The 144,179-nt window shown below is 35.0% G+C and overlaps 1 pseudogene; it reads right to left on the bottom strand.

Moving 5' to 3' along the window:
- Positions 1-31,640: 31,640 nt before the first annotated feature.
- LOC149769954 (coiled-coil domain-containing protein 138-like) lies at positions 31,641-104,312 on the bottom strand (annotated as a pseudogene).
- Positions 104,313-144,179: the final 39,867 nt, after the last annotated feature.

Genomic DNA, 144,179 nt, shown 5'->3' on the forward strand with positions numbered 1-144,179 from the left:
CGCCGCAAACGAACTAGCAAATAAGAAAGCCGATCAAGCATCACATGACGATCTTAGCGAGAAAATAAAAAAAATCAACGAGGAAATTACTAATATTCTTGCCGAAATTAACGAAGTAAATATCTCGATGAGTCAGAAAATCGATAAAACATCAATCGACGATCTTAGCGAGAAAATAAAAAAAATCAACGAGGAAATTACTAATATTCTTGCCAAAATTAACGAAGTAAATATCTCGATGGGTCAGAAACCATCGATCGACGATCTCAACAAAAAAATCAACGAGGAAATTATTAAACTTGGTAATGTTGTTGTTCCTGAATTTACCAGGGGGATTAACGCGATGCAAGTACAAATAAAATCCATCAACGATGAAATTAACGTGGTACGTGAATTAGCGCGTCAAAAGGTCGATACATCAACGTACGACGGAGAAATTCGAGATTTAAACACGAAACTTCTTGCTGCAACAACAAAAATTGATCAATCCGCCGATAAAACTGATCACGCCACTGACGTAAAGCAATTAGGTAAGGAAATTATCGAAACAACCACAAAAATATCGTCAATGAAACTTGGAAAATTATCGCGAATTTCGATACCGGATGGGGTAGAAACAAAAAATCTACAATGTCATGTACCATTTGTGGTAAAAATATATTATGATCAATGGACACCTGAGAATAACACATTTAAATTCACCGCGCCAATTACTGGCGTATATCGAGGATATATTATCATATCGCAAAAATTCAATGTAATAATTGACGATGATTATGAGGATTTTAATGAATATAGTCCTGGTTTTTTTATTACTACTATATTTGAAAATCAAATAAAAATCTTTAAGCTAGAACCGCAAGTTAGAGATATTATGTTTGCTGATTATCAAGTAATTTTCGAATATTTATCTGGAATTGTCTCAATTAATTAAATAAATAACTAATAAATGACCGCATCGGATTACCGCTACAATCAGGCGCGATCATGGCAGGATTCGTTGCGAAAACAACTTGACGATTATCAAATAAAAATAAATAAATACCAGCGCAAATTAGTTATCATTGATGTTGCAGTGTACACAGTATCTGCTGTGGTCGCTGGTGCAGGAATAATTCTATCCGCGGTAACAATGATAGCGCCAATCGTTGCAACAATAATAATCTCGTCAACAACAGCAATCGCGGGTGTTCTTAATATCATCGCGAAAAAGATATCCTCGTGCACAAGTGAAAAGTTATCTTCGTACAAAAGTAAACTTGCTAAAGTTAGTGACGCGTACTCGAAGTTATCATTGTTACTTTCTGAAAGTCTCAACGACGGTATTATATCCGATCTAGAATTTTCTTCAATGATTAGTATTTACTCGGAGATTGAACAAATGAATATTAATAATGTCCGAGTTAGCCCAGATCGTGACAAACACGACACCACCAACAACAACGTTAATATCGCTAAGTTCAACGAAACCCGAGTTTAGTATTAATTTTTCAACACCAATTAGCGTTAACGAAATTGCGTTAACACAATTGCGCGTCTACAACAGCTGGCCTAATGTTAGATCGAAATCATTTGGTAATTTGATGCCAAATAATTCACTTGTTTTTGCAAATAAGAATAAACCCGATGGAACACCCGATTGGATCGTCGTTGGTATACCAACCGGTAGTTACGAAATTGATCAGCTGAATAATGAGTTTACCACTAGAATATCAAATTTAACCGGCGATGCTAAACCGGGAATAAAGATATCTTCACATGATCCAACACTATCGTCAATGATAGAAGTGAAATCACCGTACGTGGTAGATATTTACCAATCATCGATTAGAAATATATTAGGTTGGCCCGAGGTCGCACCTCTGATAAAACCAAAGAAATCGGATGTTATTATTCCAGGTTGGTATGATGAAACCCTTCCAGAAATACCGGAACCAAAAAAGGAAGATTTTACAACCGACGAAGGATGGTATGGAGATATCAAACACAAACCTTTGATCCACAGCGCCATCAATCTCATGAATAACCACAAATTTAACCTGGTAATGTTCGCTTTCACTTTTATTAACGAAAGAATTCTCTCGTGGTTACCTCTTCCTAAAATCCCCCCAGATGTGAAAATCTTCGACGCTACCCACATTAACAGGATAATAGCCCCCATAGACGGTATCTTGGTAAGAAGAACACTAGACGAGTTTATTCAAGAACACGAATTACAATTAAATTTATTGCGAGGATCATTTCATGAATGCATCCTAAATAAATCTGGTTCATGTAGCGAAATTATAAAGCACGTGAAAATTTTAAATCAACTTGCGAATGATATTGAATATTATCATGATATGTTTATTCAGGCGATAGTCGACGATATATCAATTGCCGACTATGTTCTTCCTATTAGCAAATTCGAGTTGATCAAGAACTCGGGTGAGAAACAAAAATTCATGAGAGTATTTGAATTAACCGAGGAAACACTGCCAAATTTCAAATTTCCCAATTCTGATTTTGATGCGATGAGAAAATCCGTCACTGATACCATCGATGATTTATTTCCGAAATTACATGCCGCATGGACCAAAAAAGTACACTCAGAATTGATTCTTAAACACAATAACGATCCTGACAAAGGTGGACGGCATATATCGCCGGGTATCGTTAATATAACGGAAGTTATCGCGATTTATCTTCACGCGGATGTTGTCGAGGGTAGTTATAATGCTGATGCGTCAGAGTCAAATCAAGCTCATCAGGGTTTTATTTTATATTCATTTTCACCTAGCGCATCTCCTGGTTTTTTGATAATAAAAGAACCAATGAATCCGTTTTACCTGCGATGTCATAATCGATTATTGACAAGAATAAATTTCAAACTAACGGATCAGAAAGGAAATTTACTTGATATACGAGGAGAAACTGTAAGTATCAATCTTTTGGTGAAATCGTGAGAATCTCTGATTTTTAAATCGCAAGTGAGATTTTCCAAATCTGTATCCCAGAAATATTTCTGGGGGAAAAAAATAAATAAAATCCAGGAGAATTTTCAAAAAATTAATCTTTTTTTTTTGTTTTGCGGAGATATTCAATTATTCTTCGTCACTCTCCGAATCAAATATTATTGGTACATAGGAGAATTTGATCCACGAATCAGCATCATAAGAAAATGTTGCGTTGTATTTTCCTTCTGCCACTCGTTTTACTGAATGCGAGTCAATAACGAAATATTTTGCTGCTGCAGACATCGATGTAAACGCGATTTCCTCACCTGTTGCTTGATTCACTGATTTAACAGTCCTCGAATAATTAGGAAATCCACGGTTATTACCAAATCTTGAATTTTCACTCTGGGTTACCGCGCGCAGATTGGAAAGTTTATTGTTAAGTTTATTACCGTCAATGTGGTCAATAACAAGTCCGATATCTATTGGTCCGTAATAACACTCGAATATAAATCTATGATTCGAATAACATTCTGTTCTTTCATTTCTTTTATGGACTGTAAATTTGAGATATCCCGAATTACAAATACTACCAACACGTTTCTTTGTTTTGATGTTTCTGACATTACCATCCTCAGATGCTTCGTAACCTTCGATGATGGGATGCGATTTATATTCACTCATGGGAATCGTTGATTTCATTTCCATATATGATATTCTCTTTGTTTAAATCGTAATTTGCTTTGAAACGATTAATATAATCTTCTTCGCATTTTATTACCGAGGAGGATCTTTTTTCATAATATCTCCGTAACTCACGATATTTTTTCCCTCCACAGGAGAAACATAATCTTGTTTTTCCTCGAATACCAACTTGGCAAACTAAACATCGCTGTGGTCCTTTGTTGCCTCGTCGAATTTCGTATATGTGAGCACCACAGTATTCGCCTCTGCAGGATTTGTCACATGACTTTGTTGATCCGACTATTATCCATTTGCATTGCATATTATAATTTAGATATTTGTCTAAAATATAATAATGGATTTATTTGATCTCGATGAGGCAGAATATATCATTCCTGAAGTTGATAGTGCGAAGAAGGAATTCTTTGATGATGGAGCGATTCATGTTTGGTCGACATGGAAAACTAACTTCGTTAATGCTACGATGAATCTAGAGCGAGCGAAAAAGATAATCGAACATATACAATCTGAACACAAGGAAGAGCGATTTATCTTTGGAATAAAATTTATTGCACAAATGCCTGATGACATTTGGATTATTCGTGATAAACGAGATCCGGTACGCGGTGGTAAGAAAAATGTTGTTCTTGATAAAAATTCAAAACCAGGATTGCTGCTGGGGATTGATGGTCCTTATTATGCTAGGGCGTATCCTTCTAGTGCTGTTGTTTATGGAATTTATCGGCTGAATAATAATCCTGATGTGAAAAATCTACCTGCGATGAGGGAATCTCCGATAATAAATTGTGTAGCTGAGCGAGTTATCGAGCACATGAAAAATGCTCGTCGCGGATCTGGTCTGACTCAATTGAGATTGGATAAAATTAATTCATGGGCAAAGACAGTTGTTGATGGCGCATCAATCGATGATGTTGCTGCGTTAAGTAAGAAACTTAAATTTCCTATTACGGTTAAAACACTATCGGGTGAAATATTATATTCGTCGCCGTATAAATCCCGAGGAAATCCAATCGAAATTGTTGATCATAATTCACACGCGTGGACTCAGTCAGTGATGATATTTCCACGAGATCGTGTTGTTAAATTCTATCCCGTGGAAAATTTCACGGTGGAATCCAAAAACAATTCCGATACAATGTTCCGATATATCAAACTATTAGCCAAGTCCGATCCAATATCGGTTTGGTTATTTTCCAGCGAAGAAAAATACGATCAATTTATCTTGCCGTGCGGAGATATTTACCGAGATGAACTATTACACGATTCGATGAAAAATATCGCGGAGAAGTATTCGTCAAATCCAGATCAGTTACTGACAAATTGCTTTACTGTTCCGTCTGTTGCTGCTCATGCTGCCAGAGAAAGAAATTCGTGGAAACCTACAAGGAATGAGTTTCTTAATGATATTCAACTTAGCTGTATCGAATACGGCCATGGAGGATTATGGAATACCAAATACTATTTCGAAGATATGATTTCCGTTGATATGAGCGCATGCTATCCTGGAAGTTTCCTTGGATATGGCGATTGTGCAGATTACTTTGCTAAATTCGGTCATCCCACCAACGAGATGACTAGAGTTGCAATTAACGGACAATTACCTGATTTTGTAATGACAGGATTCGCTCATGTTACTTCATTCGAACTTGCTGAAAATTTGCATAAAATTTGTTATATTTGGTTTGGTCGGCATTTATCTCAGCGAAGATGGGTCCCTACGGTATTATTGAGGTATATGTTGGATTCGTCGATGTTGATATCATTGACGGTAAGTGAAGCGATTATATCGTATAGAAAGCAGACCGAGGTGTGGTTACCCACGGATTGTGAGAACGCGAAAGATATTGGAAGAAAAATAATTGGTAAATTTACTCAAGGAGGATCAGTTGATCATAAACATCGCCACGCTAGGTTATTTATCAATGATGCCGAGATGGATTTTATTATTGCTGATACAGTGTCTCGTGGAATATTTTGCAGTAGAGAAAATATTATTATTGATGGAGAAAAATTGGGTACAGTGATCACTTATCTCGATGGAGAATCCGCGCAGTATACTCATTTAAGATCATCGATGCTCGCTTATGTGAGTATCAATTTGCTGTCAATGATAAATAAATTTTCTGATATCGCGGTAAGGGTTGCAACGGATTCATTTTATATTGATAAGAAATATCAGTGCAGATTAGAAAATTTAATCACCGATGGTTCTTGGGGAACTTGGAGAATAAAAAACGAGGATATTCTAGATTATTGTGAGGACGCGGATGTAGAAGATTGCGATAAATTTCATAAAGATAAATGCGATGAAGTATCAACAGCAGTATCAGTGTTTGATCCAATTTCACGAAACAAATTCGTTTACCTAAATGGTCCTGGCGGTAGTGGTAAAACAACACGAGCGATAAACTTATTTTCAAAATCTGATATGATCGTGTTGACTCCAACTCATAGATTAGCGCGAGAAATAAAACAACGTGGCGTTAATTCTTGTACGTATCATAGTTATTTCAAGTACAGCGGTGGATTGTGGGATTCAGCTCGAATGGGAAATAAATATATCAACAAGATTATAATATTTGATGAAATTTGCACAGTAAATTTAGTTATACTAAAATCATTCCTAAGTTGGTTGGAAGAAAAAAATACTGCAGTAATAATGTGCGGCGATCATGGCCAACCTGATCCTATTGATGGTGAATCTCCTCACAGGTGGCTTAGAAACTTTGTAGATTATTATGAAGAGATTGATGCTGATTATAGATCTAATGATAATTTACTAACTGAGTTTAAAAAAATGATTCGATTGCAACCTAATAAAATTCAATGTGATGTGATGAGAAAAATAATTGATGAGACTTCGATGGATAATTTTCTAAATTTGTGGCGTCCTGATCATTTGATCGTTGCTAGCAGAAAAATTGTTCGCGATGTTATTCAGGAAATATTATTCAAATTTCATTGTGATAAATTTCCAACGTTGCCGGTACCATTATGCTATAGGCCAGCTGATACTAGAAAACAAAATATTAATGTTATTTTACCATGCGGAGAAGAAAAAATAATGGTTTTAAATGATATTATTTTCGTTGATATTAATCTTGTCAATGATGCGATAAACGCAGAAAGATCGCCATGGAAACTCGGATACGCAGCAACGATTCACTCGTCACAAGGATTAACAGTAGATGGTCAAGTTTGGATCGTCGATGATAGAATTTCCTGGTCAAATTTAGTTTATCTAGCCGTGTCTCGAGTAAGAAAATTATCTCAGTTAGGTAGAATTAAATTTCACATTAACGACGATGGTGGTAATTGAGTATCCTTTGGTATTATTTGTAATTCCTCTTTGGTAAATCCGCGTTGTGGCGCTAGTGAATCTAGAAAATAAATCGCTGGCCTTCCTGATGATCTTGTTACAGCTGATATTTTATGTGTCGTAACACTCCAGTTTGGATCAGTTGCTCTTTTTCTGCCACCCTCGGCTTCTCCTTCTTTATATAAATATCTAACCGTGACACTACCTAGCACCGGTGGAATAGTAGAATCTCGCTTTAGTGGTATTTTTGTTTTTGTAATTGCAATTGCGGGTTTCATTGATATCGTTCGTGTTACTTCGTTATTTAACGCATTAATCACGTGAGGTAATCTTGTTACCCAATCGTGAGATCGTTTATCTTGAATAAATTCTCTCGCATACTGATATCCGAATAATCTTTCTGCTAGTGTTTTATTGAATCTCTCAACGATAGCTTGATTGTGATGAACACCTACAATACCGCGACGGATTTTAACATTATTCTTTTTCATCAGTGAAGTAACCGCGCCAAGAAATTCTCGACCTGGATCAACCTGGAGAAGCTTTGGCCATGTTAATGGAGATCGTGAATAAATTTCACTAAACGCCTTAGCAATATCTGTTGCTGTTTTATTCGATAACGGTTCCGCTTCCTTGTATCTGCTAGCAATATCAACAACTGTCAGAACATATTTATATGTGATTCCATTAACGGTATCGTGAGGAAGAAACATAAGATCAGCCTGATGGACTTCATTAGGGACACTGACAGAGAAACTCGCATATGATATTTTCTTAGGCGGAGGAAGATAAATTTGCCAGACTACTTGCCTCGATAGCCACGATTCAGCGACAGATTGCTTTACTTTTGCTGCCTTAGCAAGTTTGTCTATTGCTGATTTTCCTCGCCAAAATCCTCGCGGAGAATAATATATTTGCTCCATTATAAATTACCAGCACCTAGTACTAATTTACCTTTCATTGCTCCTTTTATCAACCAAGTTGCCAATTTCTCTTTGAAATTTTTATCAGGAATAGCATCTATTGCGTGAATTAATTTAATATCAGCAAGATGTCTTTGTTGTAAATCTCCGCTGCGATATGCAAGATCGTGATAGTAGCATGCGTTATCGATAGCGTTTACTGGATCCTCACCAGGATTTGGTTGATTATTATCGTTAAGTCTTATATCTAGCCTTGTACCAGGTCCGCAGTAATTATATCCTGGTAAATGCTTCTCTCCGGGATATTTCGCCCAGGGAGTTCCAGGCAGATTTGTTAAGGAGGTTGCGATGTCTCCTCCGGTTCTACTTTTTTTTTTACAAATCTAAACTTAATTGTCTTGCAAACTTCACATTCTCCCTTGATTGCATTTCTGTTGTTGCGTGTAACGACTTCGATTGGATTTATCGTAGCAGTTCGAGTGCGACACTTAACACAATATGAATCCATAATATTCTAATAACATGAATGTAATTGATTTTTCAGCCACAAAAAAACGCGAGCAAGTAAAGCACACCGAGGCATTACCAAATTCGATTAGAATGATAATCATTGGACCATCTGGTTCTGGAAAAACGCAATTGTTGCTAAATTTGATAATGAGATGGTTAAAATGGGATAAATTATACTTGGTTGCGCCATCCGTTGATGATCAGCGATGTTATAAAGTACTAAAGGAATTTAGCGATAAAACTGAGGATGGCACAATAGAATTTATCACGGATATCAATGAAACTCCATCAGTGGAAAATTTAGATGGTGATGCTAATAATCTTGTTGTTTTCGACGATGTGATGCTGGATAAGCAAACTAACCCAGCTAGGATATTCTCGCGTGGCCGACACAAAAACACCGATGTGATTTACGTGACGCAACGATATACGCAAATTCCAAAGGTAATTAGAGATAATTGTAATATTTTATCAGTTTTCAATGGCGTTGATACTCACACGCTGAGGAATATTCATCAAACTTGGTGCAATGGCGACATGGATATAAATAAATTTAAAAATTTCTTCAGTCACGCTCAAGCGACACCGCACGGTTTTGTCACGATTAATCTTCATGATCCGCGTAGTAGATATCGAGTCGGTCTTGATCAAATTTACTCATAAAATTGCAACCCAATCCTGCAATCACAAACAAATTTTACAATACCCCCCCCCAAAAAAGCTGCCATTTTTTTTATACCCGAAAATGCACTTTGGGTTGAAATTTTGCGGATTAATTTGCGTAGGAGGCGTTATTTTTGAAATCTGAGGCTTCTACGGAGAAATGTTTGGTAGGAGGGTTAAATTTATCTGAGCCACCTGGTCTGTACAACTTCCCTGCTGCTTACAATATAATCATTTCATGCGAGAAGACGATAATTTTACGTTGTTCTGAATTAAAGAAAACAGTCCTTGATAATCATTTAAACAGTTGTTTTTAGTATACAATACAGCTTTATACCATTCTTTATAGTCCTAACATAATTGTTACTTGTCCTCAACCTAAGTAACGTGGGGGCTTTTTTGTTCTAATATTATATACACTTAAGGCTTCTGTGCTAAAAATCCATTCGTTGCAGCGTTGTTATATTGATGTTATTGCTCAGCAATCTAAGTAGAGAGGAGGGGCTTGGATTATTCTAAATAAAGTTGTATGCCGAGTTGTTATCTTTATTGAAGCAGTGGCGCAAGAATTATCTTTTTGTCGTGTTTTAAACCTTCATGTTATAACGACCAAATTACGTGCACATCACCTAATTATACTTCGTTCAAATGAAAAACAGAGGTGAGATCACTACCCCATTCAGAAAGAGGCAATAGCCATCTACTGTAAGCAATAAATGGACAGAAAATGCATTACTCAGGCGCTAATGGCAGAGCTTTTCTAATTTAACAAATATGTTGAAGTCCCGAAAAGAAGTAAATAATTTCAACGTTGCGTTTTTTATTTCGGGGTAGGTAGGTCAAGAGCACAATGAATTTGATAAAAACAAATTGTAGGTTAATCTTGTAATATTCCGACCACTGAGGCTTTTGACATGAGATCGACAACTTCATTACTGAAGCCGACTACTGTGTATCTAAAAACGATACTGGAATCAGTCAAACGGGCTTCTTGCAACACGTTCCTTTATTCAAAAAGCATATAATTTGAGTTCTTCTTAGACCTAAAATCAATTAAAATACTGCAATCGAAAAAAAAAAGGTATAAAGTTCGGAACAAAACACATTTGTAAAACCATCCATACTGAGTTTACACAAAACGATATCTTCAATGTTTTACTTTTATGGGTGGGTAGTCGAATAACTAAATCAACCACCAGAAACAGACGTTTTGTCTCTTACTGGATCATCAGAACATTGATTTAGCGCTGGGTCTTAATAAGTATTCACATATGTCCGACAAATGTGAAATGATTGATCAGATGTGTGTGTTAAAGAGATGATTACTTCAAAGATTTCAGCGAAATCACCACAGTATTAATTTGTGCTTAAACTTAAGAAAAGGTGAATTATGATTGCAGTATTAAGTATGTGTAATTAGATTGTAGACTTATTACCAAACCAGAAGAAAATAAATTTGTCGACATTGATACATTTCGTATAAGGAAAATAACAATTGTTTCAAGAATAAGATTAGTCTTTTCGATAAATATTAATAATGAAATAAGATATTGCCTTATATCAACAAACATGGCTAGATTCAACAAAATCCAAAAAATTAATAGGACGGTAAATCCCAGGAGAAAAAATATAATAATACACGGTGTTATATTACAAATGACTCACACCGTAATTGTGTGCTGTTGTTAAGAAAGTCGTGGTAAAGACAAATAAAAATTATTATTTATAGTACAAGAAACATTACTGTGGTAGCCTGCACATTCAATCGGCATCAAACATGCAAATTGTCCACAATAATAATAATACAAATAATGATAATAATAATAATAAGAAGAAGAACAACAACAACAAAAACAACAACAATAACAACAACAAGATCTACAAGAACAAGAAGTAGAAGAAGAACAACAACAACAAAACGAAGAACAAGAACAAGAAGAACAAAAAGAAGAAGAAGAAGAAGAAGAAGAAGAAGGAGGAGAAGAAGAAGAAGAAGAAGAAGAAGAAAAAGAAGAAAAAGAAGAAGAAGAAGAGCAAGAACAAGAACAAGAACAAAAAGAAGAACAAGAACAAGAAGAACAAGACGAAGAACAAGAAGAAGAACAAAAAGAAGAAGAAGTAACACCCCGTTATGTAATTTACTGCGGTATATAACTGAGTTTCGTAATCAAGATAAAGGGACAATCAGTTTTATAGGGTTTATCTTATCTTTATATCGAAAGTTTTAATAACAGTAGGTCGAAACATCAAGGTTCATATAAGATGCACACACATCACCTCATCCACCGACCATGCTCATTAGCCAGAACAGACATTGCTCAGTCACTGATGACCTATCGTTCCTATGTTCAAAACTCCGTTGAAGTGTTACAAAGAGGTCATTATTATCAAAGGATCTTCGTTTATTTGGAGCACGGGAAGTCAACAGAACATGGTGCTTTCGGAAACTTAAATTCAACCGCCAGAAAATAAAAGGGAAATTGGGATCTCTGCATATCATTTCAATTCTGCACAAAATAACGTGTCATTGTTTGCTTGGGGAAAAACTGTAAACCACCAGAACCTATCGATACAATATTCAAGCATGTACATAAAACGTGAAATGATATTCAATATGTATTTGTAAAAGAGATGTACTTCAATGATTTGTATCACATTATTAATTCGTTTTGAAACAAGAGAAATGTGCCTTGTGCATGTATGTTCAAGTATATATTATTAGGTTGTGAATCAGAAGAAAATCAACGTGTCGACACCCAATGTAAACAAAATGTTTCAAGAATACGTTTGCCTTTCTAATAAATCATGTATGCTGAAATGCAATATTGGTCTCCCTCAAAAACGATGATAATATTCATCAAAATCAAAACTCAATAGAAAGGTAAAGGTTGGGGAAAATAATACTCGGTGTTATAACAAGAAGAAATCACTTACTGGGGTATATGGAAATAAAAATTGTTATTATTGATATTACGGGAAATAATTCTTGCTGAGGTAACCTGCATAAACTCGTTAACGCTGAATGTGTTTTATGAATGTTGTTCATAAACATTTTCTATCCTGAGTGTAGCCAAAAGTAAATTTTAAATAGCTGAAAGTTTCATTTAAAAATCAAACTTTATATCTTATTCGCTTGATTTGTTAAGAACGAGGAACTTATCAGTTACTTTATAAAGGTATGATAAACCAATTGGGCATTCCATATAATTACGAGCAGGGCTTCTGATGAGAAAACGTATGCAATCTTGAGGGGTGGGCTGATTTAGCTCATGAAGTAGTTAACTTATTATGGTTTATATTTGTTGGTATTTTGACCACCTATCAAGCAATAATCACGTGTATCGTGTAAATTAGCACTAGTAGGATGTAAGGCACTGGGCTATCTTAAAAGGGGACTTTCAGTTAACCCTGTTCATTTAAGTTGGGACTTCCTGCAACAATGAAAATAAATAAGGCGTTCCTGTTAAGTGTAAAAAATGAACTTCCGCTACAACTGATTGACATGCTTGTATCCATAATAGCCGTAAGCGGAATACATATAATTACCTACATATGTGGAAAATCAGCATGGGTAGCGTTGTCTTGCATAAAGACAAAAACATGTCCCAAAAGTATATCTGTAACTGGACAGAAACTAAATGGACTTGCACTAAGTGACAACACCGAACACAATGTATGCGAAAAATAACAAACACAATACGCAAGTCTTAACACTCCCGCCATAAATATCAATGTAATAATGAAATAAAAAAGAAAATTGGTACTAAATATAAAAACCAACCAGCAAGCACGTTTACTCTAACAATGATTTGCCTTGCACACTTTAACAAAATTCAATTTATGAAACAAGACTCATGAATAAGTAAAACGAAATGAAAATAATTCATTAATTATATGCTATCGCCATACTTTGAACAGGTAATTATAAAAGTGAGTACGATTCATATAACCATATTCTACTATTACTTAAATGAGTACGATTCATATAACCATATCGTGTTATTATAAAACGAATGCGGTTCTTATACCGAGAAGCTATTATTATACGAATGGGTATGGGTTATATAACCATATGTGTTGGCAATCCAAATTCGCAGTTCAATGTCTTCTTGCACAGTGCGAAATTCATAACCTTGGAAATAATTATTCGGCCTCTGTAGCTTTTTCTATGACGGCACTGTAGTGATCTATTGTCGGTTATGCGGCTATACTGCTAATATTATACTGCTAGGTACGCTGCAACACTGCCAGCTACGCTGCCATATTGACTGCAAGGCTACTATATTAACGCTGTACTGCACCATTGTTGGTTATACTGCTACATTAACAGCTTCTCTGCCACACAATCAGCTACAATGTTATACTAACATGTATGCGATGACATTTCCAGCCATACGCTGCCAAATTGCCGGCCATATGCTGCTGTACATCCATACTACCAGACCAAAAGCTATAACTATATCAAACTGGCCTGCGTATTATATTGAATAAAAATCATAAAATATATTCATCTATGAATCATAACTAATACAGAAAATAGACATACAGTATTGAAAAGCAGCAGAGAGGGTGAAGAGACCACTTGCAGGAAGGTCCATGTTTCCTACGCAACATAACAATAAAAGGTCAATAACATCAAACCGAACCTCTAACAAAAGCCGAGAGTTTCTCTAATTGGGTTCGCCTTTTTGTGACTATTTTTGTCGTTCGTGTTTTTTAAAATTTGTGTGTGTTTTTGTTTACTCACAGTGACGCTTAATTGTGGTCGCACCCTCTCTGGTGATGTATTGTTTAATTAATAAAATCATTATTATATCAATAATGGAATCTTAGATTAGCTCGAGCAGGATTAGAAGCAAGTAAAAGATGTCTTCCTGTTTGTGATGCTTTCAAATAAAAACTTCAAAAACGCCAGGAAGCATAAGTTGATTATAAAGAAGATAAAGACTAATTTTTAAGCCTGTTACAAAGGTCACTGAAACAGTTGCAGAAGCTAATCATGGTCTTCTTCCAACTTTAAAACAAACTGCTGAACAAACTTAAAGATAGCAAGACGAACTGAACAAACAAAGAAGATTTTGAAAGATCTTCCAGGTGAAATAGCTGCCGCTCAACCTCCGGCTCAACCTCCACTTAAAGGTGAAGAAGAAATACGTGAAGGCGCTGTTGGCGAAGCTCAACTAAAACCAAGAAAAGAAAAAAAGGAAGAGTTGAAATGTTTGATAAATTTACGTCAGAAGGTATTGCTTTAATAAGAGACATAAAGGAATTATATCAAATGTATGTGGACGGTTATGCAGAACAAGGTAAATATTTAAAATCTGAATATACTACAGGTGTATCTTATGATCAATGGCGTTGATGAATATATACAAGAAACAGATTAATATTTTACTATTAAGCAATTTCATCAAATTCAACAAGTATTACCTTCTAAACCACAGGCTTCAAACAACCTCAACAATAACCACAATCTCCTAAATCAAAAATTCCTCAGCCACAAATAAACAATCAACTCATCTACGACAACCATGACAAACTACTAAACTACCACAACAACAACCGCAACCTCATCCACAACCTAATCCTGAAACAAAACTTGTAACTGAAACTATCAGTAAATTTACACCTATGGTTTTAAAAACTCTCAGGAATGTGGATTATTCTGGAATAATAGATATGGCTGAAAAATATAATGAAAAAGATAATCATTTAAAACCTAAATATAGATCTTTGCCAGAATATGATTGGAACAGAGACGTATTTCTCATCAAATTTTGTTATGAACTTACAGATGATGGAGATTTTGTTCGAGCATATGTACATAAAATAAAAAAAGAAATCAGCAATTACAATACCATCCTCCTCCTAAAACAGGAAGTGGTTTACTAACTTGTCCTGACAGTGTTCCTTCTGATGTTGAACGATTAGAAATTTTGATCGGAGGAAAACGTGCAGGAAATAATTCTCCAGAAATAATTAATGAAATATCTAATATATGTCGAAGATTATTTACAGGCGGTATTATGGATAGTAATGTTTATCAGTCTCATTAATTGAATCGCAGATGATTATTAAAGCGATTGAGAATAATTAGATCAGTGGGTTGACTATTAACAAAAGGTATTATACATAATGCTCAACGTGGGCCTATAATGGTCAGAATAATAAATCCGCGACTTCCAAAGTACAATGCGATTTGCGGAGATGGATGTGGTGATGTTGTTAAAGGTTTATTTAAGAGAATAGCTCCAAAGGCAATGATGATTGAGAAACAATTAGGAATGAAAGCTATTTACACTATTTGCGATAAATGTATCAGTGCTGTTGGTAATGTTGGCGGTAAAGCATTTTCAGCAATCAAAGAAAGATTAGCTCGATTAATACGAAGAAAATCACAAACAGTAAAATTACCCAGCACTGCAGTTATTCCTGCAAATATCAGTAAAATAATAAATCAAGTTGCAAATCAAAAACTAGCAGAGTTGGCTGATATAACCGAGTCAGAAAAAGAAACAAATAACAGCAATTTTAACAGCAGGAAGTAGTCTTTGTGTTAGACGATAATAATTATAAAAAAATGTTCAAGCGTGCATCTGATCCAGCGTTTGATATGAACGCACCATTTCTTAAAGATGAATATTATCTGTAGTATTCTTATGACGCAAGTGTACCAAACCAGCGTCGTCGAATCGAATTACATGTTCAAGAATAAAGCAGATATTTTTCTACCTGCTGAAGCGTTTGTTGAAGTAAAAGGTATACTTTTCAAAGCAGATGATACAGAGTACGGACTCTTAGATCGACCTGGTGTTGTCAATAATGGTGTTATGGCATTATTTAACAGTGCTATATATATGATTGACGGAACAAATATCGAATCATGTCTCAAAAATGTTGAAGTCACAACAATACTTGATCTTGAAAGATATTCGGATGATTATTCAAGGACAGCTGGTCCGTCAATGATGTCTTCAAAGGATACCACTGCTCAGCCTGAGAGTAATAACGTAGCACTAAATGCAGCTGGGGAGACAGTTGCATCAATTAACGAAAATTTCAACTTAGGATTTGCCGCACGTATATTAATGTTAAATGGAGACAACTCCTTTTCATGTATAGTTCCATTATCAGATATATTTGGATTTTGTAGAAATTTTAGAAAATGTATATTTGGAGCTAAACACAATATGATACTTGTAAGAAAAGCCACTGATAATGATGCAGTCTGGCAACCCAACGCAGTTGATGATAGTAAAGTAATACTAACAAAACTATCACTGAGAATGTCGGTAATGACTCCATCGCTTGCTGAAGAAGAAAAACTACTTGCTTTTATGAATACAATTGCTAAATCATTGTTATAATGGTTGACAACGACTACAGATAGCAGTCAAAGTAAAGCTGCAGGCGTTTTTAAATGGCAAAAAGCAACATAACAAGGAGTTTCTACACCAATACAGATATGTATTGCTTTTCAGGAAGATGCTTAATAGAATCACAGCGACGAAATCTAATGATATTTGACACACTTAGAGTTTCTGAAGTTGCTTTAAGGATAAATGACATCAAGAACCTTCTGAAGAGGTTTTTATAAGTTTTGAAAAAATCAGGTTGCACGTGCTTATCATCGGTTGATGACATTTATGGGGCGTGATCAAAATGTTGACGCAGGCTTACAAATATCTCAAAGGGATTTCACAACATTATATCCAAAATATTATATTTCGTTGGAACATTCAGGCAATATGTCGTTGATATACGTTTTCGACCCCGTTTAACTCGACTGCCTGCTGGTGGTTACAGAGCAATTGCAGTTATACTCAGTGATAAAGCAATGTTACTTGAAGATACTGGTGGACGAATGAGATTCATTGACACTCAAGTAGAAAACATGTAATCATCATGTTAGTGTCAGTCTGAATCCTAGTCAGTTTAAAATTATTCAATCAAATTCAGCAAAGATCTATGGAATAAAAATATCACTAAGAAAATCAAAGCATTGGTGGTCAGATTAACTATTATTTTCAGAACGACAACTCAGGAATTTCAATGATGTCAAACAACCCAAAACCCGTGTTAGACTTAAACTTTTTATGGTACAGTTAAAGATTCAATTGAAACAGACGGTATATTTCCACTTTTTGCAGCTATACCAGCTGTATTACTCGCTTCAGCCCCAGCTGTTGCCAAAACTACTGCAATTGGTGCTGCTGGAGCTGCTGGAGTATTAGCTGCAGCATAACTAATAACAGGAAAAGGAAAAAAGATTACCAGGAACTCCTTATTGATACGGAAAAGGTCTGGGACTTCCAGCAACAGTTCTTTAATTATTCCGATGTCAAATGTTGATTTACTTGATGTTGCAAACAAATTAAATAAAAAATACATCAGAGATTGCTATCCGTGATCAATTGCCGAAACAATCAAGCAATAATGAAACTGGATTCATTAATCTCGATAAAAGTTATTTTCCATGTACTCATTGGGTGGCATGTGCAATTGATCCACGTGGAATTATTTAGTTTGATTAGTAAGATTTGCTCCATCAAAAGACTTTTTAAATTACGTAAACACAATAAAAACTTCAGTCTGCTGTTCAACATTACCAACGCAGAAAATAACAGATCCGCCAATATGTGGCCGTGAAATAATTGCTGCATTAGACGCTGTCATCATCAACATTGCCACCTTTTTAAGTCTTGCACGAGTATACAAGTAGACGCGTCGTTTTAAACTGATCTTAAAGTATAATGGTATATATTTACGGAAGATCATTTTCTAAACAAGATCTTTTTCAATACAACGACGGAATAACCCATGAATATGTGAGTAAACAGGTTAGTAATGAAATATCTGAATTATTAAAACTTGCCAATGTAGATCCAAACGAAGTGGTTATATTTCATGATAAGCAAGGAAAATTAAAAACAAGCAATATTTCATAGAATGATATTATCGTTAAATTTAATGGCGTAACTGAAAATAGCAGAGCTGTTTTGATAGTGATTGAAAAATTATATCTAAAAAAGTATCGTTGACGAATATACAGTAAAAGTAAAAGTAGACAATATCGCAGATTGTCGTTGACATAATTCTATATCCGGCGAATACTGGAACCGGCATATTATTATCAAACAATAACAATGACATCACCAGCAGTTGTGACAATTTGTGTTTCAGCTGCAACAACAATTGCTGGCCTTCTTAATGCTATCACCAAACAAAAATATGTACATGCACAAACACAGAATTACAAGATTATATAACATCATTACACACAGTGACTCTAACATACTCCAAATTATCCTCGTTATCATCATCAAGTCTAAGTGATGGAACAATATCAGATGTTGAGTTAAAATTTACAGAGAAGTAATGACTGTGAAAGAATCCGCGCCTGATTTAGAAAATAATGATAATAATAATAATGTCAACTCCGAACGAGCTACTTCAGCAGATTGTCGTTAATAAAACTCCGTCAAAACGTAAGATGATATCAGTAAGCTCATCTAATCCAAAATTTAGTGTCAACTTTTCAACTGCAATTCCAGCGAAACAAATAGCGCTAGCACAATAACGAGTATATTACAGCTTGCCAAATATCATATGTAAATGATTTGGTGGTTGACAAGCAAATAATTCACTTGTATTTTCATACAAAAATAAAACAGATGGAACTCCCGATTAACAAGTTGTCGCAATTCCCACGGACAGTTATCATATTGAACAAATCAACGATGAATTACAACTCAGAATTAAATCTATAACAGAAAAGGAACCCAAAATAGCTATCACTGTTCACGAACCAACAGCTGCGATAGAGATTAACTCGCTAGATTATGCTGAAGATATTTATCAAACATCGATCAGATCAGTGTAAGGATGGCCTGAAATTCCGACAACATATTGCGAACAACCAGAACCAAAACGATATGATTTTTCCACTAAACATTTTTTTAAAATAAAAACTCCAGAATATTGAAATATGTGGCCATGGACTAATAAAGATAAATATTATATTAAACTTGCTGATGGTAGAAGATTTCCAATGACACCTTTTTAATATTGAACCAAAAACCTTCACTGAATTTGTTTACGAAAGAAATTTCAGATCATTAGCTCTTGATATTAAAACTGAAAATATACTTATGTCCACGACATTAGTGCAATTATTAAAAAAAATATTCTGGAGCATCCTAATAACGATATAAGAAAGAAAATCATTGAAACAGTAAAACGTTTAAATCAAATTGTGTCAAATCTTAAAGATGCTAATCGAGTCATTGTTGACCGTAATTCTTTACAGCTAGTAAAACAACCATTAGGAGACTACTTGCCAATCATTATAAAATATCTGAAGCAGATTTGTTAAAATAAAAACTTTCCAAAATTGTTGAGTCATGGAGAAAAAAAAAACCCACCAGCAAATATTCTCAAACAGAACAAAAATCCGTACGGTGGAGGTCGTCATATTTCACAAAGAATTGTTAACATAACTCCAACAGTCGCATTTAATCTTGTATGTAATGTAATTGATGGCACCTATGAAATAGATCTTGAAATATCAAATCAGTCTCAGCAAGGATATATTTTATACACATTTACACTTCAAGTACCTCGTGGATATTTGATGTAACAAAAGTATATTAATCCGATTTATCTGCGTAGCCACAATCCGTTATTGTCAAGAATACATTTCAAACTTACTAAACAGACCGAACCCGTAACTGATTTAAGAAATGAAAATTTAAATATAAATCACTACGTAAAGTCTTAAAGATCTCATCAGATTGATGGATTTATTCAAATTATCAAACAATTTCATCGGGAAAAAGATTACACACGGCAAATAACAACATAATTTATTTATTTGTTTATTCCCCTTTTCTCAGGTAGAATAAAGTTACTTTCATGATGACTAGCCACGACAAGGATCCCAGTTGCTGTAATTTTCATCAGAAATTTTGTCACTACTTTCACGTTCACAATTCTTTTTTCAAACGTTGTCACTATTTTCACTTGCACAATCACTAATGATATCACTTTCGTTTTCATGATCTGGCATAATAATTCTCAAGTGCCTCTCGCGCGTGTTAATAATTTTTTCGATTCGTATTCGTGACCTAATTCTGATCTAATTTTCTCACTTTAGCATGAGAGATATACAAATTGTTTAAATTATATATCTTTGACCGTAGCCAAAAATTGGAAAATAGATTGTTTAATGAGCTTAATGAATCTGTACTCTGGTAGTAGTGTATAACTATCTTCAAATTTTCATGTTTGTAACAATTCAAAACCACAAATAATTTTTGCAGGACTTAGTTCATCGGATATTTCTATAATTTCATCTCTTATTTTTTCAATTGCAGAAATAACGGCATTAATATTTTCGTAGTTCATTATAGTATAAATATATATTTAAAATAAAAATATATTTCTTGTGTTATTATATATTAGTACTATATATTATATAATATACAATCTTAGTTCTAAAGACGGCACAATAAATAATCTTAAAAATAGTAGCATATTTTACAGCATTGTCTTAAGATATTTACAGCGTATATAGTAGCGCATTTACAGCAGTGTATTCAGCTATTTATAGCATATATACAATTTTAACTCTAAGGACAGCACAAAACATATAATCTTAATTCTAAGGACGGCGCAATACATATACAGGGCCATTTGTACGTTCAACAAATTTGTGCACACACACATACAAATAATCTCGCCCGGGAGAGTGCAAAAGAATTACACACCACATGGTGACATGGTGGGGAGTCAGTGTATCATTTTCTGTTGAACATCTAGCTTGGGGCGGACACCCACTTTTCAAATGAAACATTGCGAAATATCGCCACTGGCGACAGTTTGTCAGTCACGAGATTTTAACGCCAAACCTCGAGTATGAGACTCCAAAACATTTGAATCGCACTACGGACACATCTTACAGATATATGTGCATTTATATTCCATTTTCATGAACACATCATATCAAAATAATGATATATTGAATATATTTCTGCCTTTGACTAAGTTAGGTTTAACATAAATGTATTTCAATATAACACAGAGATCACAGAGATATAAAAATAACTACTGCATTGCAAAGCGGGCGAAAGACTTTGTCAAGGGAGACGAAATTAGAAGAAATATCCTTTCATTAATTTGAACTACTACAAAATTAAATAACTTCACTGATACTAATTATCACACGGATGGTTAAATTATTGTATGCATGTATATTATTAGTTACGATGACAAAATAATGGGGTAAATTACGTAGTAACAAGGGATGTAACTACTTAATTACTCTACCGGAGATAGCTTAGCTTGACAGAGTTATCTCCCTTCAACGATAATAACGTATTATATTTTGTTCATATCTCTTCGAAAAAGCCGATCCGGTAATATCTGCGATATATTATACCGAAGTATACTGAGTTAATATCAAAATATTTTCCAGCTTCACTCATTAACTGAAATATTATGTCTTCGCCGGTTTCTGTGTTTAGAGACTTAATAATTTTGGCAATTTTTTATGTTTACCTGTTTGTCTAAGTTTGTATAGAATCTCTCCACGAAGAAAAGAAAAATCTTGCACTGAAATATACCCATGACGCTGCTCAACAATTACTGAGTAGCTATTTTACTATTCCGTCAGTTGCTGCTCATTTTCCTCACAAGGACAAGCGTTGAAACCAACACGACTAGATTTTCTTGATGAAATACAGCGCAGTTGTGTGGAATACAGTCACCGTGGAATATGGAATACCAAGTCCAATTTTAAACATGTTATTTTGGCTGATATGTTTGCATGTTATCCCGGAAATTTTCTTGGAATGGTAAAGTGTTCTAAGTATTTTGAACGATTTGGGCATCCAACACACGAGATGACCCTGGTATCAAGGACCTTAATCCGATTTGTTATGTCTGGTTTGGCAAACATTTTTCAGAAAAAATATGGGTACCAATAGTTTTATTACGATATATGCTCAACGTAACAATACTGATATATGTGATTGTAAGTAAAGCAATTATATCATATAGTTCGCAGAAACAAGTTTGGTTGCCACAACAAAATAAATATTCTGATGATGAAAATCATGATATGACTGCTTTTGAGAATAAAATCGCAAAAGATCTTGGCAGAAACATAATTGGTAAATTAACCGAAGGAGGATCATAAGATCATAAACGTCATTATACAAGGTTAATTATAGGTGTTGCTGACCTAGATTTTATAACTGCTGATGCAACGAATAGAAACACATTTCTATGTCGCAGTAATGTTAATTTGTAAGTCGGAACTAAATTAGGCACAATTGTGAGTTATATTGATGGTCAGTCACCTCAGTTTACTCATTTAAGATCTTCAATGCTCGTGTATGTTTCGATAAATATATTATCGATAGTAAATAGAGTTACTGAGTTTGCTGTCGTAGTCGCTATAGATTCGTTTTATATCAATAAAAAATACAGGATTGCTAGAACAACTGCATATCATGGGGTGAATGGAGAATATAACTAGAAAATATTCTTAATTATTCTGAATCCGCCGATTGAAACTAGGGATATTTATTAACAAACAAAATTAAATATTACAATTGTCATCTGCACCATCGGTATATGATCTTCTAACCAGAAATAAGACTGTTTATCTCAGTGGATCAAGTCCTTCTGGTAAAACAACTTGTGTGATTGAATTATTTTGGAATTTTGATATGGTTGTATTAACACTTACAAATATATAAAAATGAAAGAAAGAAAGAAATCATGCACTGATAACAAATTCTTCCGATGGAAGAGAGATAAATGGACTCCTGAACGAATGGGCGAGGAATATATTCCACGGATTTAGAAACGTTAAAAATATTTCTTGATTGATTATTGACAACAAATACTGCTGTAATCATGATCAATCACTTCCTTTTGCTGGATTGCTTCCACATAAATGGCTTTTAAAAAACTTATGAATTATTATGAAGAAAAAACATGATCTTAGAGCACTTGATCTAGAATTCCGAGAGTTTAAGAAGTTCATCGGACTACAACCGAATACAATTCAGTGTGAAATAATGCGTGAAATACTGTCAGAAACTTCATCAATTTTAGGAATTTATGGAGACCAAATGATTGGATAGTTGCAAGTAGAAAGATAGAGAAACATTTTCGAATCTACCCGTAACATTGTGTTATCAACCAGCAGATACGCGACGACAAAATTTCGACGTTGATATAACAAGACCGTCAGAGAAACAAACTCTTGTATTGAATGATATTGTTTTAGTTCCTGTCAGTGTTGTTGAGAGTGACTTAGCTATGAAGAAAACTCCATGGACGCTAGGACACAAATGACGATTCGTTCATCACAAGGATTACCCATATCTGACACAAGTATCTGGATCTTCCCTGATCGCATCGAATGGTCAAATTTAATTTATCTCGCAGTGTTTCGAGTAAGAAGAATGTCTCAGCTGCAAAGGGTTATCATACAGTTTACACTTCAGAAATAAGGAAGCTGTTGATATTGATGTGGTAAGAAAATGTAACTAAGTTATAAGGTAATATGATCCAAGACACATTTTTAAATATTAGCAAGTAGTCTTATTATACATTTGAGCTACAAAACTGATTTCATTTACATGACTGCTTTTAGTTCCTAACGATACAAAACTGGTAAATAGCAAAATGTAAAATATTTTTATTTTCTTGAAGTCTAATCATTTCTGACGGGTAGACTGACATATTACATTTTTCGGAACTACTGTTACTGGTCAACAATTTAAATAGCGGGTCATCGACCGGCTAGAATCATTAGCCAGAAAATATATTGCCCAGTTACTAATGCCATCTTGTTTCTAATTTCAAATCTACGCTGACGTTATTATTCTCAACCTAACATAGTTTATTTCAGAATGGTAGATCAACAAAAGCACACATAGTTTCATAAAAAAAATCTTAGACGTTTAAATTGAAGTAAAATAATACCATTGACCACCAAAAGGTAAATAGGTTAATTCCGATACGAATATGTCTGTACGTTCATCCATATGGATTTAAAAAAAATATGATATATTCAGACTTTATTCGTATAGTAAAGTTGGGGACTAACTGAAGAAACCAATTGAAAAAATATTAGTCTCGTATTGAACGACAAAAACATGCTTCAAATATTTCATCTAAACCATTACAATAACCAATTATGACGAAACATGAGGAATGGCAACTTGGGTATGCATATATGAGTATCTAACACATGAGTGTGCGATTATTACATGACCAGAAGACTATAACGGTGTCAATATTAAAAGTACTTGGAAAAGATGAGAACTCATGCGTTAAGAACAAAACTAACCTATGTGTAATGCTTGTATTCTGAAATAAAACCAAAAAGTCTTATATCAACGACTATGACTACTTACATCATAAACCCAACTGAATATAATTGCAACAGTAGAAGAAAGCACAACCCAAGATAGCACTTTTTGAACTTACTATAATTCCGAATTAATGTTTTATTCGAGAAATATTACTGTGAACATTTTAATTTCAGTAAAAATTTTAAATAACTAGATCCACTGAACACAATCAAAAGACTGATTCCTCGTAGATTTTAATACAGGAATGAGCAACTTTTCAAGTAAACAAACTTGATTATTATAGTTAAGACACAATATTAGAGCCAGGATGTATTTCAGTTCCTTTCTAAAACATTTATACTTGTCAACAAGTTTAACAATTTTCAAATAAAAAGCTACTGTAGTAGACTCTGAGATAAAATTGTTTACCTCCAATGATACTGATCATATTATTTAATATATTCTCACAGAGAACTATTAGATATGTTTCATATTGTTTATAAAAATAGGTACCCATAGTTAGGTATATCATGAACTTCATTTTGGACAAAGGTTGATAAGGAAATAAAATTATACATATGATCATGGCGAAAAGAGCAAACAAGCAAACAAATTGAATATGCATAACAATTGTTTTGTTCGAACAGCATGGCTTCATGCAACTCATTAAAGCATTAATGACAATGAAACCTTCCTCGCCCTTCCCCGAGTTAAATCACATTCCTGTAAAGTTTTAATTTAACTTATCCAAACCTTCAAGAAGCTATTTACGCATGATGATAAGAAATCGTTATTGATTGATTCAAAAATTTAACAACTTGTTAATTACATTTATATAATATATTACGCGATCCCCGTGTCAGATGGTATTTATCATTTGATGACATCATAGCATATGATTTAAGATGGTTTATAAAAGTGTACAATCTTGATGCCAACAACGTTTACAAAATATCATGAATGTTTTGAAATTATTTTGCAAATTATCATTATGACTTAAATGTTCAACCAAGGGGTAACAGGGCCGAATTCTGTCCTTCATCAAAGTGATCACTATGACGAGCTTCTGCAACGATCTGCATGACAATTATTTCTCATAGTTTTTTTTCTTCTCATATATATGAATGTTGCATTATGAAATGTACAGAAAATATATGTTGCTGATGTGACTCAGACTAGTCCCTATGTACTAGTAAATCATTAATCTGCGCCAAGCCGTCCAAAATGTTTTGGTAATATATTGTTATTTAGTATCCGGCTTGTATGTGATGATTTCATAGGCCTGTAAAAATGTACAAAGGAGGTGCAGATAAATAAATCATAACTATTTGTTGGTTTGACAGTTAGCGATATAAAATGGCTAATTCTATGTAAAGGAAATGCATTGGTAGCACATTGCTATCTGTACCTTTAAAAAGTCATTTTATTCCATTTGTACAACAATATTGTATGTCAAGCACATTGAACCCAGGAGTATATATCATTAAATTATATACATCAGATGACTATCACGTATGACATAGTATGTTGTATCTCTAAGTTTAGCAAATGGATGCTAATTATAACAGAAAGACACCAAAGTACAATTGCATCTTAATACATTTAGTTTTTCTTCCGATGTCATATATTATTACATTTCGTTAAACTGCACCAATGTATCCCCTCTGATAACAATAATTGTATACCTCTCATATATAACCTAACGTTTACTGATACCAAGAGGAAACATTTGGCATCTAGTATTGTATTTCTTAAATATACCTGCACCGGTGGAAGTGTGGATAAATTAAAATTGTTGAGAAGAAAAATGTTTTTTTTCTGGTTTAGAAGAAATCGTATCTCTCGCCAGTTTATTCAACCTTGACAATTTAGAATCAGATAATCCTTGTCATTCAGATTATAGAGACTTTTTGGTGATCAAATGTAACTCTTGTGAATATGTCTAAACCAACAATGTCTGCATGTAATTTACACACTAAGACAGGAAAATGGAAGAGACAATGATCTACCATAGATCCAAGCATATATGCCTTATGTAATGTAGTATAAGATAAACATGACTTTGCACTAGACTGCCAGTATTTTCTGCAGCTGTGAAAGAATTATATAAACTCTTATTTCTGGAAAGGTCCGGACGTTATTAAAATTGCTAAATTTCCTTGAAATAGTCAACGGGACGGAGTGCTAGAGATATATTATGATGCAGTTTGGGACAAGTACGCAAGTAGGTTTAACTTCACATCTGATAAACTCAAAAGCGTTTCACTCTAAATTGCAAAAGAATAAGATACATCGAGGGATGCTGATCACCACATTGCACCAGAAACAAAGAAGGCTGCTATAGCTAGTGGCAAGCATGCCGGACTCATGACGGAAAAGGTGTGCACTAGAATTATACATAGGACCACCATAGGTTTGGTACTATAATCTGTCCTTGAGAAGGTTACTTTAATCTGATTCACCACAAAGTAACCTGCCTGTTCTACTTTGCTGTAAAGCTCCAAAGTAAACATCGCCATAAGTCATATAGTCTGTCCCTGTGTTTTAATGCACTGGAAAGGCTACTTCAGTGCAACCTATCAAAGTCAAACCACGGGTATAAAAACATTCTATCATTATTCACATTTGTCTTTGTTCTGAAGTTTTCCAACTTTAACTACATACTATTTTTACAATCAACTAAAACTCCTCTACTCTGAAAATCAGAACCATGTTTCGGTCTCAAATTTCAGTATGCAACCCCACACCCAAAAAAAAACTTTTTTAAATACATTTTAGCTGCTAGACCACTTGCATTTTTATCCAGAAATAATGTATACTTATGTTTTATGTATAACACACACCTGACACATGTGAAACCAGATTATTTACAATTGGCACATGGTGTAGAGTTCTTATGAATCAATCACACATATTGTTAAAAACAAATTACTTCACTTACACACCAGCATCGATTATAGCCCACAATATAGTAGTCTGAAATCATACATTGCAACGAACATCTAGCTTTTAATGTAAAACAATATTATGTAAAGGCTTGAGGATACATGTATCAGTTATGCATAGTATAAGCGTTTGAGAGAATGTTATGTGTAAGGCGAAGTTGTTTCCATTAGGAACATGATAAAGGATAACATGTTGACATACCTCTATGTTACATTTATGTACATATACTGTGGTTTAAATTTCTTTGGATAAAGTACTTGCGTAAACTGTACATGATGTAAGCACACAGCTAACCACAATTACTGCTCCCATGTGCTCCAAATATCAGCTTGAATTAGTTTTAAGCACATTATCTTTAGCAGTGACTAAAGATCTGCTCCTGTAGTCTAGTGGTTAAAGCGTCTGCCTTTGATGCGGAAGGTCGCAGGTTCGAACCCCGGCCTGGTCATAGCAAAGACTTATACAAAATGGTTCTAAGTGCTACCTCGCATAGCGATCGGCAGCAAGAGGTTAGTATTAAGACTAGCCAGCCTGGTGTCAGAATAATATGACCCGCAGGACATGATGCCACGTGTCTGCAGCATGATGCGCCCATGCTGGACATCACTATAAACTGCCACACTGCAGTCATTGTAGCGATAGGACTGAACAATTAGTAAAGCTACGTCAACATTCCAAAACACAAAACACGAATACAGCAATGACCAAACAAACGGAAAACAAAATTTACCATGCAATTAAAGAATTGTCAAATTAATGCAGAAAGAATCAATGTGCATATAAATGGAGAAGGAAGTTCACTTCGTCGATATTGGCATGCATATTAGGTTGACAGTCCCGTTAAAAGGTAAGGAGGCAGACATATTTCCTTAGTCTCGAGACAATTGCTCAAAACGTCAGTCTTATGCGAGTGCTTCCAAGTCTCATAACGGAACACTATTTAAAATCAATTATATATATATAAAAGTGACAATACTATTAATCTCTTTCCACGTGGACTTATTGTAAGATTAAAGGGGGAGTTATTTCTAATTGGTATAGGTTTAAATCTAGGCAGCAAAACATTATCAGAGCTGTTGCAGATGCTCTTGTTTATCATGTATTGAAAGAAATGCATTTGTTGGATCAAGTAAGCCCCAATTGAATTATGTAGGTATACCAACCATTCATTTTGAAAGGCTCTAAAACAGATGATAATTATGCGCAGTCTATTCATTGTAAGATATTGAGAGACGCGGGAGCTTCTCGGTGTAATTCTTTTGCATACCAAAGCCCAGCAACGTGGAATGCATTGCCCATTATTTTTTAAAGTTTTTCTAATTTCAAGGTGTTTGTTTTTGTAATGATATTATTATTTGATTTTTATCTTATAGGTGTCGTCTAATGTTGTAAAGCGCTTAAGGCTTCTAAAGATTAGTTCGTTATACAAAGTCCTCATTATTATTATTATTATTATTATTATTATTATTATTATTATTATTATTATTATTATTATTATTATTATCATTATTATTATTTATTGTTAAGTACTTTGCCTTGATATGAGATGACTTCTAGTGAAAGTGTTCGTATTCAAGACAAGAATTAGAGCGTATATTTGTTAATGTTCCTTTACATTCTGTAAATTTGATACCAAATTAATGTCATGGTCAGTGATGATAGGAGCTGTATCCTCTTTTCCCGTTGAGCGTGTTAAATTGTTATTTCATAATCTCTTAGCTGGAGGTAATGTTTAATCCAGTTGTAACTGACAATGTCTTTGTAAATAAACACGTTGATTGTATTGAGGTTGAAATCATTCATTTATGTCTAGCTGTTCCAGTCACTATAACTAAGGCACTGTAAACTCTTAAGAATGGTGTTAGTCACGATTTTATTCATTTAGTGATATCATTATCAGTCATTATTATAATGAGGTCACACATGCTCCTAATTGGATTAATCAAGAGGTATTGATCACAATGATACCTTTTTGGCTAACATTCTTCTCATTCTAATCAGGGCGACAAAAGTCAATGACTTGTCTTACAAGAACAAGATCTTATGATATGTTTGTTTGAGAGGGATATATGCACAAATGAGGACACAGAAGTACCAAAATGATACTGTGTGAACAATTTGGTCGCCCCTAGTCATATCCACATGATATTGTTAGTCTTGCCAATTCAACAACGTGATGACTAAATTTAGAGTCAGTAAGAATTATCAAAAGATCGTAAAACAGTTTTAAACTATTGTCATACTTGTAGAATGGTAGAAATCCAAATCAGAAGATACTCATGGCTCATCTGCAACCAATTCTACGTCGAACCAAATTATGGAATATGCATCGGCACTTTCTCTAAGACCAAGTTAGGCGTTCACTGCTTGATGACGATTAAAAAAAAACCTCTTCAAGCTACGTATTTTAGATCACAAACCACTGAAAATAATAAGTCGCAAAACATACTAAAAGACCACAAAACATGTTAAAATAACTCAAGCCATGTTAAAAGACCCAATAATATAATTGTATTTTACATTGGTGTAATTTTACCTACAGACCCACCCACCCATTCATCCATCCGTCTAACATTCTATCTATTCATTTTGGCTTGCTTAATTTTGTAAAGTGCAAATCTGACTCATTGATAAAAAGTCACTCCTTCAGATGGATCTTACTTGTATACGACACATCTTATAGGAGGGCCAAATAGAAAATGGCTTTAGGTAGCCCCACAAATGTAGGGGGGGGGGTGACATAAAATCAAATATATATGGTATGTTTGGAGAAAGCTGCTGTATTCCTTGTTGAGGATGTAATGCCATTTCTCAGCATATAATGGATAAACATGATGGCCTTTATAACTGGTGAAGGAAGAGCATGGGATAACCCCAGTAAGAACCACCAAACGACTGTAAGCTAATGTTAATACTTCTCACATACCCACACTGATCATGCTTGTGACTTGAACCCACATCGACAGAGGTGAGAATGATGTAAGCTCTAAAATTCCAAGGAGAAAGATCGATTTTTGGGTCTGCTTAAAATTTTGTAAATCCCTTGGAAAATGAAGAATTCATCATCCTGCATCAATCTGATTCTGCCCCAATATGAAACATAGCTGACAGGGACTTTATATTGGCAGGTGGTTTTGTACTATCTAACATGCACACACACCCACAAACAAACAAATGTGAAACTTAACCAAAGTCAGTGAAGCATGCACTTTTGATCACATTGACTTAACTTTGGTAAGGTGATTACATTCTATCCACTAATGTGTGTGATTTAGATTTTTAAAGTAGCGTTAACAATTTTTCAGTCATATCGCTACAATGTCTGCAGTGTGACAGTTTATAGTGATGTCTAGCACTGGGACATCACGCCGCAGACATGTAGCATGATGTCCCACCCAGTCACATTATCCTGACATCAGGCCCACCAGTCCTAACTCTAGCCTCCTAATGCTGAGCGTCAAGCGAGGCAGCTGTTAGCACCATTTTGGTATGTCTTTGGTATGACTCGGCCGGGGATCGAAACCACGACCTTCCGCTTCCGAGGCGGACGTTCTAACCACTAGGCCACCGGAGCGGTCTTCTATCCACTAAGACATATCTATAAAGTTGCATGACCCTGGGGCACGCAATGCCTGAGAAACTAACCAAAACGCAAACCTTAATCAAGGTAAGGAAAAAATGCCCATGCATGTGCAAAATTGTACACTCTATTTATATGCCATTTATTCGTGTAGTGTACACAGTTTATTTGTTCAAATTTCAAAACGTAAACTGATTTCTGTAAATCCCCAGGTCAAAGAATCCTTTTAAAATACATGTTTTGCTTATAGAACTATTGTTCCAAGCTCAACTGAATAATGGAACAAAACCTGAAATATTAATATAATTTTTAATAGTAGTTTCACTTTCTTCCGCTATATAAATGATCAATAAAAACTGCACTTTAAGTTTTTTTTTCTTAATTGTGAGCTATACAGACTGAGGGTATAATTTGCCACATACAAAGTGGTTCTGTGTGGATGGTGCCAGCATTTAAGTAATAAAAAAACTTTTTTTTTAATACAACCCAGAGCAGAATCAAAATCAACCTGTTGAGCATATGAGGTGTAACAAATCTGAATCCCTCCTAATACTCAATCATTGTCAGGTGTCTCAGCAATATAAAAACATGAAAACACTATAACAGATTTAATTTCTTTTTCTGAAGGTTTGTTTCAGCAAGGCTAGCAGCACTGTTTCCTCTCTTTATAAATGCCAACATTAATCGTTAGGTGGTAGAAGACAGATTGAAGAGAACTGATTTGAGGTTCAGGGCTAGGAATGCTTGTTCATTACTACATCCTCTCAGCAACTCCTGTACTATCCCTGTGATGGTATACACCTCAAAGAAACGTCGATTTGATCTGAAAGGGCAGATGCAATTCATAATTGTTAAAAAGTTGTGAAAGGCAAATTATTATTAAATGTTTTAAATGAAGAATGATATCACATATCCTTAGCTGAGAACTGTTGTATTCTAAACTGCATCTTCATACCAGTATATCATAAAAGATCGCCAATATGAAAGTATGACTACAAGGGCTGTATCAATAAAACATAATTGGGACCCATGGAAGGCACCTTTAACATGGCGCACACACCCATGTATGTAATTATATATTTTGTATAATTTTCATAAATACGAAATAAGAGTATGGTTTTTCATCTAATTTTTCTAAAGTGCTTTTTTACTCACAGTACGAAAACTAATGTGTAAACAAAATACATTTTGGGAAGAAATCATGTACGAAAAAATAGGGCACAATAGTGAAAAGGATTTTCAAATATTTACATGATTTTCAGTATTAATTTCACATACATCTGATGTAAATACAGCAAGATGTAGAATAATATGATGTCTCAATCTACATACACATTTCATCTATAATGGTGTGTCATTGGGCAAGGCACCTTATTCCAATTACTATGACACTAACTAACTCACTTGTGTTCAGATATGATTTAGGTTCTTTGGAGGAAAAAACTGAAATTGGAGGAAAAAAACTGAATCTGTGAAAGGGGTCTTGGGGTCCTCCCATTCTGGGTTTCAAGGGGAAGTGACCCTGATTAGGGGTTAAAATTGAGACAAAAGCCTCTAGCAAAAAATGAAATTTATTTTCAGAGCATACAAAACTGCTCCTGTTTCCCTTATAATTAGAATATTGTGTAAAGTTGTTACTTCATTTCTAACACAAAATATCATTTGAAAAACTTTCCCAACTTAAAATGAATACTTGAAGAATTTCAGTGCTCATTGTCACATCAACTTGTTCTCCAATAAAATTAGTGGCTTATTATTACAGTGCATGTCAGTGGTCACAAAATAATTCAGTCACAATAATTTGTGAATTTTTACACTACATACTACATGTATATCACATTTATCTCTTTTCGTAACAAACATGATCTTTATTTCTATCACAATAAATCATTTTATATATACTATATAAAAATATTCATATAAATTTGCTTGTCTTTTCCCCTGTTCGATGCAACCTGTTTATGCTGATCTTGTAAACTTGTATTTGTACAGCCTGGGCGAATATTTATTATTTTCTGACTTCTAAATCATACTGACCCAGCTCCTTCTCATTTAACATCTTTCTAGCACAATGCTAGTCCTGTAACTTTCAGTTTTCATGCAAAATGACCAACCACATTCCCATCCACTTTGCATTCAAGCCAATCCCATTTCTACACATATTTAAAAAATTTATGCCATTTTTTATGGCCATGTTTCTCTCAATAATTTGAGATGCCATTTATGGCAAGCATGCTTATTTCCATCAGTTTCTCTTACATGAATATTAATTGGGCGAATATAAACTTTTGACAAATCAAAATGCTCTTTACAACAATCATCTGTTAAATAACATAAAGACTCAGGTCACAATTATTACTTCCAATTCAGTACCCATAAAGTAACCTCAGTATGTTTTGAGAGTATTTTTTCCCATCTCATTTTAGTGGTGATAAAAGAGTTAGATTTAGTCATGTTTGTCTGCATGTATTTTGGTGACATTGCACAGTAAGTAATGAGGCATTGATGCTGATATGGAAATGAACACAGTGACTCGTTGCATGGCGATTTGTTTCCCATCCACCCTCTCAAAACTGTCAGGAAAAGCCTATGACAAGAACTTCACCATGAGTGTATCCTTGAATATAGTTTAGATTAACACCTGGTTAGGATTTGGACACAGTGGAATGTTCAGTACTATGAAACAAATGTAGTGACTATAGGAAAAATAATCGTGATCCGAGTCCTGTCAGGATGATATCCGTAAATGTTTAAATTGGTATCCAAGTTTATCATTAAAGCTAGACACATGCTATTTGTAGATGATGTGTATAATGATTTAAGAAATATAACTATAAAATATAAAAATAAAAAATTTAAATTCAAAAATATTTCAATATTTTGTTCAAAAAACAAATTTCTGAATTTATGTATAAAAGTGTTTACATGTAGAGTCAGTGAGGGCTGATACGCGTTATTATTAGCATATAAGTATTCCTACACCTTATACAAGTTGCATTGGTTGATATTTGTGAAATTCTGTCAGAAAATATTTTTTAATGTCTGAATGAGGCCTTTATTCAAAACAGCTGAAGACCCTTCATTCAAAACAGCTGAAGACAGTTGATATTTGGCCTTTCAATCATTACACAATTTATTATGAGCCCAAGCAGCCAATTTACTAGTCATGTGTTTATGATGGGGTGATTAAATGGGTAACACATATCTGCTTGTATGGCTTTTAGTGATGGTTTATACACATAGTTATATGGTACGTAATGAGACAACAGAGACGAATAGTAGAAACAACTCAGGTTGTCTACTAAGCCATGATAAACTGTCAGAGAATAAAAATGTCAACAAAATTATGGGTCAAAGGGATAAAATATACTTCTCCCAAATCTATTTACCTTGACAAAAAAATGCAAAATGAAGGAAGTGAAACACAAAATGCACTTAGTTTTATTGTTCATTGTGGTTAATATATTGATTGACAAAGTATGGCATTGTGGCATAAGCTGATATCTTTTTCTAATGAACCATTTTACTTAATACATTACATCTGGAGTGTTCAGAGTATCTGAATTAACACTATACAACTGATCTTAACATGGTTACCTATCCAAGAGGAGCAAATGTCCATACATTTTAGAATGGTTGGAATCGGATATTGACTTTTAGTATATCATATAGGATCTCTCAATGTACATATAGTTCTTCTGTTAGGCATATATCTGGCAGAATGAACTTAGAATATCCCAAAATGTTATTTCATCATGAATTTCCTTATGTATAGTAATATATTTTAGTTTTGTTCCTTGGCAGAGTGAGATATTGTAGCATCAGCTGACATCACATTCGAATCAACCAGTCAATATAATAAGTATTACCCAACACTCTTAAAATACACTAGAAATGTTAAAACAGCTCATTTGAATTATGTTTACACAGGTGATCTATATGGATAATGTCCAACATATGCAAATGTCCATTCTTCGTTACGAGTTATGAGGATCATAATTTCACATTTACTTGATGTTATTGGATGTATTTGTACCTATAGTCAATCCATGAGGCACAAAATTATCTCCATCATGAATTAGCATACCTATGTTGATATATGTTAACTTGGTACATTTTCAATTAATTTCCCAGAGTACTGATATGTACTAATTGTTGCAACCATGATCAAACCTAAGCATCCCCACAATTCCTTACACTTTATAATGTACTTTATAAGCTATTTAGCCTGCAAATTGGTGACCATAATCTGATAATCATACTTCTGGAATCCTCATATATTTTAGAGTTGAATAGCCATTTCAATACCCTCCTATTGCTTCACATTTGGGAGTTTCACTATGTCATGTTTAATTGTTTTTTTTCTGTTCTTGCACCTGTAATGTCATTTGGAAATTTCAATATCTCGCACATTTTAACTTTAGCTACATCTTACCGTTCGATATGATTAAGTGAGACATATATTTTTCCGAGTCTAGCCAGGTGTCTTGAACATGGTGGAAGGGTTAGATTAGATTGGAAGCTCTCCAGTAGTCAGGTGATGATACCAAGATTTCGTTAAGATATGTCTGATGTACCCACATAACTCACCAGGATTAGTTCATACTACTACACTGATATATAGCACCTATATAACATGGCTTAGGTCTTCATGTGAGAGATCAGCACCATTGTTCAGTAAGGTAGAGCCTCTTTGGAGCTGCATTTTCCAATGACATTGTCACCTTTCATGGCTATTAAAACTGAAATGCAATGTAGTTTTCTATAAAACATTGAACTGCTCCCATCGAAATAGAAAACTTGAGTGTACTATTACATTTAATAACATCTGGCTGAGTACTCAACACAAATAATGTGAAACATAGCATTTGGCACCAATCCCAATACCAAGGAGAGATCACTTTGTCCGACTGCCATCTGGGAAAGCTTATAACTTTTAGCTAAAAGTGTAATCTGGGAAGGCTGGATTTGAGAGATAGTAGAACAAAGGAAATCAGAATTAAATGATCGTCCAGCTCTAGCTTCTCATATACCGGCATAAAGTCCTAAAACGCAATATGCTAATACTCAACATGTGACATGTAGCAAATAACCCACATTGTAAAAGAACCCCCTGACTAACCTATCCAATGGAAAATAATCCCAAACTTGTGAAAAAGTTGTATTATTAGAAGCTTGACAATATCTAACTATACATCCTATTCAATCTATATGAACTCTTAACATTTAAAAATTGTACCTATACTCATGTACAAAAAGCAGCTATGTAATATCTTCTCTATAGATAATCACTACAATTTACAGTCATGAGCAAAAATTACAAAACAAAATATAGATATACATAACAAAGGTTAACTAAAGTGATAAAAGGAATGGTTGTTGTGGAAAGATTAAAATATTTAGTTTATATTTAAATGAACGACCAGAATCTGAATGATTAACTCTAATATTATTGAAAATAAAGTTGGATTTTTGTTTGATGAACTCTAAATTAAGTGAAGACTCGCCTTTCTTTGGGTGACAGGGCATTAGGCTCAAACTGACTCTAGCTCTAAAGTGTGAATTTGCCTCAATGTGAAGCAAACATTATTTATCAAGTTTTTAACTCAAAGTATACAATTGTAATCACAATGCTGCTCCAGGGTAAAAACCTCAATTACTTAGTTTTAACTGTTTTTCAAGAACATAAATGTATTGTCATAGCAGCAAAAATACTGCAAATGGGCTTGTCAACCTCTTACTTAAGACAAAGATGCAATAACTTCTGTGATGATCAACATTAGACCCATGTAGGACTAAACAAGATTTTTAGGATTCTTATAAGACAAGCACTGACCTAAGTTTGGATAGTTTTTGCAGGAGTATGCTGACTTTCTCCATGAGTTTGACATCCTGTCTAGGGGCTCGAAGCACCATGGCCACTGTCCTAAAGCAACTCTCTGTGCTACAACTCTCCAGGAATGGCTAGAGGAATGGAGGGTCTGTTAGCATCTGCAGGAAAATGTCGATGGCAGGTCCCATAAAGGGCTGTAGAAGAAAGCAATTATGAAAATGCTGGAAATCTGTAGCAAAACAATTTGTTTCCCAAACTCTTTCTAGCTATTCATTTTACCCATCATCCCTTCTTAGACAACTCACTTTGCACCATACTATCCAGATGAATGAACTGTTTCTGCACCAAATTTAGGAAAACTATCTTACATTGGTACATCTTAAGGCTGAAATGTAGTAAATAGTATTAATAATCTTATTTTTTGTCAAAAACTTTCATTTGTCAGACACTTCATCTTTTGAATCTGAAATCATCAAGTGTCCTTTATGTCTTAATTGAAAGCCATCCTCAATATCTGGTCAGTGTGAAACACAAAGAACTCAAGTTATTATGTGTAAACCATTTTATTCTTTCAGTGTTGGTGGCCTTTAATTGAATGTCTCCAAAAGAGCTGTGTCACCTTTATCTTAAATGCATGCCATCTATAACATTTGGTTATGGTTAGTGGTATAAGATTTGTTTTGAGTGAACCATTTTCCTTCTTGGCTTGACATTAAGCTTTGAACTATATACCCACAATCATTAGGTGTCTGGCTAGAGAAGTGATAGTTATGTGTAACCATATTAATGCAGAGGAGACAAAAATGTGTGCCTGCATGTATATACAGTACACAGAGTCAAAACTGATCCTGGAAAACTAACAACTTATCTCCAGCAGCAGCATTTTTATGTCCCCAATCTGGAAACTTTCATTTTTAGCATACATAAAATTTGAATATTGTTTTTAACAAAATTGATCCATTAGCATACAGGAGAACAAGATGAGCTGGTAGATTTGTGTGACTTTCACTAGCTGCCATCACTACACTCACATAGCCTTTTTTGTTACCTCAATGAGGAAAATGCCACATTGAGGAAAATGCTACTTTACGCTTTACTTGTACATTTTTGTACTTTACCCCTCAATGCAAGACATACACTTTTGCTAATGTTTTCACGTCTTGGCTAGGTAGGTATTAAAATGACAACAAAATTCCCATCCACAGCTCATAGGGAATGTTCTTCATGGCGTGTGCAATACATATAATCTTGAATCTACATGTATATTGGCTGGTAGTATACTGTGGCCTGACCTTAATTAAAATATCTTAATATATTCATAAAATAAATGGAACTTCACAAAGGATCCTGATAACTGAAATTTACTCAGTGAAGTATTAAACAAAGGATCTTTACTCAATGTTGGGAGAATAGACATTTCTGGGATATAACCCCTTGAAATAATGTCATGACATGCTGAAAATCCAACTCCTTCATGGTATCATCAGCATATAACAGCACTACAAACCCAGTAGTAATTTGTAAATCAATGCTGCTGAAACCCAAATCCAAGAGGAAAGGCAATCAAGAGACCTAACTATTCAAATGGACAATGTAGAATGCTTGAAATTAAACTCATTAAGATCCCATCCATATAAAACTGCATGCCAAATATTGTTAGAGCCAACATTGCTTGGTAAAAAAAAATGCTGTAGAAACCGATTTCTGAAACAGACAATCCGGAGATTATAACTCCAAAACATGATTTTGCAACTGATAGAAATCAGTCTAATTTAAGATATTATCGACACAAACGTTCATGCTAAATTTGATGAAAATATCTTTTTTTTAAAAAAAAAATCTTATGCTGCAGAACCAAACATTAGGAGAATGGAATATCAGAAGCCATGATGTGAAATGCTAACAAAATCAAGGTCTCATTAGTAAAATTCTAATGCTATGCTTTGTTGAAATCCAACAACTCTTTGCAAAGCACTTTGCTGAGGAATCCAAAGATAGGAGAATGAAACATTTGGGGTGGAAAATGCTGGAAATCGAATTAATTCAAGGTTTCATCAATATATAGCAACAAGGGCGATATGATTGAAATCCAGCACATATTTGCAAAGTTCTATGCTACAGAAACAACTGACGATCAGTGTCATAACTCCTCTAAGTGATGACACAGAAGGCTGAAATTCAAGAATTCATCAATATAAAGCATCTCTCCTAACTGAATTAAAATCCAATAATCCTTGGTAAAGCTGTGTTGTTAAAAACGCAGGTAGGAGGGTACCGAATTGTTAAGCATAATTCGTGTCAATAATGCAAAATAGATGAATTCTAGCTTGTTCAAATTTTCAACAATTAAAAACAAGAAAACACGTTTGGATGAAATCCAACAAATCACTTTTTATGCTGCAGAAAACAAACTTTGGACGATTGGCAACCAGGGGGCATATCTCTTCTAACTGATGATAAAGAAGGATGAAAATCAAATTCTATCAAGGTCTCATTGACCTAAAGTTGCATATCAAATTTGGTCAAAATTCAAACATTCTTGTTAAAGTTATTATGCAACACCCAAATTGTTCACTTTCTTTGGCTTGGTACTTTTTATTGAAATGAACAATAACTGATAGTATAATTAACCTGAAGTCATTGCCTGTATTTATACATCAGGTATGAACCATCAACAAAGTTAATTTAATTATTCAAACTTGCCTTCATTACAACAGAAAAAAAGATCTGGCTTTATAAATTAATGTTAAAGTTTGCTGCTTTTAGTTTGGTTCTTTTTTACCTTTAATGACATATAACTCTGATCATTAATTTAAAACTGGTTCGTATATTATTTGTTTCAGTTAGACAGTGAAAATAGGATACTTAGATTAACACACAACTGAATGTATGAAATAACAATTTGTCCAAATGGGTCTAATATTACTCAAATAGCTCACATAGATTAACAGCCAACGGTTTCATGAAGCAGGCTAATGTAGTACTGTACAAAAAAAACAATCTATTTAAACTATCCCCCAAAGTTTTGCATCATGCTGATTTTACCAAGTTTAATGTATCCAGGATTTGTTTCTCCAAAGGCAAAATTAATAAGCATAGTCTATTGCTCATAAGCAAAGTCACATAAGTTCAGATCCATGATCACCTCATTACTATTCTTGGGTCTTGTTCATTAACGATTCATCCAAGATCTTGACAATATAAACCCATAATCCAAGTTTAAGAAAAACTGGATCAGAACTATCATTTTCAGAGCATTAAACTCAGATGCAATATTGCCTCATGAATGAGAGCACTTTGCTCATTATCAAACCTGTCCAAGATCTTTATCATATATTCCAAGTTTGATCGAAATCTGATCAGAAATATGGCTAAAGAATATGGTAATAATGTCAGCTAATTTAATGTGAGGACACCTCATTGATATGCTTGGATCTTGCTCATCACCAAACTCTTTTGCTGTTCTGGCTTTAAAAAAATTTTTGAGCACATGACAGGCTATACATTGCAGCTAATATATATGGTGGAGGAATCATCTGTGGGAAACCCTAGAAAGAATCAATGACCCACAGGAAGATGCAAAGCAATTTTTATATATGGTGGAGGAATCATCTGTCGAAAACCCTACAAAGAATCACTGACCCACAGGAAGATGCAACGCAATTTTTCAGCACATGATAGGCTATACATGGCAGCTAATATATATGGTGGAGGAATCATCTGTGGAAAACCCTAGAAAGAATCACTGACCCACAGGAAGATACTGGCAAGCTTTCTCATAAACCCATACCAAGTCTGAGACTCGAACCCACACAGACAGATTTGAGATGTGAGTGACTTGTAAATTCAAGTGCCTCAGACTATTAAGTAACCCATAGTTTCATATCAATCTCTACTGAGATATTAATGACACAGGGTCAAACGTCAAGTTGCATCAAAGCCAGATCACAATATATATCATCTAGAGTGTTAACATGCCCAGCAATATACATTTAAAATCATCTGATTAATTTGCATGGATCTTGATCATTATCACATTTTGTTATATATCTATATGATGCAACCATATACTATAAGTCTGATTGAAATCAGATCAGAAGTATGTCCTGCAGAGTGTCAACAAACTCAGTCAATCTGATTTAAGAGCACTTTAATCATATCCATGAGCTTTGCTCACTTCAATAATATCCATGGGCTTTGCTCATTTGAATAATATTCATGGGCTTTTCTCACTTCAATAATATCTGTGGGCTTTGCTCACTTCAATAATGTCTGTGGGCTTTGCTCAGTTCAATAATATCAATGGGCTTTGCTCAGTTCAATAAGTTCAATGGGCTTTGCTCACTTCAGTAATATCCATGGGCTTTGCTCATTTCAATAATATCCATCGGCTTTGCTCACTTCAATAATATCCATATGCTTTGCAAATTACTGAAAATGTCAGAGATTTTGATAAGCCCATGTTCAAAGTTTGATTAAAATCAGATCAGAAATATGAACTCTAAAGTAGTAAAATGCCATTTTTGATCTACAACAAATGGGCAACACATGATTGAAGCAACACATGATTGAATGCAGTGCCGTATCATTTGTTCACATGGCCTTATGGCCAGTTGAGCTAAAAACTGAGAGTATCTTTAGTTACTTTAGGCACCACACTCCACAAGACTAGTATAATGCTCCTCACTAACCAGGGTCAATGGTTTTGTCATTTAGTATCTTGATAATGGTCAACTGAACTATGTACAATTTAAAGGTCTTGATACTAACAATGTGATCCAGAATTAAATGGAATGATTCTTGCACAAGACCAAATCTGTCCTGACATCATGAAAAATGATAAAATCTGACTGCCATACATTCAAATAAATATCAATTTCCCTTTCATTGTCTAACATTCAAAACATTTACTGTGCTCACTTCATATCCCTTGTTCAACTATCATTGTTCTACATTCTGCAAAAGGTAAGGGAGGTAACTCAAATTCAAGACAATGCTACAATCTTTTTGGAATGTGAACATCCAGTTCTGAACATTTTGTATTCAGGAGAAAATAATATGGTTTCACATGAAATGGACTTATTACCTTATGATCCTTTTATCAATCGGTATTCTGTATCACTTTATAGCACCAAATATCAAGTCTGATGACATAGAAAAATTGTTCTTACAGTTCCATATTAAACTTGGAACTGGATGGTGGACAATGAATAGTATGGTGATAATGACATATTTTAAGTGAAATATTTACCGTATATGTTTGGACATCATATTTCTTGGGACAAAAAAAAACATTCAAAGTAATTGTTTTGTGAACTGTATGTTCTGTGATACATAAAATATTTGTGCCATAAGTTGAGGGACACCTTTTAAATCATTCGAAAGTTAAATATCGAAAACTGCACTCAGAAAAAATATAAAACTGTACTTGAGATAAAACTCTAACTCAATGCAGCATTATCTCATCAACCCAACCCTTCTCCTGCACAACTACAATCCGTCCTTTCAGCGCATGAATATTTTTTAGCTTTCTCACCCAATAAATAATTATCATTGGAGGCAACAAATCTCTTGAAGCGGAAACTGCAAGGACTAAAGTAAGAATTTTTATCTACTAGTTCTCACACTTTTAACAACCAGGACACTTTAATTTCAACCATGTTAATGATCATTTTATTGGCAAATATCTTCTCTTCTGGCCTTCATGAATTCATTGAATGATTTTATTTTCTACAAATCTCCTGGGCGATGCTGAGCCATTCATGTCCATGCATAATGCACTAAATTGTGTCACTTTAAACATTATACTAATGTCTCAATTTATTTCAAAATTCCCGTGAATACCAGTGAGAGGTTGACTTCCCTATGTCTGATAACTTTGTATATAATACTTCTTAAAAAAATCGGTACAATGAAAGGAATCCAATGTAACCTTCTGAGGTCAGTTTGTTTTGTTATAAACTACCCTTTGTATTTGATATATAGGTAAGTTGAAACAATGAGTTTATTGCTTACTGCCAGTTATGATCATTCATCACCTGATCTTCTATCTGCTTAGCATACGTAGTCATAATTAATACAAGCAGGCATTAATGTCTGCATGTAAATAGTAATCACAACAATAACATGCTTTAATGGTCCTTTCTGTAACCATTGCTGGCGAAAAAATTGCCATTTGCATTCAAAGTGACTGTTTTTGCAAATAATTGTTTCTATTTACGAGATATTGTCATATAACTAACCTGAACACAATCTTGGCTTTTTGGCACGTAACACTGTATCATGTGTGAATTACAGAGGCCTTCGAGCAATCGGTCGATATTTCTCTTTCTTGTTTACGATTTTGTTAGATCTGCTTTTCAGTCGGATAACATATTCAAACTTTTGAGTACAACCAAACATGATTTGATTCTCTATGTTCATGTCAATGAACAATGTGTCAAGTGTTATCTGACATAAGCAATACATGATACAGGCTGCATGCCTACATTATGAAAAATTCAACACAAATGTATTTTATTTCTAAAGTCTTGGGCCATACGACCTAGGTGAACAAATGTTCACCATAAGTTCTGGGACAGGAAAAAATTATCCATTATATAATGTCCCAACATTTGCGGTAAATATGGTACCCACAAAGTTTTAAAACAGCATTAGGCTTTGAAAATGCTCATAACAGTTAATGACATGAAACCTACCTTGTTGACAGGTTAAAGGTAATGGATGATGACAGGGGTGGCCTTGTAATACAGGAACAATTCCTTTGCTACATCTGACTTCAGGTCACTCCTCAAGGAATCAAACACACTGGCTAGTAGGTCAGCTAGGAAAATAATAAAATAATTGGTAAAATGCCATGTGGTAAAGGATGCCAAATAACCTCATTATATTACACAGGGTGGTTTATTAATCATCATTAGCACAAAGGCCCACCTAACATTTAATTAGTATTTTAAAATCATGTTACAGGGTGGCATATTAGTCATGATCAGTACAAAGACCTGTCACATTAAATAATAAATATAATTTTCTTATGGCTGTTCCATTTAAACATACATGGTACCCTGGGAATGCACTTTTTTAAAGTATATGCCAGGGTACTCAGATTACCAAGGAGTTCATATGAAAACAACACAAAAATTCTACACTGAATCTATGGGTGACTATTCTACACTAAAAGAGCTTTCCCTGGGCCCCATGTATATTTTACAGGAACAGACCCTACAAAAAGGAATAGTTGGTACTAGCAGACAATTTCTTCAATTGCTTAGAATTGTGGAAAGATAAGTACCCAAAATGATGTCATAAAAGCCATTGAGCTCAAAGCCCCATATATGAAATCATAGTCTTCGTGTGACAATGATGCCATATTTTAGGGCACAGTCCCATAATACTTTTCTAATTTGTGGAGGAGGAAAAGTTCTTTCTGATCTTTCTTTTTACTTTTGTTGGCAACAAAGATTTTTTCACCTAACACTCAGCAGTCATCAATGATTATATTTCATTGGAAAATTTCAATTTTTCTTAAATCTTAAAAATTCCCTCAACTTTCGTGGTGAAGATTTATTCTTGTACTTAAAGACATATAGTTCCAAAATTTAATATATCATTTGTTTGTACTATCTCTGTCTATGACAATACTACAGTGTCAGAAGTATCATAGTGTCTGAAGTATCAGTGTCTGAAGTATCACAGTGTCATAGGTATCACAGTGTCAGAAGTATCACAGTGTCAGAGGTATCACAGTGTCAGAAGTATCACAGTGTCAGAGGTATCACAGTGTCTGAAGTATCATGTCTGAACCATCACAGTGTCTGAAGTATCACAGTGTCAGAAGTATCACAGTGTCATAGGTATCACAGTGTCAGAAGTATCACAGTGTCAGAGGTATCACAGTGTCTGAAGTATCACAGTGTCAGAAGTATCACAGTGTCAGAAGTATCAGTGTCTGAAGTATCACAGGCAGGTTAATGTAAAATCACAATTTGGTGTTGAAATGTTGCAAAAGTGACTAAATTTGGGATACTATCGTAACCTCTAACATTTAGTTAATTAAAATTTGACTTCAATTACTATTGGCTCACCATATCCTAATATCATACTCTTTTAAATTCTAACAAACATTCATGTACAACAATCACTTCCATGAAATTCAGCCTAAAGAGCTGTGCATTCAGCTTGCACCTTACCTTGAGATAATGTTCTGAGAATGATCAGGGATGAAAGAAGACGGACATGAAGATTAGCACTGTGAAAATAAACACCTTCTTTGGGTTTCTCAAATTTGCTTGGTGATCCAGGAAGGTCTCCTGATAAAGATGGATCTGAGTCCATGAAACGTACTGACTTTGATTTGTAAAGCTCTTCTCCAAGACGCCTCATGGTAGATGAAAGGTTTGTTTTCTGAAGAAAAATATTCTCATATGGAAAAGACAATTTAACAAAAATAACTGTGCATATGATGGGAGAGGGAGTGGGAATTGTGGCATTTACCAAGAGTGAAACAACATTTGAATTTGAAGATTAGATTTGATATTTTTGGCATAAATTAAAATCAAAACTTAGAGTCAATCTTTTAAATAAAATATTTTCTATCGGGAAATATCTTAAAAGATCTTGATAGTGCTAAGTATAAACTGTAAGCTTTGTTCAACTCTAAGGAAGAAAGACTAGCAAGGAAAGAAAAAAGACGACTAAGAGGGCAATGAACTTTCGTACAGATCTGTACGTAACAAGGTACATTTTTATTTGTATAGATCATTCCAATGAATGATACACAGGTTTACACGCAAAATGCTCCACAATGGCAAATATGGGATCTGTGGAATGCAATATCGTCTATACTTCATGGTATAATGTACAACAGGTGTCTTTGATTTTCAAAAGCTAAAAAAAAAAACTTTATCATAAAATCATAACACTGAAAGAGAATGAAACTACAGTAACTATGGCTCTGTCATACATGTTACAACTCAGTATCACCTTGTTTTTTCAGATTAGACAGATACTGACTTAAACCATGAGAAAATTTGGATTTCTTCAGTCAGCATATATTTATTTAAATCATAGCAGGAGGAAACAAAACTGAAATAAACCTACAATATACCATTATAAAGTAGAGTTTATTGTTGATTTCTTTTTTTTCTTTGAAAATCTATGCAAAAACCGATTGCTGCCTTTTGATAATGTAGGGTTGGATATTCATGTCTTCTCAGTTTGGTACAATCTTTATAACATATTCAGATAACGTGAACTGCTACTTCAGCATGAATACACAAGTATAATCATATCTTGTCAGGGGGCCCCGTGTGGCCAAGTGGTCTAAAGTGCTCTCCGTTATGGATCACTGCCATCTCACCTCTGTCTGCGTCGGTTCGAGTCAAGGATTCGGCCAATGTGGGTATGTGAGAAAGCTTGCCAGTAGCTTCTCGCGGGTCGGTGGTTTTTCCCAGGTTCTTCCTCCACCATTAATACTGGCCGCCATGCATAGCCTATCGTGTGCTGAAAAATGGCGTTAAACCCCACAACAATAACATCTTGTCAGAATTTTTAGATACCCTGGCTAGAGCATTTTTGACTTTCACAGGCATTTCATAGTTTTTATTCATTTCCCCTTTAAATATATATTCCAAATAACAGAAGTGTTTATGATATTAATATATAGGAAAGGTGTGTAATTTGTACATGTAAACGTACCTCTGCTTCTCCTGCAACCAGCATCTACACCATGAAGAATATGAGCAAGGCATGACCCTTGTGACAACAGTTTGAGTACAAAGAGTGGTCAACATGCATATTTATTTATGATCACCATTACATTATGTACTATTTTAAGTTTAATCCACCACGATTAATGACAATTCATCAAAACCTGGGGGAATAGTTGCACTGAGATTATTGTGCAGATGGAAGGATGGATAGACACAGATACCCCCATTTCTTGTCTCAAAAGCTCCTTTGTTGACATAACACACCATCAAGAGTGAATCTAGGGTAGTAACTTGTCAAATATGTCACTTTATTTAAACTATATGCATGACGTTTACCCGAATTCGCCCTTGATTTATCCCACTACCCTCTCAGGGACTACATGATACACTGGTAAAATTATGTTCTTGTCTGGTTACCATACTGGATAAAACCCAAAAAACGTTTGATTAAGTTTTAATTTAAATGGTGGAGATAATACAACAATGATGGATGGATGGACAGAATATGGGTGAGGGGTATCCCAAATCCCCTGTACTAAAGTGTGGGCATAATTATATCATATTTAATTCCCTCTAATCATACAAACCATGATTCGATTGGCAAGATATGTCTAAGTGAAATATCAAAAATGCTTTTTCTAGTGAAAATATGTTGTCTCATTGTCAAATGTCTGAGAAAGGCATAGCATATAGTGAAATGGATGTTTTTCATCGGTAGACTTTGTACAAACTAAATTGCTTTAAATGTTTTTGCCATATTAGCAATGATCAGAAATTGATTACTAGGTAAATGTTTTTCAATACAGAAAACACATACAATACATGAACTCTGGAGTAGTCTACAAGCTCATGTGTACCCCACAGGATACTCTGCAATCTCTCATTCTGACTGAAAACAGCTTAGTTATCTCTCTTTCTTAAAAACAACTCCAGGGTGAGGTATGTCCCTTTACCTGTATTTCCTGATTGTGTTCCACATGAACCAGAGCCCAATAGATAAACTGCAAACATGGCAGACACAGCTTAAGGTTCTGACTAGGATACTCCTTCAGTAATTCCACCAGTGAGGGGAGAATCTGTAGCAAATTATCATAACAATTAATGAGCATGATGCAAATTTCATTCCAACTGATGCGTTTTCTGGATCGATTAACTGTTCAACTACTGAAACATTTTTTTCAACTGTACTATATAGACTGAAAAACTGGAGGCCCCAAACATAATGTAGCACGTCCTGTGCTTTTTTTTATAAAACATATTTTTTCATGCCAAAATAAACAAATACAGACTTTCAAAAGCATGACCACACACAATGGACACCTTAGGAATATTATATATTTAGGGCTGTTCCAGTAAAACATATACCCCGGGGGGAAGGCACTTTCAAATTCAACCAACCCACAACAGAAGCAATTAAAAAAAGTTATGATCCACCGTAAGATGTGTTTTAATCTAAAAACACTGCCCCATACAGAAATGTATTTTTTTTATCAATTTCTGGCTATGAATTAGTCAGCGGTAGAAGCGATTTTAGTATTGGGTATCGGACAAGCGATTTTAATGACAGCTGAATGGAGGTAATCTACTGAATTCTTATAGATCATTTTATTTGTATTCATTCATTATAATCAACCTTTTGTCCTTTTTGTCTGTTTGTTTGTCTGTCAGCCAAGTATGTCTCTGATACTGTGAATTCACAAATTTTCATGGTGGCTTATTATTTGTAGATGTCATTGATCAGTCCCTTAATATCTACTAATTTAACATCCACGAATATAGATTTTACAATATATATTTCTATTCCAAAATAGAAATCATGAATTTGTATCCTTACTAAAGTGTGTTTACAAAAGTGATCATTATGTCTTGCTATTTTTCTTTGTTCTCAGGCATGTTGCTTTTGATTAGAATAATAGTTAAATCTTGTATTGCTTTAAATGTGTGGTCAGATTCTATGATTCCTTGTTATTATTTTTTTCAATAAATGTTTTAGTAAACTTATAATACTTGATTTGTCAGAAAAAAACCATCGATGCCTGTGAAGTGATGTTGCATTATTTCTGTCTCCTTTTACACAATATCATTTCTTGTAAGAATATCTTTTTCAGTTACCGATGTCTTATTTGCATGCCTTGTTGCAAGACTAATTTAAAGTTATAAAAAATATAGCAAGTCAAATATTTTTATATCATAAGTTAGATTTTAAAAAATAGATGAATCATTTTTCCCAGAGTACTCATAAAATCAATGTCATTGCAGTTAGCTGTATTGTCAACAGCATCGTCATCATCACTGATGGAGTAGCAGTAACATTCTGCACTTTCAATCCAGTTGTCACGGGTTCTATCTCCCACTTCTAGTCTTTCATACAAGACTTATACCTATGGTCTGAAAGGCTTTCATGGCAGAGTGGTGTAAGATATTTGTTTTGTGATACAGATCTGCGGGGCTTCTATGGCAGTGGTACAAGATGCTTGTCATGTGATTACTTGCCTCCAGTGTGCAAAAGAGAATGTTGCCAGTTACTTGTGGAAGGTCAGTGGTTCTACATAAGTGGTGTTTGGTGTCTCAAAAAGGACTTTTCTTCAGCAGTAAAGCTGGCTGCCATATATAGATTCTCTTAATCTGAAAATAATGTAAAGGCCATACTGATATTCTGAAACCCGAGATCTCGTGTCTAAATGACTTCGGCTGTAAGAGATAAACGTCAAATCAACAGAGGCTCCATGTGCCCAAGTGTACTAAGGTGCTTGCTTTTACATCACTTGCACATCTCACAGAATGAGTTTGTGTCAATGATCAACAGATTTAGGTTGGCGGTCTTTCGGGGTTCTTCCTCAACCTAATATATTGTTAAAAAAAATCAAACCAAACTAAATCAACCAACTAATCAACTGTGGCAACAGCAGCAAAGGTACTATTCAATCATTTTTGCCACAGCTGTACAATGTTTACTGGAGTAATGTTTGTAGACCTTTGAAAAACGTCAATTATGTCTTTCGAACAGTTACCTAAAAGTCATCTTCAGTTGGTACAAATGGATTTTTCATGGTGAGCATATGAGATGGAAAAGTCTTTAGCAATCAAGTATCACACACTGCCGAAAAGTTTACATATTAGTTCATTTACATTTTATCTTACAATGTTCCATGTTCCAGCTAGAACTGTTATAACTTATTCAAGCTATAGCCTATAGCCACCAATATCTGTAATAAATATTTGTAACAAAGTATGAGATATTGGTTGCATCAATGTTTTTTAGTGATGCATTTGAATGGAGCAACAACCACAATCAACAAGCCAAGAAACAAACTTATTCACATCTCTCAGGCAGAAGTAGTGTATAATCATAATCTGCCAAAAGATTTTAAATTTTTTAAATTTGCCAAATATTTTTCCAACCATACTGATTCAGTGGACATATCACCAGAATGGACAGAAACAGACCAGAAGGCTTAAAATCGATTTGATACATCTTTTAAGTAGTTAAAGTCATATTGGTTTAGTTAATTGTACACCGTTTATTGTCTTCCTTTTGATGAAATTTCTTACTGAAGCTGAGAAAATAATGTTGCACACATAAAAAAAGAGGCACACTTCTAATCATTATTGTTTTTATTATACTTCTCCATTCCAGCCTGTTCTTATGATCTTGTCCCCCCACATACTATTTGTCTTGTGTATGATATGTATCTAAATTTCTCACTTACTTTTCCTACTACTATACAAATGTTCTGTGAATATGCATATCAGTGTGAAACGCAACGGGGAGACTAAATCCAAGATTGAAAACATCTACATTTCTGGATGAATTCTGCTTGGATTCCATATTTTTGCACAAAACCCAAGAGTTCAGGACTCTCTGTACTAATTCAGTTCCTACTGTAAACCCGTGCAAACACCATGATATTAAAATTCAGTGACTTAAAATTTTAAGTGCTCATGATCAAATTAGTATCAGTATAGACACATCTATGACAACAGCTTTTTTGAAAAGAAAACCATTACAGCCGCTCCATTTTCTGGATCTATACAAATTTGAAATGTGTTCTTTCAATACTGCCGCTGCTGATTTCAGTAATGAGTTATCCAAACTCAGTCTGTAAAGGGACTGAAATTATGTTAATAAATCAATGTCCCTCACTTTTTTCAGTTATAAGTAGGACAAGCTCTCAAAATCAAAAGATTGTTTTTACTAAAATCTTACTTTCATTATCAATCAGTCAGGGAGAGTCAAACCCATATATACTCTATTTTATCTTCACTGATTTATAGCATGGTTCTTGTTCTTTCACATCTGTAGCAATGCGAATCATGTAACAACTCTCAATGGTTGTAAGCCTTTTTCGACCATGTTGACTGAACATACTTTAAGATAATGTTCAAGTAACAGAAATACAATTTGATAACCAGAGACCAATAAAATCGAATAGTTGTTATCTCCCCTGCAGGGATGCTGCCAAGATTTCAGGATTTACTCTAAGTTTTGTGTGTGTGTGGTCGCCAATGAGGAAGTGGCGGTGGGAGGAATAGCCATTGTTAAATATCTCCCTAACACTTAAATATGTCAATCGTTCTTACTGTTCCACTCTGTTAAGGCTCTACTGAAATCAAAATTCTCGAAGAGATGTCATCTCTAGTTGTATAGCGATTATTACTGTGATTTCATTGGGCATGGTCACATGGTTGTGGTGGGGTTTTGGCTGGGATGGCAGAAATCCATAGGCTTACTCCATGATTGACAGCTAATTACACTGTTGTCAAAAGAGCAAAAAAAATTATAACAAGTCAGTTGTACTCGGATACTTGATTCATAGTCAATGAACAGGTTCTAAAACTGATGCGTTTATTTTGGAGCTATGTTCCTCCATCACATTCAAGATTTGGATCTTCTAAAGGTGAAATTAGTACAGTTGCATCCTAAACTACTATCATGGCTACTTCAAATGTCATTTATTGTGAGACTTTAATGCAAGAACTCTTAGCTTCAGTGATTTTGGGGTTTAAAATATTAATTTCTTCTCAAACAACTCAATTTGGTACAGATTACGTTTTTTTTAATGATACTGTGAGAATTCTTGATGTGTAAAAATTACTCAAGAAATGAACATCAGATCAAAAAATTACTACCACTGGGAAAATACTGATAGGAATATACAGAAATAATGATATTATTACTTAAGTAGAATATGTGGTGACAATACGACGCTAGTTCTACAACTTTGCAAAAATACATCTTGTACAACTATTTTATTATTTCTAACAAGTCTGTAATATGACAATAATTCTGCCCACTTTTGCTTTAGTCCCTTGCTAATTAAAATAGTTTTAGATTTTACAATACTAAGCACATTTTACCTTTTGACAATAACACATCATTACAAATATTTAGATTGCAAAAAAATAGAAGTTACAATTTTATTAAAAGCACTGGTACCAGTAAGACTAAAGGAGATGGTAAAAGAAGAATCATGATGAACAGATTAGTAGTGTAGTAAAGATTCGATACATCAGAATGACATCAAGATTATTTTCATCAATTTCATAATTAGTTAATGACACTGCTTAAAAATTTAGTGTACTAGATACTAGACTTTTTTAGTTATCCAATTTGTAATACAAATAGCGAATGATCGCTTGGAACCAAGTGCCAAAAGGTCTGCAGAAAATGCCACCATTATCAAAATATACATAGGAAGAACCGAACACAAACAGGACAAATTGTATCAATCTTGCTTTGAGTTTACAAAGATCAGTGAGTCTTTTATGTTTAATGTCATTTAATTCTTGCACATAAAAAGCATGTACATCATTTGGTCATACATCTGCATGATATGAAACTTTGTCTCTTTATTCTTTTGTTGCCATAGTGGTTCTGCCAACTAGAGACCTACACACACTTAATTATGTTGTATGGGGATTCGCTGATGTTCCCTATGAGCATTAATCGGTTATTGTTTCTGAATTTAATGTGATCCTCCTCCTCTGTGCATGAATATTATTTTGTGCTGTGAACTCCTTTCATTGCCTGCTGTCTGAAACGTATATGCATAACTAGCTTGAAAAAGTTACTTTTCTTTATGGTTGTGCAATTGTCAACATCTCACAGGTATGGCCCCATGGGTATTCTTTCTTGGATATCTCTGTTCCAAAAATAAACGTTTTGAACCAGAGGTCTCGTTAGGATTTTAAAAATAAGAGTCCATGGCTCCCATTTTGGTAAAAATATGAGTCCCAACAGCAAAAGTTGCAGTCCCCTCCCAGAAAACTATGCAAATTATAAAAACTACTGGTTGCCATAGAGTTTAATTTCTACATTCTTTATAACACTGACATAGCTCTTGTTTGTCCATCAGAGTGAGTCTGAATTTTTTCGATCCAAGGAAGGTCGTATGCAAAGCACTAAGCTAGGCATTACACATTTTCTTACACTTGGCTACTGTCCCTTCCAAAGTATCAGTTCTAGCAACTTTAACACTCTCTTGAATCTCATTACAATCTTCATCAGTTTGGAGTTGAACCCCAAAATACTCATTCAAGTCTAAGTCTCAACATGTCATGATTCCGAGGTCACTTGCACTGCTTATTTTGTTACACTCGGAAATGAACACAAAAATGAAAGCTAAAGTTTTTTTTTTTTGATGTACTGTTATAAATGACAAACATGTCCATCTCTGGGTCTTTCTGCCTCTGAATTCAAGCACTGTAAATATCAGTAGATTCTCCCACCCAGCTGCCAGTCAAAGCCTTTGATCTTGTCGCTCAGCTACTGCAGCATGTTCTTTTGATGTACTCTTATAATGGTGATGACTTGGGGTGGGGGGGTACTTTCAGCCACTAAAGGCTGTCATTGTAAATATCAGCACAGATAACTGATCAACCCATTTTCCCAACATGCAGGTGACTAAAGCAGGACTGGCAAGTCTTTGAATTTTACCGCCCACCTAAATTAACAAAACTGGCGTCCAAATACGCGTGATCATAAGCATTTCCGAGACCTCTGTCAGTTTTCACTAACATGAACTCTGCCAAAGATTCCCTTCCTTGAATTAGTGCTTTGCTGCCTCTTATGCCAGATTTTTCTCTTCCATAATGCTGTATTAGGGTTTTAAGTCCAAAATTCCCATAGTCTGCCTGTTCAGACATGCGTATCTTGAATAAATATAACCGGCATATTGTCCATCCAACACGTACATCGGACTCGCACTCAACATCCATTTAGGGCTCAAAATCGCACTGGAATTTCCAGTGACATTTTCCCAATGTCCAACAGACCGATATACATGAAATTCACTGTCATCATTGCTATCACCAGCCAGTATTTGCCGACTGAAAAAGTCGTCTGAGGACAAAACTTGTTGTGATTCAGCCATTTTTTTTCATGTGTGGCCCTTATTCGAAACACGTATTTGTAAAACGTCCATGATGAAGGAAAGGCTAAAACTACCATAACATGCCTGTTCCAGGGCCGATGGGGCCAATCAAATTTAGTTTAACAACCATTCATTTCGAACCGAAGTACCCAGATATCTCGATGTCGCATCAAGCGCTGTGAGGAGCTGCGGCAGCGCTAAATACGTAGCGAAATGCACGTTTAAAGTTAAAAGTTAATACAAATTGCATACAGCGCAAAGCACATGTTTTATATCCGCGACGTCGACGTAATTTGCTTTACGCGTATCATTGCTTTTAAAAGTACGCGAATTCGTACAAATTAAGTGCACTCGCGTGTACTGGCATCATTTTCTGACCCAATGTTTTATTCACGTTAGACTACTAGGAGGGGGTTGGATGCGGTTTTAAATATATATTCTTTTATTTCTGACAACCCCACCAGCAATTTCTCATTCTGTTAACACAACCCACAACAGAAGTGATTTTCCTAACCAACCTTCTACTGTCAGAATCAAAATAGTTTGAAACACAACCTCCAGCAAAAAATTTTTCTTAAAGTGCCGTCCAAGGGAATATGTGTTTTGCTGGAACAGCCCTTATCATACACATTCAAAGACATGTGCAAAAGTTCATTAGATTATCCTCATGCCTCCGGTGGCATAAGCAGATAGAGCATCCATCTCAGATGCAGGAGATCATGGGTTTGAACCTTGACCAAGTCACACCAAGGACTTATCAAAAAGGAACTAGTAGCTGCGTTGCTTGACTCAGATTTACGAGGTTAGCGTCAGGACTGGTCGGCCTGATGTCAGGATAATGTGACTGGGTGGGACATGATGCTACATGTCTGCGGCATGATGCCCCAGTTCTAGACATTACTATAAACTGCCACACTGCACATATTGTAGCGATGTGACTAAAATTGTTTTAACTATGTTAAAAATCTACATCACACTCACACACACTCTCACGACTAAGTGTTTACGAAACTTTTGTACTCCAAAATTCACAATTTGGCATGAATATGTGTGATTTAGATTTTTAACATAACTTTAACAATTTTTCAGTCATATCGCTACGATGTCTGCAGTGTGACGGTTTATAGTGATGTTTAGCACTGTGTCATCATGCCGCAGACATGTAGCATGATGTCCCACCCAGTCACATTATCCTGACACCAGGCGGACCAGTCCTAATACTAACCTCTTAGCACCAGTTTTGTAAGTCTTGGTATGACTCGGCCAGGGTTCGAACCCGCTACCTCCTGCATCCGAGGCGGACACTCTAACCACTAGGCCACCAGAGCGGTCCTGGCATGAATAGATGAATGCTTTTATTTGATAGACAGGCCAATGAATTAATATTATTTATATTAGTCATATCAAGTAATCACAATGCTTGAAATAATAAAAGGCTGATATAGATTGTGAATTAAACTTCAATCAAATAGTAACTACTATTATATATGCTTTGAATGTTCCTTCAGTGAACATAATTTTATGCATGAAACTAGTACATGTGAGTTTTTCAAATTAGATAACAATAAAACGGATTAGGCTTTATATTTTGTACTTATACCTCATATGCTCTTTAATTACTTTCAAATTTATTTTATTTAGGAAGTATTACATATTATCAAAAAAAAACAAATTTTAAGTTGAATATATGTTTCCTGTGTGTTTTCCATGAATTATAATGTCTGTACAGATGTGGAAATACCACAATGAATATCCAATTTAACAAATGGTAACAAAAAATGTTAAGATCATATTGGATAGATACATATATGGATGACAAACCCATCCAAGTCAAAGGCCACCAAAAAAGAAGATTGGAAAAAGAGGTATGACATTATGAAAGGACACTTCCCTACTGAAAGAAAGGCAGTAAGCTTTGGACTGGGCATTATTTTATCTCTTTAATGTCATATAAAATGAACAACTAGAAAGATATTTGCTCTATTATAAAATATTCACTTCATGCACTGTACTGAAATAGAAATAAACAGGAATAAAAGAATATGAAATTTATACAGTCTCAAGGACTGGATACACATTACTAACTGAAAGGTTTAACTCAGCATTCCATGAAACTTACAAGCTTAACTCTGTATTGTGTATACCTTCAGAACTTTTTCCTGTAGAAACTCTGGGGATGAAAATCTCTCAACTGGTCGTGTAGGTTGGTCTGTCACTTTGTATCGTAAATGTGCATCACATATCCAATCCAGCAGTGTCGACATAACTTCAAACGTGTTGACTGTTGTTGAGCCCTGCCAGTGGTATACAGATAAACTCCAAAATTTAATTACTGCACATAATAACAGGTTTGCATTGTTGTATAATAACTTTTTATTTACATTCTGAAAAGAATTTCTGTCTGTTTGTTTTGCTTAACGGATTTTTCCCCACTTTAAACTGCAAGCTTACATTATTTCCAGTAGGACATTATACAAAACATGTGTTTATTTACGTATATAGCACTAAATGCTAAAAACAATATATTACGTTAGTGTGATGATACTCATTCTTTATGTTAAAATTTAGGGAATTAAACAAGGATGCTGGGTCTTCAGTATTAGGGATGATTGCTTCCTAACTTGATTTGAACAAGTATGCCGGTTTTCAGAACTTGTGATGATTGCTTTCCAACTTTTATTTTAAATGAGGATACTCTGTCTTCTGTATTATTGATGATTGTTTTCTAAATTGATTTAAACAAGGATGATGGGTCTTCATTATTTGTGATGATTGCTTTCTAACAGGATTTTAAATGAGGCTGGGTCATCAGCATTGCAATAACTGCTTTCTTACTCGATTTAAACAAGGACGCTGTCTCCAGTATTAGTGATAATTTCTTTCTAAGATTATTCCATTCAAAAGTGTCTGAGGGTGTGTTATACCAAAATCTTTCTTAACGCATTAACCCCTGGCGCCATGTTTACGAGACAGGATGTAGTAGTCTACTACTGAGCCCTGTAAGGTCAAGGTCATGTGTGTGGTATTATTGACATGTAGACAGATGTAGCTCTACAATGATACCAAACAATCTGGACGTTCTAGTTGCATTACAAAATACAGAAGGAAAAGCCTAATTTTTTGGACCCAATTTTTTTTCACCAAAAATTAGCCTGTGGTGTCAAAATCTGATTTTGTGTCTGGACTTTAGACCTTTTGGCCTCAGAGGCAAGGCAGATTGAACTGCACACAGATAGGTGAACCTTTGCAAAAAGAAGCATAAGTAGGGCAAGTGGTCTTTATACGAAAATGATGAGTCCGTTAAGCAAAAAAAAATTAAAACAATGCAACTGTTACCCTTTTGCTCAAGTGCGAGCAAAATAGCCAATAAAAACGACGTTTCTAACATAACTAGGCATTAGGTTAACAAGAAATCTCTTGGAAGTCAATGAATAAGCATGTATTCAGAAATAGCCCCCAAAATGTGTTTCCTACTCACACTTCATGCGAAAATGGCAAAAACCTCCAGGAGTTATTGAGTTAAAGATGTCTGATTTTTTAAAATCAGCACTTAATGCTCAACTAAAAATCACAGCTGATCATTGCATTAATGCATCAAATCAATATGATGTCACCTTTTACCAAGGCTCATTGAAATGCTGTTAACTTTGGGAGAGATTGGACACAAAATAAGGTGTTTCTGACTTTTGCCTATTACTAATTAATGAAAAAGAAAATGCCAATACAGTTTTTACAATTACAATAACAGTCCTGTAAAAGAAAATTATAAAACAACAAAAGTATATAAGACCTTGTCCTATGACTCTGTCTTTGAAATATAAAACAGAAAGATGTGAAATGAACAATTTAAGTAAAATCAACAAGCATTTTATTTATTTACAGTTTTGTGAATTTAATCCCAAATAATCGTAACTGCCTTTTCACAAGTCCAAAAATACAAAATGTTCCAAATGAATTCCAAAAGTCTAGAATATCAAGCTATAACACAATGATGTATTCCAGAATATCTTTGAATGAGTTCACAATAATAATACAAAGTAGTATACATTAAACCTGGGTATTTTACCCTGACTTTTGCTCACTCTCCTATGGATTTAAGCATGATCAATTTCTAAAACCGACACTGGTTGTTTTGGATCACGTCAAGGAGTGTACGCTCTCCATTGTTCTCCAGCCATAGAGGTAAGTGTTAAATTTACATTTTCATTTGATATGCGAAGCTTATTCGGTTTGTAATGTCTTATCACGTAATAATGTATTTATTACAACGCAGATTTGAACTTTGAATTACAAGTCACTATTAGAGGTTAAAGTATTATCATATCTCAAGGGATTATACAGAAACTATTATTATGAGCAATTTGGTTTTATTGTAGCTGATTGTGACTGTCGCTGTGATTGTGACTGCCACTCTGATTGTGTCTGTCGCTGTGAAGTGTGATTATCAATGTGACTGTGAATATGACTAGAGCTGTCTGAAGCTGTCTGAAGCTGTCTAAAGTTGTTTAGAGCTCTCTGGAGTTTCCAGAGTATTTAAGGCTGCGTGTTGTCGATACGTATGTATGTATGTACGTCTGTCTGTGCCACGGACGTAGACGTAGCAAATTAAAAAGGGTGCTGTATGCTGTCTGTACGTGTGTATACGTATGACTGTACACGTGGTGGATCCATAAAGGGTGCGAGCGGCCGATAAGAGTGTGGGCCAACCCAAGGAATCGTGCGACTGTACAAGGGGTCTAGAAGCATACGTTCTGTTAAATTGTTGTTCCAATTGCTTATTTTATGTTCATAAGATTATTTTGAAACTTCGTTGTGTTCATAAGATTATTTTGAATCTTATTTTTGTTCATAAGATTATTTTGAATCTTAGTTGTGTTCATAAGATTATTTTGAATCTTAATAGAGTTCATATTCGAGATTATGTGAATCTCTCTTATAGTGTAAAATATTGTTTGAAGCGCATCAGCAGTCCATGAGGTTTCTTGGATCTGTACTTCATATTGATTTAATATTTATGGTTTATTTTTCGATATGTGAATGTTGTGTAGGGTTATTTGAGTCAATCGTATGTTTGAGAGCGTGAGAGAATCATTGTATTTTTCCATCATATATTTTTCTTTATTAATTCATAAATTTCCATGTTTCTTACATTGTGTTTGTCTTATTCATTTAGTCCAAAGACCCACTCGTTTTCTATTATGGGACAATGGTGTCAGAAGTGGAATCTTTGGATTAAGTGAATCGTCATCATATTGTTTGTGAAAGTCTACACTTATAGTTTATATTCGAGTGTGACCTTCTTGACAAGATAATCTTCAAGTAGGTGTTTATTTTGTTTAGTTCTAGATCTGTGGGTCTAGTATAAATACGTATTCATTTTGTTTTGGTTGCCTTCGTCAGGAATAGTTTCTTTTGTAAAAGTAAATTTGTTTTGTTACTATTAATCATGTCATCCCTTAAGGACTTGGTCGCCTTAGGCAAAGAACTTGGGAATGAGGGAGAAAGGGAATTTATTAAGGAAGAACAAGCCCAGGAGAGGGATGAAAGGGTAAGGGCAAGGGAATTAGAAATGGAAGAACAATCCCAGGAGAGGGATGGAAGGGTAAAGGAGATGGAAAGGACCAAACAACTTGAAAGGAAAAAAAGAGAAACAGAGGAAAGGCGGGCAGAATTAGAGAAAAAATAGTCGAATAGTTCTAAGGCAAAACCAATTTATTTCTTTGTTTAATTCTGTGACAACCTTGTCCTATGACTCTGTCTTGAAATATACAACAGAAAGATGTGAAATGAACAATTTAAGTAAAATCAACAAGCATTTTATTTATTTACATTTTTGTGAATTAAATCCCAAATAATCGTAAATACCTTTTAACAAGTCCAAAAATACAGAAGGTTTCAAATGAATTCCAAAAGTCTAGAATTTCAAGATATAACACAATGATGCATTCCAGAATATCTTTGAATGAGTTCACAATAATAATACAAAGTAGTATACATACAACCAAAAATGATCGAGCACTTTAATAATTCCAATGAGTATTTGAATACATAATTTCTCTTGAATTATAACAAAACTGCTGTAAATTCTGATCATGAATTTATTCCCAGAGACTAATATAAAATAGATATTAAATATTTATCTGTTAAATCCCTATTTATCACATCTTTATCTGACCTACATGTCAGTCATTCTAATGGTAAATTCCATGCTAAATTGTAAACCTGACTGGACCTAGAGTGTTATGAAATCAAATGCCTAAATTATTTACAGCTTACAATAATAGAAAAAAGTTAGCTATATAGGCATTCTGTTTACATAGCCTCAAGTTCAACCTACAGACATGTACAAAAGTTAAGCACACAATTAAATATGCATAACATTTGGGAAATCATAAATGACTTACGACCTGCTTTAAATCGACCATGCCAGTTTTCTGTTGCAGATATTGACATTTTTAAATACTCATTATAACTTTAACAAAGTACAATTATCCATTTTTTTTAACAAAAAGTCCAAATACTGCAATGTTTATCAAAGCAATTCTCTTTAAAAAAATGAATAAAAAAGGTACAAAGTAGAATACATTACTTTTGGTACCTCACTATTAATGATTGATAGGGGATCCATTTAAATTGTTCAAAATAATATAAATTGTAATAATATGGATGTTTTCAGGATATAACAAAAGAATGCACATTAGCAATACTCGTTTTTAGTGACGGATGCAGTTCAATAATTATAATGGGAAAGAAGAAACTGGTCAAGCAGGTCAAAGCTAAAATTCAAACCTTGATGGATTTGGAAGACTTTGTCCTTTCTTCCATATCTGGCTGTGATGTCTGTTTGGGTGCAGATGTGGCTGATGAAGCAATGGTCAGCTGTTCTGAATCTCTCTGTATCTGGAAGAACTCATGTTTCTTCTGCAGCACACATTAGAAAGTTTGTAAAAGATTATTTTTAACATCCTGACACATTTTAAATCAATGACATAAGTTACCAAAAATTCACTTCATTTATAAATGAGGTTTCCTCGAAGGGAGTAATGCATTGCTAACCCAAAATTAGGATGTAAAGGTAAGACCATTTTTTCTTGTAACTGCTGAGTATTGAAATCATCTCTGACATTTTGAGCAATAACAAGATTTTATTTTAGCCTCTGGGGTCACAAATGGGATGTAAGATCAGCAACATTTTCATTTAGGACCAATAATACATCATTAGAAAACAGCATGTAAATGTGAACAGACATTCAGGAGTAGCAGGGCTAACATGATTTTATCAGTGTCATTGTCATTTAGGATCAACTAGACACCAAAGGGAGTCTTTCTGGCAAAAAACCAATGTCAATAAGGCTTTCCATTTAGGGTTAATATCAATAAGATTTACAAGATGCATACTATGGTGGCCATACTGGAAGGCACCCTTTTCATTTACAATTAACATGACATAATAAAAAGGCTTTTCATGAAAACCCTGTCAGTATGAATTAAATTTAAGAGTAGTAGTGATTAGATTTTCAAGCGATCAGCCATAGTGGCCATATTGGATATCACTTGAGTACTATTTTCATTTAGGAAGAACTGGACCTCATTAGAAGTCTTCTCCTGAAAACTCCATGTTGATATACATTTCCCTTTAGAAACAGTAGTGACAACAAGATTATCAAGAAAGCAGCCATTGCGGTTGTGGCCATATTGGATATCACATTGGTACCATTTTATCTTAGGCCCAACTACATATCACAGGAAGTCTTTTCACCAATTTCACTACTACCATCCATATAGAAGTAGCAATAACAAGATTTCCAAGATTGCCACAGCAAAAGTCAGATCATTGGTACCAACTAAAACTCATAAGAGCAAAAGCCCATTGTCAATATGGCTTTCTGTTCAGGAGGAATAGAGAAGCAAGATTTTTAAGCTGGCTGCCATGGTAGCCATACTAGCAGCAGGGGGGGCGAATCGGACATTTTGTCCAATCGTTATTTTGCTTAATTATTACTTTCTGCAACTCAACGATCTAGTGTCGTCAGCGCCTGGTAAAAAAAAAACGACGTCGTCGTTGGGGGATCGTCCAAACGTCATTTGGTTTAATTAACACCTTCTGCGCGTCGATCCCCAGCGTCGTCAGCGTCCGGTAAGCACATCGACGACCGCGTCGATGTCATTGCCCCCTCTGCTGCTAAGTGGTTATTTACAATGAGGGTCTTTATGATCTTACAAACAGAGTGATCACTAACTCCTCCTCTTGCAGATCAATTAGGTTATTTGACTGATCGGTAAGTCTGAAATTAATTCTCGTTAAAAACCGATCATGGCATCGCATATAGACCGGATTAATCGGACTCTCAACGATTAAAAATCCCGGAGGGGCTGTTGGTGAAAACGAATAAAGGATATACCCCTGTTGAGCTTGATTTGATTGCTTGGTATCCACCTGATAACTCCCTTCGATAACATCACACACTAGATTGATCGCTATCACTGATGCGATATTTACGTTGTATGGAGCAATATGCCTACCACCATCTCCGTTATCGTGTCTGAGGATAGTTGATGGGGCGAAAAAATCATTAAGAGACTTTCTTAGTTCTGGCGCGTTGTATTCTGGAAACCTAAAATCGGGTAAATCGGCTTCTGTGATATTATACTCGGTTAGGAATTTTTGCTTATTATCATCGCTGTTAGCAGATATTATCCCGACGATTCGTTTATTAATATATTCCATGTCTGATATAAGTTGATTTAACACCTCGATGTGTTTTTGTGTTTTTGTTTTCCGTAGTTGTTCTAGTTGTGATTGGCAAATACGATTAATCTCGGCAAACGCATTAATGATATCATCTAAACTAACTGCGAGCTGGACGTGTGATTCAGGAGTGTCCTCATACAAAAAATACCATTGCATGGTATTCCTGTTTTGAAATGCAAACCAACTGCGTAATAACGTGCCTTTCATAACAGACAAATTATCTCGATAACTGGGATTAATCTCATGATACGATTGCGCATTCGTGTAAGATTCCGGCGGACTTTCATGAGGTGGATTCTTAGGCCATCCTAGTATGGTTCTTATTGAACTACCATAAATATCAACCATATACCCCGGTGTGCTTATTTCAATCGTCGACGATAACGTCGGTTCATGAACCGTAATAGCGATTTTTGATTCTTTTCATGTGATCGATTTTATCCTGCGTTGAAATTCCTTATTGATTTGTTCTATTTGGTATGACCCAGTTGGTATTGTAACCTCCTCCCAGTCTGGGGTCCCATCGGGTTTATTTGTCCGTGCAAAAACCAGCGAGTTATTAGGTTGTTGTCCGTTAAATGCGTCCGCTCGGATATTAGGCCAACTGTGATATACTCGCAATTTTGCCAGCGCTATTTCCTTCACTGGAACCGGCGATGGGAAGTTCACACTGAATTCGGGTTTTGTTGACGTTATCGATATCATATTTGTTTGTACCGGAGTGGTGTTCTCCGCGATCCGCTGAAGTAATTGAGACCCTTCGGGGTTCAGCGACATTATTATTATTCGTTGTTTTTAGTGTCTAATTTTAACAACCAGGTGGTTTCGGCTTCCAGTTGAAAATCCTCGATTTTTGACATCGCGGAGCTATATAACTGGACCATCGTGGAGAATTCAACATCGGATACGAACAAATTATCAATCGATAACGAGATCAACCCGGATAATTTCGAGTACGCGTCGGATACTATTTGATGTTTTACTGTATACTCGTTGAGTTTTTTCTGAAAACACGATGATATCTTCCTAGTGATTGCGTTGGCGACTCCAGCAATTGTTGTCATCGCGGAGACGGCGATTGGAACAGCGATCGGGGCTATCGTGGTCACCGTGGATAAAACGACGCCGGTACCGGCTACTATACCCGACACTGAGTACACGACCGCGTCGATGGCGGTTATTTTTCGGCGGTATTTTTTTATTTTTGCACGGTATTGTTCGGAAAGCGTTTTTAAGTTCGCGGAGAATTCTCTTGCGGTATCGAATCGATATTGATGTGACGTCGGTGATACCTCTGATTCAATTTCCTTGGTGGTCATTTTTATTTTAAAAGAGCTAGTGTTTTTAATTACTTAGATTCGCTGCAAATTCCACATACCATGTAATGTTTGCCCTGGTTAAATTTCCATCAACGGCATAAATTGTAAACGGTTCAGTTGCGTCCTTGTCTATAATTGTTGATATTGTATTGTTAAACCCGGATGAACTCGACGATAATATATTAAACTGCATCATTGAAACCAGTGTCAGTCGATAAATGCCCTTAACAGTTGCGGTGATATTTACTGTATTCTGTGTAGGAGTCCAATCGAATGATCCATGCCGAATTGTGTATACTGTGTTGATGATGTTCTCATGAGGGGTTTTTATTTTTTCGAGTTGCTCTGCCATTCTCGGTAGTCTGTCTTTAATCGCTTCAACATCAGTTATAACTATTCCTACTCCCCGCCAACTCGCGTCTATATTATTCTTGTTCGCTGCAACATTAGTTTTGATTATTTCTATTTCCCGTGTATTCTCGGTCATACTTTTTTTGTTCGCTGCAACATCAAGTTTGATTGTTTCTATTTCATATGTATGCACGTCTATACCTTTTTTGTTCGCTGCAACATCAGTTTTGATTAATCCTATTCCCCGCCAATACGCGTCTACATTTTTTTTGTTCGCTTCAACATCAGTTTTGATTGTTCCTATTTCCTGTGTATGCGCGTCCACACCCTTTTTGTTCGCTTCAATATCAGTTTTGATTGTTCCTATTTCCTGTGTATGCGCGCTCATATTATTTATGATCGTTGTAACATCAGTTTTGATTGTTTCTATTTTCCGTCCATGCGAGTCTACATTATTTATGATCGTTGCAACATTAGCGCCGATTATTCCTATTTCCCGTTCATGCACGTCTACACTCCTTTTGTTCCTTGCAACATCAGTTTTGATTGTTTCTATTCTCTGTCCATACGCAGTGATATCATTTATAGTTATTGTAATCTCATCCGGTTTGGTATTTTTTTTGCCAAGGAATTTATCAAAGTTGTCATCGATCCTGTTAACATTTTTTCGTAACGTGTAAAATTGGCCCGACAGCGTTGTAAACTCCGAAATAGTATTTTTTATTGTTGCAAGATTTGGTTCGGTTACCGTCGGGGTCCCAAAAAAACTAGCAGTAGTGAGTTGTATATCGGTGACAGATTTTTTCACCTCGGTGACAGATTTTTTCACCTCGGTGGCAGATTTTTTCACCTGCGCGTCGAGTTCGATCACCAATCCATTCAACCTTATAAAACCGTTCTGGGCTAATATTACCCTATCCATCACATGCAATATATTTTCACCCGGTTTGAGTCGTCCGTCGCTGGTATACAGCGCGATAGTGTCCTCGGCGGCATCACGCTGTCGTATTAAAACGTCATTCAGTGACACATTACCGGATTTCAATTTACCCTGGCGGTCTTGAAATACAACTATTTCGCCCGGGTCAACACTTGTTAGATTCAACGTATCAGCGATTTCATCCTCAATTAGTTTTTTTATGTCGGCGGCGGCCGTTTCCGTGGATTCTTTCAGCGCCGAAACCGGTCGCCCCCAGATATCAATCATTATTATTGTAAATGTTATTCTCTAAAATCCGTTGAGCTTCTACGACCCCACTAGTGTATTCGTTTACAACCACATGAGGTGGTTTCCGCGATGATGAAATCGCCGCGAGTACGTTCAATACCTCACGGCCACATATCGGTGGGTCACTTAATCGCTGTGTTGGCAGCGTGGAATAAAAAACCCGGGCTGAACACGCCCGGGCTGAACACGCCCGGATATACCGCATGAATTCGTTTGGTGGGGCTAACCCGTATGAATCAAAATAGACGATCGCACGCGGATCAATCGCGTATGCAACCCAATGAGTTCCCGCTCCGGAGGACCCATCGAGGTTAATTATGCCGGTTTCAATATTCCTTGGGGCCGCCGGTAATTGATCCCTCATAAAAACACCTCTGAAGTTTTTTATCGCTAACGCGTTTGCGGCATCTATTAAATCAAAATTAGACATTGGAGTCATAGACTCAGGAGTCATTGACTCCCGAGTTAATAAACGGTTCCCGGTAGTCTTAGACCCTTTCCCGAGTACCATGAATACGGGGTTCCCGGTAGTCTTAGACCCTTTCCCGAGTACCATGAATACGGGGTTCCCGGTAGTCTTAGACCCTTTCCGGCCACGGGTCGTTTTTTTTTGTAGCCTTTCCCGGTTGCCTTCTTCAATGCCATCCCCGCCGCGGTACCAACGGCCCCCAACGCCGCCGCCTTAGCCACTGCTGGTGCGGCCGCGGCAATCAACGCTGGAATCGCAGCTAACAGCGGAAATATCCCACCGGTCTTTTCCATGTTTTTAATTGCTGCGGCTGAAAAATCTATTTGAACTCCCTTTTTATTCTTCATCGCATCATTGAAATGTTTTATTTGACGCGCCGTCAACGATATCTTATGATTACCACCCGCCATCTGTGACGGCTTCAGCGTTATTGTGGTCCCGCATTGTTTAGCCGACTTTGATCGTAATTTCTTGACTTGACCATCAGTCAACTCTACACTGACGACACTATACGACATTTTATTGTAAACGCGTTTTGTGCTTTCAATTACATGTTTTCCACTGGCGCATCAACGATTCTCATTCGTCCACCAACACCTTCTAGCAGCATTGATTTATCGCTGAGAATGACAGCAACCGCTCTATAATCAGCAATAACGCCGCGAGTTACATTAGCTCGGAAGTGTATATCAACGACGGATTGTCTTGTTAAATCAAGATGTTCCAGCGAAAAGTAATAGATCGGATATAGTTCTCTGAAATCATGTTGTGATATTTGCAAACCAGTGTCGACGTTTTGATCACGACCCATGTACGACAGCAATCGATGATACACACGTGCGATATGGTTTTGACCGTAATTAAGTTGTATATCCTCAGATGGTTCCTGCTGGCCGTTTATTCTCAGCGAGACGTCAGTAACGCCTAATCGATCAAATATCATATGGCTGGATAGTTGATTATCAACTCTCGTCATATCCTGCAACGCAACAAATATATGACGCGGAGCCGAAATGCCTTGTTGTGATGCCAGGTTCCATGTGAATACACCATTGATATTTGATTGCTTAGTATCTGTTGTTGTTGTTAGCCAACTTAGTAATGATTTTCCTCCCTGCTCCATAAAGGATAGCAATCGTGCCTCTGTGGTAATGGATGGAGTCAACACCGGCATCCACAATGACATTTTAGTTAAAACGACTTTACCAGGGTCATTATTTGGATTCGCAAGATCCGCTGGAATCCTCCAAATTGCATTTCTATCATCACCTTTTCGCACAAGTACCACGGTATGCTTTGCTCCGTAGATAACTTTTCGCACGTTCCTACAAAATCCAAATATATGATGCAGTGGAATCACGCATGAGAAAGATCTACGCGGTCCTGTTAACATTGATATGCGTGTTGCAGCTCCGAGGTTGAAATTAGGATCGCTGTTTATAATCATATTCTCAACATCAGCGTCATTGTTATTAGCATTATTTCTTGGTCGTCTTACCACAAATTGCGAGTTTCCAGCAGTGTTTTTAGTATCCTTTGCAAACATCATAGATGGACCCGCTGATCTTGTATAATCGTCGGAATATCTTGCTAGCCCGATTATTGTTGTAGCCACATCAACATCGCGTTCTATAGACTCAATCTCTCTTCCATCAATGAGATATTTTGCGCTCTCAAATAGCGTCATTACGCCGTTATTGACTAAGCCAACTTTGGTACCATCTGGATACGGTGCTGGTACAGCAGGAGTATCGGCCTCTGTTACAAGTTCTCCTTCGATTTCAATAAACGCTTCACACGGCAAAAAATATTTACTGGTATCATGGACTTGAAGTTCAATTCGCGATCGTATGTTGGGTTGTACTGCATGATAGGAATAAAATTGATAATTACGGACAGAATCATCCTTGTGCACTGGTGCGTCCATATCAAACGCCGGATCAGCTGTTCGTTTAAACATTTTATTTAATAATACGCTGATGCATCTAAATCATCGTCGTCGTTTTAAACCACTCCCCGCTATCATGTTTGCGATGTCATCTTGATTATTGTTTACCAACGACTCTAATTTTTCTTCCACGGCGTTATTTATTACTTTACTGACATTTGCAGGCATCACTGTCGTTGATGGCATTACCGGTGGTTTCTGTTTTCTTTTTGAAAATCTCTTGGATTTCACCAACGACATTAGTTTGTCCCGCGCGGCTGAAAGCGCCTTTCCGGCAACATCTCCAATGGCACTAATACCCTTATCACGAATAACATCAATAGCCTTCATTCCTAATTGTTTGGCTAACGGCGCTACTTTTGGAGCCATTCTTGTAAATAACCCCGCAATGGTGCTACCGAGACCATCTCCATAGTACGCGCGGTAAACAGGCAATCGCGAGTTTACCACGTAGACGAGTACTGGTTTATCATGGTTGTAGTGTATGATCATCCTTATTAAAAACACCAGTTTTCCAATTAATCATCCACGAGTTCGTCTATGAGCGTTCGATATGCATTAATGTCCATAATACCGCCTGCAAATAACCGCTTGCAAATATCAGCGGCTTCATTGATTATTTCCGGAGAGTTATTTCCGGCTCGTTTTCCTCCAATTAGTACCTCTAGCCGTGATATATCACTGAGAACACTACCAGGACAGGTAACGCCGTAGGATTCTTTACCAACAGAGTATCCTTTTCCTTTTTTTGGTGTTCTACTCTTAACTTTCTCGAGGAATTCATCGTAATCGGGATCACCACGATGTGGTAATGCGTCTCTATGTTTACTCGCTAAATACACTATTCTTGCCCAGTTCTCCGTCGAGGTTATTTTTTTCTTGTAACCTTCATTGATATACTCATCTCGAAGGCTCTTAGTTGATGTTGTAACAACAAAATTAATTAATTCTTCATCGTCGTCGATGTCTCTAATTTGATCTATTGCGGACTTTTTAAGAACATTACGGGGTATATTCCCCTCTTTCTTTTTTTCTTCCGGTGTTTCTTTTTCTGGTGTTTCTTCCGGTATTTCTTCTTCTGGTTCTTTCGCAGTAGCACCTAATTCTTCCTCGTCGGCCATTGTAACATAAGGTTCTTGTGGTTCCGTTATAGCGAGTGGTGGTGGCCTCCGTGTTGTAGCAGCCGCTATTTTCGCAGGGAGTGTTTCTAAAGACCTTTTTGTTTGTTTTGTCTCTGCCGCTATCTTTTCAAGCGCATCGAGGACGGGCACAGTTGCCGCCGTAACATCTTTGGTCGCTTTAGTTACCGGCGCAAAGAGTTGTTCGCTTCCAACAGTAAAATCGGTTTGTAGTTGCTGCCGCGTTTGAAGTTGTTCTCGGACCCTGTCTCGTAACGGTATGAACTTTTTGAGCGCTGCTAGCCGCTCTCTGGCTAGCCGAGTAGTAAGTGATTCGCCTACCATTATTGCAATTGCGAAGCAATTTCTAATTTCTCGCCGGAGTTTTCGTCTATAATCCTTCTAATGTTTTTGATCTTACTAGAAATCTCCCGGCGTCGTTCATAAACACGTCCAAGTTTTTTTCGTATTATTTCAACGGCAGTGAATAGTCCAATGAATGCATTTGCGTCATTGTGGTACAAGTTTTCATTGATCGTATGTTGTAATCGTTTTATAAAAAAGTACTCGCGGGCCAGGGTAAAACGCCCCCGTTTCGACTGCTCGTTAATAATCTCATAATCGGATAATATTTTTTCGCTGTCGAGACCATCAGATAATTCAATTCCTTGATTTTTTAATTTTGAAATCTCGGCTAATATATTATTGATGTCTTCGATATTCATTATTCTTATAAAACATCTTGTTTTTAAATAAAAAAAATGAACCCCGTGTATCAATCCCGAGGTGTTCATACTTTGTTTTCTTCCGGAACAGACGCGTTCGCACTGTCATGGCGACTTCGTCAGCGCCATAGGCGCCGGTGGCTTTGTCACGGTGACTTCATCACTCGCTGATATTTATATACGAAAATCGAATCCTGTGACCCGTCTTTTTTGAGATCGCTGTTTTAGTTATATTTTCTGCAACAAATCGTACTGCGGGCATACAAATATCAAAATATCTACTGGCTTCATTCATCGACTGAAAAGTTTTTTCTTCGTGCGTTGTTGTATCAAGTGATTTTACACTCTTTGCTTTCTTTGAGTATTTACCAGTTCCGCCTTTTTTATTGTTTTCACTCTGAGAGATAGCTTGCAAGTTTATAAGAGAATTATCAGTCTTATTATTATTAATATGATCAATCACAAGCCCATTTTCGATTAATCCGTTGAATGCTTCAAATACAATCCTGTGAACATAATAGTTTTTTCCTCCTGCAGTAAATTGCAAGTATCCGTGATTATTTACGGTACCAACCGGCTTCTTCAGTCTACGATTTCTAACAATGCCGTCGCGAGATGCCTCGTAATTGACGAGCAGGGGGTGCGGCTGAAATTCTTGGTCCATTTATATAATAATACTACTTGTCTAATTTATTATTTGGTTTAATTATAAACCTTTCAATGTAGTCTTGGGGGGTTTTGATGACGAAGTCGGCGGTGGGGTCAATGACGGCGTTTTTTATTCGTTTATCGTAATAGCGTTTTAGTTCCCTGTATCGCTTTCCGCCACAATTAATACATAACTGCGATTTTCCTCTTACACCGACGTGGCAAACCAAGCACGGGAGGGGACCAAGAGAACCATTACGAACGCTTTGTAAATGGTACCCGCAGAATTCACCTCTACATGATTTATTGCACGGGGTTATCGACCCAATCATCAACCATTTGCAGTGATTCATTATACTATATTCTTTCATTTAAATACTTGTTTTAATTATATGGATGAGTTCGAGAGATTGGCAACAATTAAGCCCCGGAAAAATATTAAGTTCAATCTCGATAGAGTCCTCAAGGACACACCAAAAGCGTTAATAAACGATAGAACCCTGTTGAATAAAATACGCGATTGTATTAATGAATTCAAGCGTGATGGTGCATCTCATAGTTGGTCAACATTTCAAATTGATGGTGTTGTTGATGCTACCATGAACGACAACCGCGCAGCAACGATAATATCACAACTTGACGGTAAAAGGTATTTCTTCAGAGTAAAATTCATTGTCCGGGTGGAATCAGGTGATTGGATCATACGTGATAAATTTGAACCAGTTCTCGGCGACAAGAAAACAGTCACTGTCAGCCGCGACTCCAAGCCGGGGTTGTTAACCGGAATTGATAGACCATACTATGAACGAGCGTATCCTGAAACAGCAGTTGTTTATGGAATATACCCGTTAAATAAGAAACCTGATATCGGAAAACTGAAACCGATGAAACAGTCAACTGGGATAAATTGTGTAGCAGAACGAATAATAGAGCATTTTACAAATGCATGTCGAGGAAACAAATTGACTGATTTACGACGCAGCAAAATCAACCAGTGGGAACTAACCGTAAAAGAGCGTGGAGCAACCATCAGCGACATAGCGAGATTAGAAACATCGCTGAGATTTCCAATAACCGTTACAACGATAACCGGTGAAGTATTATACGAATCGAAGTATAAATCGAAGGGAGCCCCAATCAAAATTATTGATCATAACGAACACGCATGGACGCCCGTGATCACAATATTTCCACGGGATAGAACAGTAAAGTATATACCCGAAGAATTCCTGGGAGAACAATTCTCCAAGGATGGTTTTCTCGCGGAGAGGAAACTATTTGATGCTATTGCCTACTTGTGTAAAAACGACCCTGTATCAGTGTGGTTACTTCGCAGCGCTGAAAACGATGCGGATACCTTTGATCAGTTTGTAAGACCAAACGGCGAATTATATCGCACTGAAGCATTTCACAACAGGATGAAAAAAACCGCCATAGAATTTGAGGAGCATGATGAACAACTGCTAACAAATTGTTTTACGATTCCATCGGTTGTAGCTCATGTTGCAGCAAGGAAAAATGCGTGGAGACCAACGCGCAAGGAATTTCTGCCGGATGTACAATCCAGTTGTTTGGAGTATTATCACGGTGGATTATGGAACACTGAATACAACCGCGACGCTATGATCTCGGTTGATATGGTTGCCTGTTATCCAGCGAGTTTTCTCGGGTATGGATCCGCCGCTGAGTATTTCAAACGATTTGGACACCCCAGACATGAAATGACTCGTGTTGCTATTAATGGACCACTGCCTGATTTTGATTTAACCGGATTCGCTCGCATAGTATCATTTGAATTCGCGGCAGGACTCCATCGCTGTTGCTATATTTGGATCGGTAGACACATGGCTGAAAAGAGATGGCTTCCAATAGCGCTGCTACGGTATATGATTGATTGTAAAATGCTAGTTTCGTTAATTGTCAGTGACGCGATTATATCATATCGGGCGCAGACTGAAGTCTGGTTACCAGAACCGAAGCGTCTAGATAGCATAATTGACGAGTCCAGAAAACACATCGATGCCAACGAGGAATATATCATCGAATGGTCCAGGAGGATATTTAACCAACGAAACCGCGAGGCAAAAGATCTCGGTAGAAGAATAATTGGTAAGTTCACACAAGGTGGAAGAAACTGCGACTACAAACGATATTGCTCACGGCTGATTATAGATGACGCAGAATATGATTTCGTAATCAAGGACGCAGTGGCAAAAAATAGATACGTGAACTGCAAAACAGCTTTCTTGTCCAATGGAACGAGGTTGGGTACAGTTGTTACCTACAGCGATGGAGACAGCCCGGCGTATCCACATTTGAGGGCGTCTATGCTGGGTTATGCCGCTATCAATTTATTCTCGATGATAAATAGATTTCCCAACACCGCGGTTAGAGTAGCCGTTGATTCGTTTTATGTTGACGTAGCGTATAAGGAAAACGTAGCCGAGTTTACTAGTCCGGACGAGAGTTGGGGTACATGGAGAATTAAAAATGAAATACGACGCGATTATTCCCCGTCAGCGGATGTCACCGTTGAGAACAATTACCTACGCGGCGATAAATTATCAGAATGGTCTAATGCACCACCGTGTTCTGATCCAATTTGTAGACACAAGACGGTTTATTTAAGCGGCTGTGGCGGGTCAGGAAAGACGACTCGGGCAATTGAATTATTTCGAACGCGGGCAAGTATAATCGTGCTTACACCGACCCATAGACTAGCGCGAGAGATAAAACAACGAAATGTTGACGCCGTTACTTATCACAGCTTTTTTCGATACAGCGGCGGCGAGTGGACTCCTGATCGAATGGGTGAAAAATTTATTCCTGGGGTTATCATTTGGGATGAGATATGTACTGTTTCGTTAGATGTTTTACGAATGTTTCTTGATTGGTTGCTGCTCGCGAATACAGCGGTAATCATGTGTGGGGATCATGGCCAACCACCACCATTTGTCGGCGAGGGTCCACATGATTGGTTAAGGGGTTTTGTGGACTATTATGAAGAAACCGATACTGATTACCGGGCACTTGATGAACAACTGCGCGGGGTTAAAAAATTAATCAGATTACAGCCGGATAGAATTCAGTGTGAAATAATCCGCGAGGTGATTCCGGAAACGCCGTTAAATGAATTCTGGGAAACATGGAGACCAAACGATTTAATTGTAGCGAGTAGAAAGATAGTCAGGGACACACTTCAGCGGAAGTTGTTTACGTTGCATAAGGAAAAGTTTACAACGCGTCCAGTGCCGTTATGTTATAGACCCGCGGATACACGGCGGCAGAACATTGAAGTTGAGATTCCAGGCCGGACAGAAAAACAAATTCTCGTGCTGAATGATATTGTGCTCGTTGATATCAGCGTCGTCGAGGACGCGCTACGTGCTGATAAATCCCCGTGGACGCTAGGATACGCAACGACAATACATTCCTCGCAGGGACTAACCATCACGGACACAATTGTTTGGATAGTTGATAATCGCATCGAATGGTCAAATCTAGTCTATCTTGCGGTGTCCAGAGTACGAAGGATCAATCAGCTTCGAAGAATTGTTGTTGACGGAGTCAGTGACGGAGTCACCAACGACAACGACATCATCGATGCAAGCGTCATTGATAGAAAACTCTCGGGTTACCGCCAACAGGATAAAAAAAACAGCGGCGTTTTGATATTGATGTCGAATTAATAATTGCGTTACGACAACAACAGAATAATCACTGCGCGAGTTGTAATTGTGTAATGCGCTGGCGTTATTCGGATAAAGACGCTCGCCAATTTACCGTGGACAGGATCGATAACAGTCTCGGTCATGTCAAAAACAATGTGAGGTTGACCTGTCTTGAGTGCAATAGACGCAACGGCGCTAGTTAAGACCACGCGGGGGCAATTGAGTATCGTCAGGTATCACTTGTAGTTGCTCGCGTGTAAACCCCCGCTGCGGGGCAGTTGAATCCAGTCTATAGATCGGTGGTCTATTAGTTGATCGTGTTATCGTTGATATGTTATGTGTGGTAACACTCCAGATAGGAACAGTAGCTCTTTTTTTACCGCCTTCAAGCTCTCCTGGTTCATACAGATATCTAACAGTGACATCGCCGAGAATCGGCTTGGAAACGCTATCTATTTTTGATCTTCCGGGTATATACTCGTATTTAATCGCGTCGCTGGGCTTCATGTTGATTGCTCGGGTAATCTCGTTATTTAACGCGGAAATTACGCCTGGCAACCTTTTGACCCATTCACGAGATCGTTTTTCTTGGATAAATTCCTTCGCGTATTGATATCCAAATAACCGTTCAGCAAGAGTCCGATTGAATCGTTCAACAATTGCCTGATCACGATGTAGCGCAGTATGACCTCGTCGTATCGCGACGCTATGATGTTTCAGCGTTGATAAAACAGCGCCGCGAAATTCACTACCAGGATCAACTTGTAATAGATTTGGCCAGCGCAGAGGACCCCTTCGGTAAATCCGCTCAAACGCATCGGCTACTTCAGTTGCTGACTTTGTTTTCAACGGCTCCGCTTGTTTATATCGACTCGCAACATCAACTACGGTTAGCGCGTATTTGTAACCGTTGTCATGCGGCAGAAATAGTATATCAGCCTGATGAACTTCATTAGGTACGCTGACATCAAAGCGCGAGAAGTTGATTTGTTTAGGCGGTGGTAGATAGATTTGCCATATAGCCTGTTTGGACAACCAATTAGCCGCGGTGGCCCTCGTTACTTTTGCAGCGCTTGCAAGCTTACCAATTGCGGCCTTCCCCTTCCAGTATCCTCTCGGAGAATAATAGATGGATTCCATGTTGTTATTATAAACGCTATCGTTTTCAATTACCAGCGCCAGAAGCTCCGCTTCCAATCATTAATTTACCTTTCATAGCCGATTTTACCAACCATGAGGCCAATTTTTCTTTGACGGATTTATCAGGAATAGCATTTAATGCGTGAATTAATTTTACATCCGCGATATGACGCTGTTGCAGATCGCTACTTTTGTAAGCAACATCATGAGCATGACACGCCTTGTCGATAGCGTTTATTGGATACTCACCGGGTTTGGGCTGATTTTGATCATCGAGTCTAATATCTAATCGTGTTCCGGGACCACAGTAGTTATATCCTGGGAGGTGTTTTTCTCCTGGATACTTTGGCCACGGTGTTCCGGGGAGTTTTGCCAATTTGGCTGCGATGTCACCTCCTCGCTTTTTTTTAAAACATCTCCGGGTCTAATAGAAATAAATCTAAATTTCTTTGTACCGCATTGTACACACTTGCCAGTAAGCGCCGATCTGTTATTTCTTGTCGTAACGGTTGTCATATCATTTGTGCCAGTACGTACTCTACACTTCACACAATATAGATCCATAATTTATGTATAGAGATATGAATATAATTGATTTTTCGGCGCCTAAAACAAGAGAACCAGTTAAGCATGTTGCAGCGTTACCAAACTCGATCCGGATGATTATCATCGGACCATCTGGATCCGGCAAGACGCAATTGTTACTCAATTTAATAATGAGATGGATGAAGTGGGATAAGTTGTATTTGGTTGCTCCTAGCGTAGATGATCAACGATGCTACGAGGTGTTGAAAGATTTCAACGAGAATGCATCAGCGATCGCTAAAAAAAATGTTATTGAGTTTATTACGGATATCAATGATGCACCGGGTATTGATGATATTGATGGCGACGTTAACAATCTAGTCGTGTACGATGATGTTATGTTAGACAATCAAAAAAACCCAGCTAGGATATTTTCCAGAGGCAGGCATAAAAACACTGACGTGATATATGTCACTCAACGATACACTCAGATTCCAAAAGTAATTAGAGACAACTGTAATATTCTTGCTGTGTTCAACGGCGTTGATACACACACGCTACGAAATATTTGGCAGACATGGTGCGGCGGTGACATGGACTTTAATGTTTTTCGAAACTTTTTTAGTCATGCTCAGTCGACCCCACATGGATTCGTAACGATAAATTTACATGATCCTCGGACACGATATCGTATCGGACTTGACCAAATATTCGGTTAGTTGTAAATAATTTTCATTGTAAATAACCACTTAGCAGCAGGGGGGGGGGGCGATGACATCGACGCGGTCGTCGATGTGCTTACCGGACGCTGACGACGCTGGGGATCGGCGCGCAGAAGGTGTTAATTAAACCAAATGACGATTGGACGATCCCCCAACGACGTCGTCGCTTTTTTTTACCAGGCGCTGACGACACTAGATCGTTGAGTTGCAGAAAGTAATAATTAAGCAAAATAACGATTGGACAAAATGTCCGATTCGCCCCCCCCCCCCCTGCTGCTATACTGACTGTTATATCAGCATTATTTACAGTGAAGACCAAGTAGACATCATAAGAAATCTTGTCATTAAATATTTTATCTTGATATCATTCAGCATTAACAATAACACTATTTTCCAGACAGATGATGTAGCAACCATATTGGATGAAAGATCAGCACTGATTTAACTAAAGACCAATTAGACATCATTAGAAGTCTTTTGGTGAAAACAACACATGCATAAACAGCCATTCTGGAGGTTTATCAACAAACTTTTCAACATGAAAACCCTTGTGGCCATACAGGATGTCAGATCAGCATCATTTTCATTTGGGTCCAACTAGACACTACAAGGAGTCTTCTTGTGAAATTACATTATATAAGAATTACATCAAATAGGAAGAGCTACTGTAAAGGAATGATGTGTGTTACTGAATTTGTATTGCATAAAACCTACTGTAAAATAAATGATGACTGTTATTAAATTTGTATTGCATAAATGGTCCTATTGTAAATGAATGATGTGTTACTGCTATTAAATTTATATTACGTAAGAAGTCCTAATGTAAATAAATGATGACAGTTATTTAATTTTTATTAAATAAGTAGACCTACTGTAAATGAATGATGACTACTATTGAATTTGTATGGCATAAGAAAAAAAACACTATTAAGAAGACTCAGATGTTCAACTGTATGAGACGAAAAAAGTCAAAGTACTGAGAGTATTTATCAATGCAAAGGTTGACATAACATGATGAACATGATCGGCAGAAGTTAAACACTTAAAATCAGAAGGCCATGGTCTGCAGATCCACACACAATCAAATCAAATATATGACTATGACTCTAGAGTGAAACCAGATAAACAAATGTCAAAGAATTTCATATGCACCCCATGTATAAAGAAAATTAACTATAGGGTTGGGTTTTGAAAATATTTAAGAATAAGAAAGTTTAGACCAAAATTGGAAAACAAATTTTCTATGACTGTGATATAGACCAGATGGTCAGAAAGGGTAAGAGTAAGCATCACAAAATGAATTATCTTAGCTTCATAATGACTCAAACTATGCATGAAGAAAATCCCTCCATCACTTTATAGATTTTGTTTGATTTATTCCCTTTGATTCTACGCAAATGAGGTTGTTAATATGAAAATGGTCAAAGCAAAACCTGACATACAGCTATTTTAATTAACATGAGTTCCCTGGAGTAATTCTATCCTGATTTAGAAAGTGCAAGACATTCGGTAATCATACTTGCATATGTGTGTCTGAAGACAACAAATTCAGATTCAGTTTATGGAATATCAGCAAAAGTTGTTAGTATACAGGAGATGAGAGTTACAGAACTGGTAATTATGTTAACAAGAAAATAGTATTCCTATACAACGAATTGCAGGTAGAGATTGGTTCCTGACCATTCAATAAAATTCTTTTATGTCTGCCTTTTTGTCATTCTATTGTCTGATTTTGCTGAATCAATGTTTGTTTTTCTGCATTGATTAGAGTCAAATATTAAAGGAATAAAAGATAATACAAACACTCCTTTCCTGAGTTGTATTAATCTATTATCACATATTTTGGCTTGTTATAATCTTATCCTTAATATCATTCTTGCATATACTATCTAATTTTTCATGTCCAGAACTATAAGTAATTATAAAGGATTAAATTTTGGGCATATTTTGTTAAAATCTTCTGGCTTACTAGCTGCCACTGCATACACATGTACCTTGTATATCAAACTATGTCAACTTTACATCATAGCATTCTGTATTAATGAGCCAAGTGAGATTATTTTTTTTCTTTGCAGAAACTTTCCCAAGTTGCAACAAATTCACAAGAGAGCCTTCCGTTTATAATGCTGTTAACATGCATCTAGTTTGCCAAGTGTATTTTAGCATTTGACATGAGTCATTAATATATTTTAAAACGAGTTATTTTCCATCTTCTAGGGATCTTGACCCACCCCATTTATGCTGTATTATTCCAACCAATTATTTTCAAGCTGGAATGTTGCAACCAAAATACAACAAAGTTCTCCAGTTGGGTAGTCAATATAGTCTGTACTGTTTAGCTCTGAACACAGCATTTGAGGGTTAAAATTCATACAAAGGTGATGCAATTTTCTAATTCTCCTGATGCTTTATTGTAGCATACATAGTGTTATGCATAAATATTCTTGACTAGTGATGGGCATAAACAGTCAGGGTTTGCATCTGCAGATGCTTCACCATTATAATACAATACTAAATTTGATGAAGCTCATCATAATAAGTGCAGATCGACATAAATTGTTATAAACAACATTCCATTCACATGTTTTGAAGGAGCATTCTCTCTCAGCTTGTTACCATGATGTATAATGCACATGTAATATCCAATTCTGCAATGTATTATATGCTCATTTTTTCTGTTAATTTTACATTGTCATGTGCCTAAAAATAGTATATTGTATTAGGAACTACTCTGTAAACAAACCATGTACACTCATGTATCAGACCCATTGGGATCAGGTGAACAGATTTGTTTGTGAACCAACTATACAAGCTCTTTCATCCATTTCAGCGTCAAGATGATAAAGTTAACGATATGTACGAGTTCACCGAGTCACAAAATAAACTTTCAAACAAGTAAATGATTGAACGTCATATTCACAATGTGAACAACAAATCTGAGACGCAGTAATTGAATGTAACAATCTGATCATTGAAACAGTTATTTAGGAGAAATATCTTTAACTTTGTGCAAATAGAATGGTTTAAACTGTGACCAGTGTTATCTAGGATCTATGAAAATAGCATAGAAATGCATAGAGGCCAAGGGATACTGGATATCAGAGACATCACATTTTACGAGTCAGAAAACAAATCTGAGAAAAATGCAACTAGAGGTTTGAGTAAGAAACTAAGACCCCCAGAGCCAATATACCAATATGACAAAAACGTTTTTATTTCAAGTGATTAAAAGGATTGTCACGCAACAGCTGCTTTGCTATTTTCTCCTTTTAACTATTCTGATCCAACGTTTGGCTAGTGATAGAAGACATACACTATATGACACAGGTTATAGCTGGGGTCCCTCCAACATTAACCGTATAATACACCTGACACACACAGAAGCTGTACTGTAATTTCAATCACATTTCCAGCTTAAATCACATTCTTCATATGGCACAGAAATGACCCAATAAATCCAGTCCATCATAAGCAGAAAAGCAAAATTGAGTTAGATCACTAAAAAACCAAAATGTATCCATTACAGACCAACTGGAAAAGTTTTCAATGCGCATTACTTCAAAATATGACTCTAAGTTTCGATTTTAAGTAGAACAAAATGAGAATGTTTCGTAAACAAATGTCAAGCATATGATGGCATTGAAAGGTCTCTGGGTGATGCTATGTACACATTAATATTGTTACAGTGTATTGATAAGTCTCCTGTTGTGAATTTATTTTTAAATAGAGCATAAATTCAATTACTTTGTTTCATGTAGTGTATTCTTTATTATTAAGCCTTAAGTAGAAAAACAAAATGAGTACATAATAAATAGGTTATGAATTTATATGAGAAAATATGAACTTATTTACTTTTTACTAATACTAATAGACAAAAACTCATTCATACTTTCCCATCCAAATGCAGTAGCCTATACTTATTTGCTACAACGTTAAGCAGTAACAAGACAATGCATGCATGAAGGTAAGTTCAAAGAAATACAATATCTTCTAAAGAATTTTCAAAAGTCACAGTAATTCGGTAAAACATTGTACTAATGAAAAAATGGTTGTAGGTTCAATACATGCCATGCCCTGCCCACTCCTGCCCTGCTAGCTCAGAATGACTATCTTGGTGGATATGTTGGAAAGGTACTTAGCTCTCATATTCTTGGCATGTGGTTAATAATGTGTGAAAAGTGATATTAAAACAAACAAAAACAAACTATACAGATTTTAACAGTTATTGCTCTTCCACAGGAGATGCTTGAATTGAGACATGTGTGGTTCTTATTAGTTTTGACTGCAAAAAGAAGTGAGATTATGATGATATCTGTGACTGTAACATTCAATATGGTATATCAACAGTCTCAATATCTTCATTGCTGGGGGGGATCCCAACATGGACTGTTCCATCAAAACAAAACAGGCTACATTGGGAGAACAATTTTAGACTTGGACAGTGACAGCAATTTATCTAAGAACTTTCTTTCATTTATTTCTGATGAAAAGGGTCAGTGGATAAAATGGCATATATTTTTCAAACCTGCCCTTCGTGTTTACCAAAATGCGGTAACATGCAGCCTGAAAGAATATGCAATTCAAATCAATAACCTACCTGTAAATTAGTCAGTCTTGACTGTACACTCAAAGATTGTTTCTCCAGCTTTTCATCCTCAGTCTTTAAAGATTCAAACTGAAAGTTATACAGGCATACTTGAGATCTGATCAACACAGGTAGTGAGATAAAATAGTATATGAGCTAATATGCATGTCAATTCAAATGATGAAACCAATCACAGGCAGATTAACATGGATAGCAAAACAGAAGGTGAAAAAACAATAATAAATTAAGTAATCTGTGATTAACCTTGAGAGCTTGACACTTTATGCAATTTGTTTTTGAGGGAGATGAATGAGATTGAGATGGATAAGAAATTCAATACCCATATGAAAAAAGTGTTCACAGGAGGTAAGATCTGCTTTTTTCCAATTCAATAATAAGCCCAGGTAGGTGACAACTAAAATAAATATGTTCATTCCTGTAAGAAAAGCTGTACTTAACATGTCCGTAATTGAATAAAGCATTGTTAAAATGAGGTCCTGAACATAGAGACCACGGATTTGTCAATTTTTGTAGATACCTAAGGGCTCAGGTTTAGACCAAAAGAATAGAGCATGTAACTGGTAAATTATTAGTTTCAATACGAACTGAAGGAACATTCCTGAAGATGGAAGGATCTTGACATGAAAACGTATGTCTGTCTGAATGCAGCCGTTCATGAACTTTTATCATTTTATAAAAAGGTAAATTGATCAGTTTTTCAACTGTGCAAATGTGTCACTTTCCTGTGGTAAAAGTGATGGCAGCCTTTATTTTTCTGTTCTATAAGAGGAGAGCCAATATTAAAATGCTGTTGTTGTTGTTGTTGTTGTTGTATGGTTTAACGCCATTTTTCAGCACACGATAGGCTATACATGGCGGCCAGTATTAATGGTGGAGGAAGAACCCGGGAAAACATCAGAAAGAACCACCGACCCACGAGAAGCTACTAGAAGCTTTCTCACATACCCACATTAGCCGAATCCGAGACTCGAATCCACGCAGACAGAGGTGAGATGGCAATGATCCGTAACGCATAGTGCTTTAGACCACTCGGCCACTCAGGGCCCCAACTCAAATGCAATTGGACTCTTGATCTATACAGTTTTTGTATAAATGCTAAACATCTCCTAAATTTCCAATAAAGAATGTAAGATTTTGTCTAGCACAAAATATCACTTTATTGAAAATGTTAATGGGATGGGAAGGAGGGCGGGTTGAAGTGATACTAGCTGACAAAATATATTTTTTATTATCATTCTAACTATAGAAAACCGTCTCTCAAAATATTTACAATAGTATACTTGTTTTTTATTTTTGTCAATAAAAATTAACATTTGAAACATTAATGTAAGAATTATTATGGTGGTGCTGTCTTTATTTTGTTTTTGAATTTTGCTGTGTGAAACACTATCCAGGGGAGATATGTTTAAAATCTGACTTGTCTCCCTTGAAATGCCAGTACACTTAAAGTTGTTACTAATTTTGAATAAGACCATAAAGATCATTACAATGATAGTAAAATAAACTAAACTTAGTATGCATCCTAAGCTATAAACATGGAGGAAATGATATGACTCTAAGCCAAAATAAAGGGAATATCAAGCGATGGAAAAATAACTTTCACCACACATGCCTCTCTCTTTAGAGCATCATTAGCTTGTTTCAGAGTGTCAAAATTGTCTTTCAGTCTCCTGTTTTATTTAAGCTTCTCCTTCAAACTCTGCTCCATTTGGCTAATTTCAGCTATATGCTTCTACAATGAAAAAGAAAATTATTGATGACACAAATTTTAGCATTAAACACATGCAACAATTTCTAATGAATTGCTGATTTTTCATTCAAATTAATATATGTTTCAGCACCTTTTGTTTATATGTACCATCATAATTTCAAAATAATAATCTGTTTTAAGTGCTAATCTATAGCTGCAACAAAAATTGTAAACAACAACAATATAGCAGCTTCTAACAGCAAGTTCATTACAAACATAGTTGCTCGTGGAATAAACAACACTTACTTACGTAGCAAAGGATGATTACTCACCCTTCTATAAGACATATCCTCATTTGAAAAATACGTTTTCCAAAACAAATTCTAATTATTAAATATGTCAATAAAAACCTGAACGCTTTTAGAAGAACAACTTATGAGTTTCAAGCATCATCTTTTAAATTTATTATGTACAAAGAATCAGAAAGCTTTGGCAAGTGATTCCAATAGGTTTTATTTTGCAATGATAAAATGATGTATTTCTGCTCTTTTACTTTTCTTTTTCTCCTTTTTATATCTTGCTTCTACACTGTTTTACTTCAGCAGGTTTATATACAAAAATATTTAATTGAACGGTTTAAGTTTTGGACTAAGTCTAGACTCTTGCAAAAGTACCTGGAACGTCATAACTATTTTGTGGTATAATTTTTCTGTTATATATTTTTATGTACCTCTGTACATTAAATTACTTGCTCTGTTGCTATATCTGTGATTTGTAACATAAAAGCATGACAGAAAAAAATGATGGGGGCCACAACTTAATACTGTGTTATGTACATTGATATATATATATATATATATATATATATATATATATATATATATATATATATATATATATATATATATATATATATATATATATATATATATATATATATATATATATATATATATATATATATATATATATATATATATATATATATATATATATATATATACGCCGAACAACTGCTCACTGACTATGAATTTTATTGTAGTTGGATCAGTGAAAAACTGCAGTGAACAATAATGCCACAACCAAGCAAAAGTATTCTAAAATTTACTGCACTACAACAAAGAGGAAAGTCCCTATATTAACTATGTTAACTTGGAATGTTAAAGTGAATGGTCAGAACCTTACAGATAAAACAAATACAACACAAGCTGCTGATCAAGTTCCATGTGGTCTTTCTTATACTGTAGTTAGATGCAATGGGAAAACTGAACCAGCAATGCTGTAACATGGCAAGGGTTCACATGAGGTGTTTCCTTAAACTGCTTGATGTTACAGCAAAATCAATTTGACAACAGTTCTATTCACCCACATACATGATTATAACTATCAATAACATTTGTGAGTTTTCCTCAGCCACTCATGGCTGGATCTTTCAAGGAGCTTTTACTTCCAATGCAACTGGAAGTTCAAGTTCATGTTCCAAAGTTCATGATCACCGTCACATCAGTGGTGAGTATGGCGGAGCTTCACACAACTCATGCAACCTACAATTACTAATGTACCCAATAAAACAAAAAGATCATCTACTACATCAAAACCTGCATGGCTATGATGGTTATTTAATAATGCAAAAGGTAACCATGGCATCCAAATCACCAATAAGTGTTATTCCGAACAACATGTAAAATACGTGATATGTGGCCTGGGCCGGCTGCAATTCATCACTTTGTTAGTTTCTCAATTCAACCTCATACTAATTAGTGAGCATTGTAAAGGTGGAAAACTTCAACCAACACTGATTTGTTAATTAAAAAAGGGGTGTATCCATACAAGTACATGAATGATTGGAACAAATTTCTTGAAACTTATTTACCACCAAATGAAGTGTTTTATGCACCTCTGTCATGTCAAGGTACTTCAAAAAAGGTGATGATCATGCCATAAAAGTCTGGTTGGCGTTTGAATGCAAAAACATGGGTGACTATCGTGATTTGTATTTGCATACAGTTTCAGGACACTGCCATGCATCTGTACAAGTTAAATTCCGCATGTTGCTTCTAATTACCAGGAATGGCTTGGGATATGTGCACACAAACAACACAAAACATCGACATGTATGACCCCTCTGCTCCCAACAGTTACATCATTGTGTCTAAATATCAGTAAACTTAACGACTGGGCAATGATGCAAGCATTACCAGTCAGTAAATTTTCATGGATTGATCACATAAAAGCTTTGCTTTTCACAAACATATACAATTACAATAACAAATGAGACCACATATACTACTTTGAAGTTGATTTAGAACACATCTGTCCAAATTTTTTGATACCGTGGGCCACTGAAAAATGTTTTTCGTGAAGCCGAGGGCAGCAGCAGAAAACTGAAACACAATGACTATATAGCTACTCAAGCTCTGGCGGGAATATTTAAAATCAGCCTGCGGGCCTCATGAGGCCCGCGGGTTGGACAGCACTGATTTAGAATATCCTGAACAACTTTGCTGCATTCATAAGGATTATAATTAGCATCAGAAGCAACGTCAGTGCATGGCCAGTTGATATTTCCATATCAGTGCGCAATCGCAAATGAATCCAGACGTAAATTTATTTAATGCACCAAACTTCTTCTGAGTCTTAGGATGAAACACAATTATGCACCACACATGAGAAATCTGCAGTTGTACTTGCAATTGAGAATGTATGAAACCATGATCCAGAGAGTGTTTGGATTTCAGCAGTGCACTTGGATGGCACTATATATACCAATAAATACGGATCTCAGAGCAAATGCCACAAATGAGTATGAGAATGATTTCTTTAAACTCATGGACAGTGATGTGTTTGGAAATAAAAAACATGGAGAATCTGCGCAAATGAATTAGAGTTGATCTTGTCTCTCAAGGTAATTTACTTGTTTAAAACAAGACAGCTTTGAAGTTTCATAATTGACCCCGCATTCCAATCTCGAAGATCTTCGATGGTGGACTTATTGCTGTTCATGGTAAAAAATCAAAACTGAAGCTCACAAAACCAATCTATATTGGATTGTCCATTCTGTATTTGTCAACGCGGCTTATGTTACAGTTTTATTACAAGAAGGCCAAACCATTTTACCAGGATCATGTCATGATGCTCATCGACACTGACTCATTCCTCATGCGCATCACAACCGATGACATATATGTGGACATGGCCAAAGCATGTCTGAAAAACAAATCTGATATCATTAGGTATCCTAAACTGAGATGAATGTTCAGAAAAACCAATTGAAGAATATGTGGAACTGTACCATAAAAGGTAGCAACAAACTTAATACAAAGCACACTGGAATCTATCTATTGTTACACAAATTTTTCCAGTTACTTGTTTTCTGGGTACCCATCAGAGCTGTTATGTTTAACCAAGTAATTCGGTTTCAGCTTGGACAATCTGGTTGGATTGTCTACCAATGGTGATTCAGTCATAGTATATTGCATGAGTGGTGTTGTCGCCAGGCTGAAGGAGGCTACCAAGGGAATACAGGCAGTGTATTGTATTGCAAATAGGTTAGCTCTTCGTACAGGTGCAGCATCTGACGAGGTTAGATACCTGGTTAACTGCAAAGATATACTGAATAATATGTACAGATATCTTGTTTATTCCCCTCCCCATAATATGTGTACGCTCTAGGCAATTCATTCAGTGTTGGAGACTTCTCAAACTCATTTGCCTCAGATATTCCATATAAGGTGGTTGAGTTTTGAATGTAGTGTGCAGGCAGTTCTTGATAATTTACAACTCTAATTAGTGTCTTCCTATATCACAAGTTTGCAAAGGCTCCTTCACTGTATAAGCCCATTTCTTTAAATTTGTTTTACAGCACATTATATGGCTGACATTTTGAGGCATAGCTGTGTCAAACGTATCATACATCGGATATCAACTTTACAGCGGTTAGCCCTCTTCTCCACTCTTATAATTTTGAGGTTGTACCTGTGAAAACTTCAAATAATTTTCCCAACTTCACATCTGAACCTGTTACGTCTTTATATAATAATGTCCAATCACAAAGTGAAGGTCGGTCTTAATAAAAATCAGTTGGGAAAAATATAAAAATGCAATTAAAAACAATTGTGGAGCCACAAAGAATCTTTCTCCAGCAAATTTAACTGCTAATGTCCCAGTGTGGTTCACCCAAACACAACTCAGTCAAATTAATGCAGTCTAAAGCAAAAACACCTCAGGTGCATTAAAATTAGCCCAATTAAATGTGACACAAATGCAAATGACCAGTGGAATATTTCCATTCTTTGCAGCAATTCTAGCACATTAAGGACTGTTGAAATAGCATCAGGAATGACTTTCAAAAAGTCAGTTAGCTGTTTATACGAATACAATAAAGAAAAGGCATTTGATTACTAGAAACAAGTCGATGTATACCGTCCAGAAGAGGTCTTCGATTACCTGGTACAACATGCGAAGGCCATACAGTTATCCATCTATTTACCAATCTTGATATATCCATGATGTCAAAATCAGTCAAGCATTTCTGTGGTGTCTTTATGCGAAATGAACTTATATAAATGATGTCACACACATGGGGAAATGGCATTGTCAATCAGGATTTGACAACAGGATATGGCACTCACTGGGATGCATATGTGGTGACACCTCGACATTTAGGGGTGAAATGACTCATCGATATATTTATGCATTGATACTTTTGCTGAAATGATACATAGATCAATACTAGAGAAAAAGAACTGATGCAAAACAATATTAACTTATGCAAGTTATTTTTTTTTCAGCAGTCATGAATAATTATTATTAGTTGCCTTGTTATTTTGTACAATTATAATCCATTTGAAAATGCATTTGCAGTCACAGGCACTCATGTTTATTAGTAAAAACAAGAACGATTATTTGAGAATCCTCACTCTCCATCTACAATTTAACACAAAGTGACATAGTTCGTAAAAGAAAATTGTAGAATAGGACAAGGCTTGGTCAACAGTTTTCCTTCTTCACTAACAAATACAAGTGTATTTTGCTGCAACAGTCTTTAGCATCACCAGGAAATAAAATGTTTGTTGGTATTCAACTTTATTCCCATTCCCCAATTTGTTCTAGATGAGATTTTCTTTGCACGAGGTAACTGCATTATTTAGTCTGTTTTGAAGATAACATTGAAACGCCTTCAAAGTGTACCTGAGACGCAGAACTGGTAATAATATGTTTTCATACCATTCATTTTCTACAAAAAAAATATTGAGTTAAATGGAGCTACCATTGAATGGCCTAAAACGCTAGACAAAACTCACTGCAGCCAACAGATAGTCTGTTTGAAAGTATTGTTTTTATCTTCACATCAATGAGAATTTCACCTAAATATATGACAACTATATGTCTATCTGTAGTCTGCATATAAATATAGCTATATGTCTATATGTATTCTGCATATAAATATATGATAACTACATGTCTATATGTAGTCTGCATATAAATATATATCTATGTGTCTATCTGTAGTCTGCATATAAATATATGATTCCTATGTGTCTATCTGTAGTATGCATATAAATATATGATAACTATGAGTCTATCTGTATTCTGCATATAAATATATGATAACTGTGTCTCTCTGTAGTCTGCATATAAATATATGATAACTATATGTCTATCTGTAGTCTGTTTATAAATATATGATAACTGTAGTCTGCATGCTGGAAATAGGAATAGAATGACAACATACATGAAAGGGCACTACCTACCTTCTAAAGATGGAAAGACCATCAAGTTCATATGGGTATTGATATGTATCGTATCACAGGCTGCGTATTGTGAATCGTATTGATACATGGCATAAGTGTATCATTTAAACCCCTACTGACACTGTTTGTATTTTGGCTCGTATCGACATGCAGCAGCCACTGAAGTCATTAATTAGGCACTAGTGTCCAAGGCGGATGACAACCATTTTATTTAACTATATAATTACAAAGTCAATTGGATGGCCCTAGATGTGATCATCTAGCTGTTTAAGTATTGCATGCACTGGTGGGAAGCAAAGTTTCATCACCACCAACACTGCAGGCACTTATAAATTTCATATTTGAGCATGTTTAATATTAAACAAACTGTATATTAATATTTACAGATAGTACTCAAACCTGCCATAACGTTCTCAGTAAGGCAATCTTTTTTCCCCCGTAATTTGTGCAATTGTACTATACAAGTGAATTATTAATATCTGAGCTATGATGGACCCTCATTGTTACACACATAAAAAATAATCGAAGCGGAGCAATAGCTGCAATATGAATTCACCAGGAGAACTGTGCTAATCATGAAATACAAACATATGCTTGGTTGTAGAATGCGGTTTGTGGGCTTGCCATGGCAACAACTGTTGGTCTTGGTGTGACAGGGCTCACTGCAACAACAGCCATCGTAGGTGCACCAATCGGAATTGCTGTTGCAGCTATATGAATAGCAACCAGTGTCTCTGGTTGCGTTAGTAAATTACTTTTTATATGATTACATTAACGAACACGTCTATTCAGAACTGCTTGCAGTGGCACAATGTAGTTTCAATACGATTAGTAAACTGCATTTGGTACTATCCAGGATAAAATAATTAGCAAGGCTGAATTCAAGATTATGGTTGTTGAAACTGAAAATCATTGACAATTCCAAGCATAAACAAGGAACTGTGTAGCATATTTACAGACAATTAAAGTCAAGTAAAACAATATTCACTATATTGGATTACCAATCCTTGGGTTGTGCATAGTACATGACATGCTTTCTACAATGAGGAAATGTCATGGGGAATATGCTGTGACCAATATTGGGAATAAATGTATAAAACAGACATAATGATACTTCTATTCCTTTATAAAGTAAGAAAACATTTTTCATCAATACAAACTATGTGTAAACTACATGTGTACAACAGATCAGTGACAAAGGCTGATAACCTTTGTTGAACTCTTAAAGACAATAATCAATAACAAGTATATTTACTAAATGACCTAGTCTTTTTCACTCATTTAGCAACAAAACCTCTCCAAAACAAACAAAGAATATAATTTCAGTGCAAATTATTTTATACCACCAATTTATGTATCTCTTAAGGTAATATTTAAAGATACATCGTGCCCAGTGAATGTACTGAAAGATAACATTAACTGATTTATGAAAACTACTTTTCCTTGACACATTAAATAATAACTATTGATCTATGTAGTTTAAGAAATTCTTGCTTGACAGAGTACACTATCAGAACCTCATAATTTGTGATTAGGTCAGACCCTCATATTCTCTAGCATTTTTCAGAGTACACTATATTTGTGATCAGATCAGACAATCATATTTTCAAGCATTTGCGCATATAAATGAAGCTGAAACATAAACTCCAAAATCAAACAGAACCCTTGAAATGGATCAACGTGTCCTAGAATTTTAGCAGACTGCAAGAAATTTCAGTAATTCTAAGTGTATTCAAAATTAATGTAAGAGAATGTTGAAATGTATAGACAGTGAGCTTGTGCTTGAGTTTGTTGCTAAAATAAGGTTCAAACACACAAGCTAAGTTCTTCTACACATAATTGTAAAGCTGACTAATGTTAAACTCATGATGAAACTGACTTCAAAAGTAAAATATCCATCCACAGAACTCTCCATGTTTCAACTATCTGTAATCTGTAACTGTTCTTTCAATAAAATAGCAAAAAGAAGATCTTATTGTGTGACAAACCTCTTCCAATATTTGTGTCTGCCTTTTTACTTCAAGTTCAGCAATAGTTTTAATATTTTCCTGGGAGATGGAAATAATTCGCTCTCTCTCCTTCAGACCCCGTTCTCTGCTATGCAATAGTTTGTTCTCCTTCTGGAAAAGAATTAGTAGTCTGTGAAATTATGTAATATTTATTTACTTGTGACCATCATTTTGTTGCAATCCAGATACTGCAAGCTGTAAAAATGTAATTTCTCCACCAATCATGAACACACTAAAAACACCACCTGTCAAGGAAAATGTTGCGTCCCTCAGCGAGAATATTAAATCAATATAAAAGAAGAAAATAGCAATATTTTTATACATATTCAGGTAAATATCCATTGTGTTTGAGAGCAATTTAAGATCTTTTCTTGCCATCCATTTACAGGCTCTGACTATCCTGTAAAGGGACATACGTTTGGAAGGCTCAAACTAGTCTGATCACTTCTTTGTAATTAAATGATTAAAAATCAAGCGATTTGGCTCAAAAAAATAATTAATAATTAGTAACCAGTTAAATTATACTGCCTCAGACCTAACTGAGACGGATATGTCCAGTTTCCAGTCTAAATTTGCAACACATCTATGCACATACCAAATTGATAAGTTACAGTATACCAGAAGAAACTCTTTGAAAACTGAACCTCATTAGCAATATATTAAATTTTGAATTTGGAAGATTTATATTAAAGTTTATTATTTAGTATTTACTGAAGCATGTTTGTCAAGTCTTATTAAATAATAAATGTTTATACTAAAAAGGTTTCATATGTACGAGAAACTATTTTCTATCCAACCACTGATTTACATAACTTCTGTTTTACATGATCGAATGATCTCTTATTTAAAACATTAACTAGCTTAACTTGCATACTCTACTGGAAACAATAATACATAATGCACCTTGCAAGGTGGCCGATTAGCTAGAGGTAATTTCACAGAATAGTTAAATCTTGAAACTGACCTTTACTGTTTGAGTGCACTGCTGAGCAAATTTTATTTTCCACTTGTCAAGGACAAGAGACTTAGTAAAATTGACATATTCTGCACATTCGGACACTTCTCTGAAAATCACAGTTACTTGTCCTGATATAGAGCCATCAGAATGTACTTCCTGAATTAACTGTACATGAACAACAATGCAATATAAATGAAATCAATTTATAATATTCATATGCAAGCATTAGCAACAAATTAAAGCCGATTTTAACCTATAGCATTCTCTTCAACAATGTGCATATCAAATATATATGCATGCAATATTTAGTAAAATATTGCATCTTAAAGAGCTTCATCATGAAGCAAAATGCAGTGATTCTATAACAATTTACATTATTATATGCCCATTTATTTCTCCGTTAACTTGACATTATCAAAATCGTTCAATATTTTACGATATTACACACCTTCATATTGCACCCACGCGCTGGACACGTGTGCCCAATAGTGTATTGGGAACTTCTTTGTAAACAAATCATGTACATTCGAATAGTAGACATACTACGTTTAGGTTGATTAAATTTGTTCCTGAATGAACAAAAGCAGATGTTTCGTGGACTGCAACATACCAACTGTTCTTGCTACATTCCACGTTAACTTTTTGATACATTGTTTCAGATTTTGCGATAGACACCCGATTTCATAAAATTTCTTGGTACCTACAAATAACATGCAAGCTACAAAGGCATAAACTGTCTCCTTTAGCTTGTAATAAGAATGGCAAAAAATATACTTACAGTTTTACATCCAGACTTTTCTCAAAATGCACTTTCCTAGTTCTGCAAATCCGAATTACATGAGCCATGTCATGAGTTCTCAAGCTTGATAATTGATAATCATGTCGATTACACATTTCGAAATTGTACTGTAATTTCGAATATATTCCAAGTGCAATTACATCTTCCTTACTGTACTCAAAATGAAATAAACATTAAATTCAATAGCGACTTTTTGCTAATTGCAATTGAAACACTTCATATTTTTCCCACATAATGATTTCAAATAGTCAATGACAGAACAAACACACTTGCATATGTAAACACGCTTCTCCCGCGCCGCTTCAAGCCGATGTATTTCATGTACAATTTGCACAGATGAATCCAGTCCAAAATCACAAACTTTCGTCGAATCGAAACAAAATACCAAAATCTATTCATTCCAGATGAAATGGAAAATTTGTTGCAATGCGCATTCATTCAAAATATGACTGCAAAATTCAATTTTAACTAGACACGCCATTTTTTTTCGAAGGTTATGTCGAGCGCGCGACTAAGTTCAAATTTATCTGGGCGGAGTTATGTGCGCATTAATAACGATGTTGATGTGTAATGATAAATATGCGCTTGTGTATTTAGTTTGGAATGCGGCGTACATTCATTTACGTTGTTTCTTGTAGAGTATTTTGTTTATATAATTAAACCTTAGGTAGAATACAAAAATGAGCATATAATAAAAATGTTACTGCATTTGTATGGGAAAATATGAACTCGTTTTGTCGGAAGGATATACTTCACTCCCAAGGTCGTGCTGTATTCCATCCCAAATCTCGTTCATATTTTCCCATACAAATGCAGTAACCTATAAAGACTTTACGTATTAAGGAATCCTTATTGTCAACTAATTATATCAGAAGGATGATTAATTTCACCACACAAATATAATGATACAATTCAGAAGCACCTTTAAATTAATGTTGTGGGTATGGTTATAGATTCCATTAAAAGTGGAAATATTTTATATCATTACTACTTAATATAAATCATCATCTTGTAGTTGTTGACTCAGGAAAAGCAATTAAAAAGTGATTTCACAGTATTAAATACTCCATATAGTCTATGGCATTATTATGACACATCAATGTTGGGTACCGCACAGTTTAAGAGTCCCTCACTTATAATGCATGTCCCACGTATTGCTCCAATCAACACATTCATGAACATGGTCCACTCTCCATGACAAAAGAGTGAACAACAAACTGAATTGATCTTATAACTGTCGCATTGTTCTATTATGTGTGATGTCAATACTAGTGCGTGTGATTTGTGTGAGTGTGTTTGATTTAGCTTTAACGATTTTTCAGTCATGTCAATATGAAATCAGAAGTGTGGTAGTTTATAGTGATGTCCATCAATGGAGCATCGTAACGGAGATATGTATCATCATGTCACACTCAGTGATATTATCCTGACACCAGGCTAACAAGTCCTAATACTATTATCTTAATGCTGAGTGCGAAGCAAGGCAGCAGCTTATACCAGCTTTATAAGTCTTTGGCATGACTTGGCCGGCATTTGAACCTGTGACTACCCGCATCAAAGGTGGATGTTATAACCACTAAGGCCACCAGAACTGTTGCCAGATCTCCAGAAGTAAATCTTTGGGTAACTTTATGAAAACTTTCAAATTTATGTCTGTACACAGCTTAACTTACTGTGTGATTCAAGTACTGAAAACTTTAAAATATGAGATCCTAGTTTACTATACTTTTCTAAGTGAAACAAAATGTTTATAGTATGAAAGTAGACAATAGACAAACCGTCAGCCTTTCACTTATTAGCTGTAGTTCTTTGTAAACTTCCTTCAAATTGTCTCCACTTAGGTCAAGTTCTTCTAAAAAGAGGACAATAAGAATCATACAGTCATTTTGAATGAGTTGAGGCATCTTCAATAGTGAAAGGTCATTGATACACTTTGTTTCATTGAATGATGTTGATCCCCCACTCCTGTCATTTGAAAATGCAGTTGAGGTAAAATTTATTTTGAAGAAATTTCTCTAGTTTTCTGAATCATTTCAGAAACATTACAGTTTCTACAGCATGAATAATAACAACAACAAAAGTACTACTGACTGAAAACGTCTGATATTTTACCAAATTAAAAGAGCTGATAGTTTTTAAACCTAATCAAACTAGGTTCGTTCTTATTTGAAGTAACATTTAGAATCTGTCAAACAAACATATAAGGTTCAGTATTTTTGATCCTGTACAATTAATGCAAAAAATATAGCTGTTATGAAATATTAAAGTAAACAGTGTGATTGTCATGCTCATTAGAATTCCAAACTCGCACTCCATGCTAATATATTGGGATCATACTGTAATGGCCTTAAAAGAGAAGAATATGCACCAAGGGCTAAACTTCATTGCATCAATACAACTGGTAAACTTAATTTCCAAAGTTACAGTTCATGATATGTGGTGTTTTGGACATGCTAGTTGCCCCAGTGCCAATAATATTTATCAAATATGCATTTAAAACAAAGTCAACTTTGCCTTTCATCAATCTGGTATTTGTACCTGCCCCTTTTCAGTCCAATGAGTGCTTTGTATTCAAAATACAATTATATCAACCTGTGTGCCTTCTTCTGTTCTATGGAAAACCATTTAAACATGTATTTTGTTTTCGGGGGGGGGGGATATTTATTGTAATTACATAATACTTACATGTCACTATTATTTAGCTTTACCTTTTCCACAATGGAAAACCATTGTTGATGCTAAGTGCACCAGCCCCCTGTTCCAGAAATCCTTGGAACATATCCATCAACCCAGCCTGACTCTTTCGTCAGCCCATGCACAAGATATTGTCTTCCGTCTTTTCTAGGACCATGACTATTTAAAGTCATTACTGCAGGGAGGAGAGCATGTAATAAGGACAGAAAATTATTACTTAATTAAAATTAGTTTAAACCATCACTACATATCAGTAATACTACGCCTGACACTTCTGTTTAACTGAATTTGCCAGTAAGGTGAGATGATGATGACTTTCAAAGGAGAAACAATGTAATATTACTCACCTTATGCCTGAGTTATTCAACTGCTGTTAGACAGACAAGGATGGGTCATTATTTGTGCCACATAGTGAATCAAGACGAACATACACTGGCTCTGGTTTATAAGCACTGAAGGTAAAAGAAGAAGGAAGTATGCAACTGACATATATCTCATAAATGAAAGGTTTCACTCAGTGAGTGACTGACAAGTGAGTGAAATCCATCTAGATATATGGATGCAAAAATATCAGCATAGCCCTTATGAGAAGGTAAGACTATTTTCTGTAATTCCTTGTCACTTTTAAAGAAACAACATAGAATCTAAGTGCCCTATCTGGGCAGAGGACTCTATTCTGATTATTAACATCACAGATGCAATGGAGACAATGAATATCTGTTTGGGATGGCACCATTGAGGGAAATTGTTTTTTATATAAAGAAAACCTACATGACATAAAAGGGATATGGAGTCATAATTCCAAGTGAACTGTAGAGATCCCCCAAGAAAAGTACATGTAGTTTGCTTCTTCTACACAATGAAGCTAGAGCTAGATGAAAAATAGTTTTAAGTGTAAGATGTTCAAATGATGCCTCACTTAAATGTCAATAATGTGGTTTTGTCAGGGTCTATAAAACAAGAGAGACTCCGTGATGGCAGGTTGATATCCATAGACAATTTTAGTGTGCTTGAAAGGGCTGCCCTATAACCTCTGATTGTGGTAACTCAACATTTGTCTTCAAAAAAGAAGTGATGAAAATATGCTTTTGCAGAGAGAATAGCAGTTAGGATTAACACATTTCTAGTACACAAATCACAAAAGGTCCTCCACTGGGCATCACAGATCTTTAATGCAGATTGCCTCCTGGCTTTAACTTGGTGATCTTGTTCAAAAGCTTTGCTTGGCAGATAGATCATCTCTGTAAAAGCATGAAAGTGGAAAATATGAGGATTGTTGTGAAGAACAGACCCCTACAGCTGTAATAATAGATTCATTTACTAAGGTAATGCCCTGTGTTGGTCTATCAACAAGTTGACAATAGGTTACAAAGATGCTATGAGAAAAATCTGAGTTGTGGATGTCCTGACCTTCTAAGGTACCTGTGAAATCAATCTGAAGGGTGGGAAAGCATACGCAATCAGCCAGTTCAACCTCAGGCTGATGCTGTAAACTGCACAGGCGCTTGGTTCTAAGATTAGGAAGACATACAGTGGTAGATTTTTGTTCAGTCTCGTGACAAACAAGTCCGACAGGCCCTAGAACTGTTGCACACAAAGAAGAAAGGACTTTGTAATTGCTTCATACAGAGACCACTCATTTAGAACTACTATGCCATTCCTACTACCAGCAACCAGTTATCAAAGTACTAGATAAGAGGAATACCCAAATACCTCAAGCACACAGCCACTACTCACATCACTCTGGTCAAGACAAAAGGCACTAATGCAGACTGAATAGCAGGGTTCAAAACTGAAAACTTCCTGTTGGATCAAAATACGGAATAGTGCAGAAGAAAGATTGGGATGTGGAAATTGGGAATAAGCATATTGAAGATCAATGGAAACTACACAGTCTCCATGCATATAGCACACTGGACTCATGATTTAGTCTCCATTCTGATGGTTACATCTTGCAGATATTTATTTCAGTGGGAAAAAATCTATAACCAACCTCACCTCCCTGCCCTTTGTTGATATTATAAACATCCAGGAGTAGAATGCTGGCTAGGATGTTTTAAACTCTCTTTACTATGCCCTTCCAAAGAGGGGTGTGTATTTCTTACTTTGATTTGCATACCTTTGACTGATGGAAGAAAATGGAGTTCTGTAAACTGTAGATTTAAAACTCTCCTTCACTGTAAAGTAAGCACCAATCTCCCATGATACTCAAAATGGTTGTTAAAAAGAGAGCTAATGCAGGAGAGGTGAAGCATCCTAGGAATCACCCACCCACCCCCGGGAAAGGAGACTCTTGCAGAGTAGGCTCATAAGACGGTTTACTACTTTACTTTTGTGGATCCATAACCCTTTTCCTGAAAACTGATTCGCTCCATGGTTCATTCTGTTTGTTTTTTCTTCCTGGAAAGCTGTGATGGGCCAGCACACAAAGCAATAAACTTACGTTGCTGGTCCAATAAATCTGAGATGCAATGGCTAGAATAACACCACCTAATAAAGTCTCACTGGTTCAGCCCATATACGGCTTTTGCTATGCTCTACCAAAAGCCTTTGAAGTGTCCAATATTACACCTCAACAGAGGTGGAAGAGTTCAACCATCAATGCAGTGGTCATTTACAATGTGTACTTTGATGTCTTTTCTACAGACGCTAACATTCATAAACCATGAAGATCTGGCTTGGGAGGTGATGTACTGCTTTCTCACCTTTGCAGGCAGAAAAAGTCATTTGTGCATGTCATGACTTGTCTTTGTGAAGTAGTGCTAATGAGTACAACATGATCTTGTATAGTGATTGCTCTTGACTTATCTATAGATGAGAGAGAGCATATGATATTTCATGTAAACTCTTTCAGCAAGGAGCTGGTATGATAACACGTCTTTTCTATATATCTCAGATTCTTTGTGAATATCATATCAGTTTATTTACTAATCGGACATTTGAGAAATCGGTTATTCATTCGAAACAATACCTAAGTTTTAGTCACAAATGTTTAAGTTCTTTAACAGCTTGTTGGATTCATCAACAACATCGAAGACGTACGAGATCTTAAAAACCTGGTCTTGTACGACGAGATGATGGTTGATAAGCAATCTAATCCAGCAGCGATATTTTCAAATATCCACAAAGTCATCCTGAATAATGCCAAAAAGTACTTGTGTTTAATATGGTACATGCGCTCCAAAAACTATTCCTGCCATATGGTATTCTTGAGATATGGTTTAAATTGTTTTTCAAAACTGCTTTTCAAATACTGAATCTCGACTCAAGGATGTGTTGACATATCGATATGAACACAAGTGCTATACCGGTTTGGCATTGCTAAAATAAACGTTTGATTATTCACAGTTCCTTAACAAATAAATGTACATTAAAGATGTACTTCGTAAATATAATGGACAAAATACAATGACCATCACTGTAGCATCATGCAAGGCTACGAAGGGATTTACCAAAGAATAATTACAATCTCGTCAGTCAACAAGGGTTGTACTCACCGCGGGAATATAACAAACCTTTGCAACGTTGATAAGCCGTATAAGGAAATTGCCGCGGTAACGCAAAAACGTCTTCTGATTGACATTGAAGTAAACGGAGCCGCCACAGCAGACATGCCACAACAAATCGGAAAAACCTTAGTAGCATCAAAATCCACCGAGCAGTCTGCACATGCGTTGAATGATAAAGTCAGCGATATTAAGCTGACATATATGACGGAAGGAACCAACAATCAGAATTGAAAACACACCTACAAATTGTTAACGAGTATGCCGGCGGGAATCAAATTCTTGCGAATCTACCCAAGTTTGCCATTGCCGATCTGACTGCAGAAGTCGACATTTATTACTTTGACGAATGCTTAAGAAAAATACCGAGTGAATAAAGTGGGTTTATCGAGAGATTTACAGTAGAGACACAAGTGATACGTAAGGATTTCAAGAAAACAAACACGACGACTGAGTTACATTTAACGAAATGGTGCGGGGAGATCAAGTCGCTGCAATGGTCTATATAGACCCTATTACTCCAGATATCCTACATGGATGTTACAAGTCTGCACCCAATTTATGAATTGTCAATGAAACATCTGGATTTATTCAGACAATCCGTCATTGATTTTTAGTTTCTGAACTTACTTGGAAGCATTGAGAGGTGGTGTTGTCGCGTATAGAAGTATCACTGTGAAATTGACTAAATAATCTATTTGAATCGATATGTTTATAGGAAAATTGGCAAGTATATTTTACATGAATTTGTTACAAGGAATATACTTTGCTCTAGTCTGGATTTTCTTTTAAACTATAACGCATATAATTAAGAAACGAAATATAAAATACCGTTGGCTCACCAACATAATCATCATATGCGGCGAGAAGGCACTCCTTTAAACTTATTCGGAGCTGCAAAAACTCGCTTCTGCTAGTCATTACAAATGTGTTTCGTGAAGAAATTCCAACCTTGTATTATTCATACCACTGTTACCAGCTGATAAGTTGAATAGCATGATTTTGATTGTTCTACTATTATATAGCTTAAAGTTTCTTTGCTTCAAACTCCATCCTTTGCAGCAATTGGGGGCCTTCCTTACAGTCACACTTTTTCATAGTCACAGCGCTCCCATCACTTCGTTTGGGCTATTGCCAGGTTTCATTCATTCGCAACTTTGTTTTGAACCCCAATTTGTGTGAGTACTTAAGTGTACTCAATTATTTTGCTCATATATATTTCATAAAGGCTTCAACCGTACATGTCTTTAGCATCGGCTGATGTGTGTTATCATAGCATTCTCAGGTTAAGACTTGTCGAGTGTCGGTTTTAGGTGTCCCTATATATATCATATCAGCCCCTTGCGGCACCACAAACAGGTGTCCGTCACTCTTCACAACCATACCAACTCACCCAGGTATCTTTTCCTGAGGTATTCCTATGGAAACAATTCAGAGCTAGGCTGGTGTAGAGTTCTGTGACTCATATGTAATATTAATTTGTTCATGTATGTAGTCACATTGCACTTTTCTGTCTCCTTTCATTATGTTCTGTAATCTAAGTAAAGAACTATTACTGTTTAATGGAGTGGAGACACAAAGATGCATGCATGAATGCCAAATGCTAGAGAAAGTTTTATAGTTTGATATATCACATGCAGCATCTGCGTACAATAAGCAATAAAGTAAATCAATGTGTCCTCGTTCACAACGGGATGCAAATTAGATCGTAGAATCCACATTATTACCAATACAAAAACAAAAAATGAAGGTTTGGAAGCCTGTTGAATACACACATCTGGTACCAAATGACATAGCTCTTCTGGCCTCTAAAATAACCCCCAAAACCAACATACCATGAATCTGCATAATCAGAAATATTATCATCACTAAATAGGGAAATCGCATTGCACTGATTGAGGAAGCCACTCACGATTTGTAAATATTTCCTGCATTTACTGAAAATATGTAGGTGATGATTTATCTCCATAAGAGACGTTGATACCGACAATAAATAAGGGACAAATGTCCTGCCTGGAACATTTACACGACAAGCAAAATTCATGTGTCCCATGAGACGTAAGAGTTCACGTTAAGTTACTGAGTTTATTGTGGGAAATTGAGTCAGAATTTGTCTAATGCTGTCTATTTATTCCTCTCAAAATTTTGCTTGCATGAAAATGGTATCGTGAAGCATTCCTAAATACCCCAAACATGCGGCAGGATGATGAGTTTTATAAGAAGCAAGTGGAATTTCCACACAAGCAAAAATCATTGTCATGAAAATCCACCGGTTGTATTCTTATGTTTCAGTTGGGAAGCAACTGAATAAATACTTGAAACATACTGTTAAAGACATTATTCAGAGATGTGATGGTAAGATAGATGAATACTTAAGAAATTTCATCTAATTTCATCTAAGTCTTTACAATACCACTACCTGTTTACACGTGACAAAAGAAACACTTGTATGCTAACTTTGTTTAGTATCACCATTGTATTTTAAGCCCATTACCTAATCGGAAGACAATACAAATAGAAAGTCAATGTATTTGCAAAAGACGAAAACATATCTTAAGATTTAAATTATCCAGTAAAGATAGCATTTATAATGAAAAAGTGTCAACAACCATGACTCTATAAATCACAATCTAAACTCAATGAAAACGAATATGAGGGACAGTCAAAGGTAGCATATTGTTATACTATGAACAAATTGCATAAATCGAATGAATAATGGTGCTTGAACTACTTCTTCAAGCAAGGTCCAAGATAACAATTCCGCGTGGTTTGTAAGTAAACAGAAACATATATAATTATTATAAACATGTATAATAATGCATTATCTAAAATCGGTGCAAGCTTTCTGACAAGCCAACATTGCCAGGTAGTGAATTTGTGCTTGCTAACGAAATTATTTTACCTTAATTAATACATGATGTGCAATCCAACAAAAAAGGGATCATCTGGATCATCTAATGATCGCGGCACCAGGATGTGGGTCAGGCACTAGACTCTCTTCAGAAAAGCGCTTTCGTTAAGCCTTTTTAATTAAGCTGCGGATGTTGCCAAGTTGGTTATTTTAGGATTTCAACGGAAAATATATTCCTTGTTTCAATTAAATAAAGTTCGAAACTAGTACGCAATAGAGGATTAATGGAACATATGCATTACGTGGCGTACAGCTGACATTCCCACTATATTTCCAGTTTCACGTCTCTCTTCGAGTGTCAAAGACGTAAGGCTTAACTGATCTCTCACCTAACACTTTGGCGTCAGACTAGTCTGTTACCTTCTTATGGTTTATGGCGTAGTCTCCTTTTTGTGGTATTTTATCCCAACTTCAAAAAGTTTTCCTTGCTATAATGTTTGAGTGATATGACCGTTTTCAATTTGTTCATATTTGAAGCAGGTGCATACACAATAATCTCTCTGCAGTGTTATATGATATGGCTGTTTCGGTCTGAAAAGCTTTTTGCAACGGTGCATGCTTCATTGATCACTTTTTAGCATGTTTATTCGGCAGATTTTGTTGAAATATTTTGTATGTGCTTTAAACACATTGTTAAGTTTTGTTTCGCTACATACCATTCACGTTCAGCGTCAATTCAAGATGGTTTATAGCACATCAATAAGTATTTTACATATGGCTAAATCATGCAACAGCATTCCTTATGTATCTTGGCAGACATTTCCCCTGATATGCATACTACATTTAATAGACACAATCACACCACGAGGCAAGTTCAGTAAGAATAGATTTATGGAATAGACGTTTTGAATTTATACTGCAATCATCCATCGCGGATACTAATTTTGACCTGTCTTTGTGTCGTTCTTCCCATCTGCCTGACATTCTAGTCTTATAGCACAATATATAGTGAAAACGATGATATAGTCTGTGTGTATTTACTCATATACGTATGTCTTTCAACACTACCGTTGAATTGAGATATAAAAGGGTATTAGTTAATAATAAATAATTAAGCATTATATAACAAAATTAAAGGAAAATTATCTCATAATGAACTCGAAAATTATTAACGAATTTTTTCGGACGTAAACATCCAATTCAAAGAAGATTGTAATTCAGTTTTGTCAGTTTGTATATTTCCTGCTGCAGCAGTAATGTTGTTTTACACTTTGTTTTCTTATGGCACGTTATCTATTGAGTGCGGTATGAGTTGGTGGAGCATAGACACGTAGACCGATTTAACCAAGTATTCTTTACAAGACCACTCGTATCGCATAGGTCCGAATAGTGACACAGAAACATTAGCATATACTTATCTGTATTATTTGTTATAAAATTGACATGTTACTGATCAATCATTAGAACGAAAGAGAACAAAAAGGTGGCGGGCAGAATCCTTTATGCGTTTCAATATTTAAAATACAAAAAAGATATATGTTAGAGCAAGACAATAAGAGTGAGAGAAACCTTCGGGAATTTTATTACTTAAAATTATTAGGTTTAGAACATTATTACATATTAAAGTGAAAACCACGACAAAAGCAAATGCATATAATACAGCATACATATGTTGTCCAGGTAAGGAATTTATAATAACAACTTCGTTCTCAACAGGACTTAGAAATTTGTCACTGCCATTGTGTGCCATTGTAAATAGGAAGAGTATGTATCAGATTATTTACATAGTTTATCTAAGCTAATTGGTGCAAGTTTGCATTTAAGTTTTGTATCTATTACAAATTTTAGTATATCGCTCACGCCACAGATTTTCATGTGATTTACCTTTTCTGACAAATGAGAGAGAGAGAGAGAGAGAGGGAGAGAGAGAGAGAGAGAGAGAGAGAGAGACATAGTAGAAAGCATATGGGATTGAGATCAAAGTTTGCACGCTGTTGACTTCATTTTAAGAACAGGGATTGCAAATTATCATTTCATTATTTTTTTAACAAAATGAATGACACGTGGAACTTAGGATTTATATATACAGTTGAGAAGTGGTCGACATCGTTACTATAAGTAATATGCACAGTCAACAGCTGTCTCAGTTTCATATATGAACAATACTGGTATAGTAATTTTTTATACCAATAGTTTCAACGGACTGATATAATATAATTTTTTGTATGTGTTACACACCACCTCGATAACCTTCACACACACACACACGCACACACACACACACACACACACACATTCACACACATATATATTTATATAGATAGACAGATAGATAGATATATAGATGGATGGACGGATGGATCGATGGATGGATGGACGGACAGAAGGAAGGACTGACAGACAGACAGACATTCTTACAGACACTACCTTCTGATCGTAAACATGTTTACAAACTTGAATCATTCATGGCTGAAACTGAAATAATTTTGTAAGAGGTGGTTACACTTGACTGTATGTTTGATAAATTCGTGTTGAACTGGAAAAATAGTATGAAAAATTGATGACATATTTAATCGCTGATGGAATTTGTGATTGACAGGATCTTTGGGACGATACTGTCACTATTTTACAGCAAGAAATAATACTTGATAAATACAGTAATTATACTTTTAACTGATTATTTATTTGCCTTGTGATGTCGATAAAATATGTTTTTAGTTGAAGTTGTCTAGCCATGTAAACACAAGGGCGTATTCATCTGCGATCAGCGTTGAGTTACCACTAACCTTTGAAACACAATTTTGTAACCCTACATATATTATTTTCTCCCACTGCATTTGCAGTTGCATCACTGCATCGTTGATTTCGCTTATGTTGTTATTGCTGAGGGTCCATTATAAAGATTGATATTTAAAATTATTTACCTGCAGTCGGAGTACTGTCCACCCTGTCTCCATTCATGTCATTATGTATCGAAGTTCAACAAGTAAACATCGTTTGATGCAGGTAGATTTTGATCATCCATGATTGATTTATAAACAGTATTTAACCAAACTACTCCCCTGCTTCGATAATGTCGGTCGGATGGTAAAAATGAATTTCGTCTAACGGTGTAATGCCACAATAAGTGCCATTATGTTCAGGTAAAAAGGTGAAGTACTCCTCGTGTCTTGTTCCATTCCACATCTCCACTCCATACGCAAATACGCATTGAAAGCTTTGCTCAGAATCTGTTTTTATATCATTAGCTATTTGAACGACCGGATGTCTGTTGCTTTTATATCGTTCATTGTCCTGAAACGATCCGTGTCTCCAGCACAGCCACATGATGAGTTAGCGGGATGCCATTAACCCGATCACCAAATTTATTAACCTAGTATGGGCTTGCATCCATACCACAATAGACGGGATTGTATATGTTCTCCATCTGCTTTTTCTAAACCTTTTTCCAGCTCACCCGTTCATTATTCAGTTCAGATCGTAATAATATTTTGCTAATCTGCTGCTGTGGTGTTATTCCAGCTTCAAGCATGGTTAGTTTCCTGGAAGTAGCAGGAGGTTTCATTGGAAGTTCATGTTGATTTCCACAACATTCATCGATGGTGTTACTGTGGTTGATGAAGCCGTTGACTTATCCATGACATCCAATTGGGTCATGAGTATTTGGATACCATTATTGGCAATTTGAGTGTCAGATTGTAACATTGTAATCATTCCAGCCGTTTCAAATATGATTAATTTGTGCCAATATCGTCACGATTTGCTGCAAAAAAATTAGGCTTTCCATATAGTTCATCGATCGTTTTAGAGGAGTACTCGACATTTTTACGTAAACGGTTAAATACCTTTGCATGTTAATCGTGTTCATATTTATGTATAGCAGTTTGTATGTTGAAGTGTTTATTTGTCGACGTGTCCTGGTCTGTTTATGGGGCACGCACAACAACAACTTTGTTTTCGTCATGCTGAGTTCTCAACGCATTATCTCTAGCGGGAGAAACATGACTTCGTATTTCAGTAGCGATAAGTACGTGGGATATCTAATAATCTATAATTTTACTTAACATGTTAATTGAATTCGCCAAATCGACCCTTTATGTCACTTTAGCGTTGCTTGTTTTGATCTGGCCGAACTATATTTGAAAAATTACAAATTCGACCATGTTCATCCCGGCATTTTCCACCAAAGTTATTAAATCCTCTGTTTGTCAAATTTTGATGTGTTCAAGAATGCTTGTTTCTTCCCCACTTTTCTTTTCTAAATTATCCATACAAGCTCTTGTCACATTGTTATTTCAATTAAAGCAGTTGTCAATTCCCCAGGCTGGTGGTATCGTTTTAAAATGTGCAGTGGCATATATATGTGCAATGTGGTCAAGATTGTGACAGCCATTAGCGCCATTATAGCTTCCGCCAAAATATAGGAGGATCCCTAGCATTTTTTTTAGGCAGAGTCGATACCGAGAGCTTCCACTTGTAATGATATACTTTGTAAATTCTGATGGTGGCGGCAGCTTATATGAATCAAAATATATGACGTTGATTGGATAAATGCAATACGGGACTTAATGAGTACCAGAACCTTAATGCAAATCTAGATTAATTATTCCTGCTTCATTGGGATATCGGCGCATCTGGTAACCTATCCTGAATAACAACATCCTCGTAACCTATTCTGAAATACAACATCCTCTCTAATATTTAGTTCATTTTGTTCGGATGTTTTTCAAATAAATCAAATTTTGACAGCGGCCCGCTCACAGGGAGTGACCTCATCGGAGCAGTCATAAAAATTCGGCCGTACGCTTGCTTCCCTTTCTGGCTATTGTTAGACTCCGGCCCCTTATTATGTTCCTGGTCAAATTGCCTCTGCTGTTTTCCTTGCTATTTTAGCATAGTTATATCCTGCAGTGATTTTTCAAACAGTGGTGCGGCTGCAATGGTGGGAGCTTTTATAGTGACCAGCAGCGTTGGTGTTACTGTGAAAAAGGGGAATATTCCACATGATTTGGACAAGTGTGTGATTTTAGCAATTGATAGCGTTATTCCATTTCACAACAAGCTTTAAATGAAAGTCGACACGGCATCACTTAGTGAATATTTCAATCGTCTATCTTAACGTTGTTTGTGAAATGTTATTGCGATTTTTAAGAATCCTGTCCTGTTATCGCTTAGATACGGCGTTGAAATTCAGCTTTGAAAGCGTCGATCTCGAAAGCGCTGGCAGACATTGCTACGGCGAGTCATTCATGATTTGTTGAATCCCGTTGAGATTTCCATGAAAAAGCAAGTGTGTAACTGTAAGCCCACCAAACAGTGGCGATCTAATTTTGGACAAAGCGCAGCTAACCCAGCTCCCCTTCTTCCTTTTCTTTCCATTCTTATTGTGATCACTTGTGTCTCTGCTGTACATCTCTTGATAAACCCATTTGATCCACTAGTGAATTATCTTAGGCTTTATATCTGGTAATAAATGTTAACTTTATGCAGACATACTAGTTCTTGGTAAGCCTGGGTGGATTTTCAAGGATATTTGGCGGGCATACTAGTTAAAATTGTGGGGTTTTGTTGTTAATTCTGATTTGTACATGGGCGATTTTTCACGTGCCATCTTAATATTTCTTCATCATGCACCCATTGATCAGCTCTGCTGTTGAAATGACTGATTTGTTCCAGCATGTCTGCCGTGGGGCCTCAGTGTACATCAGTGTCCCCCAGAAGACGTGTTTGTGTTTGCGTAGTCGATCCTGTTGCCCAGGCAATTTCCTAAGTCTACTTAAAGGACGGAAAAAACCGTTTGTTCAAATCAAACGCTGAGAACATCCCCCGTTGACTGCTTAGATTTAAATTGTTGTTCACGCGTTGTTAAATGTCATTGTAGCGTTGCAAGATGGTCCTGAACTAGTTGTCGTGTTTTGTTCATTATGCTTATCAAATATATATTTGAGATACACTCTTTAGGGCACATTTAATAATCTAATATATATTGATCAACACCAGTCTAGTATGGCATTGGAGGTCCCATCGGTATAGTGTGTCCTCGGCATGTGAAAAGCAACTTTTGAAACCTTTTTTAAAACACATCTACAGAAAACCACATGGCATGAATATTTTTCAGTGCATGAGAGTGTACCCCATTGAACAGAAATAACATATGGGCGTTGTCCATGATGACTTTTTACTTCTTTGTGTATCGTTGTGTCAAATATAACAAGTCTGTGGTTTTGTTTCTACCCTTTGAAAAGATCGCAGCTGGATTAGATTATTGTTCAATTACCAGCTCGTCGTACATGAACAGGTTGTAAATATTGATATAGATCTCGCCTTCGATGGTCTTCGCTTTATCGTTATAGTTAAAACATACCTACACATCTGCGGTAGGCGCAACCATATATAACTTGTCCCATCGAACTTTCACATAACGAGTTAAAAAAACTGAGTCCCACCAAAAACAGACGGCCCTATGATCATCGCATTATAATGCCTCGTTGTGTTTCAACTCGTCATGGAATAGTAAACGTTCTTCGGACAATGTATATTGTTCTTGGTCAATGAATTGACGGCTACGATAGTGAAATAAAATGCATATAGGTTTATATTTTCTGCGATGCAAGCAAACGACAGACAAAGTATGTATGTCTTTGGGCAACAAGTTGCTTTCTGGTACAACACACGGTGGTGATATTATTTCATCGTTGGGGAGTCAGACGATTCCATTGCCGCTGTGATCAAAATCACCAAGGTGAGAAACAATTAACGAGGTATAATTATTGTGGCCTTAGAAGTCGATATTATATACGGCTGCATTATCGTGTTCTTTCGAGACCAAGCGAAAAAACAGTCAACGCCAAAAAGCGCGCATGTTTTCGTCATGATAGGCGCATGAGGTCCGAACACCCAACCAGGCTGATATTTTGTTTCTGCCACACGACGTCACATACATAACTGGGTGCATTATCTTTATTTTTTAAAGTTGTTAAGGACCCTAACAAGAAAAAGAAATATTCAAAGCATGTGTTGGAAGTAGGTTTTTTTCTCGCCTGATGTGATGATTGCCATTGAAATAGATTATAATGTCCTACATCTACTTTACAAAACACCAGATGAAGCAAACGCCCGAGAGGTAGACATTTGAAAAGAAGGTAAAGATAATAAGCAGTAAGAACTAGTAACGACCGTATTATGTTAGATACTAGATTAATATAAACCATTGCTTAAATACGATGGCATAAAGATCTACGCGAAGACAGTAAACTTGTATTAAACTGAATTTATAAAATTCAAATCCCCTGGACAAACCACCACAGGACATCCTCGTGTATTACTTAACCCTATTGTGACTAAAAGTGGGCAGTAACGTGATACAGCGACTATCCAAATCACCAGGTAATGCAATGCCCAGAGAGGTCAAACAATGAACAGGATCTAAAGATTTTCGATGGAGCGATTGTAGCCAAATTCAGGACAATGCATTAAGGCACAGTGTAATCATGATTGATCAATAAATAAAGCCGCAATTTGTATAATTCTGAAATTAAACCCTGCAATTAAGGTTTATAAACCACTTAAACATATTATTAAACGTTTGTATTGTTTTTAATGCATACGTTATCTCAAAAAAGTCGATTAAATACATAATCTGATACATGGAATTAACATGTTATCATACCAACTCCTTCCTTACAGAAGCATCATATGTTTACATGAAAAACTGGTTAAAAAGTGCAAGCCAAAAAAATTCTACAGGAAATCCGTTTCACTCAAAAACAAGCAATAAGTATCAAATTGAATTATACAGAAAATCATCTCGAGAGTCCATTGTCACTCCAAGATATCCTCACATATCGGCATATGTTTAATACGCTGAACAGAAAATGAATAATTCCACCCAGGAAATAATGATGACAAAACAACTGACCGTATTTCTCTCTGTATCAAAAAAATACATTATGTCAAAAGAATTTGAAGACAAAATCAGGAACATGCATAAAGGCACATAACAAATAGGACCGATACATAAATGAATCCACACTGTGGAAAATCTTGAAAGTAATGCTTATATATTACTAGAACATACTGCTATTAAATGTTTGTATCGTTTAGAATGAATAACCTACGTATCAAGGGACAGATGAATACATATACGGATATAGTATCAATAAACGACTCGAGAGATACAGTTGTGACACGTTATTATAACAAATCCTTGCTTTAAGACTGAATATCAAGTAGTCACAGGAATAGTTCTAGCCTTTTGGAACTGTTCTGCAAGAAAATCTTTTTTGTGTGCTTAAAACAGGTATTAAGTCGACGAAAATGAATATTGCCGTGTGATGTTTGGAAATAGAAGAATAAAAAACAATTGTTTAAAGCAATAAGGAAGCTAAATGCTTGACGAAATATCACAATCATGGGTTGAAGGTAGCCTGTGTCCTGCCTGACATTCTTATCAGTATTGCATGTTCTAAATGCCAAGCAAATCAAATACATAAGTGTAAAAAAATTAAACAGGAATTACAGATTGCAAATGCATATAGCTCCGCCTTAGGAACAAAAACTCAAAAACGAGTAAAGATCTCAATATGTGTGTGTGTGTGTGTGTGTGTGTGTGTGTGTGTGTGTGTGTGTGTGTGTGTGTTGGATGATAAGAAACCAGTGCGTAAAAACTAAGTGAAAATATGAACGTGGAGAGGTATAATTTATCATATAACTAATAAAATGGAAGTTAGTAAGAGTCACAAATGCCACCATCGCCACCACGACATATAGAGTAATGACAATACAACCTTGGTAATATTTCAGTTGACAATATTTTATTTGAGTTTGAAAAGTGGAACTTATGTATAAAAGCATATGTAGGTAATGTCAAGAAAATACAGACAAGGCATATCATATTCATGACCTATATGAATGTAATTACGAAAACAGTTTTTATTTTACTGATGCATGTTTGTGATCTTTTTCATTCAGTTCTTCATTCTGAATGTGTGTTAATATACCCTAGGCGACACTACCGAATGACAAAAAATACACAAATTCATATTGGCATCATTACTGGAGAAGAACATATACAAAGTACGTCATTACTTAAACGTATTGCCGTCTAATCGGTAAATGGCAATACGTATTATCACAATAATGGCTCACCTATCAGGTACCATATGAAACTACGAAAAGATACGAGAATACAATAGTTCAATTAAAACGAACAGAATGGGATAGTCCCTTAATTATTAATTTTCTGAATAAAGATTGATTAGAATAATATAACCCAACAGAGCCCCGAAAACGTAGCCATCATAATATATCAGTCTCATATATATCCAGTCACTCGTGGATACTATATCCGTTGAGGAATTAAGTTGAAATTTTTGCGATAAACTTTGCATTCGCAAAGATAAGCTCTTTTAATCAAAATACTGTTAAGTGATTTATCGATATTAATAACGGGATTGAATGAATAACGTTCTAATGAAACATGCTAAGTATATTCTTACATATGATGATCATACTCAGAGTACCACGATCAGAGAGCAACTCCCCGCTGCTCTGTACACTACAATGACTATCCATTCAATCCAAAATCAAACACAATTGTTCTCTGTGCTATTTTTTATTGAAAATATATATGTTATGATGATTAAAATGTCGTGTACAAGTACTTCAAGATACTGAATATTTTGAGCTAATAGTACCTTCAACAATTTCAACAATTTCAACTAGACTGTATTATTACCAACCATACTATGAAAATAAAACCAGGCTTGGTGATGACAGCTTCAGAACAATGCATACTCCTTGGAACAGCATTATTACAAAAGGATTTCAAGTTTAACAATGTAGAAATGCTACATTAGAAAGTAATATTATGGCATCGGAGAGCAATGTAGTATCGTTACTACAACAGGTTTGGAAATCACAAAACCAGTGCCTAGAAATAGGGTATTGTTACTACATGGGTTTGGTGGAGAGCTATGTAGTATTGTTACTACATCTGGCTTTAGAGATTACAAAATCAGTGCCTAGAAATAGGGTATTATTACTACAAGGGTTTGGTGGAGAACTATTTAGTATTGTTACTGCATGATATTTTGAAGAAAACAAATCAGTTCCTAGAAATTGTGTATTGTTAATAAATGGGTTTGGTGGAGAATTATGTAGTATCGTTACTACATCAGGTTTTAGAGATGACAAGATCAGTGGTGGGAAATATGTATTGCTCATACATATGTTTGTGAATTAACCATGTAGTATTGTTACTAGTATGTTTATTAGCACAATATGATTCACTTTACAACTTATTGTGCTTCTTCTTATTAAACTTGATATTGTGTGTACACAGTTTAAAATACCTTTAAAAGGTCAAGCAAGCAATTCCTTTTTTATTCTGAGTCATATTATATGGCTATTATTGCTTCATGGGCGGATCACAAATTGATATACCAACAGTATTGGTATATCAAATTGCTTTAAACCAACACTATAAAATCCATGTTATTTTTAATATATATATATATATATATATATATATATATATATATATATATATATATATATATATATATATATATATATATATATATATATATATATATATATATATATAGATAGATAGATAGATAGATAGATAGATAGATAGATAGATAGATAGATAGATAAATACATAACTTACAAAATATATAGCTGTAACTGACAAAATAAAATATAAATATATAGTACCTGTTCTCAAAACTTGCTTCAAATATTCTTGTTATATCACGGATTACAAAATGGAAATTATACACTTTAACAGGGATATACTGATTATAGAAACAACGGACCATTATGTTAATCATACACAATCATACACAAAGGTTATGATGTATGTACTTTGGGGAGATCGGAACTAATATGAACTTCTTCCTGGCACCAGGCAAGTAGATTTTGAAAGTCCTAATAACGAGCGTATATTATATTCTGCATCAAACTGATGACTTGTGCTAGTAAATGATTGCGAGATTTACAAATATAACAATTGTACGCGGTAGGTGAGGGGGAGAACATAAAATCAAATTAAGGTATTTCTTATTCCTAATTTTTGAACATCTGACAGTATCAATATTAAATTGTTTACATGTAATAGATTGCATTGAAACAGTTTGAGATCACATACCGTAACATGTACATTATCTCTCCTCCAAGAATTTCAAACTAATAGCACCAAAGCAACACTGTTGTGTCCATATTATACATCAGATCAGCAACATTTATGTTTAGAACAGACTAGACATCATACATTGTTCCATGAAGACCCGATGGCTACAGTGGGGTAGAAAAACGACTTTCAAGAAGCCTACCATGGTGGCCATACTTAACATCAGATCGGCAGTTTAGAACCAAGACATTACAAGAAGTATGATGGTGAGAACCTCATTTTGTGCAACTATCCACTCAGACGTAGCGAGAATAATATTGTCAATATGGATGCATTGTTGGCCATGTTGAATGTTTAAGCGGTATCATTTTCATTTAGAACCAATTAGACTACGTGTGGTAAACTTTCATTGCAATCCTCAAGGTCGAGTCGTACCAGCAGATAATTCTTCTTTACAATGTGTTATCTACACATTTTGTATGATAAATCCAATGAATATAGTTCACTTAAAGTGATCGTGCATGTGAATATCTGAACAATTTAATTGAATTTTATTGTAAAATACCACCTCGGAAACAATGCATTACTTGAAAAGAATATGACCAAAGCTAGGAATTCCCCTCCTCATTGTTCTAAATTATGCTCCAATCATTTTTGGACTAAGGATGGGAGCGGAGTTCTGTACAGTTGCACATTTACATTCACTTTCTCGGATCTCCTTGATTATAGACATAGTCTATTTCAGTATGAAATACATTTTTAGACCAATGGTAGCAGGGGAACCCCATAATGCTGTAAACTTAGGTTCCTTTCCACTGGTCTTAAACGATCCATTGTTACAGCGGTATTTTATAATAAAAGCAAACTTGGTGGAGGTTTGTCTTTGTACGTATTATACATGTGCTACATTGCAAGGATTTTTTCTCTCAATACAAATGTGGGAAGTACCCAAGACTCTAGATACCGCTGACATATAAAAACGCAACATTAAAAACATGTAACAATGCTTGTGATGAATATTAAATTTGTATTTGTTGGCCTTAATGATTATTTGTTACGTATCTCTAAATTGTGATATTGGTCAGTAATCGAGTTTAATACCTACCGGACAAAACTCTTATTTTTTTTAAACAATATAAAAGAAAGCTAATATTTGTCTATCATTTTATATTATATATTAAGATCAATATTACTTGGGATAAATGTTTACTTGAGTTTGAATTTAGGACACTGGTGTTCCACTTGGGAATTCCAAGTGTACTTGCTGCATTACATGTTCTTAACTGAAGTTTTTGTGAGACCTGACCATGTTTAAAATTTAAAATATTCTCAAAATAACATCATCCTGGTTGTGTTATTAAATTTGTTTTGTTTTGTTTACAATGGCAGAAGTAACAGAACGTCTTAATTGCATGTCTTGTCGTCACTTTGTGAGTCTTCAATTTAGCTTGCATTTCAGTTAATATTTCAGAGGATTCATTTATTTAAATTATTCACTAGAATTTCAAGGTACACATTCTTACTTCTTAGACTAAATCACTATTTTGGAAATGTACTGAATTGATTTAAGATGTTTTGGATTATATCACCTATATACATGAAAACTGTTGGCACATTAGCACATTCGAGGCTATTGAGATTTCAAGTTCAACATTGCAATTTGTTTGCATCAATATTGGAATTAATTTGAAGAAGATAAACACAACAGCAATTTCAGAAGGAGAGAGAGAGAGAAGTAGAGAGAGATAGAATACCCAAATGGAGTGTGTGTTTGTGCGATTTGGATATTTATCATTTATCATGGCTTTAATAATTGTTTCAGACATATCACTACAATGTCTGCAGCGTGGCAGTGAATTACATGGTGCCCACGCTTTTCTAAAGATGAATATTTATGTTTTTTCCAAGACGAAATTACTTTTTTCAAGGTTTACGTGTGACCAGTACTGAATGAAATTAAAGAACATTTTAGATTATAAAACATGCATTTTCTAAATCTAAAGATGTTTCTCTTTCAAGACTCTCAAAAGGCATCGAAGTCAGAAAAGATGATCATGTACAAAACCACAAAATGTATCACACGAAACAAGTTTAATTATATTCCTATAAATTGGCATGTAGGTCATTTCAATGTACAGAATAATTATTTTATCTTTACTTTGCTGCATTATGTTTCTAAGTGAGAACAACATAATGAACATAAATTATGTTTCGTTTCCTTTCAAACCTTTAATTCTTAAGAATTATATAGCAATATATATATATATATATATATATATATATATATATATATATATATATATATATATATATATATATATATGCATCTCACATAAAGTAGCATTACCTATTACATTATGAAAAAAATAAGCGCAAATAATTAGAATCTTGCCTTTTAACGCAAAGAGTTTAACCCTGAATTTTCTGTGCCAATAAAAGCCCAAACACGTATTGTCAAACATCCTAATCTCCTTAAGACGATCTGGTAAAACATCTATCATTTAAAAAAACATTTTCAAATTGGTTGGTTTAAAATTTAACAAAAGACCTTCAAAATTACATACTGTTGTATAAACAAGGACTGAATTTTCATTAAAATCAACTTGTCTTCATGTAATTCGTTACACCAGTAACCAAACATGTATTGATACAGGAGCATGCACCTTTTTTTAAAAAGATATATACAATGCTGTCTAGCTACGATGTCGTAGCCTCAACTTAATTTGTTGTGGTTGAAGTAACGAACTTATCCCATATCATGAAATGGATCAAAATTAATCATCACTAAAGTCAGAAAAACAAATAGTGTAGAAATCTACTACATAAGAAAAATCAAGTTGTGAAATAAGTTTGGCTTATTTTTAAGTTATTACGCCCTAACACGATAAAATAAATTGGCATGGTTACACTAACCTCACCATGTCCGCAATGACAGAAACACAAGACTCTCACCGTGCCGCCTGCTCGCCAGACTACACCTGGATATTGTACGATATGTTTTTATCAATCAAGTGGCAATAATGGCTTATTGGCGGAATTTCAATCCGCATAGTTTCTGATTCAAATCGCGCCATACTTTTACTACGATTCACATCGTTTACATCCAACAATAAATATCTGCAACATCAACATTAAATTCACACAATCAGTACGAAACCTAGGTATTACTCTGGACAGTACTCTCACATTGCACCAACATGTCATGAACATGTGCGTGGCTGCATATCTTGAGTTGAGACGCATCAGCTCCATTCGCAAATATATTTCAGTAGATGTCACTAAAACACTTGTGTGTTCATTAGTACTTTCAGGACTGCACTATTGTAACTCAAATATGTCTGGTTCATTTCAATATCTACTCCAGAAACTTCAAAAAGTTCAAAACACAGGTGCTCGGATCATACTTAGAGTACCACGATCAGAGCACACCTCCCCGCTGCTCTGTACCCTACACTGCCTATCCATTCAATCCAGAATCAAAAACAATTGTTCTCTGTGCTACGTTTCATTGACGGACTCTAGTCCAACATACCTACCCGACAACACCCATGGGTACACACCAGCAAGATACTTATGATCCTCTTCTCACAATCGTATACTGATTATTCCCACTATGAAAACAAAGTCATATGGACAGCGTTCTTTTGCATACCAGGGCCCAGCAACGTGGAATGAATTGCCCACTGAACGTAGACATATATATATATATATATATATATATATATATATATATATATATATATATATATATATATATATATATATATATATATATATATATATATATATATATATATATATATATATATATATACATATATATATATATACATATATATATATATATATATATATACATATATATATATATATATATATATATATATATATACATATATATATATATATATATATATATATATATATATATATATACATATACATATATATATATATATATATATATATATATATATATATATATATATATATATATATATATATATATATATATATATATATATATATAGATAGATAGATAGATAGATAGATAGATAGATAGATGGATAGATAGTTACATAGATACATACATACATAGATAGACAGACATAGACCGATAGATAGATATATATAGAAAGATAGATAGATAGGCAGACAGACAGACAGACAGACATATAGATAGATAGTTACATAGATCGATAGATCATAGATCGATATATATAGATGGAAAAATAGATAGATAGATAGATAAATAGATAGATTGATAGATAAATAGATGTATATATAGATAAAGAAATAGCTAGATAGATTAGAAAAATAGTTAGATCGATATGTGTATATATATATATATATATATATATATATATATATATATATATATATATATATATATATATATATATATATATATATATAGGTGCTGATGGTAACTAAATGGATTATTATTGAACAGTAACCATTATCGCGATACTTTGTCGTATTGACACTACTAGAGAAGATGCGAGCGATCACTGTTTCGCATAAGCCAATATGTGTCTTATCAATACAGAAGAAAACAAAATGTATACAACCAGGGCTAAAATACCCCGTCACATTGTGCTATATGGTTATCTACGGCGTGATGCATGTATTTCCCAGGCACCACAAAGGGGAAAATGGTATGAACTACCCTTTGTAACGCTTCACGCGTCTGATAAACGAATGACCCATATTCTTTTAATGCACTGGCAACTTATTATCATGCCTTTTTCCGTGATAATACTGCCCTCAACAAAGGAAGTGGACACATTTTTCATTATGCACGAAATATGAATGAAAGAAAATAAATATTTTCCCTACTTGGTTTGCAATACCTAGACTGGGTATATAAACATATATCGGATTTGTCACTAAGGTTCTACTGAAATATGTTGCGCCTATGTGTTCGAGCCCTCTGATTGCCTCATCTTGAACACGAAAGGTTGAAGAGTCATCACCAAACTCATTTACCGAGCGTTAGCGAAAATAGCTTTCTTTAAAAATCTCTTTCCTGTGATGGTCACAACAACATTTTATTTGGTTACCCCTTTTTCATTAGGTCAGACAACGGGCTAGCAATACCAATTAAACCCAAAAACAAACGAACCTGAGATGATTTGTCTGGTTTAAGAGCGTCTATAATTGCTTCCACTAGTTTTGGTTGAGGATTTAATTGCCTTGATCGACTGACTAAATGACCCAAGTACTATACATCTGTATAGCTAATAATACATTTAGTGGGTCTCACCATGAGGTTCGCTTTGTTAGATATTTTTTGACATGTTCTGTCATAACGGATCGTTCCAGGTATCCGTGTACACAAAGCTGCCATCCACATATATATCGGCGCTTATTAAGTCTTTTATTAACAGGAGCATAAGTCGACAACAAGTGTCATTGGCATTGGCACCTACCAATCCAAATAGTATTATCTTAAATTATTACAGTCCTTTCTGGGTAGCAAATTCCGTCAATTGAAGGGAATCTTCTAAAATGGATACTTTGTTTAAGACAAATTTTGAAATGTTTTGGTGACCTGACAATTTCGCATGCCTTTACTGGCAATAGTGACCCACGTCAGAGCGTCCCTTGCATGATTTGAATGGTTATGACAACACATGTACAATAGGGAACTCACAAACCAAACAAAATGTATCTGGTCAATCTTGTCGAATCTACGGCCGTCACAACAGGATTGCCTAGAGGCAGCTCTCTTTGGACATCGTAAACATGCCTGTCACATATATGATGGTCTTCAGACCCAGCAGGCGTTTGACGTTACTCATTTTGCATGTCTGGTACGGTGTAAATTGTCTGGATTTTACTAGCGTTTTCCAGCATGATGCCCGTCAGTGCCACCATGTAACATATTGCATCGTACATGTGGACTGTTCCTACATGTGTGCTTCGAGCGGCAGCAACATTTCCAAAAGGCTGAAATGTCCGATGACGCCAAAGCAACTAAAAATTACTGAGCGAACGAAACCTAGAAAGGTCGATTTTGGTGACCTGAGAGCGGTACTATATAGACTTAACAAGACGGAAGGGGCTGAAAATAGGATCCAGTGGTATTCATCTATACCAGCGTGAGCAAATATGCTTCTGGGCCTCTGCCGTTATCATGGGATAGAGACGCATATGCGTCCACTGGGCTTAACGGTAATCTTCAGTTGCAGATAAACGGTCCTGGTAGTTAGACCTTGGAACGCTATATGCGATAAAATGCGTCGGGACGGCGACAACGCAGTGAGGTTACACATGCTGCTCGTAGAATTCTTCAAATGCAAAGAGAATGATACAATGTGTACGTCCCCGAATCTGACACAATACGAAGTTATTCGCTTTAATGAAGTACTGTTATATCGAATAAAACAGCCGTGTAGCCGTGATTAATTAGGGTAGCATGGTTGATATAATTTCTGTAACGCCTCTTGAGCAATTTGTGCTTGTTTTCAAGTTCAAGAACAACTTCCGTCAATTTGTCTAAATCATGCTACAGTTTGTCCGCAAAATCTTAAGCGAAAATAATCGGTTTAAATGATTTCGCCGAGTCTCAACTTCTGAGGATTACTACAAAATATTATGAGAGGCAGGTACATAGAGTAACGAAAGCAATGATTGGGTAACGTAATGGATAAAGAAAGTTACGAGCTAATTTGACTGTCAGAAGGTAATTAAGCTAAGCTAAATTCTAATATATCATTCTAAATGTTGGAATATGTTGTGTACGTGACAAATGGCTTGATACAAATATTATAAATGGGCTAGCAAAGCACATACGTCCATTTAAATGTAATTATTCGGACTTTGGTTTGGTTATTGTTAATTCATGTGCAGCCCAGAGAACTGGAGAGGTTTTCCATCTGGGAACAAACTGGATGACGGACTAATGGGTCATCCACATGTTCACAAAGACTATGATATTTAGTGTTAGTGATGGATGCTGACAACAGGCAACATGTTTGTTCCCCATGAAACATTTTGGTCTGTCTACAAGAAAATATTCGTGGATGATGACTGCTTCTTTATCTAAACTAAAAAACTTTGAGAGTTTCAGAATGCACAAAACATAGTTCAACACTCAGCGCATCTATTCATGAATCACTTGATAGGTAATGAAATCTGAACAACGCATTTTCTGGCCGCCAGTGTCTCAGAATCTGATAATTTCCTTGCTTATGACATTCATCCACGGTGCACTGACCTAAATGATGCAGTAGCCACATACAAACATAAGCAATCATTATGATTATGAGTATGATCTCCATGTGAAATCCTCTTATATTTAGCTATATGTCTATTGTTACGACTCTTTGGTCATAAACAGTATCAGCAAAAGTGAACCTAAGACGTTTTGTCAAACTTCACTAATTTAATTATTAATGTATTACAATGAAAATGTATTAGGAACAGTGGTAGGAGGTGAATCCAAAAGAATTATCGATATTAGAATTATTTGCTTAATGTTTAGAGGAATAGCACAATGTACATCATACATCTTATATCACTGTTCGAAATTTATTCATTTATATAACACCTCCTCACCTTTGCTAGACTAATAAAACTTGCTGTCCTTATTCAAAAATTTGGTTAAGAGTTCAGCAATTATAGAAAATTTTAAACATAATTTCTGATGATATCCAGCCATACCCAAATATCGTATCAGCTGCGTTTTATTAACAGGCACTGGGTTCAGAGATAGCTTTAACTTTTAATGGTTGAACTTCATGAAATTGCCCAACATGTCCTAAAGGCAACACAGGCTCAGACAAACTTACTTGCACTTACATTAACTGTAAAATTTGCCACACTCAGTTGAACAAATACTTACCTGATAATTTTCATGTGATATTCATATGTTTTACATTATATAATGACATCATCAAGGTATGTATCACACACACACACACACACACACACACACACACACATATATATATATATATATATATATATATATATATATATATATATATATATATATATATATATATATATATATATATATATATATATATATATATATATATATATATATATATATATATATCAAATGCTAGCATGTTCATTAAACTTTGAAATGTTTGAGAAATAAGTATTCATTCCGAATCCCATTATTGTATCATGTTAGTGACAATCTGTACTTGCAATGACCGAAATTTATTTGGTTTTGAAACAAGAATAAATGTCGAACTCCAGTGTCGTACGCTTGTTTCAATAAAGGCATTATCCAAATAAAATGGATGTTTCCTTTCTTAAAACATTCCTGCTGAAAAGAACTCATCCTGTAAGAATGCTGTTTTACGGGTCTACAATTTCAGCATCACGATAGATTTTATTTATTCGAGCTTGAACATCTTGAAACAAGTGCTAATATTTACATATTTCCTGATTTAAATCTTTTTTGTGGCTGTAGATATTAAAGTTTCTTATGCAGATTCTTTATTAAATTGATAGCTCACTTACCACCCGTCACCGCAAAGTACCATGTTTTCATATGGGCCCCATAGTTCAGGAAATAGAACGTTTTGCTTTAAAAGGTGCTATTAATTTAATAGTTTGCTTGCAATCAAATCAAAACCTGAACTTTCACGAGGAGAGCGCTTTCTGCTTGCCACGTCCTATTCTTGTAGTCTAAATTGCATTTCCTTTTCTTGATTATGGGTCTACATTTGAATCTCTTTCTTATTATTAAATTTACATTTTCATTTGCAACCTTCTTTTCTTCTTGTGGCATTTGAATTTGCATTTAATTCAATCCATCTGTCTTTCTCTTCTTTTTTCCCTCGTCTTTTCCAAGGTGAAGATTTATTTGATCTACTTCGATCTTATATTTTCCTTTAAATTGTTTTAGTTTCATTTCAGAGTCAGATTGCTGTTGGTTATTTTTGTGATGGCACTAAAATCGAAAATATTGTTTTCATTCCCAATATTATCAAAATATTGTATTTTCTTATTTTAATAAGGATGGTGTTGCGTCCAAAGGAGAATAATGACTTGCAAATTTCAACAATTGAACTTTTTTTAAACACAACACATGTTGAGTCGGATGGGAAATAAAACTCAGCTGCTGAGATTGTGAAAGATTAGTAGTTTCTTTATGTAAAATCGAAAGACAAGTGCCTAAGAAAAATGCGAAAAAAAGAATTTAAATTTCAAACACTAATTGTAATTTCTCAGAAATAGTTTGAAATTCATATCCTGGAAGAGCGCCACAATTTGTCAGCTTATTGCCACAGTGTCATAACACTCGTCTTGCAAATTGACCCTAAATCAGATTATCTCCTATTATATTGATCCCTCGAGTTTCTATATTAAAGTATGTATATATATATATATATATATATATATATATATATATATATATATATATATATATATATATATATATATATATATATATATATATATATATATATATATATAGTAGTATGTGCAAAGTCACATACAGACCCCGAATAACTTTGCATTTAAAGCAATACACAGCGAATATACATTCACTAACCTCAACAGTTAATTATTTATTCAGATTATATGATATAAATGACGCATTGTCAATTTCCTGGTTATCATCTTCTTTGAATGTATAATATAGTCATACAAAGTTTCTGCTTATTTCCAATTTGAAGCGAACTATTTCATACGTGTTTTCTTTCCATGATGGCATACCTGTGTCACTTGGTCAGTCTCACCATAGTAGTTAAAAGACCTTCATTAGTTCACCAAAATGGACCATTTAAGTTAATATTCATCCTTACCATAGAAAATCCATTTCTTTTCAAATGAATTTTGTCTCTGCTCTAAAGTTTCAGTTTCATAAAATCTTAATTATCGAAACAAGCATATATATATATATATATATATATATATATATATATATATATATATATATATATATATATATATATATATATATATATATATATATATATATATATATATATATATATATATATATATATATATATTAGAATGTGCTGCAGGTCGAAATCTTGACATAGTTCAATTTCACCCCAGAGTAAGCCAGTGGATGTAATCATGATATAATTTGTTATTGATACTATTTATGTTTGCTTCTCTAAGAGTCTCCTTGAGACTATGAGTTTCACTGCTGAGGACCAATGATAAGATACCAACATATTCTAGCTTATGATTTCCTTTGCTGGTGTTTGTTTTACAGTCACGTCTATTTTCGAAAGGGGTGACTCATTCGTGTGAGCTAGTGGATCTGGTGATGACACTTTTGTCCCAGTTGTGGGAGACACAATTGCTAGTTTTAGCAAACCCTGTCTGTGGGGATGAGTACTCTTAATCCTGTTGTATGTATCACGCAAGCCTGAAAGAGGATACTTATTTGAAATCAAAAGTTACATTCAACCTACAAATTATACCTGTTGACATATGTGGAGCAGTTCTAGTGGGGTAGGATTTGTTCTTAGAAAAATTAAGTTTCTTTCCATTAGATGAGTCGATCATGTGGGCTTTTTAACAATGCAATGTATATGAGTAGAAACAAATTACGTTTTAGGATCATTCCTGTATATACGTTGGTAAAGTTTGACAATTACTATATGTGTTTATTTTCTAAGTAGTTGTTGTGATATTATTATGCAGAGGTCCTTAATATTGTATTTATATATAATTAGAGACGGAACATTTGTTTAAATTATTCATTGGAACTAAACAGTGCTCATGCATTAAAATAGTGCTGTGGACTATTGTGAATGGGTTCTGGACAGTACGGTACATCAGGATAGACCAGTACAATCGAAAACCTGAATTCATGCGAAAAATCATATTTGGTGTTTTGTTTTGGAATCGTGAAGAACATGTATAAGTCTGTTTTAATAATAAATGTTTCTTTTAAAATTTATGATATAACTTTGATAATTAAATTATTTAAATTTCACAAAACTGTTTGTCTTGACACCTTTGCGACTCAGGTATGACCACAGAGTCGTAATAACTGATGGTGCTAGTTTTTGCTAACACTCTGAATGAGTGTAAATGTATTGACCCTAATATTTTGATAAAAGACTTTAGTCACTGGTTGATGCTTGTTAGTAAATCTAGTTACTTGTTTACTTGACAGCATACAACTACCCTTAGCATGGGTACTATCGGTATGGCTACAACGATAGGTCTTATAATCTAACGATATAACATAGTTCTGCTTCTGCATATCTACTGTTCTTTGCTTGTTTTCTGAAGATAATGCCAATTTGAATACTTGGACTCAGAACCCACTATATGTTTCACTAACTCAAAATGTATGATTTGCTCGGTAACACTATATTTGTTATCTTTGACCTTCAGAAATTCTGTATATGTGTCAGCCATACTGGACTAATCCATTTTACTTTGCACCATTATTTTCTCTCCGTTCAGGAATTTCCCGCACGGGATTATGTGTTACTCAGATGTTAAGACATATAGGGCATAAAGCATGTGCGCTAAATAAGGAAACAACAAACCTGGAGTTGTGCAACTTGTTTGGTAGAGTATCTAGGCAAAACATGGAAACGCAACATTCTTGCAAATAAGTTCAATTAGTCTTTGTACAGAGAAATATTATTTTTCATTCATATATGACTTGTTTGTTTCTAACTTGATATGCACTGCGGACGCTCTAGCCACAATGACACTTGAAAGGTCATAATGATATGTATATAAATTTAGTCTCGATTTGAAAAAAAAATTACTGTGAAAAGTGTACAGCAGAATCTAATAGATCCAATGGCAATCAATTTTATTTGTTATCTCATCTCTAGAGTTTCCAACTCTACATTTGAATTGAACATATTTAGTGAGTATAGACCGAAAAGTGTTAATAAGATATTATAACAGATATTTTAATCATCTGCTGAAAAAACAATTAAAAAATCTGATATAATATGGGACATTTTTAGTTTAATTCAAGTGACATGGTAAATACAGTGTTTCTTTATGAATTCATTCTTTATTTATTGCCGTGTATGTATAGCGCTTATTGATTCTATGGAAACTTTGTGTTGGAATAACAGTCTGCATCTATTTAAAAGAACATACACTAGTAGATATAATACTTCGAAAGGAAAAGCAGTGCTATCCCACTCGACAACACCTTAGTCTTCCCAGCCTCCAATTTTGACCAGATTCACATTACCTAATTGTGTTATATATGTTTCAATCTGTACAGAAAATTGCTGCTATGGCTATGGCTACATTTCATATATTCGGCTTCGTTCGCTGTTTCTTTTTTAAGCTGCTTTTAATAACCGAGCTTCTTTATAATACATTCACTGTACTGTGCCTAGACGAAGTACTGCTGATGAGATATACAGAAAATGGATCATGAAATAATTATAAAAAGTATAATTATTTCAGGATCGATTTCAGCTGGATGAGATCTTTTCTGTTATACACCAACCCTAAGCAACAATATTCTTAACCGAACACATCTGTGAAATGCTTTTCATTTTTTGCATACAATTTTTGCAAAACAGAATATAGGGACAAGAGATAATTACAAAATGAGTGTCATTTTGTTTATATTCTTTCGCAGAAGTTTTACTCATCAGACTTTAATCATCCGCAACGGATGTGTGTGCGAGAGAGAGAGGGAGAGAGAATGACAGACAGGCAGACAGATATACATTGAGAGAGAGACAGACAGAGAAACAGTTATTTGATTTTTCATGTAGCTTCAAAAAATTTCTAGTCATATCGCTATCATGTCTGCGACTTAGCAGATTGGAGTGATATCTAGCACTTGTGAATCGTGTTACAGTCATGTAGCACCATGTCATACCCAGTCACGAGATCCTTACACAAGGTCGGCCAGACATAACCTCCTTATGCCGAGCGCCAAGCAGCTGTTAGTTGTCGGGGTTTGAATAAGCAACATTCCGATTCCAAGGCGGACGCTCTATTCACGTAGACATCGGAGTGAGTATTCCACCACAGAACGATAGATATATACATAATATGCAAATATAAATTCCCTTATTTAGATAGATGATTCTGGAGTATATGATTAAATTCAAAAACCAACTTAGGAAGAATATGACAATTGCATAAGTAAGCGTGTGAAATTAAGAAGCCTAAGAATAACGTTTGTCACTATTATTTGTCACAAGTATTTTAATTCATGTTTTCCTCGCATCCAAAGAAGAGTTGAAAGATAGGGTCGACTACGAAGACAAATAGACGTTCTCGATTCCACTGTTCTTTTAAACATATTTTAATCATACTGATGACATAGCTCCGGTGTAAGTAATTGTAATAAAAGAAATATTGTTCATCTGGGTATACTTTTACCGTGACTGGGATAATGAATGAAGGGACATGACTTCCGAGTAAGACAGACGCTTGGTCAAATATTTCTCATTCCAATTTTTGTTATGGCCATGGTGTTATTATTTACAGAAGAAATAGCGCGCTATGATATATATATATATATATATATATATATATATATATATATATATATATATATATATATATATATATATATATATATATATATATATACATAAATGTAGGGTAATGGATAAAATTAATTACATGAATAAAAGATAGCACGCGATATAGAACATTAAAAGAATGTGACCGTTCAGTGAAAATGTGATTTTGTAAACAACAAATAAATTTCTTGACAATGGATTTTTTCAACATTTTGGAGATATGTTTTCTTTACGACCTGCTTGTGTCATTTCGAAAAGATTTTTAAAAGCTCAGTAGGGTTAAAAGTGTTTACCTTTATTAATGTTGACTTAGATTGACCTATTCTGTTTATTGTTTTTATTTTAACCATGTCGAAAGAAAACAAATATACTGATAGATAGATATAATGCATTTGGACTGGCTCAGTAATTGTATTATGTTTGATACAAATGTTTTGCTTTCACTCAAACAGTCGTCTTGTTAAACAGTGCTTAGCAACTTCAACTGCGATATTGATTTTATTTACCCTGTTGAATTCCCGTTTAATTTCAATCAGGTGGGACTTGTGAGAAAGGGTCATTAACTTCTACATATTGGTGTAAAGTGTCCACGTTTTCTAAAATATAAGATGATGATTACTCAATTGTTATCTATCTATCTATTTATCTATCTATCTATCTATCCATCTATCTATCTATCTATATATATATATATATATATATATATATATATATATATATATATATATATATATATATATATATATATATATATATATATATATATATATATATATATATATATATATATATAAACCTACGTCACAACGTCTGTTTGTCAATTGATTTGCCATTTTTGGCATATTTATTTTATTTGTATATGTTAATGTGCATAGTTAATAATTTCCTATGTAAAATCTGTTCAGTGTTTTCATACTGATCTTAAGGACACTAAATTTTGTTCTCACTAATTTCATAGGTTGATTCGTATTCGAATATCCTATCATTTAATGATAGGAAAATGTGCTCCATTATTATCCAGCCATAGTGATATATACACTATACCATACACGCCTAAGAAAAGCAGAAAAAGTTGGACTGAATGATACGTTTTCCCATGGCTAAATTGCCAATATTCTGTTTGGATTTTTTTATACTGAAGTTGCGGTATGTTACTGATGTATTTATAATACGTTTATGCTTTACAGTAGAATCAATATTACATATATGTACGTCATAACATTTATGTATTATGAAGAAAAAAACTGCATTTTGAGAAATACAAAAGAGGCCTTATGTAAGTCAGTTAGAAATTCACATTAACTTAAATAGTTCAGCATAACGAAGTATGCCTTGTAAGAAATATATCATAACCGGCATAAATGAAAGGAAAATAATTAAGTACCACGTCTCCTAATTTGCTGATATTCTTCGTTGGAGTGCAAATATTAACAATCTGTTATAGTCTCGTGCGTATCCTTTATAAACCGATGTTTTCAAGATGACCTTGTATGCAACAGTGTGGTAATATAATTAATAAATATGACCCTCTGATGGATCTTTGCTTTCCATCTGGTCTGTAGATTGATGCATCAGACGCTAAGTACAATTTGGATTAATGACCACAGGTGTGTTTAAGTAATGACGCGAAACTAATTAGTAGTTTTCTTCTGACTAGATTATATTTTGAATCATCTTGACTCTTGTATATAAAGTTGAACTGAGGGAGACACATATTCGATTGTAAAGATGCTCTTTTTAAAATGAATTCTTAAAGATATGTGGCAATTGTATTATTCATCTGAACATTTTTAAGTTTCACTATTTTGGACTAAATGTCGAAAGATTTTGAATACCAGTTCCAATCGATGCAATGAAGATTATTTACACTAGCAAGCGGAAACCTATCGCAGAGAAAGTCTCCATTGAAACTGACGTTTAGTTGAGATTTTCTAACTTGTTTCTCATTAAGTTTCCTCCCAAAAAAGATCTTACATATTAAAGGTTTCGATGTTCAATTATTATGTATATTTTGTAATTACTAACTCTTCCTTGGATGTGTATTGAAGAATTATTTTTTTTCATAACTCAGGATTTAGAGTTATCCACTTCTAACAGTAGTTTATTTCCTATTGATCATACTGGATAGAAAAAAAAATATCATTTTACAATATCTTTCAATGCTTTTTTAAATCTTTAACTTTATATCTTTCAATGCTTGGTAACAATAAGTTAACAATGTTAATTAGCAGCTGCACGCCATTGTCTTCTTCTACTTAATTTAAATGTTCTAACGTAGCTTTCCATCACGGGCAGTAGTACATGGCTGGTACAATAATGAGTTATCATTGTTATTAACCTTTCTCTCAATGTAACTACATAAACATTTGTCCGACAGTGCACATGAAAAACAGTGCTTAATTTATGTGATTGATTTTAAGTTTGATCGTAAGTGTATTTGTTTACCAACTATGAATTTGTTTTCCAGACTCATAGTGTACCATCCGCCATAAGTCGAAAGTATATTCTCCCAAGGACTTCCATATCCGTCCAAAATTTGCACTCCTTCCTCTGTAGTTTTGGCCACTTTTTTTTACAGAAACACATTTTAGTATAACCAGGAAACTCCACTGTAATGTTATTTAAATTTACCTTGAATACTTTCGAATATGTATGTATGTAAGCATGCATGTATGTATGTATGTATGTATGTATGTATGTATGTATGTATGTATGTATGTATGTAACCAAAGGCTAGAAAAACGTTTAGCATGATATGTATTGGTATCATAACATTTTGGACATGTGATTAACCCGAACCTTGGTGCCTATATTTGGAAAGGCATCTTAACTCCAAACTCTGTTTGTTTGAAGTGTCATTATCACGATTGATCGAGCCGAGCAAGTATTCATTTTTCAATAGTAAATTTGGAGAACTGCAGGTCATAACTATGAAAATCATGTAAGTTTTGTGTACATCATATCACTGAGCTTCAGTCAGATGGAATTCAAGACGTCATTACAATTAGATTTTTAAAGAGATATGTGTCATCCACTGGCAGCGATCATTAACCAGAAAAGACATTGCTCAGTCCTTAATCGTGTATTGTTACTAATTTCACAACAAATACAAAAAATGAACCGTTACTTGTGTCCAGTTATTTTCGCGGTTTGGGATGGGGAAAGAAAAAATTATTTATTATTGATGTCACCAGGAATTTAACTTACTCATCAACAAGACCCAAATGTATTAGTTTTAATTAATTTGTTAATCAAGTGATAAGAAGAATGAGAAGAAGACGTAGATGAAGCTGAAAAGTGATATCTCTTCATGACAATAGATGAAAAAGGAAAGTTTTGCACTAGTAGGTCATCTCTTCAGTAGTGTGAAGCACATTTCCTCTCGTGAGGATAATAAGAAGCAAATTCCATTCAGCTGAACGTATAACAAAGAATTAAAGCCTTAAATTTTACTGCCTGGTCTCGAACATTGGTTTGCAATCAAGTTTAATGGTTGAATTTTCTATGTTGATGGTTAGATACAAAAACCATAACCGATTACTATAAAACAAAGTATAATAAAGCAGGTACTAAGCTAATGGGTGCATGTAATTAGCTCTGGGAACTAGTTAATATGCTATCAGTTATACGTGGTGGTCATTTAAACAAAAAAAGGTTTACAGGGCATATTAGCCATAGTCGGAAATGTGTCCGCCTCTGGACAAACTTAACAATATAGCTTCGTCAATTATATTTTAAATATTAATACTGGATTGCTGGAACAATGGTTAATCCAACACTGGAATTGATAAGCTATTCCCTCTAATTTAAGAACATAAATCTTTCCCCTTCAACTAAACTGTTATGCATATCTTGAGAATGCCTTTAATAGATTATGATTATCTCCGATATGTTCAAAGGACTCAACTATCAGCTAACTTGAAGTAATTTATTTGTTGTTCTTCAATTTGGTAACTAGATTTAAATACAGTTTTGCCTTAAAAATAAGCTGTTTGTCAGGCCTGAATTTTTGGACGGTACTATATTTTTTAATATTGTTAATTTTCATACAGTCTAATTATAGACGAGAACACAATATCTGGTAACCCTTTCCAGTTACGGACCACATGCTACTCATAGTCATTAAAATAAATAGATTTATGAATAACACAGCTTCATATCATTCAATTATTCCCTGTACCAACATTATTGTTCGATCATCTAAATACTATGTTGCTTTTATTATTCTGTTATTCTATATTCTTAAGTCATCTTTACTCCAAAATCAGTTCCTTGCAGCAGTATTGTCTAGATTAAATTAAATTACTGATTCTTGTCTTTAAATGTAAATTTTTGAAAACTTCAGGTCGAAACATCAAGTGTGATAACGGATGCATGCACACCACCTCAATGCGCTTCATTCACATGTAAACTGACGAGCAAGCATTATCCAATTCAGAAAAGAGCCATGGGTCATACACAGGCCTTGATCATTAGCCGGAACAGACGTTGCTCAACCAATAATGACATATCGTTCCTATTTTTACGACTGCGTTAAAGTCTTACAAAAAGGTCAACAATATCAACGCATCTTAGTTTATTTCGAGGATTGTAGGTCAATAGCACAAGTTGTTCGACACAAGCAAAATGTAAACTTAGATTTAATGAAATTACTACAATCATCCACCAGGAAAAAAAACGGTAATTATGATATCTGCATATCCTTAAAATCATCCAGATCAGTTTTATACAAAATAATGTCTTATTGTAGGCTTGGAAAAAAACTGCAAGCAAGGGAACCTACTGAAACAATATTTAAGAATGTACATCAAATGTGAAATGATATTTAAGATGTATGTGTAAAAGATATGAATACTTCAATGATTCATCACACTCATCAAATAGTTTGCTTGCATAAGTCCTATATAAACACGATGTTGCGATCTGCAGTTTTACAACTGTCCATACGAAGATAATAATTTGTAATGACACTATAGAAAAGGTATCTTTTACATGCATATTCATGTATCTATCATCATATTGTGAATCAGAAACAAATAAAAGTTTTGATGTAATTTGTATCAGAAAACACCCAAATGTTTCCCACGTACTGAAAATAGCTGTGGCTAAGATTTAAATAAACGCAAAGAGTAAGACATATAAATTCGCAAATTCAATTTCTACTTTTCTGAGACCTTTATAACCTAGGAATGAACTTAGACTCGACCTTAAGATTTGCCGCTATGCACTTTTGAGTAATTTATATTCCTACACTCACGCATTAACATGCACAGTAACATAATTAGATATCCACTGATTCTGTCAATTTTCTACCTCTTTGCATTATAGTCACCATGATTCAATCATAAACACAGCAGTTATTTCGTTGTGGCTTTCGTGTTATCTGTGGGTTGTGAAAGATGTATATTACTCAGACATAGAATTTGATTAGGTTCAAAAGTCGGCGTGCTTTTATCTTATTGTGTTTAAAAAACGCACATAGTCCCAGTACATAATGCCTTTTACGGCTTTCCGTTGAGAAATAAACTAGTAATGATATATGGCTATTACCTCCATTGAACATGAAATATCTACCATATTGCAGAATCTCATTCTTGTTATTTTTAACATTATATTTTGGTGTGCCACATAGTTAATTTTCTCATTAAAAGAAACAACCTCCAGTTTTGTAGCTTAATCTATCTCTCTCAAGGCATACGTCAATGTGCTAATCAATATTCCTTCAGTCAATATGACTGCGAATTGCTCATATCCTCTATTTTTTTCTCAAAATCCAGTCCTTAATCTGATAACAACAAATTTCCAACAACAAATGATGATACATGTCAATACAATAACAACTGCTATAGTCGACAATATACGGAATTTTGGGAATATATCCGTGGAAAAATCAGAACTAACCCCCAGTGCTTACGAAATTTAGCGTGTTTCTTAGTATGTGATGGTATGCAGCGTGTTTTGCATAATTGTATTTGTTACAAACTTGATACCTTATAAAATTTCAATATAAAAGAACAAGTCGAATTAGCGATAACAAATCTTCAGTAGCTGTTGATTGATCAAGTATAGGAATAAAAGTGGCCTCATCGAAACGCTCATACATAAATATGTCAGCTTAATTAATATCATCCTGATCAACTTCATTATTCTCAAGAGCTCATTTATCAAATCTTTAGTAACTGCAAAAGCATGGTATACATCAGGGATGAAGTTTTGAGCGGGTCACTTTTGATCCAGACAAACCTTCAGCTAGGTCATTTGCTAGTAAAAAATGAATATCGCAATGGGTAAAAGAAAATTATTGATCCGACAGTCGTGGCTCTCTAAGGCAAATCTGATGTCAATTTTATAAAATAGAGAGGATCATTAATAAAGGCTTACTCAACTTTCTGAATAATAACAATTTTACTAGAAGTAGACATTACAGCCAAGGCAACGTGATCTAAACTGGCCATGGGCTCATAATATTTCAAGACTGGTAGGCTTGGCAGAATAAGCATTAAGTCCTAATTGTTGATAATTGGCTGTAAAGGTTTGCGAATTGTTCGTTTGACCTACTCAGTGTAGTATTTTCAATACAAGAACGCGACCCTGACCTCTCAGAATTAAGAGCATTTGAAATAATTCTGTCTTTATTCTGTCGCAATTGTTCAATCTGTGGGAATCAAAATTAACGAACGTTTTCTTCTTACAATAAGTTCACATAGGAAGAGATATGGAAATTTCGTCAAGGTTATCAGAAATGTCGATTCCTATATGTTGTGGCAGATTGATATTTGGAAGTTCTTCATTGAGACTGGGATGGCCTAACAGATGCTGAGGGGTCCCCAAGTGGCTGAGTGGTCTAAAGCGCTCTCCGTCACGGATCATTGCCATCTCACCTCTGCGTGGGTTCGAGTCTCTGGCTCGGCCAATGTGGATATGTGAGAAAGCTTGCCGGTAGCTTCTTGTGGGTCGGTGGTTCTTTCCGGGTTTTTTCCCGTGTTCTTCCACCACCATTCATACTGGCCGCCATGTATAGCCTATCTTGTGCTGAAAAATGGCGTTAAACCCTACAACAACAACAACAACTAAAACTAACAGATGCTGAAAGGAAAACATATAGACAAATGAATCTTTGTGAGTCAAGGAGTAATCATATGTTGATAGAGCAGTATTTTGCAAAGTTTATACCTTTTGCTCATCAAAATTGTTTCTAGCATCACTATGGATGCAATATTTTAACTCTTTAACTAATATGATTTGCCTGAAGTTAACGTAATGTTGAAAACCCTTCTTGGAAAAGCGGCACTTATCACATAGTTAATATATATCCCGTTCAGATTCAACATCGATTTGTCTAGTGTACTTTCAACAATACCATAACCCCTGTCGATATGCCTCAGGTACCAAAATAAATCCTTTCAAGACACATTATTTAAGTACTTTATTATGAACACCTTGATGTACCGACAGTGAGTGTAAACATCATCGGCTTAGGCAATAAGTACTCTTTGTCTTGGTCATTTGAAGTTTTCAGTAATTTTCTCAAAGTAAGGAAAGTATTGTTAAACGTTTTCTTTACAAAATGTTACTGAACTATTTTACTGATAATGTCAATAACTGATAAGTGTGTTAAAGAGCAGGAGATGCGTTCTGCTTTCCAGTTATAATTCGTTTAAATTCAAATGCATTTATCTTTCTTCTCTCTGCATTTGCAGCTGTTTCCTCGTTAGGCAATTGTATTTATATATCCACATAAATTGTGCTTCTGATTTTGTATTTCCATTTTTTTTCACTCTGCACTTTCATTTGTCTCTCTGTCTTCTCTTTCTCTCTGTATTTGTATTTATCGATCTTCTTTTTATCTCTGCCTCTCACTTTTCTAATTCTGTGCGTATAATTCTATCTTATTTTTGAATTTCTTAATTTGTATTACCAACATCTTTTCTGACGCTGCAGCTTTCATAACTCTTATGTGTATCTGGTTTTTAATCGTAGTTCGTAGTTCTAGAATTTTACGTTAAAAAAAGCAAACATACTAAACATACCCAAATATGTTTATCTAAAATTGGTTTTCCACCAAATACTACATCAATACATTATAAATCTCTTGTTTCGCTAAAAGGCCTTCATTTCGGAAAGATTAACTAGTCCTTTTATAAAGACTCTAACCTTCCAGGAAAAACATTAAAACAAAGTTCTCCACTTTAGATGAAAATTTCTACATTTGTTTTTTTCTTTAAAGATTTCTCAAATATGTGAAATTAAATTCTTAACAAAGACAGTCACTTTCCAGAAGGAAACTCGATTTAAATGTTAAACACAATGTTTATTAGTGGAGGTTGTAAATCATCTCGTGGACAAGCCCACAATTTGTGTTACTTCTCTAACTCATTCAACTGTGGCCATAACCTCAGAAACATAAATAATCGAAACCATCACGCTCTCTTAATCATAAAAATATTAAGAAAGTTATAATATGAAAATACAAGAGGAATTGCGATATTATGAAAAATAATCTGAAATAAATTCAAATAAGAGGAATTGCGATATTATGAAAAATAATCTGAAATAAATTCAAAATGATCTGAAATAAATTCAAAATAATCTGAAATAAATTCAAAATAATCTTAAACATTTATATTCAAGTCGGTACGAATTGAATGTTCCGAACGAATTTCCATCAGTCATGCAGTATCAAAATGACATTGTCCAAACCTCCCTTGAATAAATTCACTATAGTCCTATGATAATACTTTAGTCTGGTTAGCACTTGATAATTCCAAGCAATTACCTAAACAAATGTTTCCGCTCAAACTATAGCTAAACAGAACATGAAATACATCTGAAGAATGATGTTACAACAAGACCATGTGTGATAAGAATCCAAGACAGGACTAAATTCGAATTAGGAACGAGTTAGTTGCTCCGTGCACTCGTTATATACAAACATACGGGCTTAAGAAGTAATTTCCTCAACCCACTACGTAACATATTGCGTACCTCACATTATAAAAAATACATCTCACGAACCCAACCAATGGTAAATAATTTTATTCTTAACCTGATCGAGCAAAACATTGGGAAATGACACCGAATTTGTAAATAGGTTAATTACCAATTATATTAGTAATGATAATATATATATATATATATATATATATATATATATATATATATATATATATATATATATATATATATATATATATATATATGTATATGTATATGTATATATATATATATATTGATATTTCTGAAGCGATCTGCATGCACTGTTAATATCATACATAGCACCTATACCCGTCTAAAACAATCAGCTATATAATATAATGTGCACAAAGTCGAAATGAGAGATAGAAACCACCAGATGGACAATTAGACCTTTCGGGTATATACCCCGTCTGTTCTTTCTTTATAAATTCTTATCATAAAGATGACGTGGCTGAGATCTAGGTCAACGGTAATTGAAAGTTAAGGTGTAAATCTGAATACACTTTTTAAACCAATGAGGATAGTGAGCAAAAGGACAATCCGTAGGAAACAGCACACATTTATACGAACATCTGGAGACATGTTTTGAGACAATACTCTCAAATGTTTCATTTATCATTTGTCATTGTAACCTTCATTAAGAGCCTGATATTAATACTTAAAGAAACAAAACACGTTTATAAATATCTTCTCTGTTATGATTTTGAAGATAAAATGTACAGAAATATAAAAATGCAGTCTGAGTGTGACGATCTGATGTATCACATTAGTTGCATGACCAAAATAGAGCAAATAATATATAACGCATGGAGAATGACGCCATATTTGAATTTAATAAACAAGGGAAATACAATTGCATTCAATCGATAATGTGGAGCCTTTTAAAAAAGAATTATACGGTCATAATATTTGTCATTATTCACGTTTTTTAAAGGTTAGTTTTTTGACCGAGTCTGTAATGTTGTGATGTGTTAACCGTGTGGAAAGACACAAAGACGACAGACAGACAGACAGACAGACAGAAAGACAGATAGATAGATAGATAGATAGATAGATAGATAGATAGATAGATAGATAGATAGATCAGACAGAATACTATAACACATTAGGAATAAAAAAATTGATTTTATTCAGTTATGAACAATTTGTATTTTAATCAAAGAGCAGTTTTGATAAACATTGCTTAATCATCCACAGTTAAGTTCCTCGCGACCCAGTAGAATATCCATTATTCTGCTATTACTGCGGGATGTCATGGCATCCAGTATTAGAAGGCACGTGTTGCCGTAGAGTACACCGTCCTGGTGCACATTTCCTAAATTATACAATTATGCATTATTAAATCAATTTAATATATATATATATATATATATATATATATATATATATATATATATATATATATATATATATATATATATATATATATATATAGATAGATAGATAGATAGATAGATAGATAGATATAGCATAAATGACACATAACACGAAAGCCAACAACAACAACATATGCTGTGTATATGATTTAATCACGTTGACTATAAAGAAAACAGTTAGAAACTCGACAGAATCAGTAGGTATCTAATTGTGTTACTGTGTATGTTAATGCGTTAGTGTAGGCTTATTTGTGCTTTAAAAGTGCTTAGGTGCACATCTTTAGTTCGAGTCTGAGTTCTTTTCGGAGTTCTCAAAGTCTCAAAAAGTTATAAATTGAATTTGCGAACTTATATATCTTACCACCAATAATGTACACTTTGCCTTGTTCCAAAACCTGGCCACAAAGAGTTTCAGTACGTGGGAAACTCAGAACGAAAGTACCTTTGTGTACGGCTAATGGATAAGTCCCATTCTGAAAAGACAAAGGGAATTATTATTACAATTCGCCAATTTTGCATTCCTGTGAATAAAACAAAACTAAGCTTGCAATTTTCAATCATATTACACATTTATTAAACAATTACCTTCCATCTGTATTGCAACATCGTATTATTTAAACTCAGGACTGGAATAATTCAGTTATAACTGTAGTATTTCAAACAATTGATAAGACAATGAAAATATCATTGAACGTCTGGCTTATGTTTGTCACAAATAAATAATAAAGCAAAGAAGCTTATAATGGTTCATAACATTAATCACTGAGTGAACAAGACATTATGATTTCTTTTTCCTGGTGTGTGGTGTCATGCAGATCGGTTAGCAACTATATCTTGCCAATCAGATGGGTTGTAAATGCTATTATATGTAATTTTCTCATGACTCTCATAACTATTAACAACGGTATCCCCATTTTATGACAAAGAATAATCCAACTTAAACGTATATTTTATACCACATAAAATAAAGAATCATTCTCGCCATACCCAGTCAATTAGGTTTGTCATATAATGTTTCAAGTTTCGTACATTGGTTTCGTTTTCACATTATGTTGATATATTAAATGATAAAAAATCAGTTTAAAGGCCTCCTCCTATCAATCAATTTGGCAAATTTGAAAAACAAAGCTATTGCTATGCGAAGAAAGGGTTGAAAAGCCACATAACCATATTGAAAAACGAAACAATTGCAAATAAAATCAGACTTACGTCAACACATGTGATGAATCTCTCAATCACAGCAGACCAATATGATTTTATTCAACAAGCAACAGGTGAACATCAATTATAAAATAGTATGAGGTTTATAGGTTAAATAATGTGGAGGAGAATCTTAACAAAAGTTGAAACAGGCATCTCAGAAGACTTTTGTAATTAGGTCCAGTGTACTCTATACATTTTAATCTGACTATTGTTAATTAAAATAGGCAAACGTATGCCACACAGAACACTAACTAGAAATTATTAATAAGCAGTTTCGCACCACTGTATTCCGCTCAGGTAAACGTGGCAAGTTTGATCTCCATCAAGGAAAATATTAGATGACTTTTAAAATAATGAATTGTCATTGCTACTAACCATTTTCTATCCATAACCTTTTGTATTATATGGTTGTTAACCATGAGCCATATTAAGGCGGCAAGCACAGAACCTTTGCCCGAGAGTCTATATTAGTTAGGTGTGTGTGTGTGTATGAGAGCGTTGTGCATTTTAAAGTAGCTTCAATAATTCCTCAGTTATATAGATACGATGTCTGCAGTGGGACAGTTTATAGTGATGTCTAGCAATGGTAATCATCTGCAAGACATGTGGTATGACGTCTCGGCCAGTGACATTATCTATTACCAGGTCAACCAGTCCGAACACTAACCTCTTAATGCTGAGCGCCAGGCTAAGCAGCTGCTAGAACCATTTTATAAACATTTGCTATGACTCGGCCAGGTTCGAACCCGCGACAGCCCGCATCGGAGCTTGACGGTCTAACCACAATGCTATCGGAGTGGTCTACAGTCCATTTAAAGAACAAATTTAATTGATGGGACTAATTTAAGCTACATCATAAGTAGATTTATTTACTCACCTTATATATGTGTACCAGACTCATATTGTATTTTCCGCCAACAGCCAAATGTTCATCTTCAGAATAAAATCCTTCTGCGTCGAACAGTTGCACACCTTCCACTGTTCCTTCGACCACTTTAGTAAAGAGAAATAGTTATAGTACAGTAAGGTTCTCTCAATTTCCTTGAATAATTGCGAAGATGTATATCTGCCACTGTGCCTTTATGTACGTATGTATGAAGGTAGGTAGGTAGGTAGTTACGTAGGTAGATATGTATGTATGTATGTATGTATGTATGTATGTATGTATGTATGTATGTATGTATGTCTGGTTGTATTTTTACAATTTTCACGGACTCTTTTTGCTGAAACTTGTAATGTGATATGTATTATATGTCTTTATTATCGTTCTTTTATGCTCTATTTTCCGTTTTCACCTTGCAAATAACTCATGTATTATTGTAAAACTAAATTTCTCGTGCTGAATTTAGTTCTGTTAAAAAAAAAAACTTGACCACAAATATTTGTGCTTACATTATCCGCAGTTTGCGATTACAAAACTTCGACGCAGCTAATTTTGCAAATGGTTCCTTATAATTGCTTTGGAAGGATGATACTTTCTTTCTTCGTTACAAAACTAGCAAATGTACCAAATCAAAGAGAAATGATGGAGGGGAGTTCCCCCGTATTGATATGCATAATGACAGATTAATGAGCCTGATTTATTTCTAACAGCTCATTTTTCGCCAAAGTGTATTCTGATTAAATGAAACAGGCTGTGAACATATTCGGGTTTTTTACGGTGCACTCACAGGGAAAATGCTTCATCTTCGTCATCAGTTGGTCGATGTTAATGGTGACGGGACATCAGTGTTTTCACTGAAGAGTAATAGAAACTTACCCACTCTAGATAAGAAGATATGATGAACATGTGGGTCCGTTATATCTCACAGAGATTGTGTGTATCTTTCATTTGGATTTTTAACGTAGCTTTAATAATTCTGCAGTCACATCGATACCATGTCTGTGGTGTGTCGGTTTATATGGATGCCTATCATCGTGTCCGACCCTGCCACATTCTCGTGTCACCGGGCCGATCAGTCCTCACACTAACCTATTAATGCTGATCGCAAAGCAAGACAGCTGCTAATTTCATTTTGGTAAGTCGTTGGTATAACAATTTTCAGGACTCTTTTCGAGCCGCCCGCATCCGAGGAGGTTTCTCTTACCACTTAGCCCACCAAAGCGATGCTTTCGACAAAGAATATGCAATTAATAAGAAAGTGAGATAAAATCATGAATCATTGTTCACACTCAATCCTTTCCAAACGTTATAACCGATATGTTCATGGTTGGATGAAACTCGGTCAGGGTCCTAAGCAAATGTAAACAGCCCACTCAGTTTTCTAGGCAATGCAAACTGCAGCGTGTAAGTGCTAACCATCCATGTATTCGGAAACATTATCTCAATAAAACAACTTATTTATCCTCTTTACGATTATAAACTGGTTCTTTCTTTCCAAATTCACCACGTTACTAACTCAGACAATACTATTTAAAATGCCATGACACCATAACATAAACCCCTCCCCTTTAGAAAATGAAGCAGAGCGACCTGGTCGTTCCAATTCGATTTTATATACAGAAAAGAAAATTTAGATGGCGCTATTAGAACGTATTCATCTTGTTATTATCGAACTCTCTTTTGAAAACTTTTTTATGTTAAACTGAACTTTCGCAGCATTTTGCGTACATATATACAATGTGAGTTCTCTACTTAAAAACGGCTTTCTATCACTTACCTCAGGAACGCTGCAATTCAAATGATCAATATTCTCTCTGTTATATTTTTCCGTAGTCCTAATTAAGATAAATATTCTCCTTTATCCGCATATTGTATAATTTATTTCCTTGTAATGGGTATAATAACATCCTAAACTGTTTTTTAACACTCGAAGTATTCACAAGTTAAAATCGAAAATCCTATCAACTAAACTAGTCATGGTGGAGGTGTGACACTTGATGTTGTATCAAAACCTATAGTAGTCAATAATCAATATATGTAAATCAAGACTTTTTATTTTATGATAAACAGTGAATTACTTGATTTTCTAATTAAAATAATATTGATATTTCACTGTAGTAAAACAATAACAATATTTTTTCACTACAGGAACTACATTTTTGGGTCAGAACATATTTACCTCCCTTTGATTTTCTGTCAGTGTACTACTTTTTCCTTATATACATGTCATTGTCATCTCTGTGGCGTCGCAATTCGTCCACTCGTTTCAAGCAAATATCCTCTATATTTTATGATTCTAGTAGAAGTAGATGAAGGAGAAAGAGTCGTGATAATGGTCATTATGTTGTAAGATATTGATGCAAAAACATGAATGGTAAACGCTTATTGTTACTATCACCAACCTGTTTTATTATATTGAGGACACATGATTAACTCCCATTGAGATTGGTGGCTGCATTGGCACGCAAAGGTCATTTGTGTAGCCGTCACTAGTACCAATATAGATTGTACGAGCATTTCTGTCCTCTCCATTATGCAGATACCTTAACAAAAGAAAGATTTGATGATGATTCTAAGAATGTAGAGAAAAAGATAATGTATATAAACGGTATATACAAATAAGCAACTTTACATCTTAGGCAGCTATTTTATATTGTACCAGACAATGCACGACACAATATTGAACGTATGTATTTTGCCCATAAAGATCAAACTATAAAGGCGATCAAAATTTTGAAAACAAATTAAACGATAGAAATAATGCACTATTATAATATTGATTATAAAGTTTACCTTTTCTCAGTTCCCGAATATTACGACTGCCGGTAAATGCGATTTGAACAGCAGTGAACCCTGTGCTGATATTATTTGCTAAAGAACCAACTCGGCTCTCTTTTATACTCAACATAAGATATAAATTGTACCAGACAATGCACGACATTCGACACAAACGAAACAATATTAAACGTATCCATTTTGCCCATAAAGATTAAAATATCAATATTTTAAAAACAAATTAAACAATATAAATATTGCACTATTAGAATATCAACTATAAAGTTTACCTTTTCAAATGGTTAGGAATATCACGACTGCCGATTAGCGCGATTTCAACAGCTGTGAATCCTATGCTGATATTATTTGCTAAAGAAACAATTCAGCTCTCTTTTATACCCAATATACGATATTGGTGAACTTTACTATAAGGTTCAAATGATCATAAGCCTTTATAGAGCTTTGTCTCGCAAATTTAGACGTCCTTCTTACCTTAATAGATCAACGACCAAACTCCACCTTGTTTGTTGTCGGTCATGAATGGGGCATGTATGCTTGTTTGCTAAGTTACAAAGTTGAAACTGCTCCACCTTGTTTAAACAAATGATGATTTATATTCGACTAACGTAAACGGGGTCAATGTAATCATATTAGTTTTTTTCGTGTACAATAAATGATACCGTACATTAGATGAATGCAAAAATATTCCGTTTATAAGTCTTTGAAAACATAAAGATGACGATTAGATAATCCGCCGAGAGAATAAAAGAGACAGAGTCAGAGAAAGAGAGAGAGGTGGGATATATTATTATCCACATTAACTAGCCTATAAACCTTATACTTTTTCATAATTGCTCTTTTCCATTTTCCAGTTGCTGTTGAATAAAATCACTTTCGTCTTTTGCGATGTTGATATTCAGTGAATTTGCAATTGTTTTGTTTTCAAATACATAAATAATAAAACATTATAGGTCAGACCTAATTGACTGGGTATGGAGAAAGTGAATCCTTAGTTTATGTAGTATAAAATATCCATGTATGATGGATTATTCATTGCCATAAAATGGTGGCCCCGTAGTTATTAGTATGTGAGTTATGAGAGATTTACTTATAATTACATTTCCGTCCCATTTGAGGGAACAAATATTGTCACTAATCGATATGCATGTCACCACACACCAGGAATATGATGCATGACTCGAAGTGTATTGCCAATTGGAATGGTAATGCTATGAACCAGTATTCGTTTTATTAATTAAGAAAGAAAAACATGAACCAAATGTTCGAAGATATGTTAAGAAAATATGAATTCCACTCAGTCTTATCAATTGCTCGAAGTATTACATTAATAACTGAATAATTCCGATCCTGAGTTTTAATTATACTCATTGTTCAATACCGACGCAAGATATTAATCTTGAAAAATATGCAAAATTATTGAAAAATGCAAGCTAATTTTGTAATGCTCACAGGAACGCAAATATGGTGAACCGTAATGATAGTTGCCCTTGTCATTTCAGAATGGAATTTATCCATTAGAGGTACACAACTGCACATTGGTTCTGCATTTCCCACGTACTGGAAGTCTTCAAGTTCTTGATCAAAGCAAAGAGTACATTATTGGCGGTAAGATATAAGTTGGCAAATTCAGTTTCTATTTTTCTGAGAACTTGTTAATCTAGAATCGAACTAAGACTCGAATTAAAGATCTGCCTCTAACCACGTTTGAATAATGTATATGCCTACACTCACATATTAACATAAACAGAAGCATAATTAGATACCTATTGATTTTGTAAAGGTTCTAACTCTTTTGATTATAGTCACCATGATTCAGTCCTATACACAGATGTCTCTGTTGTCGACTTTAGTGTTATGTGTCAGTTGTAAAAACTATTTATTACTCAGAGACACAGTTTGATTAGGTTGAAAGATTGACATGCTGTTTTCTTATTGGGTTTAGAAAACGCACTTAGTCACAGTTAATAATGTGTGTTACGGCTTTCCGTTGAGAACTAACACTAGTAATGAAATACGTATATTGAACATGAAATAACTGCCATTGCAGAATCTCTTTCTCGTTATTTTAACATCATATTATCGTGTTGCATTTAGTTGCCTTTCTCGTTAAAATAAACTAACTCCAGTTTTATGGCTAAAGATATGATTGTTAAGGCATAAGTCGATGTGCTAATCAGTTTTCCGTCAATCAATATGACTGTATATTAAACATGTCCTCTTTTCTTCTCAAAACGCAGTCCTTAATCTAATAACAATATGTTTCAAACAGCAATTGATGATTCAAATCAATAAACTAAAAACTAATATTGTTGAAAAGATGCAGAATAGAGTGATTAAATTCATTGAAGAATAAGGATTAGGTCCTAACGCTTACTATATTGAAAGTGTTTCTTAGCGATTGATGGTATGCTGCGTTTTTTTGAAAATATCATATCTGTCTAACGTTATTGTTTTGAAAATTCCAATATGAAAGAATCAGTGGAATTAGTGATAACAAACCTTCAAACGCCTAAAGGTCAGGACGAATACACATGAATTCTACACTGTACAGATTTACATATGCACGAAGAGTTATGGAATTAATAAACAAAAACAGAACATTAAAATAAAAATGCCGAAGAATCCTAAAAGGATCCACATATATATATATATATGTATGCATGCATGTATGTATGTATTTATGTAAGTAGGTAAGTATGTAGGTAGGTATTAGCGATGTACGTAGGTATGCATGTATGTACGTAAGTATGTATGTATGTATGTATGTATTAACAATGATTTGAAATTTGAACAATGATATGATAATGTTGTAGAATTAAATAAACGACAAGGTTAATAACGTAGAAGAATACCAAAAACTTGTACAAAAAGTATCACCTCAATACAAAACTTCATTGCGAAGTGTGACGTGTTATGTGCGATGACATTGAGAAAGAAATATAATTTATTCCTTATCAATATCCTTTGCAACCGCTTTCACAAGTGTGTAAGTTTTTC

The sequence above is a fragment of the Sinohyriopsis cumingii genome, unplaced genomic scaffold (assembly GCF_028554795.1).
Source record: "Sinohyriopsis cumingii isolate HCF-2022 unplaced genomic scaffold, ASM2855479v2 utg002947l, whole genome shotgun sequence".
Taxonomy (NCBI): Eukaryota; Metazoa; Mollusca; class Bivalvia; order Unionida; family Unionidae; genus Sinohyriopsis; species Sinohyriopsis cumingii.